Source organism: Manis pentadactyla, chromosome 8, assembly GCF_030020395.1.
Source record: "Manis pentadactyla isolate mManPen7 chromosome 8, mManPen7.hap1, whole genome shotgun sequence".
Lineage (NCBI taxonomy): Eukaryota > Metazoa > Chordata > Mammalia > Pholidota > Manidae > Manis > Manis pentadactyla.
This window is the reverse complement of record NC_080026.1, coordinates 134,631,441-134,750,058: the sequence shown is the minus strand read 5'-3', so window position 1 is coordinate 134,750,058 and position 118,618 is coordinate 134,631,441. Positions and strand designations below refer to the sequence as shown.

Below are 118,618 nucleotides of genomic sequence, written 5' to 3'. Positions count from 1 at the left end.
TCCAGCACCTTTTTATGTGCCTGCTGGGCATCTGCATACAGGTTTCTCCCACTACCCCAAAGAAGAGAGTTCCTATGAAACTGTTCACAAGCCAAAATGATATAAAGTAAAGAAGCAATTACCATTAATTTATAGGGGAAATTTTTGGAGTGTTCCTAGACCCCAAAATAACTTCTCTTAGGTTTTGTGACACCTTAGGCCATATCTTGCTAGCGATGCACAAAACAAATCAATATATAAAGCCCAGATGCTCGCAGACACCATTCAAAGCTATGGTGGCTTAACGCTGAGGTGCCGAGTATGGTTCCCAGAGAGGCGTGGCAGGAGTCCTCTCACGGCTCGGCTCCCTGCAGAAGAAAAGCTGAACGCTAATTTCACTTTTTGCCTTTTATTGAAAAAGCAAAAATCCCCTTTGGATTTATTTCAGTTAGTGAAAACAGGTAATAATGTAAGTCTTTCATAAAAGTGAACTCTCAAAAAACAGGAGATACCTGTATCATCTTTGGAAAAAATGTCTATTCAGGTCTTCTGCCCATTTTTTAATGAGATTTTTTTTTCTATTGAGTTACATGAATTCCTTATATATTTTGGGTATTAACCCCTTGTCAGAGGTATAGTCTCTGACTACTTTCTCCCGTTCTATAGGTTGCCTTTTAATGTTGTTGTTTCTTTTGCTGTACAGAAGATTTCAGTTTGATGTGGTCCCCCTTGTGGATTCTGCTTTTGTTGCCTGTGTTGTTAGGGTCATATCATTGCCAAAACCAATGTCAAGGAGATTTTTCCCTACGTTTTCTCCTAGGAGTTTTGTGGTTTCAGGTCTCCCATTTAAACCTTTAATCCATTTCAAGTGAACTTCTAATGGGAGAGTTGAACATATAAACACATATCAATTACAATGTTAGAATAGTGAGAGAATATTAATAAAATGCAGACACAGTACCTAAGAGGGAGAAATGAACTGATTCGGGTTGGGAGGGGGCAAATAGGCAAAGTTTCTAAGAGGTGATAATGTGCAAGAGATGTTTTAAAGGACAGAGAATTAGATGGCCAGTCAGTGCATTCCAGGCATAGACAAGCAGGCAGAAGAGAGGACCCCCCAGAGAAGATAAGGCCAGAGAAGGGTCCCTGGCAACCTGGAGGGGGGCAGGGCATGGTTAAAGGAACTGGCACCTGGCATCCAGGAGAAAGGAATGCCTCCTCCCTTCTTTCGTCCCTCAGGAGAGAAATGCATGCAGAATGCAGGTGGGAGGGTGCCAAGGATAAGCATCTCCAGTCTTCCCCCTGGCTTGCCACCAGCCCCGTGAGCATGAGGATGCACAGAACATTGGTGCGAGGTGTTTACTCGTTCAAGAGTTTGCGCCACCGCCTCCTGTACTCAGTGAGTCACTCAGGTCATTCTTGGATGCTGCCGGTAGGTATAAAGCCCCTCCTTTAATCTGGTTGGCTAGTTCGGTGTGACTGGGCAGGTCCTCCAGAGTAGACATGTCATGTCAAGAAAAGTGCTTCCTTCTCTCATCATGAGGAGGTAAAATCGAAGTTATCAGGAATGGACCTGGTGTGGGGATAACACCATGGGGAACCCGAGCTTCTCGTGAGACACAGCTGCAACCATCAAGTCATTTTGCCCCTTCCCAGGGCTTGCTGAGCTAACGAAGGTCAGGATTGCAATGAATTTCTGTATTTTGATTTTAAACTATAGCTATTTAAAAGGTGTTGCTTTGAGATTGTTCTTAAAAGCTTTAAATTTGATTTATTTAAGCATTTATGTCTTAATATTTGAAATATAACCTAATTGATAGAAGTAATACTCTTCAGGGGCTGAGACTAAAAACTTGAGAAAAAAACTGTAACACACTTCTAAAAATATTCCTGGGTTTAAGTAACTTATTACTCTTAAATTCTTATCAGTCTCTTGGATAATTAATGCTCAGTACCCCATGGTAGTACAAAGATTATGTTGGATCTATGAACTTCAGTCCTTCAGTCCTCAAAATAAAATTACTTCCCTACTTCCTTTATTTTACTGGATGGTGAGAGTCTTAAAACACCTTATTTAGGCTACTAGAGACAAAGGAATGTCTTATTTGTCGTCCACCTGACATTTATAAGCAACTGCTTTAAATGAACTTTGGCCGAAGCACACTCCACAGGAAGCACTTCAAATTGCACCGGGGTACAGCCCCTTCTGCCATGGAGTACAATGGCTTGCTTTATTGAGGCACTCCACTACCCTCTTAAGGAAATAGAATTAGATAAGGTATCCAGCCGTTCACAGCAGCACCATCCATTTAATAGAGGCTTGTTCCGGGCTTGCTCCATGCCAGCACTAGAGACAGAATGGCAGCCAGGGCACACAGGGCCCTCCTCTGCCACCCGGCAATCCCGAGGAGGAGATGATTTTTTTAAATAACAAAAGAATTACAAATTGTGGTCATGGCTAGGAAGAGAAAAGCATGGAGATAGGAAAAGCTTTGCCAAGAGGGCACTTCCTACTTTAAGGAGCCTGGGAAGGACTCCTTGAGGAGGTGACATTTAGTCACCAGAGGACATTGAGTCAGACCTGCCAGAGCAGGGCGGAAGGTATCCTGGCACAGGGAAAAGCTTGTACAGACTCACTGTCTTGAAAGGAGCTTGTTATATTTAAGAGACTAAGAGACCAATATGCCTGAAGCATAATGTATCCAAGACCATATATTCCAGGAGTCTCAGAAGGCAGCTAGATCATCATGAGAACCTGCAGGGCCTTTGGCAAGGGAGTGACATGATCTGCTGTGTGTTTGGAGCTTCCAGGTGGAGCACAGATGGGGCTGGGGGAGAGGAAATGCAGAAATCAGTAGAGACTCCAATCATGGTTTAAGCAAGAGAGGGGTTTGGAGTACTAGGGATCACAGTAGGGAGGGAGAGAGAGGCGCACATTCCAGGTGTATTTTGAAGGTAGAATAAACAGGCAGATAAGGTGGGGTGGGTGGGAGGGGTGGAGAGGAAAAGAGAGGAGGTTAAGGATGACTCTCAAATTTCTGGCTGGAGTGACTGGGGAGATGGTGAAATCGTATTAAAGATGGGAAGACCAGTGGAAAACAGGTTTGGAGAAAGGTGTCTTCACTCCTTTCAGTTTTACTGCCTCCTTCTCTTAGTCACTGGAGTAATTTAGATAGGCATTTAGCATTTCTTTTCAAAGGCAGGTGCATAGGAGGAAACTGCTGCCTGGCCTAAACTAGGCCCAGATTTTTTTATGTAGGGCAGGGTTAAGGGGCAGGCAGCAATATGTTATCATTGGTTGCTGAGGACTTATCTTGATGCTGCATTTGATAAACATGCACAGTTTTCATTCAGATTGTGTATTTGCTCAGGGAGATTTGGTGGGCTAGGGAAGATCATGAGAGGGAGCGTAAAGACCCACAAAGCCACCCCTTGGTATTGTCACTAAGAAATTAGGGAAGAGAGAGTACCGTTGGACTTAAATATTTTCTAAAAATGAACCAAAGAAACAGGAATTTGATGTACATTTTCCATGTGATTTCATACATGAGTTATCTTTCCAATAGTGTAGTTAGTTTAGGAAGAAAATAATTACAGATGGAAATGTGTAAGCCAAGAGTCAAAACCACTCTGAATAGCTCCAGGTTGTGAACTTATTTAATTTGCCCTTTCCTGGAGGAGTCATTTCTTGGACCATTGGCTTATTAATCTGTAAAACAGTGGCAGCCCCTGTCATCTCTGCCTGTTGCCAGAGTCCGATCCAGCTGTGGGGTTTGAAGAGTTTATGTTTATTGGATTTTAATGATTCAGTTAATAAAGGTCATTTCTAAAAGTAATAGAAATCGAAGCATGTGGACACAGAACGGATAAGACTGACTCGGGGGTTATTTCTAGTAGTTCCACGGTGGTGTCCTTAGATATGTGTTTAATCCTTAAAAGCAGTTAAGTAGGATCCTTCCTTTCAATCAATTTACTGATGCTATATTCAATTATAATTATAAAATGTTATTTGAAACCTTTTAGCAACAAAAGCTACCATGTAAACACCAGGCTTAAAATATATTAGGTAAATTGGTATAACAGTATATTGTTAATATTAGCAAGAGTATAACTACTTATAATTGTAATACTTGCTAGTGGCATATCCATAGTGCTTGCTCTCCAGTATATTTGAGAGAGTGAAACACCTTTGAGTCTCAGGTAAAATCTGGTCGGATATGAATTTTGAAGTAAAAAGGATCCTTAAACATCATTTGACCTTGGCCTTGTAGTTATTTACTAATAGTGAATGATTTAGAAAATATTAATTCAAAATGATTTATTAGACTATGAAAGCATTTCCTAAGGTAAACAGTGATTGTTTGAATTATCTAAAATTAATAAAAAGGCATTTAAGAGTATATAGAAAAGAATGAACTTATACAGTTGCTCCCCAGGCATGGATTACTTAAATATTTTCCACCTCAAAATCCAATGAGGTGGAGATACGAGTGTATAATCCATGTGTATAATAAATGTCTTACACAGTTAGCAAGCCTTTGTGATCTGGCTCCTGTTGATCTTTCCAGTCTTGTCTCTCTTCTACTCCCTCAGCCCCTGAGTCTTCTTAGCTGCAGCTTTACTAAGATTCTTGCTCTGGGTCTCAAACCCACACTGTTCTTCCAGGTCTCAAGGCCTCTGTACAAGGGATTCCCTCTGCCTGGAATCCCTTGTTCTTTGCTGGGTCACTCTGCAGGCCTGGTATTTCTTCCTCTCAGAAGCCTTCTGTCCATCTCCTCTACTCCAAACTCAGACCTGAGGGAGGCTTGGGTGGTCCTGGGCAAGTCTCATCTGTTTTCCTGGAATGGTCCAATCTATCACTGTTCTATTCATTGCTCCACCCCCAGTCTCTAGAACACTGTCTGGAACATAGTAGATACTGTTAATAACTGAGTGGATGAAAGACTGTGAGCACTAAAAAACTTGACATTTATAGTTTACATGTTTAAACAATAACATAAATCTGAAGAGATAAAGTTGCTGTTTGTAAAAGGTACATTTCACGTCATTTCTTCCCTAAACAGAGAATATACAAAGCCTGGTACCAGTGTGACACGAGACAAACATTTTAGTATTGTTGTATGTTAAATTTCTTTCAAGAAGCTAGAAAAAAAATGTAGAATCCAGAGAGTTATAAATGCAAATGGCAGGATACTGTATACAAGAAAGTCAAGCAACTATAACTCACAACATGTAAGCCTTCTCCTCAACAAATGAATTAAAAGAAAGGAAAAAATCCTTAAAACCTTCTTATAGGAAACTAATGACCTTTAAAAATGCCAGCATTTACCCCAGAGAATGGATTTAGTCTGAGGGTTCTGAAACTGTTTAAGATGACGGTTTTGAGAGTCAAACTGCATTGCTCTACAAGGGTTTAAGGTCTTTCAAGTCTCCATAGAAAACACTGTTCTTATTTAAGAACAAAAGAAGCAATAAAACATTAGCTTGGGAAAGAAGGACTGACCACTAGTCCCTAGAAAGGTTTGGGAACAAAAAAAGCCCCAGTAAGTCAGAGCTGGTGTTAGATCTGGTAACTCCAGACTGTCCACCTTTTGCCAAACAATGTGGGAAACAGAAAAAGAAATAGTAGAAAGTTTTTGCGTTTCTTACCTCGTGTTAACCTCTAGCAGTGAATCAATTATACTTGGACAAAGCTCAGGGTTTTTTTTTCTCCTTTAAATCGCAGACTATTGGGGAGAGGGGTCGCTCTAATTAACTTAAGGACCAGCCTCGTTTGCAGGTTCAATTGCTGACGTTTTAGAAGCAGTATAGCTACTTAGAATAAATGAACCAAACTACCAAACTAAAATAACAATGAGAGTAATAGTGATAATAAGCGGATTTGCTTGGGGTAATTTCAGGAAGGCACGCCCTTGGGGTGCTGCTCCCTCCAGTCCGCACCCCCGAACTTGCCCATCCCTCAGGCTCTCAGCCGACACCCACCGCAGGGCTTGGACGCCATGGACCGCTGCTCCGGGGCCCCCACCGGCCGAGCCTCAGCCGCCGCTGCCGCCGTCCCTCCTAACGCCTCCCTGGCGGGGCAGGCGTCGCTCGGGTTGCCTTGACAACCCGGGGGGCGGGGAAGGAGGAGCGCAGAGGACGGCGAGCGGCAGGGCCCAAACGCCGCGCGGAGCCGCGGGCGCGCGCGAGGGCCAGCGCGGAGCCCGGGTCGCCGATCGAGGGCGGAGGCCCGGCCGCCGGCTGAAGACTCTGTCCTCGAGGCCTGGTCGGGCGGTGGCGCCCTTTCAGGCGGCCCTCGTGCCCCGATCGGGGCCCGCGCCGGACTTCTGGAGCGCGGGACTAGGGGCCCCCTGTTGCGAGGCGTCCGTCGGTCCGTCGGTCCGTGCGTCCGGCAAGCTCGGCCTGCCGAGGGCGGAAGGGCGGCCGGGCGTGCACCTACCTCCCGGGATTCGGGAGCCGCCGCTGCAGGTAAAGGGCGGGCGCCGGCGGCGGGAGGGCGAGTGGGTGGCCGGCGCGCACCTGTTGCGGCCGCCTGGGGGCCCCCCTGGCCCGCCTGAGGGCTCCCGGCGACCCCGCCCCGTCTCCCCGAGCGTCCCAGGTGGAGGCGGCGTGTCTGCCGGAGGAGCGGCCCTTGCACCCCAGCCTCCACGCAGGGGGATCCCTCGGGCCCAGGCCTGGGGCAGGTGTCACTCCTGTCACATTGAGGGAAAACAGTAAGCAAGTGAGACCAGTGTGTCTGCGGAATCTCGAAACCCACGAAACTCCCTTTGCCGTGCACTGCACTGTCATCCCGAGGATCGCATTTCACCCGGCGGGGCGGGGGCGGAGGCGGGTGTGTGTTGTGCGTTGTGTGTTGTGTTTCAGTCTTCCCCTCTTCCGGTTGAGTTATGGTCCACATATTTTGCACCAACACTTTGTAGGGCTGTTAAACAAATGTTAACATATTCCCACCCATTAGTTTCATAGTGTTAGGTTTTAAAACACTAATGCAGGCTGTGCTTTAAGGAAGCTTTGAAGATACCTGGTTAGGTTGTGAAATTCAAACAACCAGAAGAGAGTCATAGGATAAGAAAAACGAACTGTGAGAAAGAAAAAAAAAAGAATGAGCAAGAAAGAGAAGTGGAGGAGGCCCTTGACTGATTTAGTACTTAAATGTCTGGAGATTGTGGCCCCTCCATCAGTTCCTCCCCTGCCCTAGACAGTACTTGAGGGAAATGAAAAGAAGAGCCCTTTTTGAGTCAGGTAAGTGATTACTCATTCTTTGCCACTAGAGAGATTTCCCCTCCATAGATGAAAGGACAGCAAGGAGGATTACTTTCCTCTTAGAGAATCATTCAGAGGTTAATTGAACTTGAGAAGCATATATTTCATGATGGAAATGGACATTATTATATTCTGCCAAATTAGGCTTTCCTCTCTCAGACCCAATGGGGATGTTTTCAGATTGTCAAAGCAAGAAGGTTTATGTGTGGATATTGACGAGCAGTGTGATATATACAGAACCCATAAATCAGAAGCTAAAATATTAAAGTAATAAATTCCGGTTGGAAAATCAACACTTCATGGTACCATAACTGCCTGTTCCTGAGACTTAGAGGCGGGATGCATTTTTAGACAGAAAGCATTTAAGAGCAACAGTACTTCTGTAGTACACTGTTTTCAAACTCTAGTTTTCATATCATTAGCAGAATCACGAATTGGTCTTTCATCCAAGAAACAAACATAGCGATGCTCATTAGTGATTGTCAAAGTGACAGGACAGTGATAAAATCTGGCATTAGTTAACACTAATGAGGTTTGGTTGTTTCTTCCCAAACAGTATAGGATTAGGCATTTGTGTTAAAATGAAGAGGAAAGAAACTGCATTGTAGATCTCCATGCTAAAGGAATAAGGACTCAAGAACTTGGTTGTTGCATGCAGATTTTAAAGTTGGGGAAATGGAGATATGCATTGGTGAAGTACTTTGTAGTACAGAATGATTTTATCCATAGCTATGAACTTGACATTGAGGAAGTCTTGCATTGAAATACTTTAGGCAGCTGTGAAAGGCAACATTTGATGTTAGGCCATAGTGCACTTAGGGAAGAAATCACCGGTTAGGGAGTGGGGGTGGGGGGTGGGTACTAAAATGTCTAAGGCAGGGATGGTATTTAGTTTCTCTTTCTCCCTCCCTTACCTAGTACAAAGGGCTTGTTAAATGTCTATTGAATGAGTGAGAAAAACTTTAGAGAAACTGCTTCAGATAAAGGGATATCTTTTATTATTGGGGGAAATGCTAATGACATAAAGGTTGAGATGAATGGTAAAGGTATTGGTTGTCTCTGGGAGATTTTCTATTTTTCACTGGCATGTTCAGAATGTTTGGTGGTCAAGTGAAAAACATTCCTGATTTTTTTTAAGTTTCCAAGCTTGTTACTGGATAGAACAGTTACATTATTATTTATCTTGCTGGTATTTAACTAAATATAGCAAAGCAAAGCCCTATCACCAGGGAATAACAAGGTAGCAATGAAAGGAAATGGTGCCTTTCTTTTTCTTATTTAAATCTCTTTGCCACCTCAGAATTTAAAATAAAAATAATGCTTATAGGAAGTTTACATTATTCAATGCAAGTAGGATGATTTAGGGGAAAAAAAGGCAAATGAATGTGTTATTTCTGTTTCCTAAGTCGGAGGAAGTTTATATTTTGGCTTTTGGACTTTTGTTTGTTTTGCTAGAGAGAGAGTACTTTTTCCTCTCTCTTTCTCTGTACTTTCTGAAACTCATAAGGATAAGCTCCAAAGGTAGTCAAAGTCAAAGGTAGAAAACATGCAAGTTTCCATTTTTGCTGTGTTTTCCTCTGTCCTCCAGCCCTGACATGGCGTCTGCACTCAAATTGTTGGACTCAAGGAATGCCCAGCTCTCAGCCTTTCTGCACATCTATGGTGTAGTTAGGCTGCAGGACCATGCTGCCCGCTGTCCCTCTGTAAAGTTTTCCAGGATTAGGTTAATGCCTACTCAGTGCATTTCTCTCCTCTACTGGGGGCACTACACAAAGTAGTGCTTGGCTGTATGCTATACTTTCTTGTAGAGTTTTCTCTCATTTTGTGTGTTTGGGCCCTGTGCCTGTGTGCTCTGATTAAACATTTTCATAGCTAAATCCATTACTTCAGCTTCTGTATTCTGTTTAGCTCAGTTTTTGTGCATACCTGATAATTTAAGTAGGATAGTAACAGAAGTTAGCCAAGGGTGACTGCGTTCATTTTTAGCTGTGCCACCTTGGGAAATCATGAGCTGTTGTTTCCTCACTGGTAGCTGGAGATAATAAAATCCGCAATGGTTTGTCTAACAGTCAAGTCGTGAGAATCAAGATCAATTAAATGTGGTTATGAATATGAATGAAACTGTCGTGTAGGTTGTAAAGGGTTGTTACTGGTTCAGGCAAACAGCACCATCGCATCCCCACCGCGTTGGGTGCTTCCTGGTTCTGGGGGGTGCTGTTCCTAAGAGGAATAGGAAACGGCCTGTGCGGGCGGGCGGGGGGCTTCCCAGGCAGAGGAGCAACGTGGGCGGAGGCGTGGAGGCTGGAGAGAACAGCTCTCCACCGGGGTTCGCTTTGCTGTGGCAGCAGCAGAGAGGACTTCATACAAGAGAGTGAAAGGAAGTGAAGCCTGGAGGCAAGGTGCGCCGAGCCAGCACCTAGGAGTGAGGTTTGTACCCTGAAGGCAATGAGGCGGGTTTGGGGGGAGGCCACGATCAGTTCTGCTTTTGAAAGGGATAGCTGAGAGCATGTGAATGCCAGATTGTGATGGAGAGCCGAAATTAAGAGTCAGAAAAAACAAAATTGGAGATTTCATGGTCATTCCGTGAAGAAATATGAAAACTAAGACATGGTGTGTGGTGGGGGTTAGGGAGGAGGGGGCTGCGGAGAGAGGCTGAATCGGCAGGCCGTGGTCTGGTAGTGGGTGAAGAAGGAGAAGCCAGGGATGACTCCCAGGCGGTGAGGGGACTGTTCTGCCAGTTGGAATCTGGAACACAGAAGAAGGAGACAAGTCTGTTTCTTTTTAAGGAGTGTAAGAAAGGGCATAGTTGCTGAGTGGTTCAGTTTTGAAATGCCTGTCATCTACGCTGGGATGACCCTGTAAGTAGCAGTTAGACAGGTGGGGCTGGAACTAAAGAAGTCTGAGATGCAGATAGGAATTTGGATTAAGCGTACAGTAATTGAAGTTAAAGTATGAATTATTTTCTCCAGGGAGATTATATGGAATTAAAAGGGGGCAAGGATAGAACCCTGGGTACACAGATATTTTATAGTAGGAGGGGGCCGTGGTGAAAGAACCCCAGGAGACTGAAGGGAAATGGCCCAGACAAGTAAGCTGAGAATCTGGGAAGATTAATAAAACAGAATCCCTACCCTGAGGTGTTCATGTGTTGGCATTCCCTGATATAATTATATTTTCCTCCACTTGTCATCGAATGCACACCATAGTTAATCAATCTATTACTGTTTTATTAAAGTGAGTGTAAAATGACTACCCACTACATACGTAACAAAAAAAATTTCCTGGTATTTGTGGTTTTTCACAATCTCCATTTATAATAACAATTCAAGTAAAATGTAGCTTTGGGAATTATGATGACACAAGCAAATACTGTCTTTTTTAAAAGGTGGGTAAAAGTTCATTTTGTGTATGTTGGAGGTAAAATAAATACATAATTTCCTTGGGGAGATTGGTAATGCCTGTTTTTTAGATGTCAGCTGTTACTGAATCACCCATTTGCTCAGATAGCTAACAAGACTGCATAAATAAGCCAAATCAGTATTTTAACACACTTTATTAACTCTGTTTTTACTTAACTATTTGTTTTTAGAGTATTTGAAAAAAACCAATAGTGAAAAGCACTGAATGGCCCAGTCACTTGAAATTCTAATAGAACCTTTAATTTTCAGGCTTGTATATGGGGAGTGAGTGACATACTATTTTGATACATAAACATTGATTGAACCTGTGAAGTCTTTCTGTATATGAGTCTAAAAATTTTTTATTATCAATAGGATATAGGACCTTTAAAAAATTAATTGTGAAGGGTTGGTTATTCAAGCTGTATCTGGTATGAAGCAATATTGAGTTAAAAATGAGGGTTTTTTTAAGTGTGCTTTAAAAGCCAATTAATTTGATTTGCTTATTTAAAGTCAAAACAAAGTCAACTTGTTAGAATTCTGCAAATAAAGTTTTAAAGATAAAATCTGAATTTTTACCTTACCTTGTTCAAGAAAGGTTTTAATACTAGAAACCAAGTGGATGTGCTTTGGGGGAGCTCTGAGCCAGTTAAAACAAAGCCCCAGTAATGTAAGTCCATTGTGTCAATTAAGGTATAACATGCCTGGGAGATAAAGTTTATATGTTAAATATTTGAGTGTCACTCTGTGTGGGTGATTACAACCATGTTTTTCAAAAATTTTCCATGTTTTTCTTTCCATAAAAGAACTACACATTTCTGTTTTATGGTATTTCTTCCAGACCACTATGCCTGACATCTCCCATGGTGTCAAGTATTTCTTCAGCCCAGGTGACCCCACCCCATGTTCCTTGATGGAGTCAGGAAGCAGTAGGTTGCACTGTACGCTTGGGTTAAGCTGAGGTCAGTCTGCCTGACTTCAGGCACCTGCTCTACTACAGATGAGCTGCTAGAAGCTGTATCAATTAACTAAACCTCCAAAGGCTTAAATTTCCTTATTTGAAAATGGAAATAATAAAATAAGCCCTCAAGGAGTCCTTAAGAGTTTAAATGAAATAATCCATATAAAGCGCTTAAGTACTTAGAGCATCTGGCAACCAATAAGCACTCTATAAAGGCTTGTTGGTAGAATTACCATCATTATCATTACTGTTTTTATTATTAGTCCAACTTTAGTAGTAGTAAAGAACCATGCTTCTCAAAGTGTGGTCTGCAGACCAGGGCCAGTCCCCAGACCATTACTGGTTTGCATTGAGGTAAGGAGCGTGTGCCCAAATGTAAACAGACTATGGCACTAATCGTACTGTTTAGTTCAGCTGATATTATCAATAGCCAGACTTCTTCAATGAAGGCAGCAGTGAGGTGACTTACATTCTGCTGCAAGCCCCTAGTTGCCACAGACAAGCATTTTGACTAGAATTGCCGTGGAATATTGGATCAGTGATCTCATTCTCCAAAAAATAATAGCTCTTTGTCCTGAAGACAGTTATGATTCATTTGTAATGCCCCATTTAAAAAAAAAATTTTTTTTTTTTATGTTAGCTGTGTGTTTGTTGTATGTGTCCTTTAGGATATTGAGAAATGTTCCCTCTATACCCATTTGGTTGAGAGTTTTAATCATGAAAGGATGTTGAATTTTGTCAAATTATTTTCAGCATCTATTGATATGATCATATGCTTTCCATCCTCCCTTCTGTTATTGTGGTTTATCACACTGATTGATTTGCAGCTATTGTACCACCCTTTCAACCCTGGAATAAATCCCTCTTGTGCTGGATAATCCTGTTGATGTATTTTTTTAATTCACTTTGTTGAATACTTTGTTGAGGAAAATTGCATCTATATACATTAAGGATGTTGGTCTGTAGTTTTCTATTTTTTGTATTATCTTCGTATATTTTTAGTGTTAGAGTAATGTTGGCCTTAGAGAATGAGTTTGGAAGTATTTCCTCTTCTATATTTTGGAGTACTTTAAGAATGGGTCTTCGAAATATTGTAATCATGGGTTATAAGTATGTTGTTTATTAGTTCAGCAAGTATTTATTGATCACATTGTCTATGCAAACCTCTACATCTTATTTTGTAGAACTTGCAAAGATGGCTCAGAAATGGGTCTTGACTTTAGGAAGTCTTCCATAAACCTAGAGCAGGAGGACAAAAAGTGAAAATCTGCATAAGTGTGTTGAGTACATGTAACAAATGTTTGCAGAAGTATTATGGCTTGCTTCCAAAGTTTCCACGTAGACAGATGTCTCCTTTTGCTAAGCTGCTCTCATAAAAGGACAGAATTAATACCCTTTTTTTGTGTGTTTATACTATCAAAATACAGATTAGAATTCACTTTATCCAGCTAGTATTTCTCCTAGGAGAATCAGAAATCTTCAACACTGGGCAATATCTGAGATTTTAGATATAAATAATGGAAGTACAACTTTTTAAGATTAGTATTACAGAAATTCATCCTTAGTTTTTTAATTACTCATTCTCTATTTGAACCTGTTTATAAACATTTTAATAATAATTTACTGCTCTGCAGAATATGAAGAGACACTAAATAGATATGAAAATATTTGTAAAGTTTTGATACAAATTAGCACTGATTCTTCAAGAAAAAATGCATTAGTCAAATAGACAGTGTCAGACAAATTTGGGAGTCATACATACAAAAAGAATCATTTTCTAAAAGGCAAGATATGTATGTATGTGTGTCTCCACACCAGAACTCTTTTCCTAGAGAATGGCAATAAAAAGGGTTTGGCTGTGAGTTACATCTTAGAAGCAGACTATTTTTGTAGGTCTATGGGAAAGTAATTTAAAATGCTCAAGTCAAGAAATGTTAATTTAGTTTTTAATATTTTTTATAATTTTTTTTTACATGAAAATGATTTGTTGTTTCTCTGCTCTGCTGCTCCTTGGTGAGCCTCATCACTCCCCTGTCTGTTCCATTCTGCCATTTGCCTTAAACTGTCACAAGCTCTCCTAGAACTTAATCTTACTAATGTCTTAAAGAAAATTGAAGGTGGGCATTGTAAACATTATGGATAATATTTTCAAAATAGACTAACATCAAATTTAAGAGGAGAATTGTAAAGAAAAGCAGAATGAGTAAAAATAAAAATTTTGGTCAAGAAATGACTCAGTGTTGCTCATGTGAAACTTTCATAAGATTGTATATCAATGATACCTTAATTTTTAAAAAAAGAAATGCCTGGGTGAGTTAGACCCATGGCATTTAAAATAAAACAGTCTCTCTACCATAGCATATCAAGTCTCATGTGATCTGGCCCCTGTCTCATCTGTGAACTCATCTGTACAGTCATTTTCTCTTCTATTATGTACCAGCTACATTTAACTTACTTTAGTTCCTTGACTATAAGACTGAGAGTCTTTGCATGTCGTAGACTAAGAATGTGTTTCACACCCACCTGCAGCCTCAGCTGGACTGAGCTCCTTGAGGGCAGGAACCAGACCTGCCTGCTCACACTGTGTCACCGACGTGTTCACAGTGCAGACACTTAGTAGGCACTCAAGTACTGGTTGAATAAGTAAAGTGGGAGACAGATACTTAGGCACTGAGGGTGAGAAAATGTGAGGACAGAGAAAACCTGTGATGAATTGTGCACATGATACCTGTAATTATGAAGAATACCTACAATAAAACAAAATCAAATGTTAGCCTTAAAAGCATAATCCTTAAGGAGCAGAAAATGATGCAGTCATTGTCTACTCAGTCTCTAATTCCTAATTGAGCACCCACTCTATTTGGGTTCAGACTGTGGAACTACCAAAGAAGACAATAGCTCCAATAACAGTCAAGTAAAGAGACTAAAAATATGGGGGCAAGGTAGTAAATAGCACAGATAGTATCGTAGTTCCCTTCTATGTAGGCTCTTGCCCCTCAGGATTGGTTATTTACAAGCAGCCCCAAAGTTCAGTGGCCTGCTGGACCAGCATGATGCATGCCACTGTCTGAATCTCCGTGCGGCTGTTATTTTCCACACAATAACTCTTCTAAAGGGATCAGGAAAAAAATAACTTTAATGTTGTAAAAGTCAGTTTGTGGTTTGGGTGTATGATTCAAGGGAAAACCAAGAGCCTGTACAAGTACTTCACTTTGTGAATTTGGAGAATCACTAAAATTTCAGGCCATATCCATTAAGAATAGGAATCTATCTTATATTGTTAATGAAAGGGAACAGAAAAGTTGCAGAAGCCCAGAAACAGCGAATTCCTGACAAAAGTGTTTAAACTTCACTCAGTCAGCAGTATAGCGAGCTACCTTGAACTTTGAGAAAAGTGAAATAAGGGAAGTGCAAATATATGGAAGATGGACTGGGGTAAAGGGACTAAGGGGACAGTAGATTGTCACAGGCATCTTGGCGTGAAAGATTAGGGAAATGGAGGAAAAGAATCCCGAGAAGTTTTAAAGACTTGGTCATTAACTTAATATTGGGCACCTTGGAAAAGTGAACAAAAATATCTCTGAAGTGCTAACATCATTCATTCACTCAACAAATAGTTATCAGATGCTTAATGTGTGCCAGGCTCTGTTGAGGATACTGGGAGCAGAAGAGACACAAATCCTCACCTCCTGGTACTTCCCATTCTGGTGGATGACACTAACCATAAACAAAATAAAGAGGTAAAATATATATATTATGTTAAACCGTGGATAGTGTTAAGGAGGAAAAACAACAGGAAAAGAGGCTAGAAAGTGGTTTGAGGGCGCAGGGGTGGGTAACTTTAGACAGGGTGGCCAGTAAGCCCTCAGTGACCTGACCTTTGATAAAAACTTGCATGAAGGAAGGGAACCTGAGGAGAGGACATTTCAGGCAGAGAGAAGAGCAGGCACCGAGTCCCTGTGCAGGCACGTGCCATCGTGGGTCAGGACTAGCGAGGGGCCAGGAGGGGGCGAAAGAGGGAGAGGGCAGGGAGGCAAGGGTCCAGACCACACAGGGCTTGCGACTGTATAATGGATTTTGCTTGTTTTCTGAGTAAGGTGAGACGGGAAGCCATTTGACATTTTTGAGCAGGGGAAAGATGAGCTGACGGACAGGATCACTAACTGGGTTGAGAACTGACTGAGGGGCTAAGAGAGGAAACCGGGAGTCAGGTGGTATTGCGGTGACCCAGGTGCCAGGGTGATGGCTGGAGCAGCGCTTCACAGTGGAGGTCATGGCATTCTTGATGCATTTAGAGGGTAGAACTGAAGTGATCAGATCTATCAGCTTTCTATTGCTCCTGTAATAACATTGCCACAAATGGAGCAGTCATTTATTATCTTCCAGTTCTGTGGGTTGCAAGCACATCACGGGTCTTGCTGAGTTAAAATCCAGGGTTCGGCAGGCTGTGCTCCTTTCTGGAGACTAAAAGAGACTCTGTTTCTAGCCTTTGTCAGCTTCTTAGGGTCACCCACATCATTCCTCTGCTCCATCCTCAAAGCTGTCAACGTTGCCTCTCTGAGCAGTCTTCCATAGTCGTGTCTCCCTGGTACTGTGGCTGGCAAAGGTTCTCTGATTTTAAGGTCCATCTCCCATCTCAAGGTCCTTCACTTAATCCCATCTGTAGTCTGTTTTGCCACGCAAAGTACATATTCACAGGTTCCAGTTACCAGGACATGCACATCTTCGGAGGCTGTTGTTCTGCCTAGCACATTGAAGGGTTGGATGTGGAATTTAAGAGAGAACATCAAGAATACCTTTGAATTTTTGGTCTGAGTAATTGAAAGGAAGAAAGTAACTGAGATGGAAGGACCAGTTTGTGACTTTGGGGTAAATATTGGGAGATCAGTTTTCAACATGTACAGTTTGAAATGGTTCTTAAACATCCAAGTTGGAGATGACAGGTAGTTGAATACACAAGACTGAAGTTTAGGAGTGAGGATCCACAGGACATGTAAATGGGAGGCCTCCGCATATGGATGACCTTAAAGCCATGAGACTGGAGGAGACAGCAACCAGCACTAGTAGCCTAGAGAGAAAACAGACGAGGTCCCGAGATTAAATGTCAGGAAATCTCCAGGTCTCTGCAAAGATCTCTCCACATCACTTTGTACAATTGAGAATTTGATAGGTATGAAGAATGCATTTATATTAAGTTGAACACAGAAGAAATTGCAGAAAAGGAGTATTGAATAGTGAAATATAACCAAGAGTTACTCTGGACAAATTCCACAATCTTGTTTCACATAACCCCCTGCAAACTTTACCCTTCCTTTTCTGTGAATTGTATTTCTAGGATTACTGGGCCAGAGCCAGACATATAAATGACCGAGACATAGCCCATCTTACGTCAGCTTCTGACTCTTGTCGAGGTTGTTGCATGTTACATTAGGTGTGTATTATTTTCACAAGTGCTCATTTAAGAGTTATAACAGACTCACTTCAAAAGGCAGTCCTTGACAAACTGTGCCATCTTCAATGTACATATGTGATAGCTTTGAAAAGGAGCAAATGCCAGTTTTTCAGATTAAAAATTCTTATAGTGCAATATAGTTTATACTTAGAACAGAACAATTTTTATTAAATTTTGTTTTGAGTGACATATAACCTACCATACTGCTGGTTCCCCTATTTGGGTTGGTACTATTAAATTTGCCAAAGGCCAAGCCATGGATCTCTTGTATATATTTAATTGCATCTAGGAGAAAATATTGACATGGCCCAGCCAATTATAAAGTAAATGGGGAGAAGTGTGTGTGTATTATGTGAGCCAGTGGGCTCAAGACTCTGCCACTCCCCCCGCCACATCTGCAACTCAAACTGCATAGCAGCGAAGAGTCCCTCTGAATGGCTGAAATAGACATTAACAAACTTCATAGCTTTACCGCTCAGTCTCATTGGCTACAATATGGAGTGCTTTGTGGAAGCAACCTTTAGTATTGCTGTCAGACCAGCCTAACTGGTTTCTAACGTGCCAGGTTGGAGAGCAGGTTAGAGAAGCAGAGAAGCACCTCACTAGGTGAGCATGCTGATCATAGTATGACGTGGGTCCTGAGCCCCGGGAGAGAAGAAGGGCCCAGGGCAGCAGGTAGGCCTTCAGGCCCTGGGTGCTTCAGAGAAATCTAAGGACGTCATTCTGTTGACAGGAACTGACGCAATCGTGATCCTGAGTCAGGAAGAATGAGTTAAGCTGTGAGTGTGGTTTAGCAGGCATAGGTTTGGTTATCTGCTGGGGCAAGGCAAACCGGCCTGCGACTTCATAGCTTACAACAGTGGCCGTGTGTTCCCTCTCATGATTCAGGCTGACTGGGCTCCATGGGTGCTGGCGCTGCTGGGCCTCCATCATCTGGAGGCTTGACTGGGCTGGAGCACCTTCCACGGCTTTACCCACATGGCTGGCGGCCTGTGCCTTCTGTCAACAGAGGCCCAGCTTTGGTCTCTTCCCAGGGCCTTCCCTATGGCTTGGGCATCTCCCAGGATGAGCTGGTTCTGAGGGGAGTGCTTCAAGCCTTGCATCACTTCACTGCATTCCTTCTGTCATAGTGAGTCACTGGGCCAGCCCAGACTCGGGGCAGGAAACAGACTCTGCCTCTCCACGGGAGCAGGGGCAAGGGACCTGTGGCCATCTTTACTCCACCCTGGAGAAGTGGGTGGTGTGTCTGTACACACTGTATGTGTGACAAAGGGGCTCTGTGAGCCCCTAAGTCTACAAAGATGACTTCAGAAAACTTGACCATTCCCCAAGTGTTCAGAGTGGTCAGTTCTTCAAGATTTTATTTTAATTGTAAGATGATTACACTTTTAAGGCATATTGTAAAATTAAGAAACATTTCAAGGGCATGTATTTGCTAAAAATAATAGCTGTGCTTTTTTTTTTTTAAGGTAAAGCAGTTCAGAAATAGTACTACCGCAGGCAATCATTGATCCTGAATTTAATCTGTGTGTAGGATGAGAACCCTTGGAAAGAATTCTAACTAGAACCGAAAAAAAGAAAAGAAGAGTTGAATATGAAATTAATTAACTGGTAACTTCTTAAGCAGCAGAATTTGCTGATTCTTGGATACCTGAAGTCCACTCATCCTGTGATCTCAAGCTACTGTGATTCCTGGAGCTGCTGCGTGGATCTGGTTTCTGCCGGAGGGCGGTCACGGGCTGTGGAGTCAGTCCACACGGCCCTTGTGTCAGCACATCTCACAATTCCACTTCGGTTCTGAAACAGTCACTTTCAGAATGAATTGTGAGCTCTGCCTGTGTAGAGCTGACGCATCCTTCCCTCTTCAGGTTATTCATTTCTCCCTCTTTTGGCCCATTCTTGTGTGAGTTTTTACAAGTTCTGTCCTGCTTTGGGTCCTACCCCCAGAGTGTCCACACATCTGTGCCTGGTGCCTAGTTTATTAATTTGGGCCCAACAAGTGTTTCTTGATTGACTTCCTCTGGACTGTGGCTTGACCAGTGCCACGTAAGGAGAGGAGTGGGCCCCTTCACTCTCTAACTCTCCGTGTAAAGCAGGATAAGTGGGTGCTGTAAAAAAAGGTAATTTAAAGACAAAATATCATGAGCTGTATTTTATGATTTGTTCTTTTTTACTTGACTTTTTCTGTCTTTTTAGTTTTCACCTGGGTAATATGAAAAAAGGTTTATTTCTAGCAACACTCGATTTTGAGAAAAGCACTAGTGATTAGAAGAAGAAGGACATGTGAGGAATAAGTTTCTGGTCTAAATTTTGCTCCTTCTTAGGTAATTTCTCTTCTTCATTTAAATTAAATGTTGTCTTTTACTGCCCCTTGAATCTGACATGGTGGGCTCAAGACCCTGGAATCTCAAGAAATATGCTTGACATTTCTGGTTTAATTAAGCAAACAAAAGACCTTACTACTGAAAGCCAGCCATAGCCTCAGATGGAAAAAAATAATAAATTCACTTCCCTCAATTGACTTTGTAAACTGGGACAAGCAAATAAAAAGTGAAGTTTTAAAAAATTCTTCTTTAAACTAGAGGATTTCTTAATTTAAAAAATAAAAGTTTTTTGTAGCCAGTGTTAGGGGAACACTCACCAGACCCTCACAATTTCCCCTTTTACAGGGCCCAGCATCTCTTTGTAATGGGATTAGTGACCATGTGACATGTGACTAAGCTCACAATCACAATGTCCCCCTGTTGCTTTCTGTTCCCTGTCAGTCAAGATGCAGGGGCCTGCAACAGAGGTCAGGCAGAGAGCACCAGGTCCAGTAAAGAACCATTTTCCAAACTGGCCAGAAAATATTGCAGCCCACCAAACTTTAGTAGGAGCCTGAATTATTTCTGGTCTTTAAACCATGCAGCAGAAATGACAAGACAGTAACCAGTTAACAGAAAAAAATAGCTCTTTTGTTTGAAGTGCCTCTGGATTTTCTTTTGAACATCATGTGTGTATACGTGACTTTCGTTCTTTTTGTTTGTTTTTAGTGTGGTTCGTTGACAGTCATTTAGTGTGCCGCAGAGAGCACAGAAGGCAGCACAGCAAGGGACACGTGCAGATCTGACCAATTCAACTTGCTGAAACCTGGAACAGAAGTTAGAGGCTGGGACGTCTGAGTTTAAATAAGCAGACTTTCAACCCTATTTGCAGTGGGATGTTGCAAGAGCAACTTGGTTGTAGGATGCCAGCTGCTTAAGCTCGACACTGGACGAGATGGAAGGGGACCTGCGAAGTCGAAACTCTTCCTCTGAAAAGCGCTACTTCCCTGGATCCCTCGGTTCCAGCGACGCGGATGACGAGGGGATCGTGGCCTGTGAGGATGTGGAAGTGAACCCTTTTGATGGACTGCCGTATTCATCCCGGTATTATAAACTTCTGAAAGAAAGAGAAGACCTCCCAATATGGAAAGAAAAATACTCCTTTATGGAGAATCTGCTTCAAAACCAAATTGTGATCATTTCAGGAGATGCTAAATGCGGTAAGAGCTCTCAGGTGAGTAGCCACTGCAAAAAAAATCATTTGCTTTAGATCTTCTACCTTTATTTATTTATTTATGTATTACTTTTCATTGAAGCCTGCTTGAGATGCGTTATTATATCGGTTTCAGGTGTACAATGTAGTAATTCCACAATTACATACATTACTAAATGCTCACCACAGTAAGTATAGTTACCACGTGTGATCATACAAAGATGTTACAATATTATTGATTATATTCCTTTGTACTTTTTTATTACTTAAATAATTACAGTGTTACAGCACAGTGTTCTGTTTTAATAATGATAATATCTAAAACAACAACAACAAAAAAGCATTAGCAATTCAGGCATGATAATTAAGTTACTTGCCCGATTTTATTTATTTAAGCCAGCTGAATAACAGTTAATAATACTTATGTGGATAGTAATTGTGTTTAGAGTACCACTGAATTTTCTCTAGAATAGTAGAAAGAAGTCCATTCAAATGATCTCATTGAGTATATCATACTTTAAAAGATAAGATAGCTGTTATTTGCCTGCCACAGATTTGGGGATTAACTGTCATATTTACGTGCCCAAGAGTCTGAAAATCAAGATGTTTGGATATGCTTGCTGGTGAAGCCGGTTAAGCTACAGAAATTCAGAAGCACAAGGAAATTCTTATTTTCCTGAATATAAGAAATAAGTGAACAGCCAAATACTGTGCCGCTCCGGGGTCACCTGCTTCAGGATCTAATGTGGAGGAAAGAATTAGGATACATAGTTAATGAATACTTCCAGTCTCGTTTGTTGCTGTTAAATCTGAACTTCGAGTTTTTATTTTAGTGTGATCTATACTTTATTCTTAAATTGTAAAGAAAGCAATAAGTATTTTTTATTATGAAATTCATTTATAGATTCTTAAGACATAACAATTGGAATAGACCTCAAAGAAGATCTCATAGAACCCCTTTGTTTTTCAGATGTGGCCCAGAGGGCTTTGATAACCTATCTAACTCATGTCACATAACTTTCAGAGCTGGAATTTTAAGAGCGCTTTCCCTGATACATTGCTGCTTTCAAGTTGCTTATTGTCTCTGAGGCTTGCTTGTTCTAAATGTAACTTCAAGAGAAGGATAGACAAGAGGTGTTTTCTCTTTAGTTTATAGCTGCTTGTATCAGGGTTTATTATGACTTGTTATGGTCAATTATTGTTACAACAAGTGATTTCAGTTTGTCACAAGAAGCTAATGATGAAAAATGAATGAGTATAATTTTCTTGGTTTCTGTGGACAAATGGTAAGTTAAAAAGTATGTGAAGTTTTTATTTTGCAATTACTTCAAATTACAAAAAAGTTGCAAAATTAGTAAAGATGATCTATATACTGTTTACCCAGATTCCCCAAATATAAACATTTTACCACATTTGCTCTATCATTCTTTCTGCACACACACACACACACATGCAGACGTTTTATTCTGATCATTTTAAAAGTAAGCTAGTGATAGGATGCCTTTTGCCTCCAAATAATTCAGTGAGTATTTACTAAAAACGGCATAGCAGAGTGTAATTATCAAAATCAGGAATATAATATTGACATCTCATTATCTACTTTATAGACATTCAAATTACATCAGTTTACTCACTAATGGCCTTTATAATTTAAAAAATCTGTTTTTCTAGTCCAGAATCCAATCCAAAATTACAGTGCATTTAACTGTCATCTCTCTTTAATCACCTGTAATCTGAAAACAGCTCTTTAGTCCTTCCTTGCCCTTCATGACCTTGACATTTTCAAAGAGTACAAGTTAGGTATTTTGTACATCCCTCAGTTTGAGGCTGTCTGACGTTTCCTTAAGATTAGATTCCATTATGCATTTGTGGCAGGAAGACTGTGTAAGTGCTGAGGTGTCCCCCTTAGTGTGTCATATCAGGAGGCACAAGATTTTTTTTTTGCCCCCATGACTGGTGATGTTAAATTTTATAACTTGGTAAGGTGACAATGTCTTGCTCTTATGGTGAAGTCACTATTTCCCCTGTTCAGTTACCTCGTTAGCATGCATACACCTGCTAGCGTTAGCATCCTTTGATGCTTCTCACCTTTGGCATTATTACACTGGTGGTAACCAAATGGTGATCTTTCTAATTGTGACATTTCTTCTACATTTAATATTTGAAATTATTCTGTAAAGCTGATATTTATGTCAGTGTAGACTCAAATTCTTATTATGTTCTATGGGTTATAATTCATCACTAAGACCATTTATTTCTTAACTCAAATTGTCCTTGATGTGGCAAGTGGGAACCTCTTCGGGATGACTTCTGCATCGCTTTGACATGTCCCCATCATTCTTTGAGCACTACTGTGCTTTGTGGCCCAGTAAGATGCTACAGGCTCATCTGTTAATGTTCCCTGTTCCAATCTTGTAGAAAGCCACTTTCTCAAGGAGGCCTGCTTCCTTCTAGTGGAGAATTATATTTAGAAACCAAACCCATTGCCACAGGCTTATCTTTACTTCTAGGCCCTCTCAATGGACAGAGCAAGGAAATAAATGTGTGTGGGTGTGTACACACATCTCTCTATATTTCTACCTACCTATCTGGCTCTGTAACTCTCCATTTCTCTCTCTCTTTAGCTTTTTATCTTTCTCTACTTTTCAGCTTCTGTTTTTCTGTATATATCTCTATTTTACCTCTATTTGTATCCATCTCTCTATGCCCAAAAAACCACAAAGTCATACTGAGGTCTCAGACTCCAGCTCAACCCCACAGTGTTCATTTTCATCCTCCCACGTCCATATTTATAACTCCTTGCTCTAACTATCAGAAATTGGCCACTCATTATTCACAATATCTTTAGTTGTTCAATCTTAGAATACTCATAATGTAGTTTCAGAATTGCCAACCCATACTACCATACAAAACAAAACATTTAAAAATACTCTTTGAGTATTCTTCCAGAACTTGTGATCTTTAAGCATGAGAATTGTTATCATCTGTAATGTAATATGTTCTGTTAATACTTAGCAATGGTTTCTCTTGTCATCTTTAACTTCTCAATCATTTTAATAAATCATGCTTGTTTTCTGTTAAGTGGGAAGGCAGTATATATCTTCTGGATAAGAGAAATGAAACTAGTACTTAAATGATGAGAAAATTCTAAAGTAATATAAGTAGTGGTAGCATTGGTTGTTTTCTTAATTCTGGCAATGACTTGATGTTTTTTTTTTAAGGGCCTCTAAGACTGTTTTCTTGTTCCTCAGAGTTTTAAACCTTTCAAAGAAAAGTCTGTCCATAGATCCAGGTGTTTTGCTGGATCCTAAAAATTCCATCTCTCTTTGTTACAGATGATTTGAAGGCTATTTTGTGACTACTGTAGGGAGAAGAGGAAAACTTTTCATACATTTATAGAGCCTTTTTCTATTACCTTTATGGGGGCAGGTTTTTGAAAAAGACTGAAAGAAAATTAAATATTTTTAGAACTATCTATTTTATTTGCTTCTCATTCTCTAGCTTTTGTCCTGAAAATTCCCATGTAATGGATGGGTTATGAGATGAGTAAGCATGGTGTAACTGAGATTGAACCTGAATTAAGCTGTATGGTATGGCACATCTCCACCTTGTTAACTGAGTAAACTTATCCACCATTTTCTGCTGGTAGATTCAACCTGCGTTCACTCAGTATCCAGGTAACTATAAACTATGCCATCCAAGGGTGTGTGACAGTTACATCAGAAGGGCTCCACTCTGCCATGTTGGCTCACAGCGGTGGTGTGAGGAGCCCGGTCAGGCGTGGGCACTGTGCAGGAATGTGGGGCTGAGTTGGTGGCCGGTGACATGCCTTTCAACTTTTGGATCCCATGGTTCTGCTACTGAAATAAAAGCGAGCAGTCGGGTCCTTGGCACTAGCTGCAGCCTCCATCGTCCCAGGGATGGGAAGAGAAGGGAGCAGAGAGGAATCAGGCCATCACGGAGAGACTAGTCCTCCCCAGCGAGGGCTTGGGGACCTTCGGGAGGAGGCTGTGTGCAGCAGCAGCAGCAGCATGTCTCACAGGCGCTTTTTGTCTCTCTTCATTTATACATGGATCCATTCTATGAGGTGAGGGGCTGGAAGGACAGGACGTCCTACAGTAGTGGCACCTACGTGGGTGCCCTCTCGCCACAGCGGCAGTGACGAGGCCGCACGTGGATGCTGGTGTCATGATGCTCTCTTGATCCTGGTCAGGACCGGGCCCACCAGAGGACCCGGGGCCCCGGAACCCCGCAGCCCAGCCTCCGTGCCTGTGGCCCACAGTTGGCAGTGGAGTATCTTTGCTGTGCTTTCTGAATTTGCACAACTTGCAGAGCTCCAGTTACTGGCTGACGTGGATGAAGCCTTGCTGTCGATTGAACTTCCATTACCCGGAGGGTCCTCTTACCTACTCTCCTGGCAGCAGATTGGCCAGATTCCTGGTGCTTTCCATCCAGGCAGGAGATAAGAGCCAAGGATCCACCCCACTGATGGCCTCCCTTGCACAGCCCAGAGGTGGCCGAGGAGGGCTGTGGGATGCAGTGCAGGGCACACTTTGCTCTCGCACATTTGGCACAACATACGCTCGAGAATAAGGCATTTAAAAAATGGATTGACAGAGTGAGAAGAAATTGTTAGACATCTAAGTTCAGACTGAAAATATTTGAAGTTGTGATTTCTAGAAAGGAGAGTTTCTAGACCAAATACCTAAATTTGGGTATTGTCTCTTGCCAAAAGTTGGAGATAAATTTGTAAATAGTTTTTTCTTTTTCATGTGTTGAGTATTTTCCTATTTTGTTTACCAAATTACATGACTCTTGCTAAGTACTAAAGTACTATTGAGGCACAGCCAGAGTGGCCTAGAATTCAGGGTTTCTCTGAACAAAAGGTAAAGCCAGATCACTTACAGAAGAGTGCAGGCTTTCCTAGTTCTTACAGTGCCAGCTTTGTGTCCTGAATGCTTGGGGAGGGGGATACCTTCAAAGAGAAACTGTGGAGGAGGAAGCGAAATCTCTCACGGCCCGTGATCTTTCGGTGAGATGGGGAGGGCAGTGCCGGGACCCTGGAAAGGGCGCTCCCAGAGGGGAATCCAAATGATGGCACGGAATGGTCAGGCAGTTCTGAGTGCAGAGGATGCAAGAGTTCCCCGTGAAGCTGCAATCTTGGTGACCCTTGAAATTATGAGCTGTTCACATTTCCAGCAGTTGTTGAATCATAATTTTTTTCCAGACAGTACTTTGAATTTGCTAAGGCATCAAACTTTCCAATGTGCCTTGGCTTGCTTAGACTGATTCAGAAGGTACGTGAAAGCAGAGAATTTGCAATAAATAGGACAGATGATTTCCTGTTTTTCCCCTTTCTGTTCAGAGACAACCCTGTCGGTTTGCATTGCCGTCATTCACGTCATTATCCACATGGAGCGCACTGAAAGGGGCCACGAGGCAGAGCCACAGTCGAGTGGGCTCTGCAATTAGCTGTGACTTGTGCTCAACTCTGAACGTGGCTGTATCAGCAGACATCCCTACACTGAGCACAACAGGCATGTGTTCAGTCTGTCGCTGGTTATTTTCACTAATGTTTACAAGAGCTGCACCCATATTTTTGCCTCCTTGGTGAAAACATTTGCTGTATTGTGCAGGAGGGCAAAAATGACAATGGAGACTATCAACTACATATATGTTTTTTTATCTATTTTATTTATATATAAATATATAAATAAATAAAAATATTGATGGCACTGCCAGGCTTATATGATAGTTAAACCATTATAAACATACTGTGATAACCTAATCTTGCAGGATTTGTTTCTATGAGTAGTAGAAATAAATGGAATGCAGTCAAAAAACAAAATCAAAAGCTTGGGCACATGGCCCATAATCATTTGAAACATGCAGAGCTCTAGAGCTCGAAAGCAGCGGGCCATCCTGGGTCTTAGAATGATCACCGGACTGAGCAGACGCAAGTGTTCCAGTAAAATTTAGATGGTGTCATTTGGGCAAGAACTCTACTTTATAAAACAGTGCCCACTGTCATCATAGTATGTCCCCTGACACTGCCTTTAGGCTGGAAAGAATAATTAAAAATGTTGACTGCTGAGAATCTCATGGCTTCAGTTACCATCTGTGTGAAAATACTTGGAAACAACTATGGCAGGGTGGATATAACACTAAAAGTCAAAAGATTTGGGTCAGCTCTGGCTGTGAGGGTTACTGGCAGTCTGACTTGGGCAAGGGACCCTTCTCAGAGTCCCCTTGTGTACAGTGGTAGAGTGGCCTACGTGCCTTCCAGAGATGCCTTTCAGCTCTGAAATTCTGGGACAACTATGCCTTCTAGCTGTGGCCCCTCGCTTAGGCTCCTGGCCTGTTTTTCAGTTGATCTCAGAAGAGCCACACGTGGATGTCCTTCGGTCAAAAGGACCTAACTGACCACCTCCCTAACTCTCCGGAAGGTCGTCTCCCCCGTTCTGCATGTGTCACTCACCATGAAAGCACTTTATGATACTGTTTAGCTTCATTCATTCTATTTTAATTTCCAATTTCCTATTGCTGCTGATACCACTACCCTAGCATTTTAAGTTGGACATCTTGGAATACCTGGTTTTTTGTATTAGTCTGATAGTTCTCCCTTTGCCATAGATGTCTCTTGGTCTGGCGCTTCTCAACCGTGCTGAGTCCTGGCTACAAGCCCGTCTCTTCCATCTTTTCAATTATTATATTATTCATCCACCCATCCAAATATTTATTCTCTCTGCTAAGTATCAGGTCCTCTGTTTAGTATTGGCAAAAATATGAACCACACATGTCCAGCTTCAGATTCTCCCAGTCTGGTGAGGAGAAAAAGATTCAAACAACCAGTTTTAATACAGTTTTTCACAATAATGATGTTTAAGTTAGATAATGGAGCATGACGTGAAGGGAATCTGGTTAAAAAATAAGGATTTGGCAAAAATGTAAAATTCCTTGGAAGGGAATGAGGGAGACAGTTGTGAAGCAACTCATGGTAGAGTATATAGATCCATAGAATTTAAAAATATTTCTGCTAAGTATAATAATTTATTCATTCAAGTATCTATTGAGTAAAATTATTTGGGATTATTTGGTGGCCAAGGTCAATAGGTCTCTGTTCTCCCCCAGCTCCTCATCTGGTGGGTGGGTGGGCACCGGGACGGACCAGCACCTGCAGGAAGTGTGACCCTGGCGCTGGTCACCAGGAAGCACATGGTGGGCTCCTGCCGACGGGGTCACAGAAAGCCTTGCAGAGAAAAGGGCACGGGAGCTCACACTTGAAGGGTAACTCTCCTGCATTCAACCCGTTTTACAGGGAAGCATATGGAAGTCTAGAGTCTGATCTGCAAATAACCAGCTAGTGGCAGGTCAGGTCAGGCCCAGAATCTGACTTGGGTCGTTGGTGCCTTGTTCCTTGCTGTATGGTGCCTTGATTCCAGGTTTCCTGAGGGCCGCATCTCAGATGTTCATCTTCCACAGGACAAAGTGGGGAGTAAATAATTACTGATTAGTTTGACCAGGCTGACACCTATCTTAAGATAGAAGAACTGCATTTGCACTTTCAGTCCTGGGGAATTTGCAATGGGCAGCGGGTCGCTGTGGAGCTACTTATTATGATTTCCAGTATATTATGTTTATCTTTCAAATTATAGTGAGGATAAAAAATCTAAGAATTCCATGATGGGTCTGTTAAATAGCAAATTTTGAGATAATTAAAAATGTTAAAACTTATAAATACCTTAGATCTACTAAAAAACACTTTAAGAATGATTTATTTTTTAAATATACGTAATAAAGCATGATTTATTGACAGACCCTTAAGATGTAGCATACAAATGAATTCAGTGCGTTCTACTATAATACTACTATAATAATTCTTGCACAAAGGAACTTGATAAAAATCAAGTTGATCCATAATAAGTTGTCAATAAAAGGATTTTTAAAATAAATGACTCAAGCAGCTTTGGAAATGACTCTTTCCAGATCTTGGGCTTCTTAAAATTGTACTTACATGATAAATGCCAGTGTACTTTAGCTTTTATTACCAGGGAAATGTTAAGTATGCTTATCTGGTTATTTTGTTATGATCGTTTACACTTAAATATAAATGTTTTAAGTCACTATTTTTCATCTAAATGCTATTTAATATTTACATTGCTTAAAACACAGTAGTCAATATCAAAAGCCATATTTTTGATGAAGACTTCTTATAACCAGAAAGAAAATAATAATCTGTAAGTATATTTGTCTTCTCAGAAATACAGCTGAGGTTGAAAATATATATTTTTTTGCCTTTTATTTTTACCTGTCTTTTTAAATCTGGGAGTCAAACTTTCGCAGTTCCTGCTAACTCCTATTTATTCTTAACTTTATTTACTAGTAATAACTATGCATAAACACAGATTGTTCAGCGTTTCACTAAGCTGTAATGCAGCCCACCAGAGACACACTAGATGAAAAAATTCTTTGTCTTACAAATGTATGAGGTGAATCCTTGGTTCTCTGTTGTTTTCCTAGTGGGAGCTGATCTTATCTCCTTTTTCCCTGTAAGGTTCCTCAGTGGTGTGCTGAATATTGCCTTTCTGTCCGCTACGAGCACGGGGGTGTGGTATGCACACAGGTCCACAAGCAGACTGCAGTCCAGCTCGCCTTACGGGTAGCAGATGAAATGGATGTTAACATTGGCCACGAAGTTGGCTACGTGATCCCTTTTGAGAACTGCTCTACCAGTGAAACGATACTGAGGTAGGTTTGCGGGGGGTTTCATCTGCTGTACCCGATGACTCTTGGCTTGTGTTCTACAGTCCTAGAGGAGCATATTCTTGCATTCTCTGTTTTTAGCCTCTGTACTGGATAATAACTAGTCTCTCTGTCACTAGCCTGGCAATAACCAGTTGTTTTCCACACTGGTATCACCAGGGATTCCTTGTCTAAACTTCTTCCATGTTTCCCAATAATCCTCGAGAAAAAGTTACAACTAGTTAGGTTGGCCCCCAAAGACCTTCACGCTTGTGCTTCTCGAGCTCCACCTCATGATGGGTCCACATGAGTGGTCTGTGTGCCAGCCAAGTGGATGCATGTGGGTCTCTGCGTGCCATGTGCCGTAACACCTGCTGTCCCTCTGCTTGGAGTGCTGGCGTCTCTTCGGGCGTGGCTGATTCCTCCTAGTTACGCAAGGCTTCCCTGGTCCTTCTGTAGTGTTAACGAGAGAACACTGCTGGGCTTCTGGTAAACCTGCTATCAGCTTTCACCGTGGCAGGTTAGACCAGTGTTTTTTAAACTGTACTTTTCAGAATCTCCTGGGCTCCAGGGAGTCTTCTCAGTAGCTATGGGAAAGTTCCAGGGAAAAAAACATCCTTTTATCTCTGTTTTTAGCTTCAGTGTGAGATTTCCTTTGCACATAGGGTTCCAAGAACTTAACACACAGAAGAAAAGAGAAAAAAAAAGGAAAATTGGAAAAAAAAAAATCACTGCTCTAGGCCGCTGTTTCTCAAGCAGTTTTATCTCATAGCCCACAGAGAAAGCGGGAGTGTCCTACTGCAGGGAACTGGTCACAGCTGCCTGTAGGCTAAGATGACCACCCCCAGGGCGTCAGCTGCCCCAGGCCCTGCCCAACCGCACCAAGGGCTGAGAGAGAAGTGTCTCAGGAGCAGTGTACCTGCGCTTCTATAACCCATTTGTGTGGCACATCGCTGTGCCGTGCCCCACCATTGGGAAAGCTCTGCTCTGGTGTGGCAGGGATGGCATAGCACAGCATAGCATAGCATAGTGGTATGGTATGGTATGGTATAGTGTAGTACTGTAGCATAGCAGCATAGTATAGTATGGCATTGCATAGCATAATACAGTATTACATATAATAGCATAATACTGTATAGTATAGTATAGTAGAGCAGTATAATACAGTATAGTAAAGCAGGGGTTGGCATTGCATAGCACAGAATGGCATAGTATAGCCCAGACAGTATAGCATAGCGTAGTGTAGTATAGCAGTGGAATACAGTAGTACAGTACAGTACAGTGTAGCAGGATGGGTTTTTTGCATACTCAGATCCCCAGTGACCGACATGAGTGTCCCGTGGAGGATGTCCTACACATTTGACGGCGGAAGGAAGGAGCGGTGCACTGTCCCCGCCAGCTGCTGCAGGCTCTGGGGGCAGTTCTCCCAGACGCCCGAACAGCTCATTTGATTCGTACTAACAACTGCTTTCCCTCCAATGCTCATCTTCAAAAATGGAAGACAGTGATCTTCAGGTGAGTGTCAGACCAGAGGGAACGTTTCAGCAACAGCACCACAACTGGAACTTCTTGAAGATATGTAACCCTCTGCCAGTAGAGCCACCATGTCCCTAAGTCATCAAATCAGTATATATTTGTAAATCAGCTGCTGTGTAAAGGGTCTGCATGAGTGATACAAATGAAATGTAAAAACCTCAGTGCTGCTGAGGAACCCACAAACTAGTCCCAGGCTGCACAGGACAGGACCTAGACCCCTGCAGGGCGAAGGGGCCCTCAGCTTGGCAGATTCAGTCCTTATCCTTCACATTTTGAAATGGCCTTTCAAATAGTTGTGGTTTTAATTAAAAGACATTCTCACTAGGGCCTAAAGTTAATATATGTATTTTGTATCTTTAATGCCATCTGGACTTCGGGAGCCTTTTGGAAAGGACTCTTGGGTGTAGTCACTTTTCAAATTAAATTACTATGTTTTAATTTGGATCAAGTGTATGTGTGTGTAAATATATATGCAATATACATATATATATAAAATATAACTTTTTAAGGGAACCACAGATTTAAATAATTGTGGAGAAATCTAACACTGTTTTCAGAGTAGGTCAAAGACACATTTCACCTCTTAAACATCAATTATGTATTGGGACTTGCTTTCATGTGATAGTTTTATGGTGTAAACCCCCAGGCAGTCAATCCTGATAGTCAAAGGAAGGACTACTACAGTTTATGGAGAAATTTTTTTTAGTGCTTATCTGCATGAAGCATTCCTTAACATAGAGAAGAGCTTTCAGATGTGCGGCAGCTGACCAGCAAGTGCATGGCTGAAGGTGGGTGGCAGTCTGTAGCCTGCTGGGGCCCCTGCAGGCTCCGCCTCCTTCTGCCTCTGCTGGCTGCCTGGTCCTTAAGGCCCATTCATCTCCACTTTCAGGTACTCTGGTTGCTGGGACACTGCACTTTCTTCCCCCCGGGACGTCCCCAACCAGTACAGAGGCAGCAGATAGTCTGATTTGTTGCTAATGGTTTGAGTTGCAGCAGAGGCCAAAACTATTGAAAATCCCCCATGATAAAAGGAACCAACCCCTTCTTTTTCCTCCTGGTATTCTGTGCTCTGAAGATGAGGCCACGTGGCTGTAGAATGAGTGTTCCCACCACTTACCTGGAGCCTTGCACAAGTCACCCGACTGCCTTGTGCTTATGCTTCCTCATCCATAAAATGGGGTGATCGGTAAACCTCACAAGGTGGCCATGGGGACTAAGTGGGCAAATATGTGTCAGTGGCACATTGTAAGCACTATGTACATGGTAGCCATTTTTGTAATTATAAAGGTAAATTAGAGCCAGATTCATTTTCTTGGAGACATATGCTAACCATAATTTTTAATAAGCTCAGACTGAATAGTTATTAAATGAGAAGATTTAAGGTGAAGGAAGGCAATGTTCCATTTTTGTTACTGTCTTTTAATTTTCTTTGTGACCCTTTAGTATCTAATCGATTAGGAACATAATAGGCACTTAATAAATGTAATCTTAATGCCTACTACCAATTTTTTGGATGCTATATAGAACAACTTGGTTACTACTTTAATCTTTTTTCTGGCCTATTTTGAAACAGTAAATACCTGAATATTATGTACCTCAAATAGTCTTTCTGAACTAGATATCAAGGTATCTTGTAGAAATGACACATAAATTCATGTGGCCCTCTAGAACACGGGTTTTAAAGAATTACTTGAATTTTTGCAATTTCCACCTGTCCAACACCCAATTCAATGGTGTATTTTTTCCTTACATGCATGTGTAACAATAACAATATTACACACAGCAGTCATAGTAGTGTAACTTCATTCGGGTACCCAGACCCCATTCCAGTGTTTGTAAGTATGTGGGGGTCACCTCACACATATTTACACCAAGCAATTCTCGAACAGCAGGGTGTTGGAAAACTCAGCTCAATTCTGATGATATCTGCCCAGAGACAGTGCCAGATCCCCAGGTTAAGGGCTCTGTTCTGCAAGATTGCCCTCCACCCCCACACTCCAGATGCCAGTCGCAAGCTCCAGGCGGTTCCCTGTGCTTCAGACCTACCAGCTACAGATTGGAGGTTCCCACGACCTCCCACTTAGGTTCGTTAGGTTTGATTAATTTGCTAGAGCGGCTCACAAAACTTGGGAATAACACTGTTGTTTACCAATTTAAAAACACTTATGTTTACTAGTTTAATAAAATTTACCATAAAGGATACATGTTAACAGCCAGATGAAGAGAGACATAAGCCAAAACCCCAAATAAGAGAGCTTCTATCTCATGGAGCTCGGGGCCTGGCTCGGTGGCGCCTGGAGGCATCCTGTTCCCCCAGCATAGGAGCCTCCCTGACTGAGAGGCAGCATCCGACCGAGCCCAGCAGAGAGAGAGAAAGAGTGTTGTAGTCATGAATTTTGTGAGGGCCTCACTGCATAGTCATGATTGACTAAATTACTGGCCATTGGCTGATCCACCCTCCAGCCTCCGCCCTGCGGGGTGCGGGGGGCAAAAGTCTCTCATTAACAAGACAAAGCACCCATTTCACCTTTAAGACTGCAGTGTTCTCAGGAACTGTGGATGAGGACCAAATATACCTGGGAAATACATATTTGGTCATACGAGTGACCAAATAAATATGTATTTCTTATAACTCACTATACCACAATTTTCATTTAAAGCCAAATTCAATATATATATATAATTCTAGAAAATATTAATAAAACTTTTCTATATTTTATTCTTAACTTGCATAAATTTAGCCTTAGAAATTTAAAATATAAACTGAATTTCCTGAAACCTTGGTGACACGTCTATTTTTTTTATGTAGTTACTAGGAACAGTGCTTTCTTAATTAAGCACTGTACATGAATCTTACTAACATTAGGTAAGCAATAGATCTCTGTAGAAAATTGAAGACTTATATAGTAAGATTTAGGACTGAGCCTTAGTATTTCCTTAGTATTACATAATCATCTGGGAGGCCCGGCTTTGCTGGCTGCATCTAGTAGAGTTTTAAGTAAGTTACCATCGTTTTTAATCTCTTTTTAATTAAGCCTCTGTGTATTTACATAACACTCTATGGCTCCTCTACCTGGCAGGGAGCATTTTTCTTAGGAGATCATTTTGCTTAGATGAATTTTGCTGAGAAGGGAATAGAGATTTAGTTTCTAACATTAAGGAAGTAGCATAGATTAGAGTAACTTCTTTTTGACGACAAGAGTGGATAGTAACATGTTATTATATGATACTAATCAACCACAGAAGCAAAAGATGGCCTGAGAGCTAGATTTTGGGAGCAGCCCTATTTGTTTGTTTGCATCTTGCACAAAGTATATACTGTAGGATGGCGTATGTCCTCTTACATTTGAGAAAAGGAATAATCAGCAGTCCATCGCTGCTCGCTTGGTGAGACACTGGACCAGAACAAGCATGGAAAGAAAAGCAGGGAGCAAACAGTTTGATCTCCTAAAGGTGCGAAGCCAGAGCACTTGAATTTTGTCACCAAAACCATGGAGGCCAGGGAAGCAATTTTAATAATTCGACAATGGCATGAGATGTAATAGATATTCAGGCTTAAATCTTGGCACTCTCCCTGACTGTGTGCCCTTGAGCAGAGTACTTAACCTTTCTGAACCTCAGTTTCCTCATTAATAAATATGGGATAATGTCTACCTTGAAGATTTATTCTCAAGGTTAAATGAGACGTTGCAATAACAATGCATGGCACACACTAGAAGTTTAATAAATGCTTGTTTTCTTCCTTGAAAGGGGTTCATTGAGGACTGTATCAAGGTCCCCAAGACCACCCAAGGTTTGATGACTTGCTAGGAGGACTGACTACTCACAGGATTCGGCAGCTCGTTTAGTCACAGCTCAGGTTTACTGCGGTGAATGGGTACAGGGCAAAACCAGCAAATGGGCGTGGTATGTGGGGTGAAGGCCAGAGGAAGCCAGTCCGGGCCTCAGGAGCCCTCCCCAGTGGACGCACCCAGGACATGCTCGGTTCCTCCAGCAGTGAGCTGTGACAAGGAGTGTGAAGTGTTGTCACCGTGCTCAGGGTATTCCTGGGGACTAGCCATGTAGGCACCCTCTGCCTGCTGTGTTCTAAAATTCCAAACTCCCAGAAGGAAAGCAGGTTAGACCATGTTGTTGTATAAGCAGTAAGCACCACGAGCTTCTCTTTACAGTTCTGGGGATGGTGAAAATCTCCCCAAATCTAAGTTCCCAAACGCCAGCCAAGGCCAGGCTTGTGAGCAGGCCTTTCTAAGAACAGCAGCCTCCAACCTGCCAAATACAGGACAAATAAATACCTTAAATGGGAAGAAAACATACAGGATTGGTTTTTCTCAAGGAATGATATAGTAACTAGTATCAAAAAGAGGATGTTTACATGGTGCTGGCTGACTAATAGATATTCACTTTTTATTTTAAAAAAATACAATCCTAAGAACTGCTGGAAAATTCCATTAAAAGCACTAATGACCCTTTCCTCCTACAGGAATGCTGGCCGATTTGCGTGCTGCTCTCAAGTGGTTACTTCTTAGATGCTTTTGTCTGGTTATTATTTAGATGGTACTTCAAATTCATGTTGACTCCAACATCTTGGTGTTATCATCTCCCACAAGGTGCTGACAACAGAGTCCTGCTAGCGAACTGGCTGGGCCAAGAGCTTGGGCCAGAACAGTCATTATTAGATCCTTTCCTTGGAAAGTGTGTGCTTCGACTCAGAATTCCTCCACTGATAAGGGAAGTCACTTACCTGACAAAGGAATAGCGCAAAATTACGTTTTTGTTGAAAAAGCTCAGGGGAAATGTTAAGTGTAGCTGTTGTTAATACCAATAATAAATGTGTGGGGCAGAGATCTGTACCTAGGGTTCAAGCGATGCCTTTTAGAGGGTCTGTGAATGTACATGCCAACCGTGCTTAAAATTTGTTTATGTATATTTTTCTTTTTTGAAGGTCTATCGATTCTATCAACTTCAAAGGATCTTGGCTTCAATAAAGAGTAGAGCTTCTGATTTAGAGGCAAAGATATATAGGAAAAGCATTTTTGTGGCTAGTTTTTTGTATGATTTTCCAGAAGAGTCCTCTAACTTTAATGTGTCTTCTTTGTAGGTATTGTACTGATGATATGTTGCAAAGGGAAATGATGTCCAGTCCTTTTCTGGGTAGCTATGGGGTCATCATCTTGGACGACACACAGGAAAGAAGCATGGCCACTGACGTGTTGCTTGGACTTCTTAAAGGTGTGTTAGTAGCAAGACCTGAACTGAAGCTCGTAATTAACTCCTCACCTCACCTGATCAGCAAACTCAGCGCTTACTATGGAAACGTGCCTCTCATTGAAGTGAAAAATAAGCACCCAGTGGAGGTTGTGTACCTGAGCGGGGCTCAGAAGGAGCATTTCCAGTCTGTTTTACACCTTATCTTTGAAATTCACCAATCTGGTGAGAAAGGCGACATTGTAGTCTTTCTGGCCTGTGAACAAGTAAGTAAGTAATATTCTAACCTAACAGAATAATAAAGTTACCTATTGGAAATCTTTTAACTTTGAGGGAAAGCTTTTCATAACTAACATGCAGGGTTCAGTTTGCTAATTAACTATTTAAATATTTCCCATCACACCTCATTGTTTTATACTTTAGAAGAAATGTGGATAGAGTAAACAAAGCCCTTGCTGAAAGGAGAACAAGGAAGTGTGTCTAAAATCACACCCTGTTCTGAAAACAAAGACTGGGCGAGGCACCTCAGGAGGGTGGAGAAACGAGGTCCAGAGCTGACTGCCTTTTGCCGGATGCAGGGCTGCCGGGCGCAGAGCTGGTACCCCGGGAGCCTGCTGTGGGCGGCCTAGGTGCGGAGGGTCCGTGCTGGCTCTCATCACACCCGCCTGCCTCCCCCACGGGCCGGAGCGTATGTTGGAGACGAGGAATATAACCTAGGTACTCGGCAGAGACTCAAGAAACAAAAGTACCCACAGATGTGCCTACAGTGGTCGGTGGAGAGCTGGGCGGAAACATGATTGACAGTGGGCTGTCTAGCCTAGAGGGCTGTCTCCCTGCACTGGGGCTCCTTTTCTTTAAAAGACAAATGAAAAAAATCTTAACCGGGATTCTGGAAATGTCTTTGCCAAGGAATTGAGCGGCTGTTAGGCTTTTATATGGTCGAGGTTCCCTTGGGTCGCGTTCTTTTCTATTGCAGCTTCACTGGCCTACTTCTCCACTATATTGGCTCCATCTAAAGGCCTCCAGAATCTCAAGAATTAGGCTTTTCTTCTTAAAGACTGATTTCTTGGCCTTTTTTTCCTGTCTGTCATCTCACCCGGAGAGTCTAAGTACTAGTTACAGACCATGACCAGCTATGTACTGATTCCAGTGATTAAGCAGGAACCAAACAGGAAATTGTTTGATACTGACTAAGCCACCAGCTGAACCGAACAAGCATCTCAGCCCTCGAGCAGAGCCCTTCTGACCAGGCACATCCTTCAGCCGTACCTTCATAACTGTTCATTCTGTTCTGTATACAAAGCATAAGGGATGACGGATCTCCTGGCTTTGGGAACTTTAGTTTTCTCACAACTTAGGCTTTATCTGTTTCCTTAAAGAAAGTAATTTAGAATCTCAAATATGTGATAGGTTCAGCATATTTATCAATTTTCCATGTGTAGATTATACACAATTTCTTGAATAATAGGTCTTCTACCTATTTCTGTCATTTTCTTATTCTCTAAACCTGCGTGATTCAAGATATTCAAGAAAGTAATAAAGTGATGAAAGAGGAAGGAGAGGATTTATGAAAACAGGTTCTCAGTGTAACTGGGTGAAGGTTTAAGACGGGAAGAATGGCAAAATTAGAAGCCTAAAGCATTTGAAAGTTAGAATTTCTGGGTGAAAAAGAAGACTTACATTTCTGTGAGTAAAAAGTATAATTAAGGCTGATAGGATGAATAGTCACCTTGCAAGTCAGAGTAAGCAAAAATTTCAAAGTGGATTTTTGAAAACTAAAGCTCATAACAGAATTGGGGGTAGTGGAAGGTCTTAGAGTACTGGATTCTTTAAAGTTTAATATAAGCTATAATTAGTGACATAGTGACTTGAATTGTCAGACTTGAGAAGATGCATTTTTACCTCGGCTTTTGGAAGAAACTGTAAAATCTCAGGGCTGAAGAAGATATGTAATTGAAGTCAGACCAGAAAGACATTACCTAGTAAGAAACCATAGTCTTGCAGAGTCTCAAAACCTTGAGATTGATCATGCAGTGAAAGCTACGGGTGGTTTTGGCAGTTCCGAGCCTCTGAGAAGGAGGACGCAGTCTGGGCGGGGCTGCCGTCCGAGGGAGCTCTCTTCGCTGTCCAGAGCCTCCCAGCACACTGCCTTTTCTGACTCTTTGACGGTGAAGTAACGGCTGTCGAGGCTTGCTGGATAGAGGTGGTCATCTGGGACAAATGCATGTGTGTCCTTGGAAGGCCATGCAGCAGCCAGATGCAGGGAATCGATGCATCTTCGTTCATCATTATCTACAGTCATGCTCTTCCCAGAGTAAAAATCTGCCCCAAATATACCAATTCTGCAGAAAATAGGATTATGAGCAGGAGAAGGTTCCTGATCCTCCTTATGTGGAAGCCCAGTGGGCATCCCCTGCCCCTGCTTCCCGAGGCTGCTGAGGAGCTCAGGACAGCTTTATAGAGACCTGTGATGCCTGCTTTTTTTCTAGGCGGATCTGTCCTCCCATAAACCCGTTAATTCCATCCATTTTACAGTGGTATGGAAGGACGGAGAAGTGAGCTGTGCACTGGAAAATGGAGTCAGCCTTAAGAACTCTAATGGTCATGGGAAGTCATCTCTTCTACTTAGATTTTTAGTGAAATCTGATGAACCTAATGAAGTAAAATGGAGATTCTTCCATTTGCCAGTTTGCCAGGCCCACAGGAAGGTAGACATTGTGGAACCTTAAATTTAAAAGGTGTAAGAATTACATTAAATGACATCATTTTTGTATGAGTTTCTAAAAGACTAGTTTTAATTTGAGAAAAATGCTATCTAAATTTTCCTGCCTTTTGAGCATTTTGCTCTACTTACTTGTGTGTAGTTTTAGGGCAAATAATTAATTTTTTTTCCTACTGTATTTGACAGTGAAACGTTTTTAAAAGGTATTTCTAAGTGGCTGATTCATGCAAAGGTGTAAACGGCAGTGAATATTTCTTACCTACTTCATTGCATTTCTGCTATTTTAAAGTACTAATGGGTCAAAATAATTTTCAGAATGACCCAGAAAGTGACCCTGATTATAGAATTAGTTTGTATACATGCTCATATTGGAAATCTAGAGATTGTTGTGTAATTCTCAGTCCTGCCACCATTAGAGCATAGTGAGGCATCGTCATCGGTGTGAGTTAACACTTCTGATCGCATCATGGTAGACAAACAGGATAAATGCATAAAGGCAAAGATTGTACGTTTCACAAGAGCAAGACCAGTTTGGACTAAAAACAATGAAATTGTTTATAAATTGTATTTAACATCCCCAAAGAAATGTTCTGATCCAGAACTTCTTTTTGTGTTAAATGATACACACACAACACAGATCTTTCCCAGTATACATTTTGTAGCTCTTGCCTGTAATTTTATTTAATCCAGACATTCTTTTAAAGTAGTGAAGCTGTTTATAGTGTACTTTATTCTATGGATGATTTTTTTTTCACTTTAGGATATTGAAAAAGCCTATGAAATTGTTTGTCAAGAAGGATCTAACTTAAACCCAAATCTTGGAGAGCTGGTGGTGGTTCCTTTGTATCCAAAAGAGAAATGTGCGTTGTTCAGGCCAAGTGATGAAACAGAAAAAAGATGCCAAGTTTATCAGAGAAGAGTGGTGTTAACTGCTAGCTCTGCAGAGTCATTGATCTGGAGCAACACAGTCAAATTTGTTATTGATGTGGGTGTGGAAAGAAGAAAGGTAATTACTGTCAACTAGTAAATAGACTGCTGGTAATTGTCAAGAATCAGTTTGTTGGGTTCCTGCCATTTTATTGACCAGAAGGTAAGGAAGAACTCTATGATCTGTACTTGTTCATACATGTAAAGCCTTACTGCAGCCCGCACCTAAGTCTGGCTCACATGTTACTGCCTGTCATTAGCAGGTTGATAGTCTGGAAACAAATTTGGTTGAGGTGCCAGAGGAGAAAGTTTTGAGGAAAGACACAGCTATGAGAGCACAGAGGGGGTGGTTCTTGTCGGTGTTTAGCTAAGGTGCCAGCAAAGTAAATAACCTGAGTCCTAAACTAATCTTTTCTTGTGTACATCTACTGGGTATTTCTGGTAACCCCTTTAATCAAAGTGAGTAGCATCTTTCACCAGGTAATTTACTTAGTTTCAAATACACTGACTTCAGTTTTATCAAACTGTGGCTTTATAGTTGACATGACAAAATTCCATTCTAAATTTTTTTTAAATACATTATTTTTTATCACTATCTTCAAATAAAATATGAGAAATGGAAATAGAGTGTCTCAAACTCTCAAAGACCCTGGAACTTAAGAAGTCATAGTATTTAAGAACTGAAAAGAACCTATCCAAGTATTGATTCCTCATTATCCCTCAAGGAAACTGTGGTTCTCCTAAAATATGTGCCTTACTGCGACAGAGCAATTCCAGCCTGTATGAAGGTTCCCTGGGAACCAGTCTCAACTGATCTTACTGAATTAGTCTACAATTCACAGAAGCCAGGCCTATTACTTACCTGTTAAACTACCCATAAGACAAATGTGTTAGCTCTGTATGCAGTTTCTGTACGTGCTGACCTGACTGGAAGAGCTTGTCGCATGGTAAAGAGCAGAGACCACTGAGGTCAGTCAGTTTGAACAGGACCTTGAAGAAGAGCAGCACTGTCAGGTGACGATCTTTTCTTCATGTGGCGGATGAGTGTCTGCCATTCCCAGTGTCGTGCTTGTGGAGCTAACACAGCCCCGGTATTCCAGCAGTGATACAGGGGTCCCATATTTATTAAAGCTGCAATGAAAGCAGACAACCTTTCCATCCATTTATCAAAGCACTTGCAGTTTCCGTCTCAAGGCAACTGAAACAACAGTAAATATTGTGCAAAGACAGCACATCTGTGGCAGAGCACTGCATGAACTGAAGCTCTGCAAGCAGGGTGGTCACTCCCGGTCCTGCGCACCTGCTAACTCTTGAATGATCTGATGCTGAAACTGTCTTTCCGTTTAAAGGTGTACAACCCTAGAATAAGAGCGAACTCACTGGTCATGCAGCCCATCAGCCAAAGCCAAGCAGAGACTCGCAAGCAGATTCTCGGCTCATCTTCTTCAGGTAGCGCTTCACACACAACACTAACTGATGTAAAGCAGTGTGAAGGCAATGCAGAGACATTAAAGCTGTTTTCCTTGGGTTCTTCTAGGAAAACTTTTCTGTCTATACTCTGAAGAGTTTGCCTCCAAAGACATGCGGCCGCTTAAGCCCGCTGAGATGCAGGAAGCCAACCTAACCAGCATGGTGCTTTTCATGAAGAGAATAGACATCGCGGGCTTAGGCCACTGTGACTTCTTGAACAGACCAGGTAGCTCCGTGCTTACGTGTTAGCAGGCTCGCGGGCCGGGACCCACCCTCCTACCTCTTGCCCACCCCAGTCCTGACAGCACGGGGCAGGGCAGTGCTAGCAAGCCTGGGGATTTGGTTTGTACTGAAGCATTTTTCCCACCAGAGGTTAACATTCTCTAAAGTAATTTAAAGGAAAAAAACCTCCAGGAAATACCTGTTCTGATGCTGTAGAATTGTCTGCATTGGACACTAGAGCGCAGGGAGCCTGGGCCTTAGAAATCAGGAGCGCCAGGGGAGTGTGGAAGCCTAAGCAAGGCTGAAGTCAAAGGAGGGTAAAGGTAGAGGAGTTCCTTGGGGGGAACATTTGTGAGCTGACGGTTCCCCCTTCCTATGAATCACCTGGGGAAACACACAAGCTGTTCCTTCCTGCGTAATTGAGGTCAGAGTTTTATGTGAAGGGGTGAGTTTCTGAAGCTCAGGACTGAGACTGTGTACTTACAGTCGGAACATCGGCCTCCCAGGGCAGCCCTCCTCCCAGGGCCCTGAGGAAAGCCCGCTAGCAGAAGAGGGACAGGCTGCCTCCCTCCGGGCCACACCTGGCCGGGGCCTTTGCGGCTCCTGCAGCCACCCGCTTACTTGGAAGCCGTAGAATGCTGAATAAAAGGCGAAGGAAATGACAAGGCCGGTGGCTTCCCCAGTGTGGCGGGGCGGGCTCCCAGAGCTGCGGGGCAGTGACCACAAGCTCAGGAAAGGCAGCCAAGACGGTTTCTTTTTAGCCTGGTTTCTCCTACAGTCCCAGTTAGCATGTCCTGTCTGGTGGGTAAACATTTCTCCAGCTCTGGCTAGTGTCCGGGAGGTGCTGTCGGTATTTAGTTTGAAATGTCAGCCACCAGCTGGTGGAGAGCAGCGGACGCTTTGCTTCTTGCCCATCTGATGCCCGCCTGTCCTCTCAGGAACAGAACAATAACGTGTTTATGGTCTTTGCTGATATGTTGAATCATTTAACACTGCAACAAGCCTTGGAGGCAAACACTATTATTTGCCCCATTTTACAGAGGAGGAAACTGAGTCACAGAGAGATTAGGTAACAGACACAGGTGGAGAAGGGGAGCAGTGCAGTAGCAGACGCCACTCGGCAACGGCCCGGCGCCCTGCTGGCTGGAGCGTCGGCGTCCTCTTTCCTTAGGAAACTCCTCTGGTGGTGCTTAGCTGCCCCCACGCCGCCCCCAGAACCAGCCTCAGCCACGCTGAGGCCAGCTTGGCCCAAAGGCCACCACCCAGCTCTCAGAGCACCCCCACCGCCCGCGAGGCCAGGCCGCTTGCCCTTGGCGCCACCGCGTGTTCCCTGACCTGCAGCTTGACTCCCTTGAAAGTAAGTGGTGTTTGAGTCCCCATGTGAAGGCTCCTGATTTACAGTACTGTTTGCCCTGCAGTTGATATTTTAGTTTTACTTGTTCTTTAATAAAAAGAACTTCCTTAGTTTTTTTCACACTTTGGGACAGTGGTTGAAATTTTCAGTATGCTTATCAAAGGTGGTGAATGATCGTCTCTTAATCTGGATGATGTTATTTATCAAATGTGCAGAGAAAGGAGTCTTCCAGAAGGTGTTGTAAGCAGAGAATATACTTAAAATGGAAATTGTATCATTTCTACTGCTTTGCAATGCTTTCTCTTAATTCCCGTATTTGCCAGTCATTTTGTCCAGTGGTGACAAGATTGGCAAGTACTTGAGAAATATAGGTTATTTTAGAGTTACTCTTTCTCATAATTTCTTATAACTGCTGTTGGGCAGTCCAATCTGGGGAGATCCCCCTTTACACTAGGTGAGACCTCAGCCCTGGAGAGGATTCTTGACTGATAGTGAAAGAATTCACGAGCCGGCCGGATGAGCGTAGTAAGGAAGGAACTCAGTAAAGCAAGGAGCAGTGAACATCAGCAGGTGTGCAGGCAGCAGAGAGCAGGAAGAAGAGAGGGAGGGAAGGAAAGCCCACTGAACTCCTGCTCAGCATGGGGCAAATTCCTTGCCAGCTCCTAAAGCCAGGGTCACCTGGCATCCAGTGTCTGCTTGAGTCTTCACAGTGTGGGAACTAAGCCCCTACCACCCCAGGATTTGGGGAAGCCATGAAGCACTGGATGGCATGAGATTATGTTCTGGGAACTTCCCAAAGCAAAGAATGGAGATTTTCAGGCAGGCTACTAAAGAGCAAGGTCATACAGCTGCAGTCCCATCTGGAACACCCAGGCGACAGGAGCTTGGAAGTCCAAATCAGAGATCTTGGTAGCCCCTCCCTACTTGTCTCAAGTAGGACAGAGAGAGTGAAGACTTCTGCTTAAGTCTAGAAAACAGAATGAAATAGCAAAGTGTGAATGACAAAAAGACATTTATAACTGGAGGTGGAGGTCAGCAAGTTCTCTTTATCATGAAAAAGATTTCAGAGAAGTGCAGTAGGTTTATGCAACAAGAAAGTTTATTTGATGAGACAGTACACACTCAGGAGTGCAGGCAGCTTAAGAGAGGAGGCGTGCATAAGAGTTAGGATTTGGGTTTTTAAGGATTCAAGAATGGGGTAAAGGGCTAGGGAGCGCAGGCTGACATGTGTTCTAATAATGTCAGCTCTGGAGATACTATGTCATCATCCGCAGTCAGGCCTCTAGATACTCTGTAAGATAAACTTAACACAAGGAATTTATCAGTCCCATTGTTCTTCAAGATAGTGGTGACCTTTCAGCAGTGGGAACATCATTTAGGACTACTCACCTGGCCTGAAGACGGGGTCGGTCGTTGGCTAATCACTGTAAAATATGTAGGGAATCTTACCCCCTAACTCCCTGGTTTTTCAAATGGAATCTTAGTCTTAAGATGGAGTCCCTCCTGTTCTTACTATACTAATTATATCTCGGCGTTTTTCATCGTAAGCAGGAAAAATCAATCATGATGCTTGTCCCATGTCCCTGCCCCACCTCATAATGACCAGTAGAATTCGGAGTAAGTAGGGGGAGGGCCCCCTAAAGATGCTAACCTTTGAAAAAGAAAGATGGAAAGGGAAATAGACTGAGCAGTTTATCGTCGTAAGAACAGCGCTGAAGTGGCTGCGGGAGTTGACTGGGGCCGTGCCTGCGGAGCGGCGCCACCTGCCGCGTCCCCAGGCACCACCTGGTGTCTCAGCTGGAGGGCGGCAGGCGGATCACGCTCTGTCCTTCCCCGGAACCCTAGGGACTTTTACACTGAAACTCTCCCAACAAACACTGTGATAGATCAGTTACTAAAGGAACCCTTTGGAATCTTAAATTTTCAAGGCAGACTGTTACCTACAGAGCAGTGGGGCGTTTGAGAGGGGAAGGAGCCAGATGAGCCCCTCACTCTCCTAAGGCAGACCTGTGTCCTAGTGGCCACTCCCTCCTGTTGGCTATCTGTTCCTACAGGAAAAGGGTTGCAGACTACAGTTATGCCAGACTGCATGGTGCCCCTGCCCCATTTGCTGCAGGCTGTGCAAAGTCTGCAGGAAAATACACAGTGCCTCTGGAAGCCACAGCAAAGGAGGTGGGCGTGCGGAGCCCTGGAGGAGGCTGTTCTTGAGGCAGCGGCAGTGGCTGCCCTCGGGCTTGGGAAAATCTGATCTCAGAGCATGAATTAGGAAGTTCTTTTCCAGAATAAGAAGAGGAAGAGGCTAGGGAAAGCAGAGGCAGAGCTCAGAGGCACACAGGAAAGAGAAGCCTACATAGAATGTACACAAAGACGACCTTGGCATTTAGGTCCCCAGGACAATTAGTGCATCACCTGGGCGACAGCCAAGCAGACCCATTCTTAATGGCTGACTGTGAGGGCGGTAGCCAGGTTTGACTTACAGTTTCCCCTCCTGAGAAAAGAGTTCATTAAGCCTGGCCCCTTTCTGATTAGCCTAAGAAGTGGATATACTTGTGGTAAATACACCTATCTAAAAAGGAGTGGCTCTGAAGAAAGAGTCACAGAATGTGATGTCAAGTTGTAAAATGGATGTGGCAGACTCAGACCCAGTGCATTTTTCTTTTGTAGACATTGTTGGGGTGACAAGAATTTTAGCAGGTTAGAAAGGGGATACGGTGGGGGTGGGGAAGTGGGTCGTGTGGCCCAGACGAGAGGAGGCACTGGGGTGCATTCCGTTGGCTGTGATCCCTGAACTTCCGTAGAGCAAAGCCACCCCCCTCGTAGCTTTCCCTCCAGTCCCTGAGGGAGGAGGGTCTGGAAGGTGAGGGACTCTGCCGCTTGCATCTGTTTCTCACATTTCTCACTGGTCCTCAGAGCTTCAAATGGCTTGGCTTTTGTTACAGGCTGGCCGGCCACAGTGACCCCTCCAGAGACCCTCCTCTGAAGAAGGGTGTTCATTTCTGCCCTCTGCTCAGCCGTAAAGCCCGAGATTCGCCCTTGGCCTCCGCATCGTCTTGTTTCGGATGGTAGATGTTTGGAGGATCAGCATGCAGGGGGAGGAAAAGCAGGCTTTGGAATGGCAAAGATTTTAAAAAGCAGACAGCAAACCATAGCCGTGGTTTTGCGCGTTCCCGGTGGCCGCCTCTGCACAGCTGACTGCATGAGGCTTAGAGCTGATAACTGGGGACAAGGGATCAGTGTAACAATTTATTTTTGTCTTCGGACAGTACAGACATAACTATTTGCTGCTGCGCTTGGGAAAATATAACTGTGGATTAACTCTGACTCATCATTTTAGAAGGAAAAACAAAGTGCTTGCGGCTGCCACATTAAATTCAGCGTCTAACTGAAATGCACACAGGCAGCAAACCTGTTACCCTTTTCAGGATTTATGGACCGTGTGGAAATGAATCTGGCCTAACTAGGCTACAGACTATTAATTGAATCCCCTCGACATAAAAAAGAAACAGTTATTTTCCCTTTCCTGGTGCTGAGGACTGACCTCCATTGAGAGCGACAGTCACTGCAGCTGTGGGTCAGGAAGCTTAGGACTAACTGACCACCTCAAGAAGCAGGTGGCCCTGGACGTCCTTCCTGTGGGTAGGCAGCAGTACCTAACAGAATTCGGAGACACACTAGCCAAAATGCCCAAGACCACACCAGACGCCATCTTTGTATTTGGACTCAGAACTCATTTTGGCGGTGGCCAGACTGGCTTGGGAATAATATGTGAAAACTCAACCAAACAGACTTGCCAGGCGTGGCATACAGGACTTGACAAAGAGCTCAAGAAAACGGGGCAGAGTGCAGTCGGGCTGCAGAGGCCAGCGCTGGTGCTGGCAGGGTCGGAGGCCGCTGCACTGCCTCCATCTGTGATGGTGCAGGTGTCTAATCAGGGGCCACGGGTCAGGGAGCCAGGGTCTTCCGGGATTCTGTTCACCACACTAGAGAAGGGTGGGTGCTTATTTGGAAGTCACTAGAAACTTAGGGTTTTGCTTTGGAGTTTGTAAATGGGCCTTAATTAGAGTCTGTATTAGAGGAGAATGGAGGGCAGGCGGGCACAGACCTGCAGGCCCCCCGTGGCCTCCCCAGGAGCCCCAGTGCGGGCTCTCAGCTTGGAAGTGGGGCCCTGCTGCTGCGCAGATCCTGGACCAGGCGCTGCAGGCCCCAGCCTAGGTTTCTGAATGAATGAACCCGACACAGTGTCTGTCTAAGGCCCCCTGAAGTTCATGGCTATATTTGGGTGGCAGGAAGGAATGTGAAGCACAAACCACGCACAGGCCTGTGTGTGAGGGTCTTGAAAGCAGCAAAGTAACATTTTGGAAAGTGAAAACAAAATCTGGGCAATTCTGAAGGGCGCAGAATGAAAGCACTTTCAGCCTTGACACCCGTGGAGCCTGTCACAGCTCCAGAGCTCATCATTCAGGCCAGGACGTTTGAGAGGAAGAGGGTGCTGTTCATCATCAGGCCGGGGCTACGGGGGGCCCGGGCCATCCTCAGCAAGAGGGGCATCTGGATCTAGGGACCGCTCCAGAAAGCTCGGGCTCCTGAGCAGACGGCCAGGCTTGGTCCCGGCCCCCTCACTCCCTGGCTGTGTAATACTCCGCGGTTATGTCACTCTCTCTGTGCCTCAGTTTCTTCATCTGAATATGAGCATAATCAAAGTCATAGTTCATGGAGTTGTCAAGATAAATCAGTTCATATATGTAGGTCCCTCAGAAAAGTGGCTGCCATAAACTGAGGCTGTCGTCGTCAGTGTAAGCCCTGCCTGAGCTCTGAAACAGGCTCCTCGGCCCTGGCTCCAGGTCCTCCGCAGGGCGGTTTATTGGTGCGAGCAGCAGACACTCATGCACAGACGGGAGGCCGCAGCAGCTTACCTCCGAAGCCACGGCAGGTAATGGCACAGCCTTGGACTTGGGCCCAGAAGACGCTGGTGGCATATTGGTCAGAACCGACGCAGCAAAGGCCTGGGTTCAAGGCCTCGCTTTACAGCTCCAGACACAGGCTGGTTAACCTTGTGGCTTTGGCAGGTCACTTACCTTTCTCCCATTTGTGACATGAGGATAGTGTCTGACCTTTCATATCATGGGAATTGCTAAGGGATTCAAATGAGGTTATTTATGCAGGAGTGCTGCATATACCATATAGGGCTAGAAGGTAGGCAAATGCCAGGTTTTATGAGCAGGTCCTTATAAAATTAAGTGGCACAGAAGCCTTTCCTTCCTGTCCTTGTCAGAGCAAACTCTTAGTCCCATTCCCTGCAAGTCCCAGGGCTTTTTAAAGTCTGTACCATCAAATCCAGTGCCATCTCGATTCTTCCATTTCTCCCTATCTGTGGACTCTCTACTTCAATGTACACAATGGCCAGGTCCCCATCCTAAAACCAGGCAGGACCAAAAACCCCATTCTCTCCTTCAGTCCTCTCAAGCTGTGGCTGTATCCTGTCTCTCCTGTGTGTGTGTGTACCTGGCACCCAGGGAGAGTGATGGGAGTGGAGCCCTTCTCATTCTTTCTGGCCACCTCTGTTCCCGACCTTCCGTAAGTTCCAGTGGCACTTTTGAGACACGACTCTTAGTTGCAGAATTCATGATGTTACAGCATGTGTAGCTGTCAGAATTCTCCTGGATGCAAGTGTCATTCAAACTGAGTAAGCATCAGTGACCTGATGAGGAACTTGGGGCACTGCACAACATCCAAGACGAGAATGTGGTTGTGCCTCAGGAACACTCACAAGAGACTGGGACGTCTGGCTCAGTGTGTCATCTCTGTCTCTTGGTTCTCCCGTCTCTTTCCAGTCCACACGGCAGTCTTCGCTGCTGTCTGTCCCAAGCCGTGTGAGGTACTGAGTCAGCCCCTGGAAGCTTCTCAGTTTCTCTCGGGCCAGAGTTTAGAACCCCCGGGGAGCAGTCATGGGTTCGATTTGATGAGTCAGCTGTGGGGTGAGTGGGGCGGGGAAGCAGTCACGTACAAAATCATGTCCCTCTAAGTGTGCGGAGAGGAGGCGGGGCAGGCCCTAGAAACGGGGACAGTCGGGAAGTAAAATTGCATTCCCAGTACACTGGAAATTGTGGCTTACAAGCAGGCTTATATGTGTGTGAAGACCTCCAGCTCCAGAAGAGCCAAGATTGGGCCTGTCCAGTGTGCACCTGCCCCCAGGGCCTTGCAAGCGCCCCCAGCACAAGACACTCGTAAGTGGCTTGAGAGCAAGTGAGAGAATGAGTTGTGCATTATCCTTATGAGGAAATAAGTCAGGGAACAAAGCAGCCCTGGGGAACGAACTCAGCTTCTTTCTTTCCTTCTTAGTCCTTTCCGAGGCTTGGGCTGGCAGCAGCCGTGTGACCTGCTGAGACAGGGTCAGGAGGTGCCCACAGCTCTCTGGTCTGCTCGTGTTTCCTGCCAGGGCTCGGCCAGGAGCAGCTGGGGTGGGAGAGGTCTGAGGGTCCAGCTGAGTGAGGCTGGGGGGAGCCGGGCCTCTGGCCCCGTGCGGCAGGCGGCGCTGGGCAGGCGATGGGAACCCTGTCCGCAGCAAGGCTGGAGACCAAGGGGTCCGGGCTGCCAGTAAGGAGTTTTACCTTTCAGTGAGTATGGAGTTGAAATGTTTCTCTTCCATTTACCAGTAGAGGCCATCCTATCTGTAAAATCCTTTCCAACTCTAAGTGACTCAGATTGAACGAACCTTAATTCTGTCCTTACTGGTGAGAAAGGAGGTTAAGGAGAACGGCGGAAGAAGAGGGACCCACCCTGCCCGGTTCTGCTCCTGGAAGGACTTGTCTGTCCAGACATTCATTAGCATTGTTTGTCGTAGCTCACACTTGAGCACTGCCATAAAAGCCTTCATGAAATTCTTCTGCTTTTCAGCTAAGACAGTTTTATGGTACACACTCGGCAGATGTCTTAACATACAGACTGTGGATTAGCAAATCCTATGTAGTTATTTACAATGATATATAATAAACAATAATCTTTTCACCTGTATAATTTGCAGCCATTAACTTGTTCCTTCTAATGCAACAAAACCCCAAGAACATCCTCTCATTTTCTGGTGTTAGGACCAGAACAGAATTAGGAATTATTTTTGTCAGTAATCCTGTATGCAGCCAACTCAATTCCAGAACATAAAATGAGAAGTAGGTACCCTATGGGGACAGAGCCTGGCTGTCAAACCAGACGCTTTTAGGGACAATTGCCAAAGCTCCTTAACCCACGGGGCAGCAGCTGTGCTGATTCATAGACCTTGGTCTCTAAACAGCTTTCAGTAATTAAGCGTTTGCTTCCAACCCCCTCCTGCTGTGTTCAGTCCGAGATGCTTTCTGTTGCTGATTCTCGCACCTTCTGCAGCAGGTCAGCTGTCGTTGCCATTTCACGGCTCACTGACAGAACTCTCAGACTTCTTTTTCTAAACGGCCCAACTGTTTCCTTCCTGGGACTGTGGCTTCTCAGATCTCACCTTTGCCCAAGGGTCTCCATGAATGACCGAGGAGTACACCAAGCCCCATGCAGGCCGCAGGTGGGGCGGAGGGCTCAGAACCCCGTGATGGGACTCTCCTGGGAAGCCAGGCTCTGCTCAGTATCGCATCTTGATAAATCAAAAACAGTAGCAGTGTTGAGCTTCTTTTCTCCCATTCGGGGCTTAAAGCTGTGCTTCAGAGTCTCCCGGCGGACGTCTGGGTTCTCTGCAGGGCTGGCCAGGGGGCTGTTCCCCCCAGACCTCACAGCCCTGACACGTGCTTTTCCCGGTAACTGGGCCTGGGCTTGGCAGCTGCTGTGTCAGAGGTTGGAGCACGCCTGTCCCTTGCTCTGCTCTTCCCCAGCTTGAGGACTGGGCGCCGTCAACCGTGTCTGCATCAGCAAGTTACTGCTCAGCCCACAGTAGTGGTTTCTCCCAATGTTTTCATCGCGTCTTGATAGGAATGGGGAATTTTATCAAATTTGAATTGATGATTAGCTTTTGAGTTACACAGTTTGCCTAAAATTTGACAAATAGCTTAGCAACCCAAGTTTGGACAGCAAATGAGTGAATACTTATTCTTCATCACTTTGCACTCCCAGATGCAGATGGGTTAGACTGCTCCTTGGGTCCCCAGTCTTCACTGCCTACCCACCAAGCACCTTGGGATTGAGACAAATGAAAGCCATCTAGTAGCTCATAAATCCTTGTTTATTGATAGCACAATACAGCTTTATATTATGTGATTTGTTCCTTTGTGTGGCCTTTTAAGTTAATACCATGTACCAAAAGGGAAAAACACATGTTTATTTTCATATAATTTGATTTTACAAGGGCAAGAATACCTTGCTTTGAATAAGGGGATTATCTTTTTTTGGTGGAGATCAGCATATATAATAAACACCACACCATTATCAATGTTACATAAACTTAATAATAAAGGGATGGAGAAAATCCACTTTCTGCCCTAATCTGCACTGACAATGCTTTTCACATCCTTGTCTGCTATTTCTCTCTGTGTGTGGGTTCTGGGTGACTTTGTACTGATTTTTCTCATTAGGGGATTGTGTTTTCCTGCTCTTCCTGCCTCATAATTTGTTATTGGAAGGTGGACATCGCTGAGGTTCCTGTGTTGGATATTGGGCATTCTGTGTCCCCATAAATACTGTTAAGCTCTGTTCTGGGATGCAGTAGATCCTTTCTGTCCTGGTATAAAGATTTGTTAGGAGGCCCTGGAGCAGCTCACATCTGGGGCTAGTTTCTCTCTTCTCTGTGTTTTCTGCCCAGGGCCCCAGGAATCATGAGGCTTTCCCATCTGGCTGGTGGAAACAGGCAGCGCCCTTGGCCCATGAGTGCCAGACGCTCCGGGTGGCTCTTCCTCTGCCTGGGCAGGGCTGACATGTGCTCGCTGCCTAGTCGAGGGGCCTCTTGTGGATCCTCGCAGTCCTCTCGGTACCACTGTGTCCTCCCAGGTATTCCGACCTGCAAACTCCAGCCACCTTACTGTCCTTGGACCCTCAGCACTGTCCTCCTAACTCAGGGAGTCTGGCAGGCTGCACGTGGACCTGACCACGGCCTGGAAATGCTAGGGCATTGGGCCGGGCAGTCGCAGGCTCTGCTGAGCAGTTCCCCTCAGGAATCGCTGTCCTCCACTGCCTGGTGCTTCGTCTTGCAAACGATTGTTTCCTCTGTTCTGTCCATTGTCGGTCATTTCATACAGGAGGGAAGGTCCAGCATGTTACTCCCTCTTGGTTGTATACGCGTGTGATGATGACTTCCTTCTTTCCTAGCACCAGAAAGTTTGATGCAGGCTTTGGAAGACTTAGATTATCTGGCAGCACTGGACAATGATGGAAATCTCTCTGAATTTGGAATCATCATATCAGAGTTCCCTCTGGATCCCCAGCTTTCAAAGTCTATCTTAGCGTCCTGTGAATTTGACTGTGTAGATGAAATGCTAACAGTTGCTGCCATGGTGACAGGTACATCTTCAGGACTGTTCTTGTGTGTTGTGAATCCGCACCGGGGTCAGGTTTAAACGCGACCCATTTGAATATTTCAAGAAGTACCTAACAGAGACAGCGACCGATTTATTTAAAATTTGAGTGATACTGAAGTATCTTAATAGATCAAGAAGATAGAAAATTATAATTATCTTAGTATAAAAAAATCTTAAATCAAAATCTAGTGACTTTCTTAATCAGACATGTAAAAGAAAAACACGTCACTAGAGTGTTCTTCCCTGAGTAATGATGTGTGCATGTCTTTTGTCTCCTACTGCCTTCTCTCATCTCAGTTAGTATGTTTAATTTATTCTCTTACTGGCAGACAGGGCCAGGGCAGCGCTGCATTAGAACTGTAGTTCTGATCCTGTTCCGGGTCTGGGCCTCGGAGCACCTCAGGTGCCCTGCTCCCACTGAATGCAAGCAGGGTGTGAACCATGCCGAGCAGACTGGAGCAAAGGAAAACACTGTGGCAACTCACCCTAAATGTCTGATTTCTAAGTGAACTGAGAGCAGCCTTTCCTTACAGACCAGGGGAGGTGTGGTCCCACGGGCAGCGGTGGGCCCTCCCTCTGCGGGTTGTGCTACGATGAATGTCTCACTTATTGCTGACCTTGTGACCTTTTGTGTCCTAAAGCTCCTAATTGCTTCTCACATCTGCCACGTGGAGCTGAGGAGGCTGCCTTGACTTGTTGGAAGTCATTTTTACATCCTGAAGGAGACCACTTTACCCTCATCAACATTTACAAGGCCTACCAAGACATGGTGCTGAATTCCACCAGTGAGCGTAAGTGGATGCATGTAATTCTCAGAAATTACCTAATTCCATCCTTCCTACCCAAAATAAATTATTCGTCAAACATCCTTCTCCTCGGGCCCTGTTGGTCACTTGAGTGGAATGGCGCTCGTGACCCTAAACGCACTGTAGGTTTGTGCTGAGCCGTCTGAACACACATCGCATCACACTCCCACAGAGCTCTGGCTGCTGCAGGGCTGTGCGTGCCTCCGGCACTCAGCCGGCAGCCTTCAGAGCAGGCTGCCTTGGGGCACGATATGGGGACGCAGAGACCCACCACACAGCTCCTGCCCTCTGGGGCGTGGGGAGGAGAAGGAACGGCCGTTGCTAAGGCCCCCCGGGTCAGAGCTGTGCTTTGCACTCTCCGTAACATGGTACGTGCCCTGCCGCGTGGAGAGTGAATGCGGAGCACTGAAAACGCAACACAAAACCAACCCAGGTCCTCCTGTCTAAGCAACACTGTGCGTATTGACCTACACAAGACGCTGCAACGGACAAGGGAACAGAAATTCCTCCGTGTGAATCTCCTGTGCCAGGGTTACAGACAGGAGGACGTAGAGGGGCAGCGAGGGCAGAGCAGCACGGTGCAGGCTGGGGCCTCCAAAGGCTGCCAGTGGAGACGTTCCCTTTCTACAAGGGTTGTTCTCACCTTGGTTTTCCACGAAGCATCTTTTACCTCCTTTGCTCTAATAGATGGTGTGAAATATTTGAAGTGAAGTGAAAAATATGACAGTAACTTGAGTGGCACAGTTTTTTAAAGAACAAAGAGTTTTTCCAAGCTGAGAAAAAAAATCAGTGGAGCCAAAGTATGGGGAATTTGTGGTATCCGCAGAGAGCAAGCAGGCTGGGTGCCTTGTTTGATCGAGTACGTGCTCTTGTTGCTCAAGTAGATTCAGCCTGAGTGGACAGGACAGGGTCAACCAGGGTCTTCTGTCCACTGTGCCAAGGCCTTGTGACCCCCAGGTCAAGGCAGAACTCAGGCCCATTCAAGTAATTGCAGATGGCAAGAAAGAGTAACTTGCAGTGGAACCCGATGGCTGACTTTTAACATAAAGATTGCAGCTAGCATAGGTAGATGAGCTTAACTGTAACATAATTAATTCCCAGATCGGCACTAATCCTTTCCGTATAGATGTTTTTGTGGATCAAAGGAATTTATACTGCAAGGTTTTTCCCTCCTAGTTTGATTAAATGTTGAGGCCACGTAGATCCTTGCTTTATACACACAAGACAAAATGTTGATCATAAGATGATCTCGTCTGCCTCTTTTAAGAGCAGATTACGAGTGATACACCTCCGGTCAGCACTAGGGACACACTGCTGCCACGGGGCGGTGGCGTCGGGGAATCCCCGCAGGTGGTGCCTCCCCTCCTGGCAGCGCCCGGGCAGCTGTCTCGCAGCCACCAGAGGTCCTTGTCCTTGCTTCCTCCCTACCACTCACTTTTGTGACCTCTGCTTTAGAAGAATAGAGACATACAGCGTCTTCCTGGCCTAGGCCCTTTCAGCTATGGCCCATCTTCTCTTTTGTTCTTTCCCTCCCAGACTGTGTTGAAAAGTGGTGTCACGATTACTTCCTCAACTGCTGTGCACTCAGGATGGCAGATGTTATCCGAGCTGAACTCTTAGAAATCATCAAGCGAATCGAGCTTCCCTGCACAGAACCTGCTTTTGGCTCAAAGGAAAATGCTCTGAACATAAAAAAAGCTCTTCTGTCCGGTTACTTCATGCAGGCAAGAATGGATAAGGCCACCACTGGCGTGGACTTCACACAACTTCACATACTTAGGACAGTCTGTCAGGAATCTCTCACTCGGGATGATTCTTTTAATTGATGTTAACTTTAAAATAAAACTAAAAATCTTAATGTTATTAAATATTCAGTATTTTAAATATACTTCCCTTCAAGGGGATGAAGGGCTGAGCCACACTACTGTGTCCAGGACAGATCTTTTCATTACAGAGGGAAAGTTATTATATTACAGAGGGAAAGTTATTACACCACTCTCTCTGGCTGAACATGAGATATAGTCCCTCATCTTCCTGTTCACAAACTAGTTCACATTTAAATGGCCCAAGAGACACAGGTAATGTCTCACTGGTTTCTTTCCAGAGGGAAGGCTGCCTGATATAGCTCCTCTAAATTGAAGCACGTTATAGAAGTAGCATTGCTTCAATCCAGCAAGTGAAATATATTGTGCTATATCCACATATACTTCAAAGCAGTACTACTGGAGGAAAATGACACATAACGTGCATTTTCTCATCTGTGTGAGCAAAGTAAGTCACCTACATCACAGGGTTGTTGGGATTAAATGAACTAAAACAACTTCTAGAGTAAAGCACTTGACATTTGAGTGTATCATCCATAATGTGGCAGGTAACATGCTAGCTTTAGTTCATGACCCAAACAGGAACCTTTGTAGCTGGACTACTTTAGCATACTGCCTTGAAATTGCTGAAGTTAGTTAACACTGTCATCTCAAAGTTTTAGGCAAAACGTGTTTATGGCTTATTTTGTATATCTAAAAGTAGGAGATACGGGCAGCAAATTTGTAGTTTTAACTATCATGTATTAAATACCTTGGAATTCTTCAAACAAAACTTCTGTATATTGTTCTTCATGTTAATGCAAGATTTTTTCTTTAAAACTATGCCTCTTAGATTGCTCGGGACGTGGACGGATCAGGTAACTACTTAATGCTGACACACAAACAAGTTGCTCAGCTGCACCCACTGTCCAGTTACTCCATCACCAAGAAGATGCCAGAGTGGGTTCTCTTCCACAAGTTCAGCATATCTGAAAACAACTACATTAGGATTACCTCAGAAATCTCCCCTGAACTGTAAGTTTGACAGAAAAAAAGGAGTTCTTTCGAATTCACAGTTGAGTAAATGACAAATTTGGCTTTTATCATTTTCAGTTTTAAGTTTATGCTGTGATCTCAAAGGCAGGATGATTTCTTAAATAACAGCCATACATACCTATTGTGAATAGGTGCTCTCAACATAAAGTTAGATTGGTACCAGTATAGAGAGATAACAGGAAACAAAGCATAGAGCTTCTTTCTAGAGAGGAACAAAATGCCACCAACTATTTGTAGCTGCAGACTGAGGAACAAGCTTGGCTGTCTCAGGGCAGGTCAGCTCCTGGCACTGCAGCTGATGGGGAGGGCAGGGAGGGGGAGGCGGAGACAGGCAGGTACCCGAGGTGCAGGGGCTAGGGGGCCACATGAGTTTGGGTTTTATTCTCTGGGCAGTACAAAGCAAATGGAGAGTTTTCAGGAAAGGTAACACGTTCTCCATATGCTTACAAAGATCACTCTCACTGCTAAGTAAACGGACAATAGTGAGAAGGGACACTGGTTGCAGAGGCTGGTCCATTTGAAGGCACGTCCACGTGGGCAGTGGTGGTCACAGCAGGAACCAAGAGTGACTCCCAGGTGTCCAGCTCCAGCAGCCGGGTGGGGAGTGGTTAGTTAATAAGAGAAAGGCGAAGGTGCTCCCTCTTGCCCTCTGCCAATTCTCCCAAGCTACTGAGCTGACCTTTTGCATACTGTGACGAGCTTTAGGGACACGACACTAGAGCTGCCAGCTTACTCTAGAGATGCAACTGGACTGACTCCATGAAAATCGCAGGAAGTATTGATTCTACTAGGGGCAGACTGACACTAAGAGAGTTCACAGTAAATACCAGTTCCGCAGGTAAATTCTTCAGGACTGGGCAGTGCCCGACATGTTTGGTGGTATCTCTCATATATGCACACAAATCTAATTTTTTGTTTTGGACAGATTTATGCAAATGGCACCACAATACTATTTCAGTAATCTGCCTCCTAGTGAAAGTAAGGATATCCTGCAGCAAGTAATGCATCACCTATCACCTATTTCAACAATGAAAAACGAACAGAAAATGTGTGAGACGTGCCCTGAAACTACTGAACAAAGATGCACTATACAGTGACTGTCCCTTCTGCACACAGCAGGACGTGCAATAAATATCCCCAAGTTTGCCCAACAAGTTGGTCCACTGGAGTGATGTGCAGATAGTCAGCACGGACATACTTCCCCATACAGATAGTCTTGAAAAAAATAACACTTTGTATACTATTTTAAAATAAAAAATAGAAGTTTTTATTGAGTTCTTTAAATTACTACTCCATGCTTTTTTTCTTCTTACTGGAAAAGTTTTTAATCAACCATTCATAATTTGACCAAATTTTTTTAAAAAAAGGTATTTTGTAAATGTGTCACAGACACAGGTGACAGAACCCTACTTTTTATAGAGGACCTTAATCTGAATAAAGTCATGAGTTTTTCAGTAAATCTGAGTTTTCTGGTAATTCTGCAAAAACAAGCCCACAACCGTCCATGGCAAATGGGTTATAGAGACAGATGGTCTTTCAGTTTGTCCATGATTTCATTCATCTTGTCACCTGGAATTAACATTACTGTTCGCAGGGGCTTCATCGGCACATCATCAAAGGACCATCTGCCTCCCAGACGTGTGTCGCTCTCCTCCTGCACTGAGTAGTTGAATTTTAGGATTGCCTTCTAAACCAGAGAAATGATCATGCATTAAAAATGCAGACAACATAAAGGGAAAGATTATTTAATTGACAACAAAGAGTGCAATGATTGGCCTATGTTCAAGTAAGAATAGGAGCTAAAGGAAGCAAAATGCAGAATAAAATGAGCTCACATGGACATTCAGGAAGAAGTTATAAAATGCTCATCAAATAGATTTTTGACCTACATGAGGAGCATGGATAAGAGTGTCCCATTTCTAAGAAGTGAACAGCAGTTAACTGACATTAACACTCCTACCCATTCATACACTGTTTGTAATTCTGAGTCACTCATGTTCACGCTTTCATTTGACTCTCAAAATAATCTTACGACAGACAAGTGAAATTCAGACTCATAACACTTGACAATTAATAAAATGAATCGTCTTCAAATGCTGGTTTCTTCCCACTGTCCCAGCTGCTTCCTTGGCATAAAACGCTGGTGTGAGGACAGGTAAGTTTGCCTGACCAGGCCATCTTAAAACACCCAGACGTGCTTCCCTGAAATGGCCTGCAGTGCTGAGGCATAGATTTTTAAAATTTAATTTTCACTATTTACTTCCTGAAAAACCAGGGCAGAGCTGAATCTGCAGTACTTTATAGTCTTCAGTGGGAATCTTAGAAGTGGTAAGTGACAGAGACCATCCGATCTGGGACGCTATGTTCCTCCTCAGAGATTCATGTAACATTTTTGAGAAAGAATATTCTCTGGTGTTTGGTTGTCTGTTGTAACACCAGCTACCTTTACAGGAAGAAAGTGGCAGAGATCCTACAAACGGGAAGACACCCAGTACTATGGGCACAGGGCAGTCCACAAGCTGGAATCGGGGGTCAGGGGTCTGCCCCAGCTCCTGCACCGACCCGCTGTGTCTGCATGTCCCTCGGCCTCCATGTCTGTATCCAGGGCTCCCGCCTGCCTCACGGAGGTCAGTGAGCATATCCGAAACACTGCTCACTACTAGCGAGTTCATGGTTTTTCCCTCCTCTCCACGCTCATCCCAGCAGTGGGGACGGGGAGCTGGTGACTAACCTCTTGAGAGCCTCCGTGCCAGGCACTGTTAATCGGAGAAAAGCAGTGCCACACTTGAAGGACTTTGACACAAACAGGAGAGCAATAAAATACTGATTTAATCCTGTTAAGAAACTTACTTACATCTGAAGAAACAGATGAAACAAGACGGTCTTACCTCATAGAAAAATTCTTCCTCTGCATTTGCAAACATTAATTCATCTTTCTCTTGGTTGCTCCATTTCTTTTTGGAATTTTTTCCTGCTTCCACAAATGTCTTGCTAATCAGAAGATAGAAGCAGCACTTTCCACATGGCTTGTTAGTTTTGTGTGCCTCTGCTAGTTCTTTCCTACAAGGCATACACACGGGGTTTGCCTGCCATCAGGGGAGAGCCATCAACAAAACAAAGTAGAAAACCAGCCCGGCCTCCTCAGTGGGGCCTGCTGGGACACAGGCGTAGGGAACAGACATCAGACCTGAACATGTCTAAAGCAGAGAGTTGTACTGTAGTCAGTTGACTGTGGCAATGCTTTTTACAGATGATGAATCTGTACAAGTAACCGACAGATGAGCATCAAATTCACTCAACATTACTGCTCTGCCCAGGCAGAAGCTGAAGTATGGAAGAATCAGGATTTTTTAAAACAACATTTAACAGTAACACACAATGGCCCATAGCCATAAGCAGTGCCATTACAGCACATGACTACAGCAGGCTCCAATCACTGCAGCCCAGGCCTCAGTCACCCTGACGTACCTCAGAAACGGCACGGCAAGGCGCACATACCCTACATTCTAGAACAGGCAATGGAATGGCAATGATGCCTTACTCTTTTTATCTTTCTGAAAATTACACATGAACCTATGCATATGGCTAAACAAAGATGTAAAGAAACGCCAAAAAACCCACTTCAGCTGTCTTTAATACAGGATCAGGAGAAGGCAGAGCCCTCCTGTGAATCCAAATAAACATGAGCCCAAGCGGATCAGAAAAGATAAAACAACAACACTTTGCACCAGAAGTACAATACGAGTAGCAGCTGAGGGACTGAGGGGGAGGGAGGACAAGAACAGAACTTTCTAAAAAGCAACGAATCTACAAAGGACAAATGGGAGACCTAAATGTTTCCAGGCTGGAGTTACGTTCGCACAGACTCCTGAAGGGAGAGCGCAGTGCGAGGGCCGTGGCCTCCGGGAAGGAGTACTCTGTGAGGCCCGGGGGCCGGTCTGTGCCTTCATCCGCCTCTATTTCAAAACACAGGCAATACCCATTCTTAGGTCTTAATTTAAAATATTCTTGTAAACTCAAAACTCCTGTATTAAAAAATAAAAACAACAAACCCTGAGAAGCCAGAGACATAGTATTGGGTCTATTTCATTAGTTATAAAACATCCAAGGGAATAGGAATTTCACTCAGTTTTTGTTACCATAGTAATTGTTCCGCATTTGTGTTACAGAAATCTATCTGTAAAAAAGGTGAAAAATTTAGTCTAATGGGAGCAAAGTCTATATAAGCTCTTAATACCGTGTAAATCTTTAAGGTTAATAAGACTGTAACTCAGCTCTTTAAAAGGCTCACTATCAATGAGTCGTGAACCTCAGGCCGCTGCTGCTGCTGTCGCCACACTGCTGCTCATCCAAGGGGAAAACTCTTTCCACACCAACACATTCCACTGAAATCACATTTCTGAATCCACTTGGAAAAAACCTGTTCAAAGGCATTTTCCCGTCTCTTACTGAAGCTGCAGGTGCATGGGCAGAGCGATCTGTGGAGGGACGTTAATGAATCTTTCACTTAGTAGGAAGCCCACAGGCTTGGTGGTGTCATTTAAAAGCTTGTCCAGCTGTTCAACCATGCTCTTTTCACAGTTCTTCTCACAGAAGCTTAAGATCAACTCTTTAATTTGTTCAGCACACTGGGCACCCTAGGAGGCAAAGAGAAGGCTTGCTCTTTATTACAAGCCATCACTTACAGGAGAAAACTTGAAAGTGAGAGCTGTCACTTTTTATCCTACAGGTAAGGCAGTTTCTTGTCATACAGCCTTTAAAATCTTCCATCTTCCGTGTTAACTGCTTATGCATTTCTCAAAGGTAACTACAACCGGCTATTTACCCTCTCATGACAAGGGTAAGAGAGGATTATACAAATACTCATCCACTGGAATAGCAATCCTAGGCCATCTCATAAAGACAGATGGACATAACTGGAAAAATCATCGAAAAACTAAAGATAAAACATGACCTGCATTATATTCTGAGGATACAGTCACAGGTTTTTACTTTTGATTACAACTCACCAGTGAGTCAATAAAAAGGTGAATAGAAACACAAATAAATGTAAATGCCCTCAACTTCAAGAAGCAATGAAGCTTCAGAATCAAAGAACACAGCTGCAGGGACAACACAAACAGCACCCATGTCAGTACCAACACCAGGACATCAGTTCCTGAAAAAACAGAGAAGACTCTCCTACCATGGGGAGTCGCTAACTGTAACTGGGTACAGACTGTTCAAAGCAAACGAGACAAAACACCTTCAGACTGAACCAAGGATCACGGTAAGACTACACAAGCACACACACAGCCTTACAGTTGGTGCCACTGTCTGATATACAAGAGCTTTCATCATACCTGAAATAAAAGTGGTTTTGGTCTAAGCAATAACTATTCAGATGCCACCCAGTGAAACCAACCTTTCTTTCAGTTAAATTTAAAAGACTTATGAAACCAAAAATCTCATCTTCGTCCACATCGTCATCGCTGTCTTCTGAAACATCCGTTTGCTATTTCAAAAAGAAAGAAATATTTCAGTTTTATATTTGGTTGGGAAGAAGTATAATACCAAGTCTTGGAACTGAGGTAAATTTATCTTTTCACTCTTTTAAGTTCAGCTTTGTTTTATAATTGCTGCCTCAGGGAGGCGTCAGGCACCAGACACAGGCACCGTGTGTTTGCTCACGCCACCCCACCACCGCGCGTCTGTTCCTCTTTTTACACTGTGGACAATCTCATCCTGCTCTCAATTTCTTTAAACTAGATCCTCAAGATATTTCTCTACTAGAGTCTCAACATATACTGATTTTCTCAGTATATTAAAAATCCAGAACAAATAAAACCTCATGAAATAAGTCATTTTAGTCTGTTTTCTAAAAGATTTGGCTGGAGCTAGCCCTTGCTTGTTTCTGTGGGTCCTCAACACTGTCTCACCTCAAAAATTCACATGCTTCCAGAGCACGGGCCTGTCCCGAGCACTGGTGAAGGGAACAATGCTTGAGTGCCACCTATCCCTACCACACGGGCAGGAGAGAAGAAAGAGGGCAAGAAAGGAGGTGACAAATTAGGCAATCACAAAATTAAAAACAAAATGCTTAACTCCAACTTGAACATCCTGCCTCCACTCAGAGCCCTGGCCCTGGGGCCTCAATCCTGGTCCACATTCTCTTTCCCGTGGTGCCCCTTTGCTTGCCCAGTAGTGAACCCCGCTCACTGCACCCCCGGCACCTAGCATGGAGCTTGGCACAGACGAAGTCCTCAGAGAATGTGTGCTGAATGAATGATGACAGGAGGCTGCTGCTTTCCCACCAACGGACAGCATCATCCACAACTGCACCTTGTCTCCCTGAACTTGTTCTGTGGGAAGGGATTTACAAGCTCTGCCACACCTTTCAGCAGGACTGGTTCAGTCAGGTGCGGTCAGTGGTGCCAAAGCGCCCCCAGCGGTGGTGTGCCTCAGGGCAAAGAGCAGAGCAGAAGTTAAACCAGACCAGGGACTAATCAGGGCCCTCGAGGAAGTGGCTCCTGGATTTAAGCTGGCACTGTCAGTGAGTGGGGAGCTCCGGAAAAGGGGAATCACAAGATTTCAAACAGAACATTTCTGCTGAACCTGGTTGTAAAAGGCCACCAGGTTCTTCCTGTAGGAACAAGGAAGGGTAGGATGGCTCAGGTAAGGCCTAGGTTCACTAAAACTACCTGGCAAGATGAGAGAAGTCTGAAGCTCAACAAAACAAGAGGGTACAAAAGTAGAGAATGAGAAGGTAATTCTCGAAGACACTAACAGTTCCAGTGAGGGGACCAGGCGCATGTCCACTCATGAAGGAAGAGGGCACACAGGTGCAGAGAAAGTATTATGCAAGCCAGCCTTGGTCCTCCAAGGTCAATAGCGGGTAGTTTCCCTGCACATCAAGTCCCCACCTGCTGTGGACAGACAAACGGTCGTGGGAAGCAGAAAGGCCCGTCAGTGCCAAGCCCTAAGAAATCCCCACAGTGGCCACTTGGCTCACAGCAATCAGCATCCCCTGGAGCACGCTCAGCGTTCCTCTCCTTGACGGGTTGTTGACCACCTGGGCAACACCTCACGGGGTCTGCCTCTCTGGGGGCTGGGGTCACAATCACATCTCAGTTCCATCCACATCCACCAGCCTCCCCAGCAAGAGCCCCTTCCACCTGACCCACCTTGTTCCCTCCCAGGCCACCCTTACCTTTCCAAGCCACTCTGTTCAACAGTTCTTCCTGCACCTAAGTACTGAGCAACTCATCACACACCACCTCGGCCCTGAAGCTCTACCTCTATGCAATCACATGCCTACAGTGCACAGCCGTCCCACACCCTTTCCCTCTGCGACCCCGGGGAAGGAAGGGTCCAAACCCCCAGTCGCAAAGGCTCCAGCCAAACTTCAGGGCAGTCCCTCTCCTAGGAGCATGAAGTCTCTGTCCCTGGAACACCTCAAGTGTCTCTGGAAGCCAAGGAAGCATAATTGTCACCATAGTTACTTGTGTAATCATCCAATGAAAGGCTGAATCCCCCTGCAGACAGAAAGCTTTCTCAAGGATAAAAACGACTCCCTGGCATCCACCAGGTGTCAGATCACATCTGATGACAGTAGGTTGGCCTGCTTTGTCCCACTGCTCTACCAAGAAGCCACCAGAGGTATTATTCTCATTTTCTCTATATTTAGTGCCACAAGGTTACTAGTGTTGTCAGAAGGTCTGAAACATGTGCACCGTACTTACTAACCAAGATGATGGTGACCCCATCAGTTCCAGGAATTCAGCGGAGTATCGGTGGTGATAGGAGGAATAGAGGGGGCAACTATGGATACAAACTTTTTCAAGAATTTTGGCTTTGATAACAAAGTGAGATGGCTGAAGGCAAGGCAGAGAGAAACACTGAAGTGGAGTTGTTTGTTTTGATTTTTATAAGCTAGACAGTGAGCACTCGGACAGTGAGCACCCATAATAGCTACACACAGAGCCTTTGCCATGCGCCAGACACTGTTCTAAGCACTTTACACATCAGCTCATTTGTTTACTTACCACCCTACGATGTAGGTACCAGTATCATCATTTTCAGAGATGGAGATGTAAATAGATTAAGATCACTGTGGCAAACTGTATTTCCCACAGATGATCCACATTCCCTTCAGATGAGCGACCCACCCAGACAATCCTCCCTCCAAGGAAGGGTCTACGCACCCTCCCCTTGAACCTGTAGAGACCACTGTTGTCTGCTGACTGACTGATGTCTGCCAATCAAGTGAATGGTAGAAATAACACTATCATAAAATGTGAAGTACTTCCACCTGGTACTTTTGGGTTGCTTGCTCTTGGTACCCAACCAGTGTTGGGGTCACTGGCACCCCACTGAGTCACAGCTAGGCTCCCAGCCAAGAGCCAGCACTAACTTGCCAGACACAGGATTGGCCATTTTCAAAGGGAATCCTCCAGCCCCGCTGGCCTTCTGCAGCGAATGCAACATGCAGCAGATAAGAGTTGTCCTCACCGAGCTCTGTCCAAACTGCTGATTCTCAAACCAAAGGGATGACTATTGCTATTCGAAGACACGAAGCTACAGAGCAGTTTGTTCAGCAGCAGCAGATCACCCAAAGAGCCACAGGACGGTAAGCAGCAGAGGCAGGATTCACTCGGTCCTGCTTCCTCCTCCCCCGAATGCTCCATTCCCTCGCTTTGCCGGATACCACGCCCTCTCAGGTCACTCCTCTGAGACTCCTGAGCAGGACCTGCCACGTACCTTCCTCATCCACGTAATGGTGCCGCACCACAGTGTCTGTCCCTGCCCTCCCTGGTCAGTCACAACCACTTCTAGGACTTGAATTACCACTTGCCTGCTGAAAATGCCCCGGTCACCAGCTGCTGCTTAATCTCTCTCCTGCATGTATCACAGGCAAATTGAACCCAGATATACAAATCCAAATTCACGTCCCCTCCTAACCTCATCTTCCGCCATGTTTGCTGTGATGGTTCCTGGAGCCAGACACATGGGAGGCTTCCTTGCCAACCTTTCCCCTCCCTCGCAGACCCACCACTCACTAAAAGCCCCACCCTATTTCATCTCTCAAATACCCTCTGAATCAGCCCACTTCTACCCCCATCCATTGCTACTACATGTACTACTGCACCTAGTAACACTGCATTAGCGGACTGGCCTTCTATCCAGTCTCCATTCCTCCAGTGATACTTCTTTCCAATTTGAGCTCCTGGCCTGCGTGCTATAGATCAGGACTTAACAGGTAATATACAGACTTAATTTAATCACAGTAAACACAACTGTCCTGCTTACCTTAATCACACTCCCAATATGGTTCTGTTGAATTAAGAGGTCTGTTAGTTCTGCAGTGTTCACAGGAGCCTTTAGGAAAAGCTGAGGAGAAAAAAACATATTTTAAATTAAAATCAAAGCATAACTTGCAATGAAACTTCTAATTTCCATATTCAAATAATGAAATTTCAGGGATGTGACAGAATTAGAATTCTTGGGAAAAGCAATCCCAAGAAGAAAGGAAAAGCCCAGAAGAATCAAGGAAGCTAAAGGTACTGGAATTGGAGAACAGGTAGTCAGTGTTAATGTAGGAGGTACATGGAGGCAGAAGAGGAAAAGCGGGGAAAGGGAAGGGAGGAGAATGGACATAAGGCCAAAGAATCTGGTGACGAGGACACTGGAGACTATGTGGGCAGAGAACCAAAGCCGTCCGACACTGGGTGAAGCTCCAAACAGTACAGTCAGCGATACGGCTGTCATGCAAGAATTCTTCCACCCACAGAGTTCAGATGCAAATTAGAGAAAAACAGAACAGTAGCGCGGGAGGGAATTTTAGGACACAGATGCTTGAACATATCAATCAGAGGAAGGGGTCTGGGACCAGAGGCACGAATAGGGGAGTTCGCCCTGGCAAAGAAGGGAAACAACTCTTCTTCCAGGCAAGGTAGAGAGAGGGTAGGAATGAGAATTCTAAGATAAAGGATAAAATTTGACACCACTTGCGTTGAATGGCCTGGATTTTCTGGCAAGAGCAAGTTTTTCATCAAAGAGTAAAAGACAATACCTGCTGTAGTAATTTCCTAATTCCGTCGTGATCCTTATCGGAGATGGAATAAGCTTCGAACTCAACAGTCACTTCCTGTAAATAAGACACAAAAAAGGTCTTCATACATAACTTTCCAGGATAACTCAGGCATTATTTCCCACTTGGCAGATTTCCTTTTTACTTTACCACCATTCTTTTTGGCTCTATATCTATAGAACACACCAGAAAAAGGATGAGAAAACATTACCTAAAGAACTGTCTAGGTTTCAAAATAGGCAAACATAGCCAAGACTGCCATCTGCACAGATTATAAAGCACCTTCATGCCATTTCCTCATTTGACACAAAAGCCTGGGAAGAACCTAACACTCAAGAGTGACTCATTCCAATGCTGAGAAAGTCTGCTCTGGATATAATAGTCATATTGGCCCTAAAGAAGAAACTACGTACTGACTGCAGTAAGGTTGGGCAAAGAACAAAATTACTTCAGAAATCCCTGGCATTGCCTAAAGCATCATTCAGCCCATCGATTTGAGGCTACACTTCATTCACTTGGCAGATATTTGTTGAGTACCACCACATACCAAGCACTATGCCAGGTACTTGAGAGGAAAAGGTGAGCTGAGCAGACATGAATAAGCCTGCAGTTTAAGAGTGAATACAGACCAGACTGTAGCACTGTAGCTCAAGATGGCGGCATGAGTAGGGCAGCAGAAATCTCCTGCCAAAACCATGTATATTTTGAAAATACAGCAAATGCAACTATTGCTAAAAGAGAGACCAGAAGATACAGTACAACAGACAGGTTACATCTACATCTATGAGAACCCAGCATCTCACAAAAAGGGTAACATACAAAGCAGTGACTCAGTGGGACCCGAGCACTCCCCCCACCCCAGCTCACCAGCGGGAGGAGAAGAATCAGAGTGGGGAGGGAGTAGACGCACAGGACTGCTAAGTAACCAGCCCTAGTAATCTGCACCGGGAGCACAGACACACATTGCATGGTGTGCTGGATATTAGAGAAACAGAAAAGTAAAACCCGAGACTGAGACTGCGAACAGGTCCCCACAGCTGGCTCCCCTGGGACAAACGAAAAGCAAGTGCTTTAAAAGTTTTAAAGGGACAAGGGTTTAACGGATAGACAAAACCATTCTGGCACACTCAGCTAAGCAGGCTGGGAATCTTAAGGAACTTCAGGCGCCCTAACCCCATGGGTGGCAACGCAGCTCCGAAGTCCTTCATGGTGATAAGCAGCCTGCCGTTCATTCCTCCCCACTAGCACTGCAAGCAAACCAGCTGACCCACCATTGCTGCGGACCAGCCAGGGAGCAACCCTGCCCACAACAACCTCACATAGTCTTCTCCCAGCACACAGCTAACCCAGCCAGACCCACAGGCTGCCCCCTGGGCGCAGCTGCCCAGCACAGGCAGAGGAAGCCGGCACAAACTCTGCAAGGCATGAAGGGGCGCCGTTCTCACAGAACACATGCCGCCTGCCTGTGACCCCTGGCAGTGCCCTAGGCTAAACCCAAGGACCACCCCACCCATGGCAGCTCAGGGGATTAACCCAGAGACTGCAACCTGTGTGCGGTTAACCAGCACAGGCAGCGCAGAAGGGCAAGGCCACCAGCAAGCAGGAAGGGATGTTCTCCCAGCTGACAAACATGCCACTCGCCGGCGATCACTTCTATAGCCATGAAAAGGCAGAAGAACCTGGTCAAGTCCAAAATCACTCAAATGCCAAAGAGAGGGCCTGACGAGACAGATATAACCAATCTTCCTGAAAAAGAATTCAAAATAAAAGTCATAACCATGCTGATGGAGCTGCAGAGAAATATGCAAGAGCTAAGAGATGAAGTCCGGAGGGAGATAACAGAAATGAAACCACCAATGGAAGGACTTAAGAGCAGACTGGATGAGGTGCAAGAGGCCGTTAATGGAATAGAAATCAGAGAACAGGAATACAGAGAAGCTGAGGCACAGAGAGATAAAAGATCTCTAAGAATGAAAGAATATTAAGAGAACTCTGTGACCAATCCAAATGGAACAATATTCACATTATAGGGGTACCAGAAAAAGAAGAGAGAGAAAAAGAGATAGAAAGTGTCTTTGAAGAAAAAACTTCCCCAAGCTGGGGAAGGAAATAGTCTTTCAGACCATGGAAGCCAACAGATCTCCCAACACAAGGGACTCAAGGAGGACAACACCAAGACATATAATAATTAAAACTGCAAAGATCAAAGACAAGGACAGGGTATTAAAAGCAACCAGAGAGAGAAAAAAGATGACCTACAAAGGAAAACCCAACAGGCTATCATCAGACTTTTCAACAGAAACCTTACAGGCCAGAAGAAAATGGCATAATATATTTAATGCAATGAAATCGAAGGGCCTTGAACCAGGAATACTGTACCCAGCAAGATTATCATTGAAATTTGAAGGAAGGATTAAACAATTTGCAGATAAGCAAAAGTTGAGGGAATTTACCTCCCACAAACCACTCTACAGGGTATTTTAAAAGGGACTGCTCTAGATGGAAGTACTCCTAAGGCTAAATAGATGTCACCAGAGAAAATAAAATCACAGCAAAGAAAGCAGACCAACCAAATACTAACTAAAGGCAAAAAATAAGATCAGCTAACCACAAAAGCAGTCAATGGAAACACAAAAGAGTACAGAATAAAACACCTAACAATAAAGAGTAGAGGAGGAAGGAAAAGAAGGGAGAGAAATCAAGAATCATCGTATTTAGAATAGTGTAATAAGTGAGTTAAGTTACATGGTTAGATAGTAAAGAAGCTACCCTTGAACCTTTGGTAATAACCATGAATCCAAAGCCTGCAATGGCAGTAAGTACATATCTATCGATAATCACCCTAAATGTAAATGGAATAAATGCACCAATCAAAAGACACAAAGTAATAGAATGGATAAAAAAGCAAGACCCTATAAAGGGCATATAAAAGTGTAGGCAAAGGGTCTGTTTGTGTTTATACAGAGGATCAAAGCCTAATTGGGCTACCCCGAAAATGAACTAAGATACGATATGAAAAAGAACTTCCAACATCAGCACTCTCTGGAAGACTCATGCCAGAAGATGATCATCAAAAATCCCCAACAAAGATCCACGCACTGCTACAGCTGTAGATGCACTCATCCCACCAGTTCCTGGACTTGCCATGGGAATGAGAAAGGAGATATCTAAGCTGGCCTGTGCATACAGTAAAACAACAAATTTGACTGGATCTATACTGTTGGAACTCAACCAAGAATTAGGAGAAGTGCAAATTGTAGCGCTCCAAACTCTTACAACTACAGACTATTTACTGTTAAAAGAACATATGGCATGTGAACAGTCCCCAGGAATGGGTTGTTTTAATTTGTCTGATTTCTCTCAGACTGTTCAAGTTCAGTTGGACAATATCCACCATATCATAGATAAGTTTTCACAAATGCCTAAGGTGCCTTAATGGTTTTCTTGGCTTCACTGGAGATGGCTGGTAATTACAGATATGCTTTGGTTATGTAACTATACTTCTATTATGTTAATGTGTGTGCGCAATTTAAGTAGTAGCTTAAAACCTATACATGCTGAAGTTACTCTACAAGAAGATATGTCAAAGAAATAATCAATCTTCCCATGTTTTCTTCTGCCTGCTACTTCTATAGCTTTTCTTCTTCCTTCCTAATTACAACCCTTAAATAGAATTCGTGCCTCATATCAAATTTACCGAGTATCATAAATCTTCCAAGTGGTAAAGATACCTCAAGACAAATGCTGGGCATAGAAGCCACAGGGCATAAATATGCAAAGAAGTAAAAAGCTAACCTTTTCAAACAATAAGGCTTCCCTCTCACTTACCAACTTCACATTTCCCTGTATGGCCCCGGAAGATGACTGGTTAGCCAGAGACGGGTAAGATTCCTCAAGGGAGGAACAACCTAAGACAGGCACAGTCGCAGGGGGGCCATCAGGTGAGAAATTGGGGATCAACAGAGGTGAGGCTTAGAACCTCACGCCCCCTGTTCTGAGAGAAATCTTCTGCATACGTGGATGTTTTATTGCCCTGGTCTAGCTTGGATTAACACATAGTCTACAAGTTCACACCTGATCATCTACACTTGCTCTCTTACAACACTAAACTATGTTTTCTACCTTTATCTTGTATCTACCTACCACTTCAGCATTTTATTAAAAATAATAATAATAAAGAGAGAAATGTGGTATCCACATATAAATCAAGTATAAAAACCAAATGAGTATTCATATTTGAACTGACTGTTTAGAGTTCATAATGCATGAGCAAAACCGAAAGTTTCTGTGATGACTGCCCTTGTACTGTTCACTATGTAACTTATTCATTATGTAAGAATTTGTTCTACATGTAAGAACTTGTTTGTTATGCCTCAGAAGATTGGAGACTGACGAAAACTAGGCTTGGGGTGGATTAATGATTGTGCATTGAGCATTGACTCCCCTATACAGAATTCTATTGTCGTTAACAACCACTTGATCAATAAATATGAGAGATGCCCTCACAAAAAAAAAAAAAAAAAAAAGGACAGACTTCCAATGGTAAAATAAATAAGTAACCGGGATGTAATGTATAGCATAAGGAATATAGTCAAGATACTGTAACAGCTTGGTAGGGTGATAGCTGGAACCTAGAATTATGTATATAAATGTTCTACCACTGTGTTGTACACTTGAAACAAATGTAATGTAATACTGTGCGTCAACTACCCTTCAATAAAAAATAATTAATTTAAAAAAAAACAAAAAAAAACAAAGGTTACAGAAGAAGGTGAAATCAACTTTAATAAACAATTCAACCTGCAAAAAAAAAAGCAAGACCCATCTATATGCTGCTTACAAGAGACTCACCTCAAACCAAAAGATATACAAAGACTAAAAGTGAAGAGATGGAAAAAAATTCTTCATGCAAACAATAGGGAGAAAAAAGCAGGGGTTGCAGTACTTGGATCAGACAAAATAGACTTCAAAACAAAGAAAGTAACAAGAGATAAAGAAGGACATTACATAACGATAAAGGGGTCAGTCCAACAAGAGGATATAAACATTATAAATATATATGCACCCAATACAGGAGCACCACCATATGTGAAAGAAATACTAACAGAAGTAAAGGAGGAAATAGAAGGCAATGCATTCGTTCTAGGAGACTTCAACATATCACTCACTCCAAAGGACAGATCCACCAGACAGAAAATAAGTAAGGACACGGAGGCACTGAACAACACTCTAGAACAGATGGACCTAACAGACATCTACAGAACTCTACACCCAAAAGCAGCAGGATACACATTCTTCTCAAGTGCACACAGAACATTTTCCAGAATAGACCACATACTAGGCCATAAAAAGAGCCTCAGTAAATTAAAGAAGACTGAGATCTTTTTGATTTCACATCACAAAGATTTCAGATCATCTTCTCAGATCACAAAGGTATGAAACTAGAAATAAATTGTACAAAGAAAACAGAAAGGCTCACACACATGGAGGCTTAACACCATGCTCCTAAATAATCAATGGATCAATGACCAAATTAAAACAGAGATCAAACAATATAAGGAGACAAATGACAACAACAACACAAAGCCCCAACTTTTGTGGGATGCAGCAAAAGCAGTTCTAAGAAGAAAGTATATAGCAATCCAGGCATATTTAAAGAAGGAAGAAAAATCCCAAATGAATAGTCTAAATTGACAATTATTGAAACTGGACAAAGAACAAATGAGGCCCAAAGTCAACAGGAGGGTAAATAACATTGAGAATAAAATAGAAAAATTTAATGAAACCAAGAGCTGGTTCTTTGAGAAAATAAACAAAATAGATAAACCCCTAGAGAATCTACACACATAAATAGGATCAGAAATGAGAAAGGAAAAAATCACTATGAACACCACAGAAATACAAAGAATTATTAGAGAATACTATGAAAATCTATAAGCTAACAAACTGGATAACTTAGAAGAAATGGACAACTTTCTAGAAAAATACAACCTTCCAAGACTGACCAAGGAAGAAGCAGAAAATCTAAACAGACCAATTACCAGCAGCGAAATTGAATTGGAAATCAAAAAACCACATAAGAACAAAACCTCTGGGACAAATGGATTCACCACTGCATTTTATCAGACATTTAGAGAAGACATAATACCCATTCTCCTTAAAGTTTTCCAAATAAACAGAAGAGGAGGGAATACTCCCAAACTCATTCTATGAAGCCAGCATCACTCTAATACCAAAACCAGGCAAAGACACCACAAAAAAGAAAATTACAGACCAATATCGATGAACATAGGTGCAAAAATACTCAACAAAATATTAGCAAACTGAATTCAAAAATACATCAAGAGAATCACACACCATGATCAAGTGGGATTCATCTCAGGGATGCAAGCATGGTACAACATTCGAAAATCCATCAACATAATCCACCACATCAACAAAAAGGACATAAACCACATGTTCATCTCCATAGATGCTGAAAAAGCATTCAACAAAATTCAACATCAATTCATGATAAAAACTCTCAACAAAATGGATATAGAGGGCAAGTACCTCAACATAATAAACGCCATATATGACAAAACCACCACAACACTATACTTAACAGCGATAGGTTGAAAGCTTTTCCCCTAAGATAAGGAACAAGACAAGGATGCCCACTCTCCCCACTTTTATTCGACATAGTACTGGAGGTCCTAGCCACGGCAATCAGACAACACAAAGAAATAAAAGGCACCCAGATTGGTAAGGAAGAAGTCAAACTGTCCCTGTTTGCAGATGACATGATACTATACATAACAAACCCTAAAGAATCCACTCCAAAACTAACAGAATATCTGAATTCAGCAAGTTGCAGGATACAAAATTAATACACAGAAATCTGTGGCATTCCTATACACTAACAATGAACTAGCAGAAAGAGAAATCAGGAAAACAATTCCATTCACAATTGCATCAAAAAGAATAAAATACCTAGGAATAAACCTAACCAAAGAAGTGAAAGACCTATACCTGAAAACTACAAGACACTCTTAAGAGAAATTAAAGAGGACACTAATAAATGGAAATTCATCCCATGCTCTTGGGTAGGAAGAATTAATATTGTCAAAATGGCCATCCTGCCTAAAGCAATATACAGATTCAATGCAATCCCTATCAAAATAACAACAGCATTCTTCAATGAACTAGAGAAAATAGTTCTAAAATTCATATGTAATCACAAAAGACTCCGAATAGCCAGAGCAATCCTGAGAAGGAAGACTAAAGCTGGAGGAATGACGCTCCCCAACTTCAAGCTCTACTACAAAACCAAGGTAATCAAGACAATTTGGTATTGGCACAAGAACAGACCCATAAACCAATGGAACAGACTAGGGAGCCCAGATATAAACCCAACCATATATGGTCAATTAATATACGATAAAGGAGCCATGGATATACAATGGGGAAATGACAGCCTCTTCAACAGCTGGTGTTGGCAAAACTGGACAGCTACATGTAAGAGAATGAAACTGGATCGTTGTCTAACCCCATACACAAAAGTAAACTCAAAATGGATCAAAGACCTGAATGTAAGTCATGAAACCATAAAAATCTTAGGAAAAAACATAGGCAAAAATATCTTGGACATAAACATGAGCAACTTCTTCATGAACATTATCGCCCCGGGCAAGGGAAACAAAAGCAAAAATGAATAAGTGGGATTATATCAAACTAAAAAGCTTCTGTACAGCAAAGAACACCATCAGTAGAACAAAAAGACATCCTACAGTATGGGAGAATATATTCATAAATGACATATCCGATAAGGGGTTGACATCCAAAATATATAAAGAGCTCACGTACCTCAACAAACAAACAAAAAAATAATCTAGTTAAAAAATGGGCAGAGGATCTGACCAGACAGTTCTCCAAAGAAGAAATTCAGATGGCCAACAGACACATGAAAAGATGCTCCACATCGCTAGTTATCAGAGAAATGCAAATTAAAACCACAATGAGATATCACCTCACACCAGTAAGGATGGCTACCATCCAAAAGACAGACAACAAAGAATGTTGGAGAGGTTGTGGAGAAAGGGGAACCCTCCTACACTGCTGGTGGGAATGTAAATTAGTTCAACCATTGTGGAAAGCAATATGGAGGTTCCTCAAAATGATCAAAGTAGACTTACCATTTGACCCAGGAATTCCACTTCTAAAAATTTACCCTAAGGATGCAGCACTCCAGTTTGAAAAAGACAGATGCACCCCTATGTTTATCGCAGCACTATTTACAATAGCCAAGAAATGGAAGCAACCTAAGTGTCCATCACTAGATGAATGGATAAAGAAGATGTGGTTCATATACACAATGGAATATTATTCAGTCATAAGAAGAAAACAAATCCTACCATTTGCAACAACATGGACGGAGCTCGAGGGTATTATGCTCAGTGAAATAAGCCAAGCAGAGAAAGACAAATACCAAATGATTTCACTCATCTGTGGAGTATAAGAACAAAAGAAAAACTGAAGGAACAAAACAGCAGCAGAATCACAGAACCCAAGAATGGACTAACAGTTACCAAAGGGAAAGAGACTGGGGAGAATGGGAGGGTAGGGAAGGATAAGGGCAGGGAAGAAGAAAGGGGGTATTATGATTAGCAGGTATAATGTGGGGGGTGGGGGAAAGGGGAGGGCTTTGCAACACAGAGAAGACAAGTAGTGATTCTACAACATCTTACTATGCTGATGGACAGTGAGTTTAATGGGGTTTGTTGGGGGGACTTGGGGTAGGGGAGAGCCTAGTAAACATAATGTTCTTCATGTAATTGTAGATTAATGATAACAACAACAAAAAGTATCTCTTGGACATAAACATGAGCAACTTCTTCATGAACATTATCTCCCTGGGCAAGGGAAACAAAAGCAAAAATGAACAAGTGGGATTATATCAAACTAAAAAGCTTCTGTACAGCAAAGAACACCATCAGTAGAACAAAAAGACATCCTACAGTATGGGAGAATATATTCATAAATGACATATCCGATAAGGAGTTGACATTCAAAATATATAAAGAGCTCACGTACCTCAACAAACAAAAAGCAAATAATCTAGTTAAAAAATGGGCAGAGGATCTGACCAGACAGTTCTCCAAAGAAGAAATTCAGATGGCCATCAGGCACATAAAAAGATGCTCCACATCGCTAGTCATCAGAGAAATGCAAATTAAAACCACAATGAGATATCACCTCACACCAGTTAGGATGGCCAATATTCAAAAGAAAAACAACAAATGCTGGCAAGGTTGTGGAGAAAGGGGGACCCTCCTACACTGCTGGTGGGAATGTAAATTAGTTCAACCACGGTGGAAAGCAGTATAGAAGTTCCTCAAAAAATAGAAATACCATTTGACCCAAGAATCCCACTCCTAGGAATTTACCCTAAGAATGCAGGAGCCCGGTTTGAAAAAGACATATGCACCCCAGTGTTTATTGCAGCACTATTTACAATAGCCAAGAAATGGAAGCAACCTAAGTGTCCATCAGTAGATGAGTGGATAAAGAAGATGTGGTACATATACACAATGGAATATTATTCAGCCATAAGAAGAAAACAAATCCTACCATTTGCAACAACATGGATGGAGCTAAAAGGGTATTATGCTCAGTGAAGTAAGCCAGGTGGATAAAGACAAGTATCAAATATTTCACTCATCTGTGGAGCATAAGAACAAAGAAAAAACTGAAGGAACAAAACAGCAGCAGAATCACAGAACCCAAGAATGGACTAACAGTTACCAAAGGGAAAGGGACAGGGGAGGATGGGTGGGAAGGGAGGAATAACGGGGGAAAAGGAGCATTAAGAATAGCACACATAATGTAGGGGGTTGGGGGGCATGGGGAAGGCAGTATAGCACAGAGAAGACAAGTAGTGACTCTATAGTGTCTTACTACACTGATGGACAGTGATTGTAATGGGGTATGTGGGGGGACTTGATAATGGGGGGAGTCTAGTAACCATAACGTTGCTCATGTAATTGTACATTAATGATACAAAAAAAAAGTTGCTACAGGATTCAAAGCAAGAGAAGATGGAGGTGTGAACTATGGTTGCAGAATCAATGATGAGAAGTGTTTGGACACTGAAGGTAAAGCTAACAGGATTTACTGACAGACTGTAAATGTGGGAAAGGGGAGGAATTAATTATAACTTTCAAGTTTGGGTTTGAGCAACTGGTGCATGTGGGGGCCATTTACTGAAAAGGCGAAGACTAGGAGCAGGGACGTGAATTACGAATTATGCTTTGGACCGTGTTTAGTTTGCGGTACCTATTAGGCATTCGGTGGTCTGAAGGACCATTCCCTCCTGATTATTCATTCAGCAAATACTGAGTACCTCTAACGCCAGCACCCTGGTAGGGGCTATTATGAAGAAACGGAGCCCAGTTCTCTGAGAACGTAGCACCCGAACTTGGCGAGAGGGGCAGGGTCAGCAGCCCAGGGAAGTAGGAAATCTCAGCTCAGCTGAGACCGAAACGAGGGCAACCGCGCAGCATGAAGAGCGCGTGAACCGGCTCTCGGGAGGGACGGACAGAGGGCCGCGGGCGTGGGGCGGGCGCAGCGGGCAGGCGCGGGGAGTGCAGGGCGCCCGGCGAACAGCGGCTCCGGCCCGAGGCCGAAAGGCCCGAGAAGGCGCGGAGGGCTTTGTCCGGGGGCGCGAGGAGGCCGGGCCGCCCCGGTAGGGCCTTTGGGAACAGTGTCTGCGGCTGCGGCGTGGAAAACACTAGTGGGACCTGGGTCGGGCCCTTACCGCCCCCGCCCGTCGGGAGGCCCTCCTCCGGGCAGCGCGCACCTGCCCAAGGCTCTGGTCGCCGGGAAACGGTTTTCCCAGATGTACGGCAAACCGAGGTCGCGTACGTCTCTCACCTCGTCGACGCTCTCGTCGTCTTCATCCTCTTCCTCGTCACTGTCCTCGTCGTCTTCGTGCTCATCCTGCACTTTACCTTCCTCCTCCTCGCCGCGCGGGACGGCGCTTCCAACGACACGCCGCTTAGGCCGGGACGCCATGCTGCCACTCTCGCTGCGCCTGCGCAGCCCCCGCGGGCCCGTCCTCCTGGGCCCACCTATGCAGGCCGCGGGGGTGAGAGATTAAGGAGAACCTCAGCGCTAAGTCGGCGGCAACCCGAGTGTCTCTGCTGAATTCCGCGGCCGCGAGCTCACAGATTCAAGTCCAATCCGGGATCCTACCTTGGCCTTTTATTCCTCCCTCCATCCTCCCTCACTCCCTCCAACGCTTCCTCTCCCCTTCGCGCAGTGGTTCGACCCATCTTGGCTCTGGCCCTCCCGGACGCCATGTCGGTGCGCATGCGCGAGCTCCCGCAGAGAGTGGCTCGGGCTGCGCGACCCCCACCCGGTTTGAGGCCGCCGGGCCATCGCCGGACGTTGCCAAGGCCTCTCCGGCCACGTGGTGAGGAGGCCGCCCACCCGGCTAGACGCGCCGGCAGCCTCGCCGTCCGCTAGTTGGCTCCGCCAGACACGGGCCCCGACCGGGCGCCGACGGGGCACCGGGCGCGGCAGCCCGGCAGGTAGGTGTCGCCCCACGGTACCGGCGGAGACACAGAAACCGCGGACGCGCAGGGCCCGCCTGCGGCGTGAGCTGGTGCGAGACGCGTCGGAGCAGCGCCAAGGCCGCCGCCGGCCTGGGTGCGGGCGGTGGTCCGCGGTGTTGGCAGCCCAGACGGAAGGTCGCGGATCCGTGCAGATGTCCCCGCCGGGCTCGGTCCGACCCCGGGGCGCCCCCAGCCCAGCGGGAGGCGTGGCCTTGTCTGGGATGGAACGAATCCGACCCGGGCGCCTGCCTCGACGACACTCCCTACGCGCGTTTCCTTGACCTGAAGGTTTCTTTAAAATCAGGGATCCACTTTAAATGCTCCAGGGGTCAGTGCAGAATCTGAACTACAGCCCAGCGCCTACTTTGAGAGAATAGGGTGGTGAGGACTATGGCAAGCTACGTACCCGCCGCTGCAGCCAGTTGTGGAAGAGTGGACATTTCTAGGGAACCTAGAATTGTAGATATTTAACAGAACTAACAGGTTTTTAAAACCTGTGCCAGATAAAATTAAACTTCCAGGCAGGTTTATCCCACGGACTACCAGTTTGCAGCCTGTCGTAAAGACTTTATTATTTGGAAAGAAAAGAGAGAAGACGTCAGCTTTCTGAGGATGAGGTCTATGGTTTTGATCTTTCTGCTGTCTGTAAAGTGAGGACAGTGGAGGGGTTGGATGTGTGTGATTCTAAAATGGAATGAGCTGCCCCTGGTAGTGAGGTGGCTGCTGCTAGAGAAGTTTAAGCAGAATCCTGATGATGATTCAGTGATCTTTCAGCCACAGAAAGTGGAGTCAGGATAACAAGGGGCCCAGAGCCCCCGTGATTGTGTGTTGTGAGTTCCATTTTTACTGAGAGTCTGGGCTACCAGGCCACAACTTCAATATTCATATACATACGCATCAGAGCTCTACATCTGGTGGGATAGCTTAAAATGGCCCCGTTGGGTCCCACAACTATGCAAAAGCAGCTTCCTATTCGGTACAAGAGAGAAAGCTGTAAAAATACCTATCAAAAGGTTAGGATTAGAAAAAAAGAGTCAGAAGGCACAGTGCCAACATATCAATAGAGTTGCACTGAGACATCATGGGTAATTTTTCCATTTCTTTATACTTTTTTGTGGTAAAATACATGTAACATAAAATTTACCAATTAATTATTAAGTGTCCAGTTCAGTGGCATCAAGTACATCTACACTGTTGTGCCACCATCACCACCCATCCATCACCAGACCTTTTTTATCTTGTAAACTGTAACTGTACCCATTAAACAGTAACACCCCATTCCCCCTCCTCCATCCCCTGGAAACCACCATTCTACTCTGTCTCTGCATTTGACTACTCTAGGTAGCCTCAGATAAGTGGAATCATAATATCTGTCCTTTTGTGACTTCCTCATTTCACTTAGCATGAAGTCCTCAAGGCTCATCCATGGTGTAGCATGTGCCAGATTTCTTGCCTTTTAAAGGATTAATAATATTCCATTGTGTATATGGACCATATTTTTTTTTCTTTTTTTGTAGATAATTATTTTTTTATTGAAGGGTAGTTGACACACGGTATTACATTACATTAGTTTCAGGTGTACAACATAGTGATTCAACATTTATATACATGACAATTCTAGGTACCAGCTATCACCATACCAAGCTGTTACAATATCTTGACTATATTCATTACATCCCGGTTACTTATTATTTTACCATTGGAAGTGTATACTTTTTTTTTTTTTTTGTGAGGGCATCTCTCATTTATTGATCAAATGGTTGTTAACAACAATAAAATTCTGTATAGGGGAGTCAGTGCTCAATGCACAATCATTAATCCACCCCAAGCCTAATTTTCGTCAGTCTCCAAACTTCTGAGGCATAACAAACAAGTTCTTACATGGAGAACAAATTCTTACATAGTGAGTAAGTTCTTACATGGTGAACAGTACAAGGGCAGCCATCACAGAAACCTTCGGTTTTCCTCATGCATTATGAACTATAAACAGTCAGTTCAAATATGAATACTCATTTGATTTTTATACTTGATTTATATGTGGATACCACATTTCTCTCTTTATTATTATTATTTTTAATAAAATGCTGAAGTGGTAGGTAGATACAAGTGAAGGTAGAAAACATAGTTTAGTGTTGTAAGAGAGCAAATGTAGATGATCAGGTGTGTGCCTGTAGACTATGTGTTAATCCAAGCTAGACCAGGGCAATAAAACATCCACGTATGCAGAAGATTTCTCTCAGAACGGGGGGGTGAGGTTCTAAGCCTCACCTCTGTTGATCCCCAATTTCTCACCTGATGACCCCCCTGCAACTGTGCCTGTCTTAGGTTGTTCCTCCCTTGAGGAATCTTACCCATCTCTGGCTAACCAGTCATCTTCCGGGGCCATACAGGGAAATGTAAAGTTGGTAAGTGAGAGAGAAGCCTTATTTATTGAAATGGTTAGCTTTTTATTTCTTTGCATATTTATGCCCTGTAGCTTCTATGCCCAGCATTTGTCTTGAGGTATCTTTACCACTTGGAATAATTATGATACTCGGTAAATTTGATATGAGGCACGAATTCTATTTAAGGTTGTAATTAGGAAGGAAGAAGAAAAGCTATAGAAGTAGCAGGCAGCAGAAAACATGGGAAGATTGATTATTTCTTTGACGTATCTTCTTGTAGAGTAACTTCAGCATGTATAGGTTTTAAGCTACTACTTAAATTGCGCACACACATTAACATAATAGGAGTATAGTTACATAACCAAAGCATACCTGTAATTACCAGCCATCTCCAGTGAAACCAAGAAAACCAGTTAGGCACCTTAGGCATTTGTGAAAACTTATCTATGATATGGTGAATATTGTCCAACTGAACTTGAACAGTCTGAGAGAATTAAAATAACCCACTCCTGGGGAATGTTCACATCCCTTATGTTCTTTTAACAGTAAATAGTCTGTAGTTGTAAGATTTTGGAGCGCTACAATTTGCACTTCTCCTAATTCTTGATTGAGTTCCAACAGTATAGATCCAGTCAAATTTGTTGTTTTACTGTGTGCACAGGCCAGCTTAGATATCTCCTTCCTCCTTCCCATGGCAAGTCCAGGAACTGGTGGGATGAGTGCATCTACACCTGTAGCAGTGTGTGGATCTTTGTTGGGGTTTTTTGATGATCATCTTCTGGGATGAGTCTTCCAGAGAGTGCTGATGTTGGAAGTTCTTTTTCATATCGTATCTTAGTTCATTTTCGGGGTAGCCCAATTAGGCTTTGATCCTCTGTATAAACACAAACAGACCCTTTGCCTACACTTTTATATGCCCTTTATACTCTTGTGTAGAACTCATTAGAGGTTACCACACAGGAACTGCCCTTTTTTTTTTTTTTGGTATCACTAATCTACACTTACATGACGAATATTATGTTTACTAGGTTCTCCCCTATACCAGGTCCCCCCTATAAACCCCTTTACAGTCACTGTCCATCAGCATAGCAAAATGTTGTAGAATCCCTACTTGCCTTCTCTGTGTTGTACAGCCCTCCCTTTTCTCCTACCCCCCATGCATGCTAATCTTAATACCCCCCTACTTCTCCCCCCGCTTATCCCTCCCTACCCACCCATCCTCCCCAGTCCCTTTCCCTTTGGTACCTGTTAGTCCATTCTTGGGTTCTGTGATTCTGCTACTGTTTTGTTCCTTCAGTTTTTCCTTTGTTCTTATATTCCACAGATGAGTGAAATCATTTGGTATTTCTCTTTCTCCGCTTGGCTTGTTTCACTGAGCATAATACCCTCCAGCTCCATCCGTGTTGTTGCAAATGGTTGGATTTGCCCTTTTCTTATGGCTGAGTAGTATTCCATTGTGTATATGTACCACCTCTTCTTTATCCATTCATCTATTGATGGACATTTAGGTTGCTTCCAATTCTTGGCTACTGTAAATAGTGCTGCGATAAACATAGGGGTGCACTGATCTTTCTCACACTTGATTGCTGTGTTCTTAGGGTAAATTCCTAGGAGTGCAATTCCTGGGTCAAATGGTAGGTCTGTTTTGAACATTTTGATGTACCTCCATACTGCTTTCCACAATGGTTGAACTAACTTACATTCCCACCAGCAGTGTAGGAGGGTTCCCCTTTCTCCACAGCCTCGCCAACATTTGCTGTTCTCTGTCTTTTGGATGGCAGCCATCCTTACTGGTGTGAGGTGATACCTCATTGTAGATTTAATTTGCATTTCTCTGATAATTAGCGATGTGGAGCATCTTTTCATGTGTCTGTTGGCCATCTGTATTTCTTTTTTGGAGAACTGTCTGTTCAGTTCCTCTGCCCATTTTTTAATTGGGTTATTTGTTTTTTGTTTGTTGAGGCATGTGAGCTCTTTATATATTCTGGATGTCAAGCCTTTATCGGATGTGTCATTTTCAAATATATTCTCCCATACTGTAGGGTTCCTTTTTGTTCTATTGATGGTGTCTTTTGCTGTACAGAAGCTTTTCAGCTTAATATAGTCCCACTTACTCATTTTGGCTGTTGTTTTCCTTGCCCGGGGAGATATGTTCAAGAAGAGGTCACTCATGTTTATGTCTAAGAGGTTTTTGCCTATGTTTTCTTCCAAGAGTTTAATGGTTTCATGACTTACATTCAGGTCTTTGATCCATTTTGAGTTTACTTTTGTATATGGGGTTAGACAATGGTCCAGTTTCATTCTCCTACATGTAGCTGTCCAGTTTTGCCAGCACCATCTGTTGAAGAGACTGTCATTTCGCCATTGTATGTCGATGGCTCCTTTATCAAATATTAATTGACCATATATGTCTGGGTTAATGTCTGGATTGTCTAGTCTGTTCCATTGGTCTGTGGCTCTGCTCTTGTGCCAGTACCAAATTGTCTTGATTACTGTGGCTTTATAGTAGAGCTTGAAGTTGGGGAGTGAGATCCCCCCTACTTTATTCTTCTTTCTCAGGATTGCTTTGGCTATTCAGGGTCTTTGGTGTTTCCATATGAATTTTTGAATTATTTGTTCCAGTTCATTGAAGAATGTTGCTGGTAGTTTCATAGGGATTGCATCAAATCTGTATATTGCTTTGGGCAGGATGGCCATTTTGACGATATTAATTCTTCCTAGCCACGAGCATGGGATGAGTTTCCATCTGTTAGTGTCCCCTTTAATTTCTCTTAAGAGTGACTTGTAGTTTTCAGAGTATAAGTCTTTCACTTCCTTGGTTAGGTTTATTCCTAGGTATTTTATTTTTTTTGATGCAATTGTGAATGGAGTTGTTTTCCTGATTTCTCTTTCTGTTGGTTCATTGTTAGTGTATAGGAAAGCCACAGATTTCTGTGTGTTGATTTTGTATCCTGCAACTTTGCTGTATTCCGATATCAGTTCTAGTAGTTTTGGGGTGGAGTCTTTAGGGTTTTTTATGTACAGTATCATGTCATCTGCAAATAGTGACAGTTTAACTTCTTCTTTACCAATCTGGATTCCTTATAATTTCTTTGTTTTGTCTGATTGCCGTGGCTAGGACCTCCAGTACTATGTTAAATAACAGTGGAGAGAGTGGGCATCCCTGTCTAGTTCCCGATCTCAGAGGAAATCCTTTCAGCTTCTCGCTGTTCAATATAATGTTGGCTGTGGTTTAATCATATTTGGCCTTTATTATGTTGAGGTACTTGCCCTCTATTCCCATTTTGCTGAGGGTTTTTATCATGAATGGATGTTGAACTTTGTCAAATGCTTTTTCAGCATCTATGGAGATGATCATGTGGTTTTTGTCTTTCTTTTTGTTGATGTGGTGGATGATGTTGATGGACTTTCGAATGTTGTACCATCCTTGCATCCCTGGGATGAATCCCACTTGGTTATGGTGTATGATCCTTTTGATGTATGTTTGAATTCGGTTTGCTAATATTTTGTTGAGTATTTTTGCATCTACGTTAATCAGGGATATTGGTCTGTAGTTTTCTTTTTTGGTGGGGTCTTTGCCTGGTTTTGGTATTAGGGTGATGTTAGCTTCATAGAATGAGTTTGGGAGTATCCCCTCCTCCTCTATTTTTTGGAAAACTCCAAGGAGAATGGGTATTATGTCTTCCCTGTATGTCTGATAAAATTCCGAGGTAAATCCATCTGGCCCGGGGGTTTTGTTCTTTGTTAGTTTTTTGATTACCGCTTCAATTTCGTTGCTGGTAATTGGTCTGTTTAGATTTTCTGTTTCTTTCTGGGTCAATCGTGGAAGGTTGTATTTTTCTAGGAAGTTGTCCATTTCTCCTAGGTTTCCCAGCTTGTTAGCATATAGGTTTTCATAGTATTCTCTAATAATTCTTTGTATTTCTGTGCGGTCCGTCGTGATTTTTCCTTTCTCGTTTCTGATACTGTTGATTTGTGTTGACTCTTTTCTTCTTAATAAGTCTGGCTAGAGGCTTATCTATTTTGTTTATTTTCTTGAAGAACCAGCTCTTGGTTTCATTGATTTTTGCTATTGTTTTATTCTTCTCAATTTTATTTATTTCTTCTCTGATCTTTATTATGTCCCTCCTTCTGCTGACCTTAGGCCTCATTTGTTCTTCTTTTTCCAATTTCGATAATTGTGACATTAGATCATTCATTTGGGATTGTTCTTCCTTTTTTAAATATGCTTGGATTGCTATATACTTTCCTCTTAAGAATGCTTTTGCTGCGTCCCACAGAAGTTGGGGCTTAGTGGTGGTGTTGTCATTTGTTTCCATATATTGCTGGATCTCCATTTTGATTTGGTCATTGATCCATTGATTATTTAGGAGCGTGTTGTTAAGCCTCCATGAGTTTGTGAGCCTCTTTGCTTTATTTGTACAGTTTATTTCTAGTTTTATGCCTTTGTGGTCTGAAAAGTTGGTTGGTAGGATTTCAATCTTTTGGAATTTTCTGAGGCTCTTTTTGTGGCCTAGTATGTGGTCTATTCTGGAGAATGTTCCATGTGCACTTGAGAAGAATGTATATCCTGTTGCTTTTGGATGTAGAGTTCTATAGATGTCTATTAGGTCCATCTGCTCTACTGTGTTGTTCAGTGCTTCCGTGTCCTTACTTATTTTCTGCCCAGTGGAACTATCCTTTGGGGTGAGTGGTGTGTTGAAGTCTCCTAGAATGAATACATTGCAGTCTATTTCCCCCTTTAGTTCTGTTAGTATTTGTTTCACATATGCTGGGGCTCCTGTGTTGGGTGCATATATATATTTAGAATGGTTATATTCTCTTGTTGGACTGAGCCCTTTTATCATTATGTAGTGTCCTTCTTTATCTCTTGTTACTTTCTTTGTTTTGAAGTCTATTTTGTCTGATATTAGTACTGCAACTTCTGCTTTCTTCTCACTGTTGTTTGCCTGAAATATGTTTTTCCATCCTTTGACTTTTAGTCTGTACATGTCTTTGGGTTTGAGGTGGGTTTCTTGTAAGCAGCATAAAGATGGGTCTTGCTTTTTTATCCATTCTATTACTCTGTGTCTTTTGATTGGTGCATTCAGTCCATTAACATTTAGGGTGACTATTGAAAGATATGTACTTATTGCTATTGCAGGCTTTAAATTCGTGGTTACCAAAGGTTCAAGGTTAGCCTCTTTAGTATCTTACTGCCTAACTGAGCTCGCTTATTGAGCTGTTATATACATTGTCTGGAGATTCTTTTCTTCTCTCTCCTCTTATTCCTCCTCCTCCATTCTTCATATGTTGGGTGTTTTGTGCTGTGCTCTTTCTAGGAGTGCTCCCATCTAGAGCAGTCCCTGTAAGATGTTCTGTAGAGGTGGTTTGTGGGAAGCAAATTCCCTCAGCTTTTGTTTGTCTGGGAATTGTTTAATCCCACCATCATATTTAAATGATAGTCGTGCTGGATACAGTATCCTTGGTTCAAGGCCCTTCTGTTTCATTATATTAAATATATCATGCCATTCTCTTCTGGCCTGTAGGGTTTCTGTCGAGAAGTCTGATGTTAGCCTGATGGGTTTTCCTTTATAGGTGAGCTTTTTCTCTCTAGCTGCCTTTAAAACTCTTTCCTTGTCCTTGATCTTTGCCATTTTAATTATTATGTGTCTTGGTGTTGTCCTCCTTGGATCCTTTCTGTTGGGGGTTCTGTGTACTTCCGTGGTCTGTTCGATTATTTCCTCCCCCAGTTTGGGGAAGTTATCAGCAATTATTTCTTCCAAGATACTTTCCATCCCTTTTCCTCTCTCTTCTTCTTCTGGTACCCCTATAATATGGATATTGTTCCTTTTGGATTGGTCACACAGTTCTCTTGACATTGTTTCATTCCTGGAGATCCTTTTGTCTCTTTCTATGTCAGCTTCTATGCGTTCCTGTTCTCTGGTTTCAATTCCATCAATGGCCTCTTGCATCCTATCCATTCTGCTTATAAACCCTTCCAGAGTTTGTTTCATTTCTGTGATCTCCTTTCTGGCATCCGTGATCTCCCTCCGGACTTCATCCCATATCTCTTGCGTATTTCTCTGCATCTCTGTCAGCATGTTTATGATTCTTATTTTGAGTTCTTTGTCAGGAAGACTGGTTAGGTCTGTCTCCTTCTCTGGTGTTGTCTCTGTGATCTTTGTCTGCCTGTAGCTTTGCCTTTTCATGGTGATAGGAATAGTCTGCAGAGCTGGGACGAGTGACAGCTGGAAGGACTTCCTTTCTTGTTGGTTTGTGGCCCTCCTCTCCTGGGAGAACAGCGGCCTCTAGTGGCTTGTGCTGCGCAGCTGCGCGCAGACAGGGCTTCTGCTTCCTGCCCGGCTGCTATGGAGTTAATCTCCGCTGTTGCTGTGGGCGTGGCCTGGCTCGGGCAGCTGCTCCAAAATGGTGGAGTCACGTTGGAGGGGGAGCGGCTGGGAGGCTATTTATCTCCGTGAGGGGCCTCCCTGCTCCCTGCAGCCCAGGGGTTAGGGTGCCCAGAGATCCCGGATTCCCTACCTCTGGATTAAGTGACCCACCCTGCCCCTTTAAGGCTTCCAAAAAGCACCCGCCAAAGCAAAACAACGACCAAAAAAAAAAAAAAAAATTAAATTAAAAAAGAAAACACATTTTTTTTTTAATTAAAAAAAAAAAGTGGCCGCTCGTTTTTCTTTATTCTCCGGCGCCAGCCTCAGGCATCTGCTCACCGGTCTTGCTGCCCTGTTTCCCTAGTATTGGGGTCCCTATCCCTTTAAGACTTCCAAAAAGCGCTCGCCAGAACAAAGCAGCAAAAAAAAAAAAAAAAATGGTCGCGCGCTTTTCTTATGTCCTCCGACACCCGGCCTCCGGTGCCCGCTCACTGTTCTTGCTGCCCTGTTCCCCCAGCATCCAGGGCCCCCTGTGCACGCACTGTGTCTGCGCTCTGGCCCGGATGGCGGGGGCTGGGTGTTCGGCAGCCCTGGGCTCCGTCTCCCTCCCGCTCTGCCTGCTCTTCTCCCGCCGGGAGCTGGGGGGAGGGGCGCTCGGCTCCCGCGGGGCCGGGGCTTGTATCTTACCCCCTTCACGAGGCGCTGGGTTCTCTCAGGTGCGGATGTGGTCTGGATATTGTTCTGTGTCCTCTGGTCTTTATTCTAGGAAGGGTTGTCTTTGTTATATTTTCATAGATATATGTTGTTTTGGGAGGAGATTTCCGCTGCTCTACTCACGCTGCCATCTTCCGCCCCTCCCTGCCAAACTATATGGATGATCCGCCGACTTACTGGAAGCCTCCCGCCAGATGTGGCCCAAATAAGGGGTAAAGGAGGAAGAGCTATGGACCATATTTTGTTTATGCATTCCTCCATCAGTGGACACTTGGGTTGCTTCCACCTTTTGACTTATTGTGAATAATGCTGCTGTGAACATGGATGCACAAATAATCTACTCAAGTTCCTTTTAACTTGGTGGGGTATGTACCTAGAAGTGTAATGGTAGGAACATAATGGTAATTCTATTTTTTATTTTTTGACGAATATACTTTTTTGTAGTTGGCAAATTTTCCACAGTGAGCTTGTATTGCTTTGAGAAGTAAAAGGGGGAAAAGCCTTACTTTGTACCCTCAAATTAGTTCCCAGTGTGGAGAGCTCATGGTTAGAGTGTGACTTAGAGGAGCAGGTGTGAGTAAATGTACTCCATGGTTTTGTCCTTCAGGAAAACCCAGAGAACTTAACTCAGTCTTAGGTTAGATTTCTAGCTCCGTCTTCACCTCTAGCTCAGAATTGTCTTAAGGGACAGAGCTGGTGGCAAGTGCTTAGGAGAATGGCCTTCAAACTTGGATTGATTCCACGACCTTGGGCACATTACTCAAACCTGCAGAACTTTGCTAACATCATCTGTAAAATAAGAATAATGACACCTAGCATGGTGGCTTAAATGAGGATTGAGAGCCTGCGTGTAAAATGCTCAGTCCCATAAATAGCACAGAATAAGTGCTCTATAGAAGGGTGGCTGTTTCTATTGCTGACACTCAGAATAGCAGGACACAGAAAGCATGAGTCTGAGGCCTGGCTCTTACCAGTGAAGTGGCCTTAATCAGGTCAGTTCCAGTTTCTTTAAGGAAAAGTGATCATTTACCTCGTTGCAGAGATGTTGGGTAAATTTAAAGTTTTGTTTTTCCACAGTATAAATAAATATTTACTGAGCACTGCAACTGGCTTTACCCATCTTGAACCTATTTGGCATAAATCTGATTCTGAACTCATAATTAACCCCACCACGCCTTCTATACAGAGTAGCTGAAATATGCGCACATCATCCTAAATCATCTGCTCCAGCAGAATATGAACACAGGATACCCAGGCCCTGAGACAAATTTTCTAAGCCTTCCTTCTGAATCCTTGCGGTTGGTAGTAGGAAGTTCATCACGTAGCTCACAGTTCTATGGTGCTGGTCCCCCACCAGCCTTGGAGCATCTTGAGGGTGGGCACTAAGTCTAAATCGCACCTTGCCTAGCACACTATACCCAGCATCACCCGGAAGAGACTTAGTGTTTCTTGCGTAAATGAAAGCAGTGTGAAGAGCTCCTCACTTGCCCAAATGAGTGCCAACTCTCTGCATTCTGGAAGGCCAGCTTGTCCTTCCTTCTTCCTTGTTGGTAAATTCCAGGAGCTTCTGCAAGGTGGGGAAGGCAGAACAAGGTACACCTGGAATTCCAAGGACGAAGTGGCGACAAAGGGCCTTGCTTACTTGCTCCCCAAGTGCATTGCATGGCATTCTCTGACTTGCTAAAAATCCAGAACTTAGCACTCAGTGTCAGCTTTGGATCTTGTACCTCCTGTGTGTGGTGGGGGTGCTAAGGGGATGCCTCTGGGTCCTCTCTTGACCCCACTGCCTTCCTTGTCAGTTACGGCCTTATTTCTCTACTTCTCTTCGTGGCAAAACTTGAGTTATCTACACTTACCGTCTCCACATCTTTACCTCTGCTTTATTCTGTAACTTACTCTGTTATAGACTGGATTGTGCCCCCACCAAATTCATGTTTAAGCCCCAATCCCCAATGTGACTATTTGGATATAGGGCCTTTAATGAGGTAATTAAGATTATTAGGGCACAGCCCCAATCCTATAGGATGGGTGACTTCATAAGAAGAGATACCAGAGATCTCTGCACAAACAGAGGAAAGACTGTGTGAGCACACAGCCAGAAGGTGACAGTCTACAAGCCAGGAAGAGAGGTCTCACCTGGAACCACCTGTGATGGTACCTTGACCTTGGACTTAAGGCCTCCAGAACTGAGAGAAAATAAATGTCTGTTTAAGCCCTCAGTCTGTGCTGTTTTGTTAGGCAGCCTGAGTAGACAAAGACACACTCCAATCTGTCTTCCTTCTCCTTTGCTACGGTCTCCCCCACCCTGTGCCTCCTGATGTGGTCTGACATTGAGAGTGCCTTAGGGTTCTGTATGGGGTCCACTTTTCTCTCCACAATCTCACCCTGTCCTAGGACTTTAAATACCATCTGGACACTGACAATTCCAAATCTTTGTCCTTTGAGCTGACTCCTTCCCCAAGCCCTAAATGCCTACCTGATTGCTCCATTTGGCCTTTTAATACCAGTACTCAAAAACTTTTTTGACATAGCACACCTGGTAAATGATAATATCCATACACACACTGCATACATAAATGGATGAGGATTTACAGTTTACAGCTAATGGCAGCCAGTCCTGGCAAGGGGTGAATGGGAGCCAGGTTTTGGCTGCCCTGGGCCCCACCCAGCTATCCCAAGGGCTGAGGGGGTCACAACTGCAGGCATAGACCCATTCATGCTCAAGTGGGCTAGGGCACATTCTCAGATGTAATGTGTCCAAATTGGATCTTTTATCCTGATCCCCCCCCCCCGTCTCCTGGCAGTGTTCCCATTCTAAACCTGGGAGTCATCCTTGACTCTGCCCACGTCCAGCCCAAGTAAATGCTATCAGCTCCAAGCGCAGTCACTTGTCCACTCTTCAACTGCCAGTCTAGTCTCAGCCCATCATCTCTTACCTAAACTGTCTAGTAGCCTTCCTGTTTTTACTCCCTTTACTGTGCTCAGAATCCTCTGCTGGTGTCCACACATATCATTCAGAATAAATAGCAAAGTCTTATCACAGCCTGAACAGCCGAGCATGGTCTAGCACAGCTCTAAACCCTAAGCCTGCCTCCTAACTCCCTGGCCCCTGCACTCCACCCCGTGGCTGGCTGTGTACTCTCCCAGACTTACCAAACACTATCTTCCTGCATGTGTGCTCAGTTACTATCTGCCCCTAAAATTTTCTGGACAGGAATAGGAGTCTCCTTATCTCTAGTCCTGCATTTTTTTCCATTTCATCAAGCTGTATAAAACATTTGTGAACATCATACATAGCATTATAAGGAAGGTGACTCCATAATTAATTGTCTAAAATGGGACACTTCTGAGAGTGCAGTGGGGTGCTGTCAGTAATTAGAACAGAGCAACAGATGTAAATTGGACAAACTGGGATATGGGATCGCCTTAACTATAAGGATGAGAAGCCTGACATCTGCCCCACCCTTCCTCTGCCCCAGGATAGAGGAGTGCTGCGGTAAGATCCCTCCAGCGTTAACTTGCAGGGACCAGGAGTGGAGGGAAATAAATAAGCAAAAGTAACTGCGATTAAGCCCCAAACAAAAAGCTTCATAATTGAGTGAAAATGTCATGTTAATGAAATACTAATTCACATGGCGGCCCATCGCCCGCCAGGAAAGGCTGTGTTGTTTCCAGTGTTTAGATGGAGTCAGGGGCCTGAGCTGGTGGGAGAGAACGCAGACCCCAGGTGACCCCAGAGACCTGAGCTTGACCCCGGCCCTACGGGACTGCCGGCGTGAGCTCCCGCTGGCCCTCCCCTCCCCGCCCCTGGATTTCCGGCTGACGTAAGGATTGGCTGTGCTGGGCACACCTAGAGAGCTTTTTCTTAGGTCACACCAGCAGCTCCAAAAATTAGTCCATCTTCTGTGTTAGTTTCCTAGGGCTGCTGTGACAAACACCACAAACTACATGGCATAAAACAAAAGAACTTTATTCCCTCCCAGTTCTAGAGGCCGTAAGTCTGAAATCAAGGTATGGGCAGGGCAGGGCTCCTCTGCAGCTCCTAGGGGAGGATCCTTCCTTGTCTCTTCCAGCCTCTGGGGACCCCGGTGTTGCTTGGCTCGTGGCTGCATTGCTCCAGTGTCTGCCTCCTCCACATGATCATCCTCCCTATGTCTCTATCTGTGTCCATCTTCTTTGAGGATACCAGTTATACTGGATTAATCATAGATATATAGGACCCTCTAATCCACTGTGGCCTTGTCTTAACCTAATCTCATCTGCAAAGACTCTGTTTCCAAATAAAGTCAAATTCACAGGTTCCAGTGCTTAGGACTTTTTTGGTGGAATACAGTTCAATTCATTATATATTATATCTTCCACAAGGGTAGGACCAAAATATGATAGTATCTTCGCCTTTCATTCTGGCTTTTCTCTCAGGTCCTAAGGATCAAGAACAGTGGGTAAGAAGTGACAATATTTCTCTTTCTCTTTGCCAGACACATTTTGGAGATGACAGCAATGTAGGTTTCTTGAGCTAGGAAAGCATCTGCACTGAGCTCTTGAAGTATCCTGATCCTTCCCTTGCTCTGTGAGAAGTTGCAGTAATGCCACCATGTAAGCCCCCACGACTAGAAAGAGAGCCATATGGACAGACATTAGGGATTCCAGGTCGGGAAGTCGTTCCTCACTGGCAGAGCAGCCGGCTGATGGCATCCACACGTGCGCCTTTAGAATCACTTGTGGCTTGGCTGTCCCATGAACTGGCCCCTCTCCTCACAAGTGTTTTCTTTGCTAAGTGCAGTTTCTGTCATGTAGTCCCTGGGCCTTTGCTGCAGACCCTTCAGCTCTGCAGGACCTTTTGGAACTCCCACCGACCATCTTTGATGAGGTGTCTGCAGACCTTCCTCTGAGCCTTTGGACTCTGCCCTGTGCTTAATGGCCCAATAGTCCAATGAATGACACCTGTCCCTTAACGGGTTCGGGGAAATCAATTTTCAAAATATTTCAACTTGAAATTTGAAATTTCTAGGAAAAGTAGCAATGTGTTAGCATGACTGTCTTTGTACTTATTTGTTGATTTCCTTCTCAGTACACCAGTGCTGTGGGCTCTATCATGGCAAAGAAGTGTCGGCATGGTGCCTCGTCATTGTACATTAGAGATATTTTGAGCAAAGGCCGAGAAAGGGGGAAAGGCTGCAATTAGGGTTTTATTTGTCAAGTCCCTCAGTACATCTTACAGAATCTCTTAACAGTTATTATCCAGAAGGCATCAATTTTATTACCTAAGAACCACAGAGTAGAACATGGAATATTTTCCTTGTTTGCAGTGGATAGATTGGTTGGCTTTCATTATTAAAACTAAGCCCTTTGAACTGAACCAAGGAAGTGAAAGACCTATACTCTGAAAACTACAAGACACTCATGAGAGAAATTAAAGAAGATACCAATAAATGGAAACACATCCAATGCTCATGATAGGAAGAATTAATATTGTCAAAATGGCTGTCCTGCCTAAAGCAATCTACAGATTCAATGCAATTCCTAACAAAATAACAACAGCATTCTTCAGCGAACTAGAGAAAATAGTTCTAAAATTAATATGGAACCACAAAAGACCCCCGAATAGCCAAAGCAATCCTGAGAAGGAAGAATAAAGCTGGAGGGATTATGCTCCCCAACTTCAAGCTCTACTACAAAGCCACGGTAATCAAGACACTTTGGTACTGACACAAGAACAGACCCATAGACCAATGGAACAGAACTAGAGAGCCCAGATATAAACCCAACCACATATGGTCAATTAATATATGATAAAAGAGCCATGGATGTACAATGGGAAAATGACAGCCTCTTCAACAACTGGTGTTGGCAAAACTGGACAGCTACATGTAAGAGAATGAAACTGGATTATTGTCTAACCCCATACACAAAAGTAAACTCAAAATGGATCAAAGACCTGAATGTAAGTCATGAAACCATAAAACTCTTAGAAGAAAACATAGGCAAAAATCTCTTGAATATAAATATGAGCAACTTTTTCCTGAATACATCTCCTCGGGCAAGGGAAACAGAATAAAAAATGAACAAATGGGACTACATCATGCTAAAAAGCTTCTGTACAGCAAAGGACACCATCAGCAGAACAAAAAGGCATCCTATAGTATGGAAGAATATATTTGTAAATGACATATCCGACAAGGGGTTAACATCCAAAATATATAAAGAACCCACATGCTTCAACACCCAAAAAGCAAAGAACCCTATTAAAAAATGGGCAGAGGGTCTGAACAGACACTTCTACGAAGAAGAAATTCAGATGGCCCCCAGGCACATGAAAAGATGCTCCACATTGCTAAATCATCAGAGAAATGTAAATTAAAACCACAATGAGATACCACCTCACACCAGTTAGGATAGGCAACATAGAAAAGACTAGGAACAACAAATGCTGGTGAGGATGTGGAGAAAGGGGAACCCTCCTACACTGCTGGTGGGAATGTAAACCAGTTCAACCATTGTGGAAAGCAATATGGAGGTTCCTCAAAAAATAGAAATGCCATTCGACCCGGGAACTCCACTCTTCGGAATTTACCCAAAGAAAACAAGATCCCAGATTCAAAAAGACAGATGCACCCCTATGTTTATCGCAGCACTATTTACAATAGCCGATAAATGGAAGCAACCTAAGTGTCCATCAGTAGATGAATGGATAAAGAAGAGGTGGTACATATACACAGTGGAATACTAATCAGCCATAAGAAAGAAACAAATCCTATCATTTGCAACAACATGAATGGAGCTGGAGGGTATTATACTCAATGAAGTAAGTCAGGCGGAGAAAGACAAGTGCCAAATGATTTCCCTCATTTGTGGAGTATAACAAAGCAAAACTGAAGGAACAAAATAGCAGCAGACTCAGAGACTCCAAGAAGGGACTAGTGGTTACCAAAGGGGAGGGGTGGGAGAGGGCGGATGGGGAGGGAGGGAGAAGAATGTGGGTTATGTTTGGTGCACATGGTGTGTGGGGGGTCACGGGGAAGACAGTGTAGCTCAGAGTAGACAAGTAGGGACTCTGTGGCATCTTACTACACTGATGGACAGTGACTGCAAGCAATGGGGTGTGGGGAGACTCAATAATAAGGGTGAATGTAATAACTACATTGTTTTTCTTGTGAAACCTTCAGAAGAGTGTATATCAATGATACCTTAATAAAAAAAAAAAAAAGCCCTTTGTACCAGAGTGAAACTGTATCTTCAGACCTGTTTTCCCAAACACTCCGGTCAAAGTATAGGAGAGGCAGCACAGCCTCAGACTGCCTGAGAATGAATCCCAGCACTGCCACGTACTAGCTCTGAGAATTTGTATGAGTTTTCTCCTGTGTATGCTTCAGTTTCCTCATCCATAAAGTGGGACAAACCTCATAGACTTAGTTAATGTGAGGCATTGAATCAGTCTCTGGTGTGTTCTAAGTGCACATAACTGTATTAGCTGTTATCTCCTTTGAGTCACTCTGTGACCCTATGGCTTAGTAGGGCAGAAATGATTCCCATTTATCATGAAGGAAAACAAGATCACAGCACGAGCAATAAAGCTGGGACCAGAACCCAGATCCCTGGACCTTTAATCCTGGGCTTGTTCCATGACTTGAACCCCTGAAAAGACTGAGCAGAAATGAGAAAAGGAGAGAAGTACTCCATAAACAAGAAGCCTTCTGTGGCTGAGATCCAGACTCCGTAATGTGACCCAAGGCCCAGCATGCTCTGGCCCGCTCTCCCTCTCCTGTCTGCGCTTCAGCCACCCCCGATTTCTCTCCGTCCATGGGCACGCCGACCTCAGAGCTTCTAGTGTGTGAATTCCTTTTCGGGCTCCTGGTCTCCATCTAGGCATCACTTCCTCAAGGACACTGCTCTGACCTCTGTACCAGTTAGGATGAGGTTTGGCTTCTAAACAGATCCAAATGGGCTGTGGCTGAACCAGGAGAGAACTTTCCTCTGATGTAAAAGTCCTGGCTGACTGGTGGCTCTGCCATACAGAGGGGTCCTGCTCCTCTAACCCTGTTCATCTTTCCCAGGGAGGTACCCTGCCCTGGGGTGCAGAGGCTGGCCACCCCATTCACACTGCAGCCAGCAGGAGGGAGAAAGGGGAGGGGAGGGACCCACAAAAGGTACACATCACTGATGTCCAGCCTGTGGGCCAAAACCTAGTCACCCGGCCACATCAGGTCCATGTTTTCATTTTGGGCAGCTGTGTGTCCTGTCTTGGTAATGAGGTGAAGGAAACAGTAGGTATTTGGGGGCAACTGGCACTTTCTGCCACACCTCCCAGTCCAAATAAGACATGCCAGTTGTGTTTCCACAGCATCTTGAATTTTCTTTCATAATGCTCATTACACTATGACTGTCATTGTTCATACTTATTTACAAAATATCTATTTTACCTGTAAATATGAAGGGAGGACTCAGACCTTGTACCTAATGCTTCATACACAGTAATAGTCTATTAATATTTGTTGACTTACTGATAGGATTACACTGAACAAACCTAAAGTTTAGGTGGGATTCAAAGAAGAAAGACTCTTAGTTCCATCCTGGTCTCAACCATCAGGCAGCAGACAGTTTCACCTGGAAGTACATCACTGCATCCTTTTAATAACCACAGTAGGAATCCCTGATCAGCCACTTCGTGACTCCTCTGTCTCTACAACTGCTGCCACTGCCTAATCTACTACAGTGGCCATCGTGGCCACAGAAGCCGGGGGCCTTCTGAAAGCGTACGTTCCGGCCCTGTTCCTCCTGGCTGAAACCTTTCAGTGGATCCCCATCTCTCGTGGCATCCAAAGGCTACTTGTCCTTTGCCTACTCTCCTGGGACACCTCGGGCCCCTTTCTGACGCTTGAACATTTCTCCTCACTGCTGCTGTTACTCAGATCTCCACTCAGATACCACCTTCTCTGAGGGGTCCCCTGGAGAGGCAACGAGCTATCAGCACCCAGTCACCTCTCCCACGTCACTCATAGTACTTAGTAGTAGTTGAGCTTGTCCCCTGTCCCAGTAAATAATGCAGACCCAGTCTCCCTGAGATATCTGAGAATCATATAGACATACTTTAGTGAGAGATTGGTTCCTGGTATTTGAAGGCTTGGGGATCCTTTGAAAACTTGGGGATCTGTACCCAGAGCCTGGGGACATGGTGGGGCTGAGCAGAGACCCATGGCCACAGGGTTGCCTGCTTCCAACTGCATCATGCTTCTGCTTTTTAGTTCCCACAAGAGTGTTTGCTTTCTGTGCCCCAGAAAATTTGTTTTAGCAGAAAATGCCAAGTTTTGCCTGCCACTCAGTGACATACGAGTTTCTAGGGCCCCCAGATTGGAAGTAATATCAGTCAGGGCTCAACCAGAGAAACAGAACCACAGGAGAGATACACTAGGAGACTAACAGCCAGTAATTGACTTGTGTGACCCTGGGCGCTGAGAGGAAGTTCTGAATCCAAGGTGCCAGCCACCATGAGGATGCCAGGGAAGCTGCTTGCCCAGGTGGGGTTTCTTCCTCCGGGAAGCCTCAGTTCTGCCCCTGAGGCTCTTCCACCAACTGAATGAGGCCCACCCAGATTACCTAGAATAATCTCCCTTACTAAAAGCCAAGTGATGATGGTCTTTATCGTATCTCCAAAATACCCTCACCGCAATACCTGGATAAATGGGACTACAGCCTAACCAAGATGACATGAAAGAGTGACCTTTGCAGAAAGGTAGGTTCCCAATTTCTGTGTGAGACACTCTGAGTGGAATGATAGAAACAATACTGCCTATTTCCCCAAACGCCAGTCTCTAGCTAACAGTTTGACAGCAGCAATAATTAGAACTTGATTTCATAATTATTATTCACCCAGGTTTGGTTGCTTAGATACAAAGCAATTCATTGTGAGCAGTATTTTCCTAAGGCATCCCATTGATACAATGTTCCAGAAATACATTCAGTAATAGAAGTAATGGCTCCCAGAGTTAACACATTTCTGCTCCAACAATATACAGTTTGACTATTATCAACCACTGTATAATACTTATTAAGTAACTAACTGGTGGGCCTAATGCTGCTTATGGGATGATAATCTGCATTTCAAGTAGAGTATTCTGTTCTTTGGCAGCATTTGTTTTGAGGCCATTGGGATGGTTTTAATGTTCTTCCCCTTCCACCTTGATACAAAAGGAATATGTTTAACTGGGGAAAAAAATTGGATAATACAGAAAGAGGTAAGAAGAAAATTGCCCTAACCTAGCACCCGGAAATAATTCCTAGTTATATTTCGGTGCTTATTCTCTAATGCAAATATGCATGTAAAGTCTGCAAACTCATACTATTTATGCAATTCTGAGTCCTGCTTTTTTTAACTTTACACCATTTTGTGGTAATAAATAATCCATGTGATTAAGTTTGTAAATATTTTAATGATTTCATATAACCGTACCATGATTTATTTAACCACTCTGTCATTGTTGGATGTTTACATTGTTTCTAATTATAAAGAATATTAGGATACAAACTTGCAAATAATAGATGAGTAAGTCCTGGAGATCTAATGCACACAGGAGTGATTACAGCCAACAATACTATTTTATAAACTTCAGAGCTGCTGAGAGAGCAGATCTTAATTGTTATCACCACAAAAAAAGAAATAATGATTATAAGACATGGTAGAGATGCTAGCTACAGCACCTGTGGTGACCATCATATTGCAGTATGTAAGTGTCAAATGAACGCCTTGTACACCTTACGCTTATACAGTGTTGTATGTCCATTATATCTCAGTAAAAAAAAAAATACCAGGATCAACATCTTCATGCTAATCTTTACACACATTTATGAATATTGCCTTAGTATTTATTCTTAAGATGTGAAGCTACAGGAAGAAAGGGTATGAAGTATATAAGGTTTTTGATACATATTGATAAATTGTTTTCCAGGTTGTTAGAAAACATCTGAAAGATTATCTCATGATACTTTTATTTTTATAAAACATGATTTGAATAGTAGAAGAATCAATATAATTTTTCTTAAAGAGCTACTCAGTATAGTTATCTTGAAATGGGAGTATTTATTTCCTTAAAACATAAGATACCCATTTCTGTATTTGTTAGTGATACAACACAGAATTTGCATCATTTCTCTTCTGTGAGCCAGAAATGTTTGGTCAGAACGCTGACCTTTCCTGATGGCCCTCATCTGTCTTTCCAAGTGATATCAAGTGCCAGCATGCTGTCCCTTGGCCTTATCAGTCTTCAGAAGGAACAAGCTCGTTAATGCTAAGTCATTGCGTGCAAGTGATAGGCCCTGTCAGCCAGCAGCTGATTACCTTTGGTGTGAGACACAGCTGTGCTCCTGTCCCTCTGACATAGCTTAGGAAGAGTCCTTGAGGTCTAATTAAGGTCTGTCTCCCTGCTCTGTCCCAGTGCCCTGTAAGGACCTCCCCGCAATGATGAAGGTTCTTCTACTGAAAGACGCTAAGGAGGACGACTGTGGCCAGGATCCCTACGTCAGGGTAAGTGCCTGCGGCCCCTGATCCCAGAAAGCACACACTGCCTTAGTTGTAAGTCAGGGGCAGGGGTGTCTGCTAAAACTTGGAGGAACTGACACAGAGTACGTTGTTAATATGACCCTTCCCTTATTTTCCAAACAACCCTGGCCAATCCGCAACTATATTCTTTTATTTCAGGAATTAGGATTATATGGACTTGAAGCCACTTTGATCCCTGTTTTATCATTTGAATTTTTATCTCTTCCCAGTTTCTCAGAGAAGGTAAGGTCTGTCAGTGTCTGAGCATCATCATTCCGAGAGAGACATGTTTGTTCTCTGTAGACTCCCCGCTCACCCAAGCTGGAAGGACCTTTTTACTCCCGGCCTCATTTTACCACCAAACACTGAAACAAGGATAGCACAGCCTCCCCTGGCTCCAGTTGACATCTGCTAGTGGATTCTCTGCTGGCGCCTCCAGAAAGCCGCCCCGCCCTGGGGGTGGGGTCTTGAGGCCCGAGAGGGCAGGTCGTGGGGAGAGCACCACCCTGCGCCACCCCCTCCAGTGCAGGCCCTCTCACCTCACCCTCCTTCAGTCCATGCCTGCCCTAACCCCCAAACCAGCGCACAGGAGTCATTTTCCCATTTGCAGACTGGGGGCCTAGGTCGAGCATCTCAGCCAAGGCCTCAGCAGCTGAGTGTCGGGACTGGAGGCCAGGGCTTCTCCCCACAGCTTCAGTTCTGCTGCCATGGGTAGCAGGGCTAGAAATCTCCAGAGACAATCACAGGAAAGCCTTCCAAAGGTCTCAGATCACAGCTTCAGTGCCCCGGCAGGCCTCGTCACTGGGCCCCAGTCCCTGCAGAGGGTGCCTTCAGGGTGCCTCCCCTGGCGCTCCTTTCTAGACACCAGGATGCAGCCAGGGTGGTTTTGCGAGCCTGGGTGCCCAACCCTGCCCACCTGGGGCTCAGGCTCCGCGGCCTCTGGGCACCAGGCTCGCCCCTCCTCTGCACATGAAAACTCTGCCCACCAATCAGTGGAAAGCCCTTCTGTTTTCTCCTTTCACTTTAGAGTGAATATTGGATTAGCCATTTAATAATTGTACTGGACACATTGATTTGGCATCCATCACGTTCCCATGCCCTGGCTTTAGGTGCTGAGGGGACTGTGCAGGAGGCGCCCAAATTCACACGCTTCTCCGTAAGCAGCTTTAAAAGGGGACCCAGGAGCTCATCGTGTGAGATCATTCCTAAGGCCTCCTGGGCACGACAGCACAGAGTCTCTATCGGAGCCTCTCCCATCACTAGCCAGTTTGCTCCTTGAGGGTCTTCTGCACCTCCTCACCGCTCCGGTGATGCAGTGGAGTGTGCAGACCTGGGAACCCTAGAGGCACACGCTGGAGCCACTCACCTTGGGCTGGTTCCTTGGGTCTCCAAGCCTAGTGCCTGGCTCAGAATAAGTGCTCAGTAGGTTTTACTACCATTATTTTCCTTGAAAATCAGGGCTTTGGCATGGATGTCACCCCTTCGATACTCCAGTTCATCCCAGATACAGGCCCCACCTGCCCTCCTGCCTGTACCCTGCCCACGCTGAGTCAGCTTGCCCCTCTGCTCTAATTATATGTGCCCTGCTACAGTGAACCTACCTGTTTCTTCCCTAGACTGAGCTGCTTGAGGGAAATGCTGTGAATAGTGAATTCACCTTATATCCTAAAAGGCCCAGAATGGTTCCAGGCGTATAGTAAGCACTCGATTAGTGCTGAGTGAATCAGTGGATGGATGGATGGATGGGTGGATGGATGGACGGATGGATGGGTGGAAGGAAGGAATTAGTTTACCAACTACTCTTGTGAGGCACGTGGAATTCTGGGGAGTACTGAACTTAACTGTCATGTAGAATGCCTTTGTTGCTGTTTGGCCTGCAGCTGTCTCATCCTGAAGGGTATGGGGGACTCATTTTTACCAGCCCCAGAGCAGTGGAAGCAGTGGAGCTGTGTTTGGAGAAAGACAATAAAACTGAAGGTGAGGGTGGGTCTGTTATGAACCCCACTGGGCTGTTCTCCCTTCGGGAATTCCAGCTTCTAAAATTAGCTGTACTTCAGGTTTGAAAAATTGCAATGACTTTTAGTTCAAAAAGTGTTTAGGTACCAAGTTGTTGCATGTTTGTGTGATCTTTGGAAGAAGCGGAAAATGACCTTTCTTTTTATAAGCTGTTTCTTAATGTCCCACACAGAATGATGTGTCAATCTGTCGGCCTTCAGCTTCTGACAGGAGCAAGCACTTAGTGGTGCCGTGTCACAGAAGCTGCCTGGTAAATGGCAGACAGCTGCTTCCTGAGCTCCCCAGTCCCTGGGGGCGGGGGGGGGCCTAAACACTCGTGTGCCAGGCGGTCCTGTCTGCCCTCGGAGCAGAGCAGCCAGTCTCTTCCCTCAAAGGGATGATGAGAAAAGCCAACAACGTATAAGAAAATGGCCTGTGCCAGACCCTTAATGACATGACCGTCTCTTAGACCTTCCTTCCTACCTCCCCTCTCTCTTACAGCAGATGCACAGAGCCTGGGTTTCAGACTCCACACTACCTTAATCTATTCAATAGAAAGGTTTTGTAACTAACATTTATGGAGCACCTACTGCATACCAGGCTGTACGTTAAATACTTCACATTGATGACCTCATTTAATCCTAGGTAGCCAGCCAGGGGCACACATGCTATGGTCCTCATTTAACAGATGAGAAAATTGAGGCTTGGAAAGAGTAAGCACTTGTCCAAGGCCATGGAACCAGTCAGTGCAGAGCCAGGCTTCAAACCCAGGCCAACCAGCTCCAGCGGTACCAGTGAGTGGAGGCAGCAGTGGGTTTGTACCGGAAGGACTGAGCTCTGCGAGTCAGGCCCGGGTTCAGACGGCTGTTCCTTGGCCTTGCTGAGCTCGTCTACAAAGTGGGCACAGTAAATGAGCCGTGCATCACGGGATCGTCACATACTAGCAGCTGGCTAGGACCTCCTGAGAGCCTGTGCCAGTCATGGTACTGCACGCTTTACCTCTGAGTACACGTGATCAGTATTTCCGCTTGACAGACGAGGAGCCCAAGTGCAGAGGTAGGAAGCTCTCTAAGACCACGCGTATTTGTGATTCCAGCTACAGGGTCAGAGCCCCGGGAAGAAGTGTCAGGACGTCGCCTGGTGCGTGGTGGGCACTGCGTGACAGTGGTGAGGGGCTGTTACTACCGCTCTTTACATTTAATTAGGCTTTCGCTATAGCCTAAAAAAGCCACTTCTCAGTGCTTTCATGTACACACTCACCTCCTGTTCAAAAGTCTGATGATTTCCTCAGGGGTGAGGACTCCTGCTGTCCAGTCAGTGTAGCAGCTCAGAACCAGAAGTACTATTACCTCCAAAACGGAGAAAGAAAACTCAGGCCCGAGAAGCATGCGTATTCTCTCCCAGGGGTGCTTCGGGCATCTTTGTCTTAGAGTTGTATTTTTTCTTTAGTATGTGTCTTGAGGATAAAGATGATAAAAAAGAAAACCCCAGAATGGACACCATAGCTTTTTACAGTGCTATACAGTTTCAAAAGCATTTTTCCATATATTTTATTTTGATTCTCCCAACTCCATGATAGAGGCAGAAGAGCTGTAGTTACTCCCAGATGTCCTGATGGAGAAACAGACAGTTGGGCAGCTGACTTGCCCAGGAACACACACAGGTGAAGCGGGCGGAGCCGGCTCCAGAGCGGGGCTTTCTGCTACCGTCCACTGCTTGCGTCAGCCATTACCTGCTGTGAGGCGGGGCAGTGGTTTGTTCACATCCTGTAGACAACTTTTAAATAAATACTGATTACATTTGTAGTTAGGAAAGAAGGTGAAAGTCAGTCTTTGAGAGGAAATTCCCATAGGCGTGTAAGGGGCAGAATAACACTACTGAATCGAAGGGAAAGTTATTTATTCTCATCATTGGATTTTAGGAAGGAAGAACTAGTGTTTCCTTGTCTTCTAAAGATGTATGGAACACCCAGTGGCCTTAGGATATATTTATGCAGTCCATTTTCTCTTTATATCGTTTTAATCTGTATTTAAAAATTTGTTTTTGTCATGAAATGGCAGTGGTTTCTATTATTTGCCTATGAACCTGAAATTTATTATTTCTACTTTGACCTAATTTGGTGAGTCCTCTCATTTGAGATTACAGTTTTTTTTTTACTGCTTCAAAGATTTATATCCAAATAAACCAACTCTATTGCTTTATTGGACATTTAAGTTACCTCTTAATGACCAGTGACTTTCTTTAAAAGTCTACATTTTAATATCACATGCAAGTTAATTCAAGTTCTGTCTGTGTTCTAGTGCACATTAAAAATGCTTCTAGTGCCAACTGTGGGAATAAGTTAATATTTCAAGCAACACCTACCATTTACCAAACTGATTTTTAAAAATTTGCCTGTAGAATAAGAACAGTATAAAAATGGAATTTTAGTTTGATATGCTGTTCTTTATATTTGCTTGTTAATAGTTTGCCTTGCTCAGAAGTTTCTTAGGATGAACAAGCAGCCTTGCGCAACAGTACAAATGGTATTTGCAACTCACATATAATTTAATTTTTTACAGTCTGGAAAAATTCTCTGAAGGAAAAATGGAATGCTAAGTCAGTGTATGTGGTTGGAAATGCTACCGCTTCTCGAGGTAAGCAATCAAGGTAAAAATGAAACAAAAAATGACTGGGATTCTGTGATTTTTAATAAATATTTACCGGGTCTTTGTATTTCATAAGTGACAAGTTGTCATTTGTTATTCAAGATAAAGTTGTCTTTTGTTATTGATTACAAACCTCTTTTAACTACACCTGAAATTATGTTAATGAATGATTTCTGGAAGCCCCAAGGGTTGGGGGCTGGTTGCCAGGGGAACCAACCACATGATTTTAGCCTCCTGCCTCCCCCACCTGCTGCTTCCAAGATCACACAGGGACCCACTCTGCAGCTCACTCGGGTCCCCTGTAAGGCGCAACCTCACAGCCTGACAGGTGATGTCCCCTATTGTAGGACAGTCCAAGAGAGAGCAAAGGGCACCTAAGACAGAAGCCACCAGCTTCCTATCATCTAAGCTTGGGAGTGACATCCCATCACTCCTGCCATCTTCCTTCTGTTTGAATGAGTTACTGGGTCCAGCCTGCACTCCCGGGGAGGAGATGACATGGGGTGTGAGTTGCGGCTGAGGGGCCGTGTTACAGCACAAGAACAATTATATAAAAACACTTCTTTATTGTTTTCCAGTGAATAAAGTTGGCCTGGATACAGAAGGAGAAAACTGTGGAAATGCAGAAAAGCTTGCAGAATATATTTGCTCCAGTAAGTAGAAAAGGTCGCCCATGATGACAGCCACTTCATTTGTCTGTGTGGGTCTCAGCGTCCATTGCCAGGGCATACCTCCTCTGTGCGTTCCCTGTGGCGGCCCACCTCCCTCCACCTGTCCACCTGAGGACTTGAGACAGCTCGAACACCACACAAAACAAACCGGAGACAACTCTGCAGTCCCGCTACAGGGAGCAGAGGCGGGAGCTGCTGGGCCCCCTCCCTTCTGTAGGTCTCCTCCTCTGAATACCCCCCTCAAGACTCATTCCAGGGTACGGAGCTGCCTCGCCCCCCAAGTGACTCATCACTGGGCACAGGTGGACTGGGATGCAAGTGGCCCCGGTCCCAGGGGTGTTTGCATTTACATGGGGATCAAGCCTCTAATTACGGGGTTTGAGGCTTCAGATGAAAACATGAGCAAAGATTGTTGGAACATAACTCTCGGGGAGAGAGGCATGGGAAGCTCAGTGTGTAAGGAGACCTAAAGCTGAACGGCTGCGTAACTCCTTAGGCACAGGGCCCCTTATGGTGGCCTTCTTGCTTCCTATGGAACATTCCAGACTGGGGGTGCTAAGAAGCCATCTTCTTTAACACCAGTACAGACATGCTGCTTGCTCTCTATTGTGTAGCAGGTGTTGAAACACAGCTGCTAAGAAACCAGGACAGTTGTGCCAGCTGCCAGGGTGGGCACTGTCCTAGGCCCCCATCACGAGCATCGGGGGATTGTTCCAAGGGCCACTGGGCCTCCTCTGCCCTGGGCAAGAGGAGCATCGGTGCGGCTGGGGGCCCCGTGCACATGCTCCAAATGGCCAAACTCCAGGCTCTTTGTTGCCGGCATTCAGGGGATAATGGTCACCATTAAAGGGCACCAGAGCACTTTTTCAATGTGGAAACCAATGTAAATGGTAGATCTGGGCATTCCTCATGGGGTTAAGTACCTTGGTTTACAAAGAATAATTACTGGTTCTCTGGGTGGGGCAGTTAGCTCCTTGATGGAAGAGGTGGCTGCAGCCTGTGTCTAAGGCAGAGGATTCTGCTCTCCTCACAGGTGATACATGAGTTCTGGAAGGAGACAAGAGAACTGGGTCAGTCCACATCAGGTCCAGAGCCACCAAGCTGAGTTCCTTGCACTGCCAACACAAGGCAGAAAGGATCGGTGTCACTTCTGAGCAATCTCACTGGTGTTTCAATTAACTGACTCCAGGCGTGGAGGGTAGATATAAACATATTCTGCCCTTGGAGGATTCGGATCTGCCTTCTTTGCAAAGCCTTTGTTACTTCCTCTGATTTATTATCAGCAGGTCTGTGGGTCCTAATAAATCTTGAGTTCACAATTAGAATACCCAAATAAGAACCATCTGACTGCTAAGGACATTCACCTTGGTTTACAAAGGCATTAATGATTTTCTCCCCAGCAAACTCTGCAGCTTGAGCAGACAGGCCAGTTCATAGCTTTTGCTTATTTATTTTATTTAATAAACACTTGTTTACTATGACAGGCACTACTGTAAGCACTTAAAGTGATTAACTTATTTAGTCTGATAGCCCATCATTCCTGATAGACAGTCCCATCCCTCCCAGGGTATCTCCCGTAATGGAAAAAGTGCAGGTAACATGGGCAGAGGTAGAAGGGGATTTTAACATCTTGAGAGAGAGAGAGAAGTCAGTTGAAGGCAGGCAGCTTGTCATGCAGTTTATTTGAAACGTCCTCCTGGACTTGGAGCTGATGGACAAGCTTTGAAGACTTGCTTGGCTCTTCCATCCCTCCCGTCAGCCCCATTATCCTAATTACCTACAAGTAGGTGCCCATTGCCTGCACACCCTGGGTTCTCACAGCAGTGCCGAGGGGGAGAAACCACCACAGACGCAGAGTTGTTAGAGTTCCGTGCAAGTGCGCATCTCCTCCAGCGACATGACATTTAACAGTCAGTCTCGTCATCTTAAATGACCTACAGTGACTATTTATGGAGCCCCCACCCCAGCCACATAACCAGCAGTCCAGGCCTCCTTCCTGTTAAAGGGATGGACAGCGGGGCCTTTGATTCACCACTGTGTGTTGGGGCAGACGCTTGCCAGGCACTGCATCTCTGTCTGTTGTCCCGGGGAGACCTCTCTCACCTCTGCAAAATCCACCAGCTTCAACACTGACCTATTTAGCATTGGCCTATTTGGGTTAAAAATCTGCAGGCAGTAAGTTTATCCCAAGAGGAAGGGTTATTTGCCTCTGAGTTCGTGAAGAGGGTTAGTGCCCGAGAAACCAGCTGCAGATCTCCCCTCAGACCTGAAAGAGGATTCACCCAGCACATTTCCAGGTTTTCCTTCTTGTGCTGGTTGGGCAGCACTCATCCATGCAGTCTTCCCTGCTGCCAGGGCTGCCGGCCTGGCTGTCCACTGGGCACTGTGGTGCAGTGAGCCAGGATGCACGCACATACTCCCATCTCCTAGCAGGGGCCAGCAGTCAGAGAACCAGGGTGAGCAGCTCGGTACTCTGCTGGGCCTTCAGAAGAGATGCTGCAGAGGGCAGATTCTCGAATCTTCTGAAAGCCCCCTGCACACCCCTGGGTTTGGGCCCCTGGTTTTCTGCTGGATTCGTACAGCTGCCCCAGAGCAGGTAGCTGGGAAGGTCTGTGGGAGCAGCTTTGGCCCCTAGAATCCTGCGCACTCCACCACCCAACACACACAGATGCAGAGACACCAGAGGGACGCCTGGGCTGTGGTTACCGAACATGGCTTTGCAGTTTGTCTCTAGGGATGGTCTTCACACATATGAAAACATTTCCTCACACCAGAAATGAGAAATCAGCAGCCATCTATTATCTATATTTCAATTTTCCCAATTCCTTGTGTTCTTTTATGTTAGTACTAATTTTACAGAGCAATTTAAATAAAACACCAATATGTAATTATTTATTAACAAATAAAGAAGGCTATAGTTACTCCTGTTCACTGGGCCTTCATGGACCTGGTGCCGCATGGGAAGAGCTTGGTTTGGTCCTTCCTCTGACTGCAATCATCAAAAGGAGATGTGTTCAGAGATCTTATGGATGTAGAAAAATACCTTGGAGCACCCATTAAAACTTCTAACAAATAATGGACAGACAGATGCAAGGGAAAATGGTTATTTCTGCAAAAATGCTTTGTTTTCACATTTGGGGAGAATTCTGGCATCTGACAATCCGTCTGACATGGATTCTGCCATCAGTTTTGTTGGGTGGCATCTTCACAGTTCTGCACAGTACTTAGAGCTAAAATGCCCTCAGGTCATCCCACAGCCACTGGGTGAGAGGCAGGCCACGCCCAGGAGGCTGGACCTCACACACAAGCCAGGCTGCCCACCAGCCGCTTGGGCACTTGGCAGGGACACGAGGGGACATGCAGCTTGTCTTTGTTGGGGATGACTGCAGGGCCACTCTTGCTGCTCGCTCCTGCCTCTTCCTAAGTGTGAGTCCCACCTTTCTTCCCATCCAAGGCTCCCAGAGGCGGGAAGTGTTCGCTCCGGCACCAGCTCCAGGCCTGACCTCTGACTTTCTGCCTCTAGTTTAAGGTGCAAACCCTGCCTCCTACATATTGATGGCAGCCAGGAGCCCTTCAGGATGGGGGGTAAAGGAGTGTGGGCCACAGCAGCCCTGGCTCAAGCAGAGGCCAGTTTTCTAAGAACATTCAGCACTTTACCTCTGTGAGCTCCACGTAACAAGGCCAGCAAGGTGGCATTGTTCTGCCCACTTGCAGGAGCCCGGCAGCCCTGCAGCTGCTCCTCCCCTTGCCCCCGTGCACATGCACCCCCTCGCCACCAGGGTTTTTCCAAAGCTTTGACAGAGGCTGTTTGTTTATTTACAGGGGAGGCCCCAGCACTGCCTCTTCTGTTTCCCTGTGGAACCCTCAAAGGAGAAACCCTCCCAAAAATGCTCAAGGACAAAGGTGACTGGAATGTTGTGACTCGCAGGGCACTCACTGCATCCCTCCCTCTTGGGGGTCCGCCGAGGGCCTTGGTGGTATGGAAGGGATCAGCTCTGCACAGCCCAGCAGGCCAGGGGAGCTGTGGGGTGTGGGGTGCAGTCTGCTTTCCTGGCTTCAGAGCTGTGCTCGGCTCCAGCCAGGAGCACGCAGGGTGTCACTAAGCCTTCACCAAGAGGGCGGGTAGTGTGAAGGCGGCCCCGGGGCAGGTTCCACGTGTGGAGGAAAATCTTAAGGATGGGGTTCACCCTGCCATCATGCAGCTCGCCCTCGAGCCTCACACCAGCTCCATCCCTGTGGCTCCTGGGGTCTCAATGGCTAGAAAGTGACCCTTGCCCCTCGGACACTCAGCTCCATTGACTCAGGTGTCTGAGGTCTCACCTGTACCCCTTCTCCCATCACACAGTTGGTTTGGGAGTGAGGGGTGATTGTGGCTTAGGTACTGACTTCTGGGCAGGACAAAACTAGGTTTGAATTTCCCTCTACTGTTCATTAACCACAAGAGCAAAGGCAAGTCCCATTGTCTATGCGTCGGTGTCCTAGTCCAAGTAGGGTGTGACCACAGAGCCTGCCTCATGGAGCTGTTGGGAGATCATAGCATGACTCCTGGCTCCCCAAAAGCAAGCAATCTGAGGAACCGCAACTATTACATTCCCCCTTTGCTTTGGACCTCCAACAACCCACATGAAGAATATTACCCAGATGATCTGGGACCTCGTCACCTTTCCTGCCTGTATCAAAGTGAGCAAAATCCCATCTCCTGTACCCGTGTGATCGTCTGTCTTCTAAGCGCTACCAGGAGCAATGGCAGGACATTGGGCAGGAAGGTCAGCATAATCGCTAGCTGCAGGGGACCGCCGGGGCCCCCACACTCAGTCCACACCTCTCAGCTGCAGGCAGCTTCTTTCTGGAGAGTTCTGCTACCCAGGGAGACTTCCACTAGCTGTGCCCCGTGGGGTGGAGGCTCCATTGTGTTCCCGGTGCAGTAAAGCCTGTTTCCTGGTTTTGACTGTATCCAGGGATTCCCATGGAAAGCATAACTGTCTATCAGAAGATTCCACACCCAGGAATCCAAGTGAACCTGAATAGCTACTATTCCAAGCAGGTGCGTGGTGTTCCTGGGGAGCACGGGCAGGTGGGCTCCCAAGCAGTGGGGGCAGGGGGCTGAGGGACACAAGCCTCTCCATGTGGTCCCAGCGTCCCCAGCTGTGTGGCTTCTGGAGGCCCCGTCTGTCTGTGAGGTGGAACAGATCTATCTAGTAAGACCTCTCTAAGGATTAAAGGAGATAACTTACACAAAGCCCATTTTATAGCATCCCAGACATAGTAAGACTGAGGCAAACGCAGACCTCACTGTTGATGTTCATCCTGTGGGGCACTGGTAGGGGCTGGGAAGGGAGGCCAGGCCCACCCTAGTAGGCCTGCAGTGCCCACCAAGAAGTCTGGGTTGAATTTGGGAGACCCCGGGAACCTTTGGAGGCCTCAGGTACTTATCTGAGTTGACGCAAGTTTTCCACATCTATACTCAGTAAGACACCTCCCCATCCTCGCCCAGGACAGGCTTCTGAATGCCTTGCTGAGGATTCTGAGATTTCCTGTTTGCACAAACCACTGGTCGGTCTGCTTTCTGCTCTATTTTCAGAAGGGGTGGAGAACTGACAGAGAGACAGGCTCAACTGCTGCCGTACATGATAGGGCCACTGGCCACATGAGCTAGAGGCATTGTCCATTCAGCTGGGCATGGGGGTCCATGGTGCCCATGTCCTCACCATGCACAGACCTGGGGGCTGGAAGAGCAACTGAGGAGCAGCGCCCTGCCTTCCTGATGGCACCCTGCTCTCTAAATAGTGCCCCACCTGAACTTGGCCTCCACAGAGCAGAGAATGCCAGCGTCCACCAGCCGCCCCCTGGCTGCCTGTGGGCCGCCTCCTATGGCTTGAGGGGCTCCTGACCACTGGGCCAGGGGAACATTTCTGTGGGCTCATGGCAAGGGACTGATCTTGTTTTCCCTCCCTCCAGGGCATCCCAGCCAGCATTACATTTTTCAGTCCCTCCGGCCTTGCATACAGCCTCAAGCATATTCAGGAGTTATCTGGTGACAACATTGACCAAATTAAGGTGAAGTATTCAGTGGTGTTTTGGTCTTTTTCAGATTAAAAAAAAAAAAGTTTACTAATTATCCTAGAGTTTCCATGTAAAGTCAAAGCTGTCCTGACCTCGGAGGCCCCCTGATGCCAGCTCTAGTTGGAAAGGCAGGGCTCTGGGATTCCGAAGCCCTGTGCTTTAAGCTCAGCAGTGCCACTTCCTGGCTGGTGCTCTTGGACAAATCACTCGACCTCTCTGAGCCTTTTCCTCATTTGTAACATGCGGATAATTATCTCTTTGTGGCTTTCATAGACATGTATATGGTCTTCCCTGATAGATTAGTCTCAGGAGGAGAGGAGAGAGTTCAGGTGTTAAGTCCTTACTTAGCTCACGGTCTGGCACAGGTGTTAACATCCTTTCATTCCCATTTTTTCCATCTAAACGTCTTGAAATTATCTGTTCTAAAAGCATTTCCCCTTTTCATGTCTTTTAATTCAAAGGATTGACAGTCTCACCTTTTAGGGACAATATTTGTTATGAGTCTGCCAGTACTCACAAGTCCTGTGCTGCCTGTCATGGCAGTGCTCTTGAACTGGCCCAAGGGGACTGAGGAGAGGGCACGGTGACCTGGTGCTGCAGGGCAGAGGCCGCCAGCACTGTGGGCGCCCCTGCAGCCAGATGGAGTGAAGGCCTTTACCTTCTACACAGGGGCACGCTTGGGGAGTAGGGACTGTTTGCCAGTTTTAGATGGAGGGTTAGGCTCAGAGAAGTTATGTGTCCTGCCCTAGATCACACAGGAAGAAGGAAGAGCCACAATTTGAACCTAGGAAGACTGGTTCCACATTGGCAGCCCCAGCGATATGAGCCATGGTCAATCATGATGGGGCATTTCTAGGCAACGTCTCATGTAATCCTCACACCAGTCCAGGCACGGGAATCAAGCAAAACATGGACTATTGTCCTCTTAACAGGTGAGGACACTGAGGCCCAGGATGGTTAAATGACAAAGTTACATGGTGAGTCACCTTGTCCCTGGGGCACCAGGGGAGGAAATAATCTGGCCCTGTGGCTGGGGGGGTGAAGGAGGTAAGGCCCTGAAGACAGCATAGCCGTGGGCTCCCAGCAGGCCCTTCCGATTTGGAGGTTGGGTAAGGAACCCACAGGGCCGCCCCCACCCCGCAGGTCTTGTCCCTCTCCCAGACCTGTCAGAAGCCTGTGTGAGTCACACGGTCACCGGTGGCCGTGAAGTGCGTGAGAGCCTGGCAGCACAATGTAACTGATCACCCTGGGCATCTGCATGTTTGTCCGCCGTGATGACGAGCAAAAGGCTTACTTAATTAAGCTGTATCTTCTTTCCAAAATAATGGTTTTTAAAGTGCAAACAGATGGGAGCTGGTGTGAAGAGACTGCTACCTGCACTGTCCCCAAAGGGGCTAAGTGAGCACGCCCATCTTAAATCGGTCACAGTCCACTTCTGTCACCTCCAGACAGCCTTGGGGGCCCTCAGCAGCCCCCCAGTCACCCCGACTGTAGCAGTGAAGTGTAGCATCCACCAGTAGTTAGGAAGGCCCCCAGGCCTTGGCTCTGCCATTGCCAGGGAACAGAAAGAATGGCAGACCTGGCACTGTAGAAGTCACCATGGGTTGTTGGGGGGCCACAGAGATGCTGTGTACCCAGTGGGAGTCTCCCTTTGTCATGTGACTTCTGGCTCAGGCAGCTTTCCAGGGTGACAGAGGACCGGGTGTGGGCCCACAGGTTCCTCTCTTGGCTCTGCCCTGTTTGCTAGGTGGCCCTCCTCCCTCCCAAGGAGGATTTGTGGGAACCACTGCTTGTACAGTGCTGTGCAAAGTACAGGAGGGCCCACGGAAGGTCGAGGGAGTGACATCTGACCTGACTGGCTACTAACAGTTGACTTGAGAAGACCATGGGCTTGTCTCTAGGGCCACAGAGGAGTCATCATGAAGCAGAGTGGGGCTCCGAACCCGGCTGCTGGCCTCCCACATACTCGGCCCCAGGCTGTGCCCGTTGGTGGCTTCCGGGGCCCAGCAGGAGAGAGACTGCCCCACTCCGGTCCAGCCCTGCAGGCCCCGGATCCGGCCAATCCAGTGCTGGTCAGGCAGATGGCAGGACTCTCCAGATGTGCTTGCTCCTGTGGTCACAGGATTTCAGGGCGAATGAAAGGCCCATGTCAGAAAGTCATTTTGTGACCAAACCGCTTCTTCTGGAGTCGTGCTGGCTGCTCGCTCCTTCCCAGTCTCAGCGAATTGCTTGCTTTTTTTCCAGAACAGCTCTATAGAGATATAATTCGTATGCCATAAAGTTTGCTTTTTATGAATTAAATATGTACACTTGTAAAGTATACAGTTCAGTGTTCAGCATATTCAGAGTTGTGCAGCCATCATCATCATCTAATTCCAGAACCTTCCATCGCCACAGAGGAAACTGTGTATGCCTTAGCAGTCACTCCCCATTCTCCCGCCCGCCGGCCGCTGGCAAGCACTAACCTACTTCCTGTCTATACGGATTTGCCTGTGCTGGACGCTCCATATTAGTGGAATCATATAGTAGGTGTCTTCTGTGACTGGCTTCTTTCACTCAGCATCTAAGGGTTTCATCCACGTTATAGCAGGTGTTAGTACATTCATACCTTCTTGTTGCTGAATAATAGTCCTTTCTGTGAATATACCACCTTTTATTTACCCACTCACCAGTTGATGAATAATGCTTAACATCTGAATACAGGTTTTTTGTGTGGACATTTGTTTTTGTTTGCCCTGGGCATAAACCTAGGAGTGGGATTGTGGGGGCCATATGGGAAGTTTAGGTTTGACAGTCTGAAGGCTCACCAAGCTGCTCTTCAAAGTGGCTGCACCAGTTTGCACTCCCACTGGCACTACCATTCTCGCTGACCCCTGTATTTCCTTTGTCTTTATGATCCCAGCCGTTCTAGTGGGTACAGAGCCGTCTGTCCCTGTGGCCTTCACTTGCATCTCCCTACTGACCGATGACACGAGCACCTTCTCATGTGCTTGTGGCCATTTGTATATCTTCTTCTGAGAAATGCCTGTTCACACACCTGCCATTTGTCTTTGTGTTGTTGAGTTGTAAGAGTTCTTTGACTGGATACAAGTCCCTTATCAGATACATGATTTGCAAAAATGTTCTCGCTCTGTGACTTGTCCTTTCATATTTTTTGATGGTGTCCTTTGAAGCACAAAATATTTTAATTTGATAAAGACTGACATTTTTTTATTGTGTTGCTTGTGTTTTGAGGGGTGTATCTAAGAACCCACTGCTTAACCCAAGGCTGTGAAGACTCACTGTGTTTTCTTACAGTTTTATAGGTTTAGTTCTGTGGTGCGCTTTGAATTAGCTTTTCTGTTAAGGTGTGAGGTAGGAGCCCCACTTCATCCTTTCTTCGGGGATTTTCTTGTGGAGGGGCTGCCTCCCAGGGTGGAGTGTGGGGCCGCCGGGGCACTCCCTGGGACACACTGGAGGGAGGAGCTTCGGCCACAGTGTCCTGAGGTTGCCCAGGCAGTGTCTTGTGGCTTTGCCCCCACCCAGCCTGGGGAGGGAGGGTGAAGGGGGTGCTGGGTAAGGGCTGCCACTGTCAGGCGCTTGCCTTCGCCGACCACTCCAAAGCAGGTGCGTCATCCACATGGTGGGTGGGGGAGGGATGAGAACGTTCCCCCTCCCAGAACTGCCAATCTGATTTGACCCCCATGTAATTCCTGGGAGGCAAGGATAATTGTCCCTTTTATAGATGAGAGGCTAAGTGACTTGTAATGACAGCTGGCAAGGGCCAGAGAAAACATCATGTTCAGCCCAAAGTGAGGCTGTGCATGTGACCATGAAACGTGAGGCTGTTCAGAGAGGCATCCTGCTGATGAGGCTGATGCCACTGGAGCTGATGATTTGGAGTCATCCTGCGAGCAGCAGCCAGGGGTGGTGACTGAGCATCTGTCTGTGCTGGGCAGTGGGCCAAGTGTACATGCAGTGCCTCCCATAATCTCACAGCATCCCAGTGAGGATGGCTTTTAACCTTTCTGTGCTATGGATGAGGGAACAGAGGCCCAAAGAGGGTGGGATACTTGCTAAGACCACTGTCCTTCAGAGCTGGGATTTGAACCCAACTCACCAGCTCTGGGGCCCCAGTCTTAACTGCTCTGCCTTCCTGCGGGGGTCCAGCCACCACTCCTGCCACACCCAGAGCCCCCTTCAGACTGTGTTCTATGCACCACCTGCCCGCACCCAGGGCCCCGAGATACAAGGCGGAACTGCTGGCAGCTAAGGCTCCTGAAGACGCAGCCAGGAGGCAGGCACCCGTCCCGGGGCCTCCTGTCCCTGCCCCTCACCATGCCCAGGGGCAGTGGGATGTTGCTCAGGCTGGCGGTGAGGCTGTAATGAGATCATGGAGGAGAAGACAATGTGCAGGCTACTGACCAGGTTCACATCAGGTGGTATTACCACATTATAATCTCTCACGTGAGGACCAGGGTCCTAAGAGGCTGGCCAACAGGCCCCACACACATGGCCCTCCTGCTGCCCCCGTCCCTGCTGGTGTGCTGAGGTGCCTTCTCTCATCTCTCTACAGTTTGCAGCCATTGGCCCCACCACAGCTCGCGCCCTGGCTGCCCAGGGCCTGCCTGTGAGCTGCACTGCAGAGAGCCCCACGCCACAGGCCCTGGCCGCCGGCATCAGGAGGGCGCTTCAGCCCCGCAGCTGCTGAGCCGGCAGCCCTGGCCGCCTTCCCGGGCGGGGCGGCTCTCCTGCGGGCCCAGGCGGCAGCTGCTGCCTCTACTCTGGAGAGGACACCCAGCCGGGGCTCCCATGCAGCCCCCACCTTCAAGCTGATGCCCACGCCTCAGCAGAACCACTGGGACATGGGGATCCGGACGGGACCTGGAGCTGGCAACCCACCATGGAGACCAGCTGGGCCACCTGCCTCAGTGGAGGCCACCTTGGACTCTTGCTCAGCAAAATGGCTCCCAGGCCCAGCAAGAACTTCCCCTGCAAGCAGGAAGGAAATCAAATAAACATGGTGGCTACGTGTGCTGTCTCGTGCCATATATTGTTTTCAGCGCTGAGCTGTGCTGGGCGGAGACAGATGTGCCCACATCCTCATAGCCCACAAACCTGGTAGGAATCATATGATTTGCTATACATGAAGTAGTTTTGTTCATCTTATAAAAAGGATTCTGCTTTGCAAGCTGTGGACAGCTGCAATTCAAATAGGGACTTTCTTTCCTTTGGAAATGTAAATGCAGTGTCTGTCTGTCAGGGCTGTTGATTCACTTAGAAGGGACTCATCCACAGATGCACTGTCTTGCAGGAAGTCTTTGGAAATCTGTCCCCAAACTTTATTTCCGTTTTTAAAATCCTGGCCCGGAATTTGATCTGAGTTGAATGAAACCTGTGTCTGCTTTTCAGTAATATATGAGCTGTTGGTAGGAAAGATGACTGTTAATCTGCATGTGGTCTCCTTGGGAGGTCAGCATTGGAGGCATTTTATATTGAGCAACCCCTGTGTGCCACGGCCCCAGGCATAGGGCTTTGCGTCTCTGATCTCCAGTCTAAACAACCCTGATGAGTAGACATCACTATTATTCCCATTTCTTTGGCAAAAAAACGGAGACTCAAGGGGCTAAATGACTTGCAAGGGTCACCCAGCTAGGGAGTGACAGGACTAGGATGAATTTAAAAGGGGTTTATGAACATAAGCACACAGACCGGGACTCAGCACTCGTAAACCACCACATCAAATGAACAGTAGGAGAGAGGATCCGCTGGTAATTAGTTGTTAGATCTTGGTGTGACCTGGCAGAAATTCAAAAATAGCCATTTTTCTGACTACAAGAGAACCTATCCTAGTGCTGCTTTCTGATTTGAAAGTCAAAGCCGGATTGTTGAGTTTAGAATCCTTCCATCTCCAGGAGCCCTTTTGTGTCGGTTACCCTTCCTGTTCTTGGGGAAGCCCCGGCCTCAAGCACTTGGTGCTAAGATTCTGGGGGGACCTTCCAGGGCCCCAGCCCCAGGCCTGTGTGCCTCCCCGAGGTCACTGTGTCAGCTGTGTGGGAGCCGCAGCTGCCAAGAAGCTGTGCTGGCCACACCAGGGCTGCCGGACCAATGCCTTGAAGCCAATCTCCAGGTTGAATGTCCCCTCCTGGGACCAGAGCCGGTGGAACTGTGGCAGGCTACACACAGCTCTGCTGTGAGATGAGGATGCAGCTCCTGCCACAGACCCTCTGTGGGGCTGACCATACCTGGACCAGGTGAGGCAATCCCCTCACCCATGCTTGGAGGTCATATTGCTGCACAGGCCTGTCTGTGTTCAACTGTCTTTCTTCATTTTTGACTAACACAAAGGTACAAGCACAGACCCTCTGGATCATAAGCAGATTTGAAGTTATCTAGAAAAATGGTTCCTTCTAATATTGCTGAACCACTCGAGTCCAGTCCGTTGCCTTACTACGTGGCAGTGAATGTAATTTTCCCTCCTTTGACTACTCAAAATAACTCTATCAGGCAGGTCCATTTTATGACAAGGAAAATGGGACTTGGAGAAATTATATGCCGCATGCAAAGTTAAGTGATGCAGACCTGTAGAGGCTTTAGATAAGGGTTTTTTGGGTTTTTTTTTAGTGCAAGATACATCCTCCATAGTGGGGTTCCCCAGGACCATGGACGTTCATTGGGGCTCCCCAGGACTTGCAGGTCTCTATATAAACTAGACTCAAAGGCAGGAAGAGGCATCCGCCCTTGCACAGAGATGGAACTTGGCTGGTCATGTGTTACTCAAGCTCAACATGGTTAGGGAGCTGAACTACTTCCTGCCACCAGAGATGCTATTTTTGTAGGATTGGGGTGTTTGGGCAGAGGGTGGGGGAGAAGGGTAACAACCCCCAACCCCTGCCATCCTGAAGTTAGTCACAGGATGGGCAAATAACTAACCTTGGTGACAGGCCCAATGTATGTGAATCATACAGAATTTTCCGTACAGAATCAAGCCCTTGTAACCCAGACGACACCATAAAACTACCTCACTGTCCTGACCCAACTGCTGCCCACGTCTGCCATCTGTGCCCCACCACACAGAGTTGCTGCATGGATCCCCCACTGAGGCTCCGTGAGGACAAGGACCAGCCCTTCCAGAGGGGACCACACCTGGACCTCTCTGCTGGGGACAAGAAACAAGTTAACAGTCCAGAGGGTCAGGAAGTCAGGTGGGAGAGGAGCATGGCGCCAGGAGGAGGGATGGGAGGAGCACTCAGAGCCAGGCCCTACTCTCCCTGGCCTGATTCGCTGCCGGGCACCAGCGGAGTCACTGCCGCCCTGTGAGCCTGAGTTCCCGTCCCCAGAGAGGCCTGAGCCACTGCCTCCCGCTGCAGCTCTCGAGCTCGGAAAAGCACCTCTGCCGCACCCGGACAAAGCGCTGGAGGTCTGTGATCACTGAGCAACTTGTGACGTATTCTTAGCAAAGACTAAAACAGTATCATTCAGGATTTACTCTTGCGTCTGAATTTAGAGGCTTATCGGCTGAAAAGTATTCCTAGACCGGTGGGGGTGAGAGTCAGGTCGCGGCCCCTGGCACCTACTGCATTCTGGGCCCTCGGCTAGGCCCCTGGGGGCCAGAGACAGCAAGGCCCCCGCCCTCCACGGAGAACAAGGCCAGGAGGCAACCGAGCTCGGCAGACAGTCTACCTCACGGGACAGGGCGGCGGCCAGGACACGCAGGGGAGCCCCTGCCTCGGGACGGCCACGGCCACGGCGCCCCTCTCCCAGGACCTGCCCCTGGAGGCAGGGAGGCAGCGGCCTCAGGCGGCCCTCCTCCGAACCAAGTCACCTGCCTTTTGTGTCGGTGCCACCGATCCTCATAGTTTGCTTCAGAGATTTTACAGAAAGCATTACATTTATTTTTTTAAAGCCCATTTCTTAACTTGGCTGGAGGGTCTCACTGGGCAAGTGACACATGTGACCCCAGCCTAACTGTACCTCTCTACCCTGAATTCTTACCCAGCCCCTTCCTCCCCAAACACTTTTGTAAGTATTAAATAAGGGTAAAATGAATCAAGGAACACAAACAGCGGCAGGGCACCAGGTTGCCCAGTCTGACCCGGTCAGCACCCAATAGGGAAGGCGCTGCAGGCTGCCGAGCCCCAGGCCGTGGGCTTCACCATCCTACTCACAGGTTTCACTTCCCCAAACTTAAAACATTCATTCATCTCATGGAAAATTGTTCCTCTGCTCCACACAAAGTGGAAAATATTTTGAAAATAGTTCCACGTGAATTATCCTGAGCTGTACCCAATGTCAGGGAAATAAGCTCAGCTTCCCCACAGTCCTCTAGGCGCACCCCACAGTCCCCAAGGCCATGGGCAATGAATGAGGGGACACCCCGAGAGCTCCCCGGCTCAGGCAGGAGCCCCAGGAGGCCGTCCCCTGGTGTGCCTGAGGCAGACTCACTCACGTGCCTCCCCACGGCCCCCAGCGGGCCACGCCTGGGCAGAGGGAAGGCCCGGCCAGCGTGTGAATTCACCAGCTGAGGGGAACTCGGTGAGGCCCGTGGACAGCAAAGCAGCTCTGACACACAGAGCCGAGAACATTCCGCGTAGGGGCTCACAGCCCCAAGCCAGAGGGGCCCCGCCAGGATTCTGCAGCCCCTGCCTTTGCCTTTTCAAACGGCCTGCTGGTCCTGACTCACCCGGGGTGTGGCTTCAGGGCA

The 118,618-nt window shown here is 45.0% G+C and overlaps 3 protein-coding genes across 24 annotated transcripts; 2 read left to right on the top strand and 1 right to left on the bottom strand.

Annotated features, from left to right (window-relative positions):
• Positions 1-1,510: 1,510 nt before the first annotated feature.
• DHX32 (DEAH-box helicase 32 (putative)) lies at positions 1,511-57,177 on the top strand. Of its 3 annotated transcripts, none has more exons than XM_036899052.2 (12): positions 1,511-1,655; positions 20,086-20,590; positions 29,124-29,317; positions 35,946-36,318; positions 39,535-39,780; positions 41,051-41,150; positions 41,239-41,397; positions 52,021-52,212; positions 52,871-53,020; positions 54,572-54,759; positions 55,691-55,872; positions 56,819-57,177. In XM_036899052.2, exons 2-12 carry the CDS (start codon positions 20,312-20,314, stop codon positions 56,988-56,990), a joined length of 2,235 nt encoding a protein of 744 aa, XP_036754947.2. In that variant the 5' UTR covers positions 1,511-1,655; positions 20,086-20,311; the 3' UTR covers positions 56,991-57,177. The 3 variants fall into 3 exon arrangements, with proteins under 3 accessions (XP_036754947.2, XP_057362439.1, XP_036754946.2); XM_036899051.2 differs by lacking the exon at positions 1,511-1,655 and adding an exon at positions 6,308-6,447; XM_057506456.1 differs by lacking the exon at positions 52,021-52,212.
• On the bottom strand, positions 57,126-77,046 carry BCCIP (BRCA2 and CDKN1A interacting protein). 2 transcript variants are annotated; one of them, XM_057506458.1, is made up of 8 exons: positions 76,874-77,004; positions 67,600-67,708; positions 65,945-66,015; positions 65,182-65,262; positions 61,298-61,387; positions 60,343-60,530; positions 58,782-58,953; positions 57,126-57,580 (listed from the first exon to the last, which is right to left on the bottom strand). In XM_057506458.1, coding segments are annotated over exons 2-8 (774 nt in total). In that variant the 5' UTR covers positions 67,601-67,708; positions 76,874-77,004; the 3' UTR covers positions 57,126-57,409. The 2 variants fall into 2 exon arrangements, with proteins under 2 accessions (XP_057362441.1, XP_036754950.1); XM_036899055.2 differs by lacking the exon at positions 67,600-67,708 and having other exon boundaries at positions 65,945-66,019; positions 76,874-77,046.
• Positions 77,047-77,281: 235 nt separating this feature from the next.
• UROS (uroporphyrinogen III synthase) lies at positions 77,282-114,948 on the top strand. 19 transcript variants are annotated; one of them, XR_008999051.1, is made up of 12 exons: positions 77,284-77,532; positions 96,690-96,755; positions 98,455-98,543; positions 98,718-98,801; positions 100,439-100,535; positions 103,115-103,189; positions 103,780-103,854; positions 107,695-107,775; positions 108,831-108,916; positions 109,831-109,929; positions 110,868-110,982; positions 114,491-114,628. XR_008999051.1 is itself a non-coding variant. In XM_057506462.1 (11 exons), exons 3-11 carry the CDS (start codon positions 98,478-98,480, stop codon positions 111,776-111,778), a joined length of 759 nt encoding a protein of 252 aa, XP_057362445.1. In that variant the 5' UTR covers positions 77,284-77,532; positions 96,690-96,755; positions 98,455-98,477; the 3' UTR covers positions 111,779-111,906. The 19 variants fall into 19 exon arrangements, 15 of the variants coding, with proteins under 15 accessions (XP_057362455.1, XP_057362454.1, XP_057362453.1 ...); XR_008999052.1 differs by lacking the exon at positions 110,868-110,982 and adding an exon at positions 110,685-110,867 and having other exon boundaries at positions 114,491-114,623; XR_008999053.1 differs by lacking the exons at positions 108,831-108,916; positions 110,868-110,982 and adding an exon at positions 110,685-110,867 and having other exon boundaries at positions 77,283-77,532; positions 114,491-114,623.
• The last annotated feature ends 3,670 nt before the right edge of the window (positions 114,949-118,618 follow it).

What these genes read in the sequence shown, in the direction of transcription:
- DHX32 (XM_036899052.2), top strand. Translation starts at nt 20,312, where the DNA reads ATGGAAGGGGACCTGCGAAGTCGAAACTCTTCCTCTGAAAAGCGCTAC. An exon ending in AATGCGGTAAGAGCTCTCAG is followed by an intron (nt 20,591 to 29,123) that starts GTGAGTAGCCAC and finishes TTTCCCTGTAAG; the next exon opens with GTTCCTCAGTGGTGTGCTGA. An exon ending in TGGGTGTGGAAAGAAGAAAG is followed by an intron (nt 39,781 to 41,050) that starts GTAATTACTGTC and finishes TTCCGTTTAAAG; the next exon opens with GTGTACAACCCTAGAATAAG.
- BCCIP (XM_036899055.2), bottom strand. Translation starts at nt 77,014, where the DNA reads ATGGCGTCCCGGCCTAAGCGGCGTGTCGTTGGAAGCGCCGTCCCGCGC. An exon ending in ATATTGGGAGTGTGATTAAG is followed by an intron (nt 61,388 to 65,181) that starts GTAAGCAGGACA and finishes TTTTTGAAATAG; the next exon opens with CAAACGGATGTTTCAGAAGA. An exon ending in TAAATTTAACTGAAAGAAAG is followed by an intron (nt 60,531 to 61,297) that starts GTTGGTTTCACT and finishes TTTGCCTCCTAG; the next exon opens with GGTGCCCAGTGTGCTGAACA.
- UROS (XM_057506461.1), top strand. Translation starts at nt 98,478, where the DNA reads ATGATGAAGGTTCTTCTACTGAAAGACGCTAAGGAGGACGACTGTGGC. An exon ending in TGCAGAATATATTTGCTCCA is followed by an intron (nt 103,855 to 107,694) that starts GTAAGTAGAAAA and finishes GTTTATTTACAG; the next exon opens with GGGAGGCCCCAGCACTGCCT. An exon ending in ACAACATTGACCAAATTAAG is followed by an intron (nt 109,930 to 114,490) that starts GTGAAGTATTCA and finishes ATCTCTCTACAG; the next exon opens with TTTGCAGCCATTGGCCCCAC.